Genomic DNA, 143,878 nt, shown 5'->3' on the forward strand with positions numbered 1-143,878 from the left:
GGTTTTGTTTCTGGTAAGTACAGTAGCTGATCTCTCTCTGTAGGAAGGGTTATTGTTTCTGGTAAGTACAGTAGCTGATCTCTCTCTGTAGGAAGGGTTATTGTTTCTGGTAAGTACAGTAGCTGATCTCTCTCTGTAGGAAGGGTTATTGTTTCTGGTAAGTACAGTAGCTGATCTCTCTCTGTAGGAAGGGTTATTGTTTCTGGTAAGTACAGTAGCTGATCTCTCTCTGTAGGAAGAGTTATTGTTTCTGGTAAGTACAGTAGCTGATCTCTCTCTTTAGGAAGGGTTTTGTTTCTGGTAAGTACAGTAGCTGATCTCTCTCTGTAGGAAGAGTTATTGTTTCTGGTAAGTACAGTAGCTGATCTCTCTCTGTAGGAAGGGTTTTGTTTCTGGTAAGTACAGTAGCTGATCTCTCTCTTTAGGAAGGGTTATTGTTTCTGGTACATACAGTAGCTGATCTCTCTCTTTAGGAAGGGTTATTGTTTCTGGTACATACAGTAGCTGATCTCTCTCTGTAGGAAGGGTTATTGTTTCTGGTAAGTACAGTAGCTGATCTCTCTCTGTAGGAAGGGTTATTGTTTCTGGTACATACAGTAGCTGATCTCTCTCTGTAGGAAGGGTTATTGTTTCTGGTAAGTACAGTAGCTGATCTCTCTCTTTAGGAAGGGTTATTGTTTCTGGTAAGTACAGTAGCTGATCTCTCTCTGTAGGAAGGGTTATTGTTTCTGGTAAGTACAGTAGCTGATCTCTCTCTGTAGGAAGGGTTATTGTTTCTGGTAAGTACAGTAGCTGATCTCTCTCTGTAGGAAGGGTTATTGTTTCTGGTAAGTACAGTAGCTGATCTCTCTCTGTAGGAAGAGTTATTGTTTCTGGTAAGTACAGTAGCTGATCTCTCTCTTTAGGAAGGGTTTTGTTTCTGGTAAGTACAGTAGCTGATCTCTCTCTGTAGGAAGAGTTATTGTTTCTGGTAAGTACAGTAGCTGATCTCTCTCTGTAGGAAGGGTTTTGTTTCTGGTAAGTACAGTAGCTGATCTCTCTCTTTAGGAAGGGTTATTGTTTCTGGTACATACAGTAGCTGATCTCTCTCTTTAGGAAGGGTTATTGTTTCTGGTACATACAGTAGCTGATCTCTCTCTGTAGGAAGGGTTATTGTTTCTGGTAAGTACAGTAGCTGATCTCTCTCTGTAGGAAGGGTTATTGTTTCTGGTAAGTACAGTAGCTGATCTCTCTCTGTAGGAAGAGTTATTGTTTCTGGTAAGTACAGTAGCTGATCTCTCTCTTTAGGAAGGGTTTTGTTTCTGGTAAGTACAGTAGCTGATCTCTCTCTGTAGGAAGAGTTATTGTTTCTGGTAAGTACAGTAGCTGATCTCTCTCTGTAGGAAGGGTTTTGTTTCTGGTAAGTACAGTAGCTGATCTCTCTCTTTAGGAAGGGTTATTGTTTCTGGTACATACAGTAGCTGATCTCTCTCTTTAGGAAGGGTTATTGTTTCTGGTACATACAGTAGCTGATCTCTCTCTGTAGGAAGGGTTATTGTTTCTGGTAAGTACAGTAGCTGATCTCTCTCTGTAGGAAGGGTTATTGTTTCTGGTACATACAGTAGCTGATCTCTCTCTGTAGGAAGAGTTATTGTTTCTGGTAAGTACAGTAGCTGATCTCTCTCTTTAGGAAGGGTTATTGTTTCTGGTAAGTACAGTAGCTGATCTCTCTCTGTAGGAAGGGTTATTGTTTCTGGTAAGTACAGTAGCTGATCTCTCTCTGTAGGAAGGGTTATTGTTTCTGGTAAGTACAGTAGCTGATCTCTCTCTGTAGGAAGGGTTATTGTTTCTGGTAAGTACAGTAGCTGATCTCTCTCTGTAGGAAGAGTTATTGTTTCTGGTAAGTACAGTAGCTGATCTCTCTCTTTAGGAAGGGTTTTGTTTCTGGTAAGTACAGTAGCTGATCTCTCTCTGTAGGAAGAGTTATTGTTTCTGGTAAGTACAGTAGCTGATCTCTCTCTGTAGGAAGGGTTTTGTTTCTGGTAAGTACAGTAGCTGATCTCTCTCTTTAGGAAGGGTTATTGTTTCTGGTACATACAGTAGCTGATCTCTCTCTTTAGGAAGGGTTATTGTTTCTGGTACATACAGTAGCTGATCTCTCTCTGTAGGAAGGGTTATTGTTTCTGGTAAGTACAGTAGCTGATCTCTCTCTGTAGGAAGGGTTATTGTTTCTGGTACATACAGTAGCTGATCTCTCTCTGTAGGAAGGGTTTTGTTTCTGGTAAGTACAGTAGCTGATCTCTCTCTGTAGGAAGGGTTTTGTTTCTGGTAAGTACAGTAGCTGATCTCTCTCTGTAGGAAGAGTTATTGTTTCTGGTACATACAGTAGCTGATCTCTCTCTGTAGGAAGGGTTTTGTTTCTGGTAAGTACAGTAGCTGATCTCTCTCTGTAGGAAGGGTTATTGTTTCTGGTACATACAGTAGCTGATCTCTCTCTGTAGGAAGGGTTTTGTTTCTGGTACATACAGTAGCTGATCTCTCTCTGTAGGAAGGGTTTTGTTTCTGGTAAGTACAGTAGCTGATCTCTCTCTGTAGGAAGGGTTTTGTTTCTGGTAAGTACAGTAGCTGATCTCTCTCTGTAGGAAGGGTTTTGTTTCTGGTAAGTACAGTAGCTGATCTCTCTCTGTAGGAAGGGTTATTGTTTCTGGTAAGTACAGTAGCTGATCTCTCTCTGTAGGAAGGGTTTTGTTTCTGGTAAGTACAGTAGCTGATCTCTCTGTTTAGGAAGGGTATTGTTTCTGGTAAGTACAGTAGCTGATCTCTCTGTTTAGGAAGGGTTTTGTTTCTGGTAAGTACAGTAGCTGATCTCTCTGTAGGAAGGGTTATTGTTTCTGGTAAGTACAGTAGCTGATCTCTCTGTAGGAAGGGTTATTGTTTCTGGTAAGTACAGTAGCTGATCTCTCTGTTTAGGAAGGGTATTGTTTCTGGTAAGTACAGTAGCTGATCTCTCTCTGTAGGAAGGGTTATTGTTTCTGGTACATACAGTAGCTGATCTCTCTCTGTAGGAAGGGTTTTGTTTCTGGTAAGTACAGTAGCTGATCTCTCTCTGTAGGAAGGGTTTTGTTTCTGGTAAGTACAGTAGCTGATCTCTCTCTGTAGGAAGGGTTATTGTTTCTGGTAAGTACAGTAGCTGATCTCTCTCTGTAGGAAGGGTTTTGTTTCTGGTAAGTACAGTAGCTGATCTCTCTGTTTAGGAAGGGTTTTGTTTCTGGTAAGTACAGTAGCTGATCTCTCTCTGTAGGAAGGGTTTTGTTTCTGGTAAGTACAGTAGCTGATCTCTCTGTTTAGGAAGGGTATTGTTTCTGGTAAGTACAGTAGCTGATCTCTCTGTAGGAAGGGTTATTGTTTCTGGTAAGTACAGTAGCTGATCTCTCTGTAGGAAGGGTTATTGTTTCTGGTAAGTACAGTAGCTGATCTCTCTCTGTAGGAAGGGTTATTGTTTCTGGTAAGTACAGTAGCTGATCTCTCTCTGTAGGAAGGGTTATTGTTTCTGGTAAGTACAGTAGCTGATCTATCTCTTTAGGAAGGGTTATTGTTTCTGGTAAGTACAGTAGCTGATCTCTCTCTGTAGGAAGGGTTATTGTTTCTGGTAAGTACAGTAGCTGATCTCTCTCTGTAGGAAGGGTTATTGTTTCTGGTAAGTACAGTAGCTGATCTCTCTCTGTAGGAAGGGTTATTGTTTCTGGTAAGTACAGTAGCTGATCTCTCTCTGTAGGAAGGGTTATTGTTTCTGGTAAGTACAGTAGCTGATCTCTCTCTGTAGGAAGGGTTATTGTTTCTGGTAAGTACAGTAGCTGATCTCTCTCTGTAGGAAGGGTTATTGTTTCTGGTAAGTACAGTAGCTGATCTCTCTCTGTAGGAAGGGTTATTGTTTCTGGTAAGTACAGTAGCTGATCTCTCTCTGTAGGAAGGGTTATTGTTTCTGGTAAGTACAGTAGCTGATCTCTCTCTGTAGGAAGGGTTTTTGTTTCTGGTAAGTACAGTAGCTGATCTCTCTCTGTAGGAAGGGTTATTGTTTCTGGTAAGTACAGTAGCTGATCTCTCTCTGTAGGAAGGGTTATTGTTTCTGGTAAGTACAGTAGCTGATCTCTCTCTGTAGGAAGGGTTATTGTTTCTGGTAAGTACAGTAGCTGATCTCTCTCTGTAGGAAGGGTTATTGTTTCTGGTAAGTACAGTAGCTGATCTCTCTCTGTAGGAAGGGTTATTGTTTCTGGTAAGTACAGTAGCTGATCTCTCTCTGTAGGAAGGGTTATTGTTTCTGGTAAGTACAGTAGCTGATCTCTCTCTGTAGGAAGGGTTATTGTTTCTGGTAAGTACAGTAGCTGATCTCTCTCTGTAGGAAGGGTTATTGTTTCTGGTAAGTACAGTAGCTGATCTCTCTCTGTAGGAAGGGTTATTGTTTCTGGTAAGTACAGTAGCTGATCTCTCTCTGTAGGAAGGGTTATTGTTTCTGGTAAGTACAGTAGCTGATCTCTCTCTGTAGGAAGAGTTATTGTTTCTGGTAAGTACAGTAGCTGATCTCTCTCTGTAGGAAGGGTTATTGTTTCTGGTAAGTACAGTAGCTGATCTCTCTCTGTAGGAAGGGTTATTGTTTCTGGTAAGTACAGTAGCTGATCTCTCTCTGTAGGAAGGGTTATTGTTTCTGGTAAGTACAGTAGCTGATCTCTCTCTGCAGATTAGTTGGGTTTATGAACCTTTTTTTTGTCCTTTGTTACTACTGGTATGCAATTGACCTTTGGCACTAATTGCAGGTGGAAACCCCAAGGGGAACTTGTGAATGAGGGCAGCTACTGTGTGTGGGACTAAAGTAGCCCACTGAGACAGTATTTCAGACTAATGATCATTGTTCTACATTGTGAGGGTGAGGAGTTGTGTATGTTAGGGTCATTAGGATGTGCTGCAGCAAACACAACAAACCAATTTCCTTTGTTAGCCCTCATAGTCCGTATGATTTAATGTTACAAGTACAAGGCAGGCATCTGTCTACTAGACAATTATTAGCTTAAAGCATTTTGAAACTTGGATCATTTCCTTTTTTCCAGATTAAATTCTACAATGCCTATTATCATTACGATACACAATCACAGAGACAAGTGGACTGAGAAACCAAAACCAATCTTCCCTACAGCAATAATGTCCTAGTGATTAACGTTGTGTCTTTCTTCATCTCACAACAACTCATTGATTAGCAAAGAGCCACAACATGAATAAGTTAGTAGATTGTGACAATGTATGGAATGTGCTGAAAGTAGCTTCTGGGCTGTGAACCCTGAGTAAACCAAAGAGGAAATAGAGGAGCTAAGTAATCAAAGCCTTATTAACTACTGTTGCCCTCCAGCCATTGAGGATGCGAAAGCATTGCTCCTTTGTAGCATTCAAATCTAGTGAATTGCTATGTAATATTGCCAGAAAGAGTGTATTTTTGTGTGTCCTTGTGTATGATTGGATCCTTGCAAATTTCTTTTAATTAGCAAAATAGAGCTGCTGCCCCCAATAATGAGACCATGTGTCCAGAGCGGGATGAATTGTGGAGCCAAGTTATTTTGCTCCTGAGACTGTCCTAATATGGACCAGTAGCTCAGAGGAGAAAGCTAGAACATGTAACATACAAGTCAGTCCTTTGGAGTTGCAATGAACTGGGGAGTTTGATCAGTGGTCACAGTCAGGGGTCGTGTTCATTAGGACACGCAACAGAAAACATTTTAAAATGTTTGGCAACAGAGAATGAAAATGACTGATTCTGAATGGACCCTTCCAGAAGTCCCTTCCAGTTTCAGTCCGTTCTCTTTCCCTCTTCAGGCCATGGCGATAATGGTGACTCCATGGTCACGTCCCATGAGATGGGCCTTACGTGCAGCCAGCATTAGCAGCAGGCCTGCGGTCACCTCCAGGCTGAAGGAGAGACAGGCCATACCCAACGACCAGCCATAGGACACATGGACGCTGGCCAGAATCTCAGGTTCCAACAGTTCCCGAGCCCGTTGGCAGTAGCTGACGTAAACACTCAACCCGGAGAGGGTGAAGAGACCTGGATGGATACAGACAGATAGTCAAAGTTTGGCCGGGATTCAACCAAAGGCACATTATAGAGCAGCACACTAGACAGCTGACAATACACTTTTTAAAGTTAATTTACGTTCTTGCCATCATCTGCAGTATTTACCATGAATGCGACCTCCACCAAAAGCTGTCTAGTTCGCTGTTCTGGAACGTGCATTGGATTGAATCCAAGTTACTCAAATACAGTGAGTGATCAAGTATTTCCTTCATTGTTCTAATTATAGATTGACTCTTGGGAGTTTCCGGCGTTGATATCTAGTTATAATTGATCATGATTCTGTTGGATGCATAAAAAAGCATTGGAGAAGATCTGAGGTCCCTCCCCTCGGAGCATCTCTTCCAATGGGTTTCAAGAGGAGGTGAGGTGAGAGGATTGTGGGAAAAGACGTTTGAGATCCGCTAGAGGTATTAGCACACAGCTGTCATGCAACACAATGTACAAGGTTATCTAGTGGGTCTTGACCTCAGAGTTGTAAGTATCAGTATTCTGACCTTCTGGTCAGTGCATTCAACTACGGTTGGCAAGAAAAACACAGTAAGTGTGACAGACATCACTGTGCTTGCTTAGCTTAACCACTTCATCCCTAACAAGCTCACCCCAAGACTAGAACCCTGGACAACTGCCTCACAAACACACCTGACCGCCCTCCTTGATCACGTCTTAGCCAACTCACCCCAAGACTAGAACCCTGGACAACTGCCTCACAAACACACCTGACCGCCCTCCTTGATCACGTCTTAGCCAACTCACCCCAAGACTAGAACCCTGGACAACTGCCTCACAAACACACCTGACCGCCCTCCTTGATAACGTCTTAGCCAACTCACCCCGAGACTAGAACCCTGGACCACTGCCTCACAAACACAAATGACCGCCCTCAATGATAACGTCTTAGCCAACTCACCCCGAGACTAGAACCCTGGACCACTGCCTCACAAACACAAATGACCGCCCTCCTTGATCACGTCTTAGCCAACTACACTAGTGAATAGCTATAAATTCAGCAGTGTGGCTAGAGGCACTTCAAGCTGGGGAGTGAGGTTACAAATCCATGGGCCAATATACCTCTGTTCAAAAGTAGTGTACTATGTAGGGAATAGGGTGCCTTCTGGTACACAGTCTGTTTACATCCTCATCATGTTCTTTATCTTTAGTTCAAATCAAATCTAACTTTATTTGTCACATGCGCCGAATACAACAAGTGTAGACCTTACCGTTGTTGGATTCGACATTTTGAACATTGATAGAGAAAGAGAAAGACAGATAGCTGTGGAATGTGTTGGAATGTGTTGGGGGACGGGAGCAGAGCACCGTGTTGATACAGGGGAGACAGATGGACATCTGTGGATTAGGTGAAGGAGGGGTTGAGGTGAGGAGGTGAGGAGAAGTGTTGGGTTGACTGAATACAGCTGTACAGAACCTTTGGGAATAATTAAAATTTGGTTAAAGCTTCTCTAGTGTCTGTGAGTTATTTACTCTGGAAAATAAGAACCTAACACCGTGAAATGCTTACTTACAAGCCCTTAACCAACAGTGCAGTTCAAGACGAGTTAAGAAAATATTTACCAAATATACTAATACATAATATTATATATACATAATATACATAATATACATACATAATAAACTATATACATAATATACATACATAATAAACAGCGAGTAGCAGAAGTGTACAAAACAAATGGAGGGGGGGGGGTGTGTCAATGTAAATAGTCCAGTGGCCATTTGACTAATTGTTCAAGAGTCTTATGGCTTGGGGGTAGAAGCTGTTTAGAAGCCTCTTGGTCCCAGACTTGGTGCTCCGGTACTGCTTGCCGTGCGGTAGCAGAGAGAACAGTCTATGACTTGGGTGACTGGAGTCTCAGACAATTTTTTGGGCCTTCCTCTGACACCGCCTGGTATAGAGGTCCTGGATGGCTGGAAGCTTGGACCCAGTGTTGTACTGGGCCGTACGCACTACCCTCTGTAGCGCTTTACGGTCAAATGCCAAGAAGTTGCCATACCAGGCGGTGATGCAACCGGTCAGGATGCTCTCGATGGTGCAGCTGTAAATGCAATACATGAAACAACTAGTCCATTGTAAATGCAATACATGAAACAACTAGTCCAATGTCATAATGACTTTAACACACAGACAAAAAAGATCTATTGTATAGTTTGTGAAATTAATTCACAAACAGCAATAATGATAGATGATTATATTTAGATCTTTGAACTGTGTGGCATTTACACACGAACAAAGAACAGACATTCAAGGGATACAAAAAGCTATAATGATTGTCAATTTACAAACATCTGTGCCCCTTATTAGAATAGCCTGGCTTTTTAAATACCCATCTAAATTCCAGACTTGATCTAATTTCACGCTCAGCTCAGAGCCCTAATTACCTGGACTATGAGCTGAATAATCAAGCAGAGGGAGGTGTTTTCTGAAAACGTCTAACAGATCATAACCTGAACACGTCACAAGGTGTTAAAGGGCAATCCGTGATTGGTACATCCATGATTTTGACTTTTTTCTTTTTCAAAACTATTTGTATAGTTTTTTTTCCACAGTTACAGTGCAAACAGTAGTTGAATTATAATACACATACAACATACATTAAAATACAACATGGGAACAAAAACATGTTTGTATTTCTGATAGACTGTATAGACATTGAATAACTTACAGAAGCCTCATTGCTCTCTTAAAGTCTATGTTCACTCTACCTTTTATTTATTTATTTTTATTTAACCTACTTGAATATAATATATGTAAACTATGTGTAAACTGTCTTTCTCTAAATGTTATCCCTAGCAGCACCATATCACCAAGTACAATTCTGAGCATGTGAATCTAAATGTGCCTTGCGAATTAAGGTGATTCTGATTCTGAGGTTAGTTTAACTGTCGTACCCCATCAGAACCCAAAATATGAGCTTGTTTTACTCCATTGTTTGTAAATAGTGTAAATGTAAACAACCACTATATGGCCTCTAAACATGGTTCTAACTAGACGTTTGAGCTCATGGATGGTCAGTCATTACATCCATAGCTCTCTCTATGAATGTGACAGTGGTTACATTTCTCCAGCCCCATCCCTGAGACGTTTACCCAAACAACCAATCCTGGACTTACCCTTTAAATACAAGGGGTGGAGGCTGTACCTAATTTGTAAATATGATTAACATTAATTAATTCATGCAGCGCCTTTGAGAGTGAATTAGGGCCAATTACACTGATGTTCTGCTAACAAGGAAGCAGTAGACGTGCGTTTGTTACTAATGTGGCCTTGGAAGAGATTATACATTTTGATGGACCACTTCCTCTGTACACAACTAAAATATGTTGTTGCAACATGAATCTTATTGAAGCATACTTAGGTTATGTAGCCTCCTTAGATTTGGTCATGACACTTCTCAAGATTCAAAACTCTTCAGATTATGAAAAACATTGGTCTGAAATACAATGATGCAAATAGATATACTTGTCAGTCACAAGAGAATGTCATGGCCCTGAGGGAGAAGTCTGACACACAGAAACATGAGCTGGCCTGTGTGTCCCTAATACATGTAAGCCTGTCTGTTTATCCGTAATAAACCTCAAAGGTCATTGCAGACATCCAAGTGTTTCTTTTTCTTTGATTCTGGGAAAGTCATTATGTGAAGTGTCCTTCCTGTCCTGGGGGGTCATGTTAAATGTCCTGGGGGGTCATGTTAAATGTCCTGGGGGGTCATGTTAAATGTCCTGGGGGGTCATGTTAAATGTATATTTACAGAGCCTTCAGAAAGTATTTACACCCTTTTACTGTTTCCAAATGTTGTTGTATTGCAGCCTGAACTTAAAATGGATTACATTGAGATTTTTGCTCACTGGCCTACACACAATAGCCCATCATTTCAAAATGGAAATATGTTTTTCTACATGTTTACCAATGAATTAAAAATGAAAAGCTTAAATGTATTGTGTCAATAAGTACTAAACCCCTTTGTTATGGCAAGCCTAAATACCTTCTGAAGTAAAAAATGTTCTTTAGAAGTCACATAATAAATTACATGGACTCACTCTGTGTGCAATAATAGTGTTTAACATGAATTTCAAACACAGATTCAACTACAAAGACCACAGAGATTTCCAATACCAAGCAAAGAAGGACACCTATTGGTAGATGGATTTAAAAAAATACACTGGATGGTGAATCAATGCACTCAATCACTACAAAGATACAGGCTTCCTTCCTAACTCAGTTGCCAGAGAGGAAGGAAACCGCTCTGGGATTTCACCATGAGGCCAATGGTGACATTAAAACAGTTGCATAGTTTAATGGCTGTGATAGAAGAAAACTGAGAATGCATCAACAACATTGTAGTTACTTCACAATACTAACCTAATTGGCAGAGCGAAAAGACGGAAGCATGTACAGAATAAATATATTCCAAAAAATGTATCCTGTTTGCAACAAGGCAATAAAGTAAATGCTGCAAAAAAATGTGGCCAAGCAATTACCTTTTTGTCCTGAATGCAAAGTGCTATGTTTGGGACAAATCCAATACAACACATTACTGAGTACCACTCTCCATATTTTAAAGCATAGTGATGGTTGCATCATGTTATGGGTATGCTTGTAATTGCTTTGGACTGGGGAGTTTTTCAGGATAAAAAGAAACAGAATGGAGCTAAGTGCAGGCGAAATCCTAGAGGAAAACTTGGTTCAGTCTGCTTTCCACCAGACACTGGGAGATTAATTCACCTTTCAGCAGAACAATAACCTAAAACACAAGGCCAAATCTAAACTGGAGTTGCTTACCAAAAAGATAGTGAATGTTCATGTGGCCGAGTTACAGTTTTGACTTATATATATATATTTTTTCACCTTTATTTAACCAGGTAGGCTAGTTGAGAACAAGTTCTCATTTGCAACTGCGACCAGGTCAAGATAAAGCAAAGCAGTTCGACACATACAACAACACAGAGTTACACATGGAATAAACAAATATACAATCAATAATACAGTAGAAAAATGTATATACTTCATGTGCAAATGAGGTAGGATAAGAGAGGTAAGGCAATAAATAGGCCATGGTGGCGAAGTAATTACAATATAATTAAACACTGGAATGGTAGGATGTGCAGAAGATGAATGTGCAAGTAGAGATACTGAGGTGCAAAGGAGCAAGATAAATGAATACAGTATGGGGATGAGGTAGATTGGATGGGCTATTTACAGATGAGCTATGTACAGGTGCAGTGATCTGTGAGCTGCTCTGACAGTTTAAAGCTAGTGAGGGAGGTAAGAGTCTCCAGCTTCAGAGATTTTTGCAGTTCGTTCCAGTGAGATATACCTGCTGGAGCGCGTGCTACTGGTGGGTGCTGCTATGGTGACCAGTGAGCTGAGATAAGGCGGGGCTTTACCTAGCGGAGACTTGTAGATGAAAAGTAGCCAGTGGGTTTGGCGACGAGTATGAAGCGAGGGCCAGCCAACGAGATTATACAGGTCGCAGTGGTGGGTAGTATATGGGGCTTTGGTGACAAAACGGATGGCACTGTGATAGACTGCATCCAATTTGTTGAGTAGAGTGTTGGAGGTTATATTGTAAATGACATCGCCAAAGTCGAGGATTGGTAGGATGGTCAGTTTTACGGGGGTATGTTGGCAGCATGAGTGAAGGAGGCTTTGTTGCAAAATAAGAAGCTGGTTCTAGATTTAATTTTGGATTGGAGATGTTTAATGTGAGTCTGGAAGGAGAGTTTACAGTCTAACCAGACACCTAGGTATTTGTAGTTGTCAATATATTCTAAGTCAGAACCGTTCAGAGTAGTGATGGTGGATGGGCGAGCAGGTGCGGGCAGTGATCGGTTGAAGAGTATGCATTTAGTTTTACTTGCATTAAAGAGCAGTTGGAGGCCATGGAAGGAGAGTTGTATGATATTGAAGCTTGAAAATGAAAATGATAAAATGAAATGAAAATTGTTGTCTAGCAATGATCAACAATCAATTTGAAGAATTTTAAAGGTATTATTTGGACAAATTGTAGTACAATCTAGGTGTGGAAAGCTCTTAGAGCAGTGGTTCTTAACCTGGGTTCGATCGAACCCCAGGGGTGAGTCAGTGAGTCAGTCTCAGGGGTTCGGCGGAGGTCAAGACACACATCCGACTCATATGATTCGTGATGACACGCCCCGCTTGGCCATCATTGGCTGCAGGTGATCACGCTGCATCGCTTGGCCTATCTGTGCTGCAGGGAATTTGGTGCGCTCAGTAGTCGACTTGTGACTGTCGTGATGGTATGTCTTGTGATTTCTTTCTTAATATTTGAATCCCTTCATACTTACTATGTCGAGCAAAAAAAGAAAGTGGTCGGACGAATTTGTACAATATGGATTCACATGTATAACGGAACGTGATGGGAGTCAGTGTCCTAACTGCATGATTTGCAATGCCAAGTTGAGCAATTCTAGTCTAGCACCGGCAAAACTAAGAGAACACTTCCTTAAGCTGCATGGCGATGGAAAATACAAGAACACAACGCTCGCTGAATTCAAAGTAAAGAGAGACAGATTCGATGAAAAGGCTACTCTGCCTGTTCTCGGCTTTGTACCCATCAACAAACCGATCCTCACAGCATCGTACGAAGTTGCTTACCTGATCGCAAAGCAGGGCAAACCACACACCATTGATGAAACACTCATAAAACCAGCTGTGTTGAATGAAGATGGCGAATATCATGCTGGGAAAAGAGGCTGAAGTTAAATTATCCCAAATTCCTCTTTCAAATGACACCATCAGCGACAGAATAGAGGACGTGAGCAAAGACATCTTGGCTCAAGTAGTTGTAGATCTGATTTCAAGCCTGGCAAATTTCAGCCTTCAACTCAACGAGAACACAGACGTTTCCAATCTAAGCCAGTTTGCTGTATTCGTGCGCTATGTGAAAGACGACGTGATAAAGGACGTTTTTTTATTTTGTAAGCCTCTTACAACAACAACTAACAACTACTTCTTCAAAGACAACAATCTTTGGTGGGATATGGTTTCTGCAGTTTGTTCGGATGGAGGTCCAGTCATGCTGGGAAGAAAGTCTGGTTTTGGTGCGCTAGTGAAAGCCGATGCACCAATTGTATTCTGCACAGACATGCGTTGGCAACAAAAACCTTGCCTCCAAAACTGGTAGAAGTATTACAAATTGTAGTGGAATGCGTGAACTATGTGCGAACTAGTGCTCTGAGGCACCGCATCTTCAGTGAGCTGTGTAAAGAAATGGGCTCTGAATTCGAGGTACTTCTGTACCATTCTAACGTTCGGTAGTTAACCCGGGGACCGGTGCGGAATCGTGTTTTTGCCGTGCGTGTGGAGTTAGCCCTGTTTTTGCAAGAGCACCAACATTGTCATGCAGATTGCTTCAAAAATTCTGAGTTCATTCTCATTTTAGCGTACATGGCCGATATCTTTGCAGCTCTCAATCATCTCAATCAAAAGATGCAGGGCGGTGGAGTCAACATCATCGAAGCGGAGGAAAACCGGAAGGCTTTTCAAAAAAAGCTACCGTTATGGAAACGACGAACAGAGAACGATAATGTTATATAAATATTCATACACATAGCTCATATAAACAAAGACATTCCGTCGTAAGAACACATACACCCAGCCATAAGACTGACCCCCTCTTCCTTATATAAACACACATCTCATCTCCCTCTAACTGGCCGGTCCCAAGAGCAAAGAACTTTTGCTGTGCACCAATGGGGCCCGCTCTGGCTAGAGCAAGGCCCGCCTCCAACCCTCCGACCAGTCAAGAAGACCGAAACGACAAGACTCCACCTACTTTATTCTATGTATAAAAATGTATGTAACCATTGTATAGGCCTCTTTTTCACCTGGCTCCTTGCCGAGTTATGTGAACTAGGTCCGTGCACGTAAAACTGCGGGACAAGATATCTCTGACTCATTAAAACTGTCTTTCGTTACAACTGAAATCCACTCTGTCCAGCGTCCGTGATTTGGTCTCAACTCTCCAGTATTTGAACACTAACAGAATTGGTAGCAGAGGATGGTTGTTCTTGAATTCGATCTATTATAAGTTAGTGTGAGAGGACGAGACTGATCACGGCTAAAAAATCAGACGGAAGAGTGACTTCCCCAGCCATTCATCTTGCCTCAGGAAATCTGATCGGAGCGCTCTATATAAAGGTGAGCAGAGCCCGTTATATCGAAATCTGCATATTGTATTATAGCCTAAACCAAATTTTGATCAGAAAGTACTGGGCGTGAGTATGAATCGGTGCCCAAATTTTTTACATAAGAACCTAAGACATTGATCGGGGAGATCTTGTTTTGCTCGTTTTTATTTTTTATTTGTATTTTTATTTTTTATCAATTGGCCTATTATTAGAAGTGTAGTATGTAAAAGCATGAAAAAGTTCCTATTAAATAAGTGCTTACTGTTTAATTGGTTGTGTTTAGAAGTGTAGTATGCACGTAGAAGTTCCTATTGAATAAGTTCTAAACTGTTTAATTGGTTGTGTTTAGAGATTTAGTTAATTAATAGATCGACTGAATCTGCATGTAAAAGATCCTATTGAATGAGTTGTAAACTGTTTAATTGGTTATGTTAGAGGTGTAGTCGAATAGATATAGGATATGTAAGTTTGGCCTTCCACTAGACAGAGATCGGGAATGATGTGGCTATTGCACATCAAACAATAAACATAAGATGAACCAGAGTTGACATTCCATGATTTGGAGATGGGGGAAATTAAATTGAAAGAAACGTTTGTCGCGGAGTAGGTTGGGATACGTAACTGGGCTATTATGCACACGTGCTGAAAGACAAAGCCACCTTAGTATCGAATGGCCGTGCAACTTTGACAGCAGCCGGGCTGGAATACTGATTTTCGTTTTTTTCATTCCTGTTGATATTGCCTAAAGTTTAAAATTATTCTGACAATTGCTATAGAATCGCTGGAATTTACTGATATAAGTTCATAAAGGAACTTACTGAATTGTTTCTAGGAAGTATTTAAATAAGCCGCCGAGCTTAGTACAGACTTTGTTTTACAGACGCTAAAAGCTACACACTGATTTTGGGGTTTTTTCTATTCTATCCATATTTCCTAAATATATAGAATTATTCTGACAATTGCTATAGAATCGCTCGAATTTACTGATATAAGTTCATAAAGGAATTTACTGAATTGTTTACAGAAAGTATTTAAATAATTCACTGAACAACTCTTAGTTGTCTAGAAATTCTATCTATATTTCCTAAAGAGCTAGAATTACTCTGAAAATTGTTATAGAACCGCATATATTCACTGATATATTGTTCCAAAAGGAAATCGCAGAATCATTTATAGAAAATACCTAAACGAATCGCTGAACAAATTCAAATAAAATACCGGTGAAATACACACGTGGCGGGCGTCACATACTGATAACCCCCTTTGTCTCGACCAGGGACAGGCTAAGCATACAACGATAGAAATAAACACCACATAGTAAGGATTGAATATACCTAAATAACGCATTATACACATTATCAGACGACTTAGATAAAATGTCTGCAGCCATCACGCCCAAACAAATGATTGCAGTAGAAACTCAAGACCAAGGGGAGCAGCCAGATAACACTCAGATCGTGGCACAGACTGTCTCTCAGATGATCCAACAGCAGGCAGCCCCACCACCCCATTACCCTCCCCCACAGCGGTATATCCTGCAACGGCAACGGGCTCAACGAGGCCCCTACACTGGACCATACAGAGGGGGAAACTACCAGTGGTATAACTGCGGAATTCCCGGTCACCATGCCAGATATTGCACGAAACCACTCTCCCCGCAGCAACAGCAATGGAGAGAAAGAGGAAGAGGACGTGGAGGGGCACCAGGAAGAGGAAGAGGACCCTCTCCTAGACACATGCAGCAGGAGCAGCAAGATTACAACCAACCCTCCCACTTCAACACCTGATCACCCAGTAAGAATGATGAGGATGCCACTCCTGCCGATGACCACACTGTCTGAAGCCCAAGAAGTGTACTGGCTAAAATGCCTACCCACAGGGCCTGCCACCCCTCACATCCAGTTTAAGTTCAACCAACTGAAAGCTCAAATCTACACTCTGCACCCATATAAGACTCCCCAAGCTGAGATCCATTGCACACTCAATGCAACAGAAACTGATGACTGCCTCTACACTGCAGACTGGGACGAAGACATGATGCACCTGACCCCACCTATCAGGTGTTGTACCATTGGGTGTGGCCCAGAGGGGGTGGCAGCACCGGTCATCCTACGATCAAGGAACCTCCATGCACCCCTGGCCTGGACGGCTGAAGCATCAACAGCCATAGCACTCCTGAAAACAGATCTATCAGCGGCAGCAGCTCTGACTGCACCTGACTACAAGAACAAGTTCCATTTGGATGTTTCTGAAAGGGAAGGATTCACCTCATCCGTCCTATTCCAGAAACAAGAGGGGGAGAGAAGGGTCTTGATGTACTACTCTTCAAACTTGACCACATTGAGGTAGGACAGTCAACATGCTCCAGATACGTTGCTGCAGTAGCAAAAGCTATTGAAAAAACAGCTCACCTCGTGATGGCACCCTTCAATCAGCCATCATCCCTCAACCAGCATCGGCCAAATTAGCTGAAATCATCGGATTGACGCAGGTCCTCATCAGAGGAAAAGGAAAGACTGAATATCTATACAGACTCAGCCCATGCCCATGAAGCAGGCCACACTGATGGACCCAGAACTTTTATGAGAAACACATGGCCACACACACGAAGGCAAACTAAAGACCCTCCAAAAAGGCCTCGCACATCTGGTGGCACCCTCACATAAAAAATATGACTGACTTATTTTATGACGATGATTTATTTTGTGACGAATGCAATGGTTGTGACAGACACAACCCAAAGAAACCATATCAAACACCAATGGGCTCATACGTAATACCTAATGCATGTTTTCAGGATATTAGTATAGACTACACCGACATGGGCCCCGAAAATTTATCTAAAGGCAAACTCTATCTCCTAGTCATAGTAGATAGGTTCTCCAAATGGGTAGAGGCAATAATAACAAAAGGGGAGGATGCTAGGTCAGTCTTTAAGTGGCTACAAACCAAACTAATACCCAGGTATGGCATCCCAAGACAAATCAAATTTGACAAATGGCTCACATTTAACAAACACCTGAGACAGGTGGAAGAAAGATTTGGCATAACCCACAGATTTGGATCTGTGTACAGGCCCCAATCCCAAAATCTGGTGGAACGTCAAACCAAAAGCTAAGATAGCTTTGGGATAATGACTGGTAGAGTCATGCATGGTCCACCAAGGGAGGGAGGTCATATGCCCGCCCTTGATGTACAACAAATTGTAATGTCTAATTATGTGAAAAAACTGACGGTTCTCTCTGCAGCACTCTCTACCCAGGTTCACAAGGTCCAGGAGGGGGAGCTGCCGGGGGACACGCCACTACTGAAGGTAAAGGTTGGTGACGGGGTGAGGGTTACAGTCCACAAGAGAAAGTGGCTGGAACCCAGGTGGACTGGACCGTACGAAGTGAAGGAGGTTACTTCACACTCAGTCCAGGTCAAAGGTAAATCAGGCACACCTTGACACCGCCTTACACATTGCACCCCAGCCCCAATTCCTTCTAGAACACTGACTGAAGTCAGAGCTGATTTGAGCGGCCTAAATTCGATTCCAAATGAAGACACTCCTTCCTCAGGTGATGCGGCATCAAACTCCGCCTCCCCTGAGAAGGGAACCTCGCCCAGTTAGAGGGAAATTTCTCCCTCTCTGGGTGAGGCTGGGGATATCTGGTCCCTTATTTGTGATATTCATACTGATATTTGGAGTAACCCTAGGACTCTCACATGGTTAATTGAACAACTATTTCACCCTGCCACATCACATACACCAACCCCTACACATGTCCCTAACTCCTTTCCTGATATCACTCCCTCCAATCACTCCCGTCCCAAACGTAGCACTACACCTACAGACCCACCATGCAAACCAGACAAGGTTAGGAGCACCACCTTATGTATACCCACGATTGCAACCGCCACCTTTCTGCTATAGTTTTCACGTCTAATAGACGTGAAGAGGGGGATTTGTTATATAAATATTCATACACATAGCTCATATAAACAAAGACATTCCGTCGTAAGAACACATACACCCAGCCATAAGACTGACCCCCTCTTCCTTATATAAACACACATCTCATCTCCCTCTAACTGGCCGGTCCCAAGAGCAAAGAACTTTTGCTGTGCACCAATGGGGCCCGCTCTGGCTAGAGCAAGGCCCGCCTCCAACCCTCCGACCAGTCAAGAAGACCGAAACGACAAGACTCCACCTACTTTATTCTATGTATAAAAATGTATGTAACCATTGTATAGGCCTCTTTTTCACCTGGCTCCTTGCCGAGTTATGTGAACTAGGTCCGTGCACGTAAAACTGCGGGACAAGATATCTCTGACTCATTAAAACTGTCTTTCGTTACAACTGAAATCCACTCTGTCCAGCGTCCGTGATTTGGTCTCAACTCTCCAGTATTTGAACACTAACAATAACTTCGCAAACTTTCCACTGCTGGACGACTGTGTAAGTAAGATCGAAGCTGTATCTGGAATCGGAGAAATTTCTGTACCCGCGGAACTGAAGCAAGCAATTGCCACGCACTTAGATGAGCTTGCAAAGTCTCTCGACGGATACTTCCCTACAAGAGAGTCATATCCAGCATGGGTGAGACAGCCATTCACGTTTAGTGTTGAGACAACAGATACCTCGATGAAATCAACAAATGGTAACGTACCCTGTTATTGCTAAGAAAGCTCTGGAGATTTTCATGCCGTTTGTTACAACATATCTTTGCGAGCAATCCTTTTCGAGGATGCTGGACATAAAAACGAAGAAAAGGAACAGACTTTTTTGCAAAAATGACATGAGAGTGGCACTTGCCAAGGTGAAGCCGCGCATTTCTGAACTGGTCTCTGAAGGGCAACAGCAGAAGTCACACTGATTTGCAGTAAATATTCATTATTATGTTTTTGTGTGAAAATCAGGTTAAGAACCACTGCCATAGAGAATTACCCAGAAAGACTGACAGCTGTAATCGCTGCCAAAAAGTGATTCTAAAATGTGTTGATTCAGGGGTGTGAATACTTATCTCATTTGATATTTCTGTATTTGATTTTCAATGAATTAGCAAACATGTCTAAAACCATGTTTTCACTTGGTTAGGTATTGTGTGTAGATGGATGAGAGAGAAAAAACAATACATGTTTGATGTGTTTGATATCGTTCCTTGTATTCCATTCCAGCCAATACAATGAGCCCATCTTCCTATAGCTCCTCCCACCAGACGCCACTGATCTATATATACTGTAAGAACCAATTTCCTGTGGCTAAGAGTGTGTAGCACACCTCAATAGTGTTTGTGACACAACAAACACAAAAAAGGGTTCGGTAAAATTCTCAAATGTTCACCTTATTTCAATTTATGTAACACAGGAATGAAAGTATTGTGTGTAGAGAATCGTTGCACCATCTAAACCTGTGATTTATATTTTTAATAGCCAAACATATCATATCTGACTAAGTGTTTCATACTGATGTACAAAACTTAAAGTACAAAGAAGAAAAAAAGAAACTGAGGGAAAGCATATAAATATGACACATAGAACGGATCTACAGCTCATCAGATTTGCTTTCAATTAAAAAGACAGATCTGTAACTTGCATTTCTATCTGAAATCCGTCGGCTCTTATACAAAACGACATAGCGGACCTATTCAGATTATGAAAGGCGTTGGTTGTAAATGCACTGATGCAAACAAATTGAATGGAATAGAATGTTGAGGCTCTAAGAAAAGTGTCTAACCCAGAAACATAAGCCTGTGTGTTACCCTGATAACGCAGAAACATAAGCCTGTGTGTTACCCTGATAACGCTGAAACATAAGCCTGTGTGTTACCCTGATAATGCTGAAACATAAGCCTGTGTGTTACCCTGATAACGCTGAAATAAAGCCTGTGTGTTACCCTGATAACACTGAAACATAAGCCTGTGTGTTACCCTGATAACGCAGAAACATAAGCCTGTGTGTTACCCTGATAACGCAGAAACATAAGCCTGTGTGTTACCCTGATAACGCTGAAATAAAGCCTGTGTGTTACCCTGATAACACTGAAACATAAGCCTGTGTGTTACCCTGATAACGCAGAAACATAAGCCTGTGTGTTACCCTGATAACGCAGAAACATAAGCCTGTGTGTTACCCTGATAACACTGAAACATAAGCCTGTGTGTTACCCTGATAATGCTGAAACATAAGCCTGTGTGTTACCCTGATAACGCAGAAACATAAGCCTGTGTGTTACCCTGATAACGCTGAAACATAAGCCTGTGTGTTACCCTGATAACGCAGAAACATAAGCCTGTGTGTTACCCTGATAACACTGAAACATAAGCCTGTGTGTTACCCTGATAACGCTGAAACATAAGCCTGTGTGTTACCCTGATAACCCAGAAACATAAGCCTGTGTGTTACCCTGATAACACTGAAACATAAGCCTGTGTGTTACCCTGATAACGCAGAAACATAAGCCTGTGTGTTACCCTGATAACGCTGAAAGATCATAGCTGACATTGCTCTCAGTGCTCTCTGTTGAATACAATTTATTTGTGAGTTTTAGACAGCGTTTCATTGTGGGTAGGAGTGTTTGAGGGTTTTAGACAACTTTTCATTGTGGGTAAGAGTGTTTGTGGATTTGAGACATTTCTTTGTGGGTAAGAGTGTTTGTGGATTTGAGACATTTCCTTGTGGGAAAGAGTGTTTGTGGATTTTAGACATTTCCTTGTGGGTAATAGTGTTTGTGGGTTTTAGACAACGTTTCGTTGTGGGTAATAGTGTTTGTGGGTTTTAGACAACGTTTCATTGTTGGTAATAGTGTTTGTGGGTTATAGACAACGTTTCATTGTGGGTAATAGTATTTGTGGGTTTTAGACAACGTTTCATTGTGGGTAAGAGTATTTGTGGGTTTTAGACAACGTTTCATTGTGGGTAAGAGTGTTTGTGGGTTTTAGACAACGTTTCATTGTGGGTAAGAGTATTTGTGGGTTTTAGACAACGTTTCATTGTGGGTAATAGTGTTTGTGGGTTATAGACAACGTTTCATTGTGGGTAATAGTGTTTGTGGGTTTTAGACACAGTTTCATTGTGGGTAATAGTGTTTGTGGGTTTTAGACACAGTTTCATTGTGGGTAAGAGTGTTTGTGGGTTTTAGACACAGTTTCATTGTGGGTAAGAGTGTTTGTGGGTTTTAGACAACGTTTCATTGTGGGTAAGACTGTTTGTGGGTTTTAGACACTGTTTCATTGTGGGTAATAGTGTTTGTGGGTTTTAGACACTGTTTCATTGTGGGTAAGAGTATTTGTAGCAGCCCTCAAAGGTGTTTGTCACAAACATTCCCATGAGAGACTGGACAGGCACAAAAACCATACAAGACCAAAGATCTGATTGATTGGAAACAATGTATTGTAATGTGTGTGTTTGGGCATGTTAGCCAATGACCAGGCCCTATGGTAATAATCATTTGTGACTGAGAAAAGCAACAACTCCATGTCCTGAGGGTGATGTTCTCATGTCAATACTAGCACAACACTTACAATGGATGCCCAATACACTGCGTCATAGTTCATGAACTATGAATACTAAGTGGGATGCTAGTGTGGATATTATAACAGAGACAGATCTGACTCTAGAACAGATCTAGCTCTAGAACTGACTCTAGAACAGATCTGACTAGAATAGATCCAGCTCTAGAACTGACTAAAACACATCTGGCTCTAGAACAGATCTAGCTCTGGAACTGACTCTAGAACAGATATGACTAGAATAGATCCAGCTCTAGAACTGACTAAAACACATCTGGCTCTAGAACAGATCTAGCTCTGGAACTGACTCTAGAACAGATATGACTAGAATAGATCCAGCTCTAGAACTGACTCTAAAATATATCTGTCTCTAGAACAGTTCTAATGTCCAGTGTCCTCTGTTCTAATATCCCCCCTAGCTTCCCACTGAGCCAGACTGTTTTAGGGTCTGTTGGGAGACTGGCATAATGAGAATTTGAGTAAAGTCAGATGTGAGCACAGGTGTGGGCTCAGGAGATGGTAGGGCTATTACTACGGTAAACAGGAGGGAGATGACTACAGTACGTGGTGCTCATACTGAACAGCCTCTCCCTCTGGAGGACGGGAGGTTGTTGTGGTGGACAGCAGGGCCACAAGCAGGAAAACAAATGTTGATTGATGTACACTGAAAAACAAATCCACATGTATATCCACAATGGGCAACCAGTTTTTCCTGCAGGTAGACTCCTGCATGGACCAGAACAACACGTTATGCCCGCAAATGAAGACTAATGTGTCAAATGAAGTGCCTCTGTAGATTCTATTTCGGCTGTGGAATGTTGTTACTGGTTTCAAAGAGGATTACAATTGTTTTATTGATAAAAAAATAAAAACAGCTACCGAATCTCAGAGGAACAAACAGAAGGAGAGAGGTACACTATGAGTGAACAGCCTCTGTGTTTTATAGTCTTGGAATACAGTACTTCAAATTGGGTCACATTTACCATACTGTACGTAAAATGTCTCCACACATGACTGACTGTAAGTCGCTTTGGATGAAAGTGTCTGCTAAATGGCATATATTGTTATATTATTATATTATTATATTAAATATTATATTAGGACCTTGCCTTTCTCTAGCTTGTCATTACTTCCCACTCTAAAGCCAAATGTAGGAATTTTCAGAAAGCTCGGTCCTCAAGCTCAATTAAACCTATTTAATCTATTTCCTTTTGCATGGATACCCTTCATTCACCTTCTCCATAAGGACAGCCTTAAAATAGGCCCAGTGCAGGTGTTACGGATGTCACGTTGCTTTCACAGCGAGTACCACTTCCCCTTGATTCGTTCCAACGGTTTGAGCCACCCAAAGGATACCAAATGGACGGCTCCAACCACCACATTTCAAACTCTGTTACTTAGGCAGAGCCATTAGCTACCGTGGTGGTGGTGATGCAGTGTTCCTTTCATCCCATTAAGCAGCTCCTTACCTCCATTTAATGGTAGGCTGGTAGGGCTTTTCAGGGGTGTCCTATTAACAGCCGTACTCTTAGCTACCTGTAATAATGTCCAGGGGTGATCCAAGAGTTACCGAAATACACAGATTTAGATTCCATTTTATAAGGCTGTAACTGGAATGGGTGCTTTAGAGGAAATGATCATCCCAATATAAGGAGGAGGATTTCAACAGTTCTTATCATCCCAGAGTAAACATCTTCCTTTTTAGTTTGCATGCTTCATCCACAAGTAGGATTTTCCACTTGAACCAGGATTAAACGATGTTCCTTTAGGTTTGTGGCATTCAGCTAATCTTATAAATGATGTGATGGATGTTGTGTTGACTGGTTTCCTCCAGCAGGCTGCTCTCCAGCTGAACTCTGGACAAGCTAGCCTCCAGCGATAATCACGCAACCTGCCAGACTTCTCAAGGAAACTGTTACTCAGAGTGAGGTGAGGGATATTTGTCAATGGTCTATGTTCCTTATGGAGTGGTGTCGGAGATAGAACTGCATTGGAGCTGTCAAATCCGTGATCAGCTGGTCTTGAAATAATTGAAGCCACACCCACTCCACTCACATTAAACGTTCAGAATGAGAAAGTGAAGGCTATATAGAAGTAATGTTCAAATCAACGAAATAATGACGATTTTTCTCTTCCTAACTGAGGTGTACATTACATCTCACATTCCAGTGTTCGAACTTGTAAACAAGGCTGCATGGGATTTGTCTTAATGCTAAAGTAGATCTGACTGAATAGAGCTATACCTCCTACCACGTAGAAGACATAAACATCCAGCCCATACATGGCATCTATATTAGGACATTGTCAGTTGTCTCACCAAACTCCCTCAGTTGTTAGACCAAACTCCCTCAGTTGTCTGACCAAACTCCCTCAGATGTTAGACCAAACTCCCTCAGTTGTCTGACCAAACTCCCTCAGTTGTTAGACCAAACTCCCTCAGTTGTCTGACCAAACTCACTCAGTTGTTAGACCAAACTACCTCAGTTGTTAGACCAAACTCCCTCAGTTGTCTGACCAAACTCCCCCAGTTGTCTGTCCAAACTACCTCAGTTGTTAGACCAAACTCCCTCAGTTGTCTGACCAAACTCCCCCAGTTGTCTGTCCAAACTCCCTCAGTTGTTTGTCCAAACTCCCTCAGTTGTCTGTCCAAACTCCCTCAGTTGTTAGACCAAACTCCCTCAGTTTTCTGACCAAACTCCCCCAGTTGTCTGTCCAAACTCCCTCAGTTGTTAGACCAAACTCCCTCAGTTGTCTGTCCAAACTCCCTAAGTTGTCTGACCAAACTCCCTCAGTTGTTAGACCAAACTCCCTCAGTTGTTAGACCAAACTCCCTCAGTAGTCAGACCAAACTCCCGCAGTTGTTATACCTCAGTTGTTCAGACCAAACGTCCTTAGTTGTCTGACCAAACTCCCTCAGTTGTCAGACCAAACTCCCTCAGTTGTCAGACCAAACTCCCTCACTTGTCAGATCAAACTCCCTCACTTGTCAGACCAAACTCCCTCACTTGTCAGACCAAACTCCCTCTCCCTCAGTTGTCAGACCAAACTCCATCACTTGTCAGACCAAACTCCCTCACTTGTCAGACCAAACTCCCTCAGTTGTCAGACCAAACTCCATCACTTGTCAGAACAAACTCCCTCACTTGTCAGACCAAACTCCCTCACTTGTCAGACCAAACTCCCTCTCATTCACTTGTCAGACCAAACTCCCTCAGTTTTCAGACCAAACTCGCTCAGTTGTGAGAGTAGAGTAGTGCTTTATTGATCCGTACTTGGGAAATTGTTTTATCAGTCAACATCATCAATACATAACAATGACAAACATATGATCAAAAACACACATTAAGACAGATATGAAGGCACCTGCACCTTAGTAGCCATAAAAGACACAATCCAATTCAAGGAGTTACGAAATGCTGTTGTTTATCCTCCTCTGGGGAAACAAGCAACAACAACATTTATAAGAAGAAGACATCGTAAATCAGTTAATCATTGAAAAGCCTCATGGCTGTGGGTAAGAATGATCGTCTAAACCTCCCTGTGGAGCTTCTGGGCAGGATGAACCTGCTACTGTAGCTGCTCCTGCGCTTCATTCCCTGCTGTAGAGTGGGTGTGTGGCATTGTCCATGAGCTTGTGTGTCTTTGCTTGCAGCATTTTTATGAACCTGCTAGCCCAAACTATCTCAGTAGTTCAAACCTTCTCAGTAGTTCAAACTATCTCAGCAGTTCAAACTATCTCAGTAGTTCAAACTATCTCAGCAGTTCAAACTATCTCAGTAGTTCAAACTATCTCAGCAGTTCAAACTATCTCAGTAGTTCAAACTATCTCAGCAGTTCAAACTATCTCAGTAGTTCAAACTATCTCAGCAGTTCAAACTATCTCAGTAGTTCAAACTATCTCAGTAGTTCAAACTATCTCAGTAGTTCAAACTATCTCAGTAGTTCAAACTATCTCAGTAGTTCAAACTATCTCAGTAGTTCAAACTATGTCAGTAGTTCAAACTATCTCAGTAGTTCAAACTATCTCAGTAGTTCAAACTATCTCAGTAGTTCAAACTATCTCAGTAGTTCAAACTATCTCAGTAGTTCAAACTATCTCAGTAGTTCAAACTATCTCAGTAGTTCAAACTATGTCAGTAGTTCAAACTATGTCAGTAGTTCAAACTATCTCAGTAGTTCAAACTGTCAGTAGTTCAAACTATGTCAGTAGTTCAAACTATCTCAGTAGTTCGAATATGGATCCTGTAGATAGAATAAGCCCTTCTAATTTAGCTTGTTGATACCATTGAATTAAGCAGGACAAAAAAGCATGCCTTGGCAAGGTATGGTGTCATGCATTGGATTTTGGATTGACAACAGTCAGCATCGTTATGTTTGTGACACCAATGTAGGCCTATCTAATGTTATATTCTAGGATCAAATCAATTGGTGTAGTACACACTTTATCAGATGTTATAGTGGTTGTAATGAAATCCTTGTGTTACTGGCTCCTAACAGAGGAACAAAAAAAAACAAGTACACAAATAATAATAAAACACCGGGAACAAGAAATGATGAATGTTAGGACTAAACTAGTGAAATCATGAATGTTAGGACTAAACTAGTTAAATTATGAATGTTAGGACTAAACTAGTGAAATCATGAATGTTAAAACTAAACTAGTTATATCATGAATGTTAGGACTAAACTAGTTAAATGATGAATGTTAGGACTAAACTAGTTAAATGATGAATGTTAGGACGGATCTAGTTAAATTATGAATGTTAGAACTAATCTAGTTAATTTATAAATGTTAGGACTAAACTAGTTAAATGAGAATCCAGCATATTTATAAACCGTGTAGCAGTACATGGGACAGCAGCCTTGTCTGTGTGTGTGTGTGTTTGTGTGTGTGTGTGTGTGTGTGTGTGTGTGTGTGTGTGTCTGTGAGTGTGTGTGTCTGTGAGTGTGTGTGTCTGTGAGTGTGTGTGTATGTGCGTGTGTTTGTGAGTATGGGCGTACGCATGTGTGTGAGTACAGGAGTCTGTGTGTGTATGAGGTGTGTGTCTGTGTGAGTTTGTGTGTGTGTGTGTGTTTTGTTTGAGTGAGTCTATCTTTGTCTCAAGTACAAGGTGTGCACATCCAGTACAAAGACAGAACAGATGGATCTCTGTAATGTCTGTAATATTGGACAGGTAGGAGAAAAATACTGGAAAATATAGTGCTTTGTGTTTTCATCACATTCACATTCACATCAAAAAAATATATAGTGCTTTGTGTTTTCATCACATTCACATTCACATCAACATTCATTCAAACCAGCCTGCTGCCTGAAGACCAGAGTGAAAAATAAGTAGCACTCGGAAGGTCTAGTTCAAACAGGCCCAGACTAAGTAATACCATAGCCCAGTAGAACTCTGAAGGCCTATTCAAACAGGCCCAGACTAAGTAATACCATAGCCCAGTAGAACTCTGAAGGCCTAGTTCAAACAGGCCCAGACTAAGTAATACCATAGCCCAGTAGAACTCTGAAGGCCTAGTTCAAACAGGCCCAGACTAAGTAATACCATAGCCCTGTAGAACTCCGAAGTCCTAGTTCAAACAGGCCCAGACTAAATAATACCATAGCCCTGTAGAACTCTGAAGTCCTAGTTCAAACAGGCCCAGACTAAATAATACCATAGCCCTGTAGAACTCTGAAGTCCTAGTTCAAACAGGCCCAGACTAAGTAATAGCACAGGGAAACAAACATCGGAAAAACAAGGTTGCTTATCAACTGTTTGGAAAAGTAGACTGGTTCAATCAGGTCAAAACAGCCCAGAAGACTCTGATATCCTGGTTCAATCAGGTCAAAACAGCCCAGAAGACTCTGATATCCTGGCTCAATCAGGTCAAAACAGCCCAGAAGACTCTGATATTCTGGCTCAATCAGGTCAAAACAGCCCAGAAGACTCTGATATCCTGGCTCAATCAGGTCAAAACAGCCCAGAAGACTCTGATATCCTGGCTCAATCATGTCAAAACAGCCAAGTAGACTCTGATATCCTGGTTAAATCAGGCAAAAACAGACACGTAGCCTCTGATAGCCTGGTTCAAGCATGCCAAAACAGCCAAGTAGATTGATATCCTGGTTCAATCATGCCAAGCCAGTCTGATTCCTTGCCATTACCACAGGGTATTTTCCCCCCCACTACCGTGATCAGCAATCACTCCACCCTCTGATCAATGCTCCATCAAATATTGAAATGATCCATTTAAATGGACGGTTTTGCTGTTTAGCACTCCTCCTGATCAGAACCAAGACAATGTAGCTGTATACCAGCAGTGATATCAGCTGTGTAACACAATAAGATTTGATCAGAATGTGGATTCAGAAAGAGAATGGTCTGTTGTAGTGTCAGTGGGAGGAAAGGCATGTTTTTTTCAGTAAGATACATCGTTTCTTGACAGCTGCCACAGTTGGCTGCTCTATGTGAGTGTTTCTCATAAGTTGGCAATTGCAAATTAACTCTCATCTTAATATCTAAAGTCTAGGCTGTTCTCTCTCTCTTTGTCTCGCTCCTTGTCTCGCTCTTTGTCTCTCTCTCTCTTTGTCTCTCTCGCTCTCTTTGTCTCTCTCTCTCTCTCTTTGTCTCTCTCTCTCTTTGTCTCTCTCTCTCTTTGTCTCTCTCTCTCTCTTTGTCTCGCTCTTTGTCTCTCTCTCTCTTTGTCTCGCTCTTTGTCTCTCTCTCTCTTTGTCTCTCTCTCTCTCTCTCTCTTTCTCTCTCTCTCTCTCTCTCTCTCTCTCTCTGTAAATGTGTAAATATATTTATGTATTATATATACAGTATAAACATATTGTTTTAATAATTAGTATAACGTTGATCTTAATTATCTTAACCCACAATGGCGTTTAAAGACTGCAAAGCTGGCAGTCAGTTGGTTAGTTGTTTTGAGTTTGAAATGCCAGGTGTTGAGTTTGAGAAGTCAAAAAGCGGAGACAGTGGAGATGGCAGAGGTGTGCGGTGATGGCAGAGGTGTGTGGTGATGACAGAGGTGTGTGGTGATGACAGAGGTGTGGTGATGACAGAGATGTGTGGTGATGACAGAGGTGTGTGGTGATGACAGAGATGTGTGGTGATGACAGAGATGTGTGGTGATGACAGAGATGTGTGGTGATGACAGAGGTGTGTGGTGATGGCAGAGGTGTGCGGTGATGACAGAGGTGTGCCGTGATGACAGAGGTGTGTGGTGATGACAGAGGTGTGTGGTGATGACAGAGGTGTGCGGTGATGACAGAGGTGTGTGGTGATGGCAGAGGTGTGCGGTGATGACAGAGGTGTGTGGTGATGACAGAGGTGTGTGGTGATGACAGAGGTGTGCGGTGATGACAGAGGTGTGCGGTGATGACAGAGGTGTGTGGTGATGACATAGGTGTGTGGTGATGACAGAGGTGTGAGGTGATGACAGAGGTGTGTGGTGATGACAGAGGTGTGCGGTGATGACAGAGGTGTGTGGTGATGGCAGAGGCTTGGCGTAGGACTGTACCATCCTACTCTGGACTACTGATGAGTGGTGGGCTTTCTGGGCCAACAGCTGCCAGGGCATCACCCAAGTAGGTAGAACTGGTATTGGGGGAGTAGTTACAATGTCAAGTACTCTATAGGTAAGTTACATGTAGTATAATAAAACTACTACTATAATAATATAGAAATGGCATAATACTATCTTTATGTGCATTCTTGGCTGAAGATTAATCAAACCTGCATTGGGATAAGGAACATAAATAACATGGCTCCTTCTTTCCCCAACAAAAACATTATATTTTTGAGGTAAAGAAGTATAAACTAAATAATTTACTAGCTTACGTATAATGCTTTATATACAGTAAGTGTGCCTCACAGAAAGTGTTGCAGAAACAGTCATGGTTTTATTTTATTTCCCTGTGGGGCCAATTTGAAATGTGCGTGTATTTTACTTATTCATCACAGCACTTCACTCAGTCTCAGCTGGATTAGATCTCATATTTGATTCTGTCTGGAGGTGCTGAGTGCTGTCATCAGAAGCTATTCACAAGGAAAGCTTTTTTCTTGTCAAGTGGGCATCACATAAGGTGTTCCTATCTCCATTAGGTAGACCAAGAGCTGTTTTTTGGGAGGGATAAAAATGTAAAGGTTAGACATGACGAGACCTGACACTCTCATAATGTTTATTCTGCTGCTGCAAGAAAGAAAAAAACGGATGAATGAAATATGTCTTCTTTGTGTGAGATTGTGAACCTACGCTCTTTTTCAGAGGCTAGACAGGAACTCATCCCTTCCCAGCAAAGGCATCTATATTTCCAGAAAGGCTGTTACTGACGACAAGAGCAGGGCTGTTCAAGGCTTTTTTATTCCCCTAGAGCAGGGCTGTTCAAGGCTGTTTTATTCCCCTAGAGCAGGACTGTTCAAGGCTGTTTTATTCCCCTAGAGCAGGGCTGTTCAAGGCTGTTTCATTCCCCTAGAGCAGGGCTGTTCATCGCTGTTTTATTCCCCTAGCGCAGGGCTGTTCAAGGCTGTTTTATTCCCCTAGAGCAGGGCTGTCCATCGCTGTTTTATTCCCCTAGAGCAGGGCTGTTCAAGGCTGTTTTACTCCCCTAGAGCAGGGCTGTTCAAGGTTGTTTTATTCCCCTAGAGCAGGGCTGTTCATCGCTGTTTTATTCCCCTAGAGCAGGGCTGTTCAAGGCTGTTTTACTCCCCTAGAGCAGGGCTGTTCAAGGCTGTTTTATTCCCCTAGAGCAGGGCTGTTCAAGGCTGTTTTATTCCCCTAGAGCAGGGCTGTTCAAGGCTGTTTTATTCCCCTAGAGCAGGGCTGTTCAAGGCTGTTTTATTCCCCTAGAGCAGGACTGTTCAAGGCTGTTTTATTCCCCTAGAGCAGGGCTGTTCAAGGCTGTTTTATTCCCCTAGAGCAGGGCTGTTCAAGGCTGTTTTATTCCCCTAGAGCAGGACTGTTCAAGGCTGTTTTATTCCCCTAGAGCAGGGCTGTTCAAGGCTGTTTTATTCCCCTAGAGCAGGGCTGTTCAAGGCTGTTTTATTCCAATAGAGCAGGGCTGTTCAAGGCTGTTTTATTCCCCTAGAGCAGGACTGTTCAAGGCTGTTTTATTCCCAAAGAGCAGGGCTGTTCAAGGCTGTATTATTATCCTAGAGCAGGGCTGTTCAATGCTGTTTTATTCCCCTAGAGCAGGGCTGTTCAAGGCTGTATTATTATTATCCTAGAGCAGGGCTGATCAAGGCTGTTTTATTCCCCTAGAGCAGGGCTGTTCAAGGCTGTTTTATTCCCCTAGAGCAGGGCTGTTCACGGCTGTTTTATTCCCCTAGAGCAGGGCTGTTCAAGGCTGTTTTATTCCCCTAGAGCAGGACTGTTCAATGCTGTTTTATTCCCCTAGAGCAGGGCTGTTCATCACTGTTTTATTCCCCTAGAGCAGGGCTGTTCAAGGCTGTTTTATTCTCCTAGAGCAGGGCTGTTCAAGGCTGTTTTATTGCCCTAGAGCAGGGCTGTTCAAGACTGTTTTATTCCCCTAGAGCAGGGCTGTTCCATGCTGTTTTATTCCCCTAGAGCAGGACTGTTCAATGTCGGTAATGGAGGGACAAAATACTCCTGTTTTTCATCTCCTGTTAATCAGGTACTGGTTCAGACCTGGGAAACCAGGTGAGTGCAATTAATAACTACCAGGTGAAAACAAAGAACCAGAAGTGTTTTGGACCTCCGGGACGTAGTTGAAAAGCCCTGTCCTAGAAGCTGGAAGCAGCAAAGGGTCAGCTGCAGAGCAGTGTCCCTGGGGCAGGTTAGGGGTTCAGTGTCTTGCTGCAGAGCAGAGCTGCTGCGGCAGGTTAGGGGATCAGTGTATTGCTACAGTGCCGCTGGGGCAGGTTAGGGGTTCAGTGTCTTGCTGCAGAGCAGTGTCCCTGGGGCAGGTTAGTGGTTCAGTGTCTTGCTGCAGAGCAGAGCCCCTGGGGCTGGTTAGGAGTTCAGTGTCTTGCTACAGTGCCCCTGGGGCAGGTTAGGGGTTCAGTGTCTTGCTGCAGAGCCCCTAGGGCAGGTTAGGGGTTGAGTGTCTTGCTGTGTTTCCCCTGGGGTAGGTTAGGGGTTCAGTGTCTTGCTGCAGTGCCCCTGGAGCAGGTTAGGAGTTCAGTGTCTTGCTGCAGTGCCTCTGGGGCAGGTTAGGGGTTCAGTGTCTTGCTGCAGTGCCCCTGGGCCAGGTTAGGAGTTCAGTGTCTTGCTGCAGTGCACCTGGGGCAGGTTAGGGGTTCAGTGTCTTGCTGCAGTGCCCCTGGAGCAGGTTAGGGGTTCAGTGTCTTGCTGCCGTGCCCCTGGGGCAGGTTAGGGGTTCAGTGTCTTGCTACAGTGCCCCTGGGGCGGGTTAGGGGTCCAAGTGTCTTGCTGCAGTGCCGCTGGGGCAGGTTAGGGCTTCAGTGTCTTGCTGCAGAGCAGTGTCCCTGGGGCAGGTTAGTGGTTCAGTGTCTTGCTGCAGAGCTGAGCCCCTGGGGCTGGTTAGGAGTTCAGTGTCTTGCTGCAGAGCAGTGCCCCTGGGGCAGGTTAGGGGTTCAGTGTCTTGCTGCAGAGCACCTGGGGCAGGTTAGGGGTTCAGTGTCTTGCTGCAGAGCCCCTGGGGCAGGTTAGGGGTTCAGTGTCTTGCTGCAGTTTTCCTGGGGCAGGTTAGGGGTCCAGTGTCTTGCTGCAGTGCCCCTGGGGCAGGTTAGGGGTTCAGTGTCTTGCTGCAGTTTTCCTGGGGCAGGTTAGGGGTCCAGTGTCTTGCTGCAGTGCCCCTGGGGCAGGTTAGGGGTTCAGTGTCTTGCTACAGTGCCCCTGGGGCAGGTTAGGGGTCCAGTGTATTGCTGCAGTGCCCCTGGGGCAGGTTAGGGGTTCCGTGTCTTGCTGCAGAGCCCCTGGGGTTGGTTAGAGGTTCAGTGTCTTGCTACAGTTCCCCTGGGGCAGGTTAGGGGTTCAGTGTCTTGCTGCAGAGCCCCTAGGGCCGGTTAGGGGTTCAGTGTCTTGCTGTGTTTCCCCTGGGGTAAGTTAGGGGTTCAGTGTCTTGCTGTAGTGCCCCTGGAGCAGGTTAGGAGTTCAGTGTCTTGCTGCAGTGCCCCTGGGGCAGGTTAGGGGTTCAGTGTCTTGCTGCAGTGCCCCTGGGGCAGGTTAGGGGTTCAGTGTCTTGCTGCAGTGCCCCTGGGGCAGGTTAGGTGTTCAGTGTCTTGCTGTGTTTCCCCTGGGGCAGGTTAGGGGTTCAGTGTCTTGCTGCAGTGCCCCTGGAGCAGGTTAGGGGTTCAGTGTCTTACTGCCGTGCCCCTGGGGCAGGTTAGGTGTCCAGTGTCTTGCTACAGTGCCCCTGGGGCGGGTTAGGGGTCCAGTGTCTTGCTGCAGTGCCCCTGGGGCAGGTTAGGGGTTCAGTGTCTTGCTGCAGAGCCCCTGGGGTAGGTTAGGGGTTCAGTGTCTTGCTACATTGCCCCTGGGGCAGGTTAGGGGTTCAGTGTCTTGCTGCAGAGCCCTTGAGGTAGGTTAGGGGTTTAGTGTCTTGCTGCAGTGCCCCTGGGGCAGGTAAGGGGTTCAGTGTCTTGCTGCAGTGAACCTGGGGTAGGTTAGGGGTTCAGTGTCTTGCTGCAGTGCCCCTGGGGCAGGTTAGGGGTTCAGTGTCTTGCTGCAGTGCCCCTGGGGCAGGTTAGGGGTTCAGTGTCTTGCTGTGTTTCCTCTGGGGCAGGTTAGGGGTTCAGTGTCTTGCTGCAGTGCCCCTGGAGCAGGTTAGGGGTTCAGTGTCTTGCTGTGTTTCCCCTGGGGCAGGTTAGGGGTTCAGTGTCTTGCTGCAGTGCCCCTGGGGCAGGTTAGGGGTCCAGTGTCTTGCTGCAGTGCCCCTGGGGCAGGTTAGGGGTTCAGTGTCTTGCTGCAGAGCCCCTGGGGTAGGTTAGGGGTTCAGTGTCTTGCTATATTGCCCCATGGGCAGGTTAGGGGTTCAGTGTCTTGCTGCAGAGCCCTTGGGGTAGGTTAGGGGTTCAGTGTCTTGCTGCAGTGCCCCTGGGGCAGGTTAGGGGTTCAGTGTCTTGCTGCAGTGAACCTGGGGTAGGTTAGGGGTTCAGTGTCTTGCTGCAGTGCCCCTGGGGCAGGTTAGGGGTTCAGTGTCTTGCTGCAGTGCCACTGCGGCAGGATAGGGGTTCAGTGTCTTGCTGTGTTTCCCCTGGGGCAGGTTATGGGTTCAGTGTCTTGCTGCAGTGCCCCTGGAGCAGGTTAGGGGTTCAGTGTCTTGCTGTGTTTCCCCTGGGGCAGGTTAGGGGTTCAGTGTCTTGCTGCAGTGCCCCTGGGGCAGGTTAGGGGTTCAGTGTCTTGCTGCAGTGAACCTGGGGTAGGTTAGGGGTTGTGTCTTGCTGCAGTGCCCCTGGGGCAGGTTAGGGGTTCAGTGTCTTGCAGCAGTGCCCCTGGAGCAGGTTAGGGGTTCAGTGTCTTGCTGCAGTGCCCCTGGGGCAGGTTAGGGCTTCAGTGTCTTGCTGCAGTGAACCTGGGTTAGGTTAGGGGTTGTGTCTTGCTACAGTGCCCCTGGGACAGGTTAGGGGTTCAGTGTCTTGCTGCAGTGCCCCTGGGGCAGGTTAGTGGTTCAGTGTCTTGCTGTGTTTCCCCTGGGTCAGGTTAGGGGTTCAGTGTCTTGCTGCAGTGCCCCTGGAGCAGGTTAGGGGTTCAGTGTCTTGCTGCAGTGCCCCTGGGGCAGGTTAGGGGTTCAGTGTCTTGCTACAGTGCCCCTGGGGCGGGTTAGGGGTCCAGTGTCTTGCTGCAGTGCCCCTGGGTCAGGTTAGGGGTTCAGTGTCTTGCTGCAGAGCCCCTGGGGTAGGTTAGGGGTTCAGTGTCTTGCTGCAGTGCCCCTGGGGCAGGTTAGGGGTTCAGTGTCTTGCTGCAGTGCCCCTGGAGCAGGTTAGGGGTTCAGTGTCTTGCTGTGTTTCCCCTGGGGCAGGTTAGGGGTTCAGTGTCTTGCTGCAGTGCCCCTGGAGCAGGTTACGGGTTCAGTGTCTTGCTGCAGTGCCCCTGGGGCAGGTTAGGGGTTCAGTGTCTTGCTGCAGTGAACCTGGGGTAGGTTAGGGGTTCAGTGTCTTGCTGCAGTGCCCCTGGGGCAGGTTAGGGGTTCAGTGTCTTGCTGCAGTGCCCCTGGGGCAGGTTAGGGGTTCAGTGTCTTGCTGTGTTTCCCCTGGGGCAGGTTAGGGGTTCAGTGTCTTGCTGCAGTGCCCCTGGAGCAGGTTAGGGGTTCAGTGTCTTGCTGCAGTGCCCCTGGGGCAGGTTAGGGGTTCAGTGTCTTGCTACAGTGCCCCTGGGGCGGGTTAGGGGTCCAGTGTCTTGCTGCAGTGCCCCTGGGGCAGGTTAGGGGTTCAGTGTCTTGCTGCAGAGCCCCTGGGGTAGGTTAGGGGTTCAGTGTCTTGCTACAGTGCCCCTAGGGCAGGTTAGGGGTTCAGTGTCTTGCTGCAGAGCCCCTGGGGTAGGTTAGGGGTTCGGTGTCTTGCTGCAGAGCCCCTGGGGTAGGTTAGGGGTTCAGTGTCTTGCTACAGTGCCCCTAGGGCAGGTTAGGGGTTCAGTGTCTTGCTGCAGAGCCCCTGGGGTAGGTTAGGAGTTCGGTGTCTTGCTGCAGTGCCCCTGGGGCAGGTTAGGGGTTCAGCGTCTTGCTGCAGTGCCCCTGGGGCAGTTTAGGGGTCCAGTGTCTTGCTGCAGTGCCCCTGGGGCAGGTTAGGGGTTCAGTGTCTTGCTGCAGTGAACCTGGGGTAGGTTAGGGGTTCAGTGTCTTGCTACATTGCCCCTGGGGTAGGTTAGGGGTTCAGTGTCTTGCTGCAGTGCCCCTGGGGCAGGTTAGGGGTTCAGTGTCTTGCTGCAGTGCCCCTGGAGCAGGTTAGGGGTTCAGTGTCTTGCTGTGTTTCCCCTGGGGCAGGTTAGGGGTTCAGTGTCTTGCTGCAGTGCCCCTGGAGCAGGTTAGGGGTTCAGTGTCTTGCTGCAGTGCCCCTGGGGCAGGTTAGGGGTTCAGTGTCTTGCTGCAGTGAACCTGGGGTAGGTTAGGGGTTCAGTGTCTTGCTGCAGTGCCCCTGGGGCAGGTTAGGGGTTCAGTGTCTTGCTGCAGTGCCCCTGGGGCAGGTTAGGGGTTCAGTGTCTTGCTGTGTTTCCCCTGGGGCAGGTTAGGGGTTTAGTGTCTTGCTGCAGTGCCCCTGGAGCAGGTTAGGGGTTCAGTGTCTTGCTGCAGTGCCCCTGGGGCAGGTTAGGGGTTCAGTGTCTTGCTACAGTGCCCCTGGGGCGGGTTAGGGGTCCAGTGTCTTGCTGCAGTGCCCCTGGGGCAGGTTAGGGGTTCAGTGTCTTGCTGCAGAGCCCCTGGGGTAGGTTAGGGGTTCAGTGTCTTGCTACAGTGCCCCTAGGGCAGGTTAGGGGTTCAGTGTCTTGCTGCAGAGCCCCTGGGGTAGGTTAGGGGTTTGGTGTCTTGCTGCAGAGCCCCTGGGGTAGGTTAGGGGTTCAGTGTCTTGCTACAGTGCCCCTAGGGCAGGTTAGGGGTTCAGTGTCTTGCTGCAGAGCCCCTGGGGTAGGTTAGTATTTCGGTGTCTTGCTGCAGTGCCCCTGGGGCAGGTTAGGGGTTCAGCGTCTTGCTGCAGTGCCCCTGGGGCAGTTTAGGGGTCCAGTGTCTTGCTGCAGTGCCCCTGGGGCAGGTTAGGGGTTCAGTGTCTTGCTGCAGTGCCCCTGGGGTGCTGGTTTAGGTCCACTTGTAGAATCTGTGCCAAGGCGCATTGAAACTCTTTTGGGAGCATGTAGTGCCCAACACCCTATTAAGACACTTTATGTTGGTGTTTCCTTATTTTAGCAGATACCTGTATGTGTTTGTGATAAAACTTAAAGAACCACTGAACACGCAGATTGGTACATGTTTTTTTGTTGCTCATTCGATAAACAAGATTTCAGTTTTCTGGCCGATTTCACATTTGGTTATTGATGTCTGTTCCCCATGAGACACTGTAGACGTGGAAGCCTATTTCCCTTCCTCAAAGTCCCAAGAATGAATCTAAAATAACTCAAGAAATCTGTAATAAACGTTGACGTTTTGGCCAAGGATGTTGTAGTTGCACAATTTAACATCTAACTAAGGTATTTGGTGCAGTATTTCTCAAGTAATAAAATGCACAACGTGATATCTTGTGTAAAAAGTCGGAGCTTCTGGGCAGGCCTGTCTCACTGTCAATGCTCTTGGATAGAGAGCAATCTCCACAGCTATTCACCCCATGTTAATGGGCAAATGGACATTGTCAAATCAAAACCCAACCTTCATTTACCCAGTGTGATGCACAGATGTTACAAACTCTGTTGTAGTCAAAACTGACTTTACGACCAAAACTATTCTATTTACACTTTGTAGTCAATTATGACACTAGAATAATTGTTTCTGACTCATATTGATGCCTCAAAAGGATTAGTTGTCTTTTAAGAGGCAGTCGCTCTTTAATCCACAGTTGTTGTTTTTTTAAGGGGGGGTGGCTATTCATCTTCTGTGGCTAAATGATGCTCTCTGGTGTATTTTACACTCCTGTGGCTGGATCTACGGGCTTGGGCTTCAGCCCCGAGAAGCCCCTGCATTCATCCCCGAGAAGCCCCTGCATTCATCCCCGAGAAGCCCCTGCATTCATCCCCGAGAAGCCCCTGCATTTTATCCCCGAGAAGCCCCTGCATTCATCCCCGAGAAGCCCCTGCATTCATCCCCGAGAAGCCCCTGCATTCAGCCCCGAGAAGCCCCTGCATTCATCCCCGAGAAGCCCCTGCATTCAGCCCCGAGAAGCCCCTGCATTAAACCTGAAAGTATTCAGTGCAATATCTCAACCTTTCAAGACATATTTGCTGTCATCTCTAAAAATCCTTGAATGAGGTTATTTAACCCTGTTTCAGAGAGAAAACTGAGTTGATTTTAAAGCTGAACGCATCCTTCAATTGAATAAAGACAACAGTATGAGAATGTGTGTACTCAAATCCTCCCACACATCCACACACACTGACAGCTAGAAAATGCCCACTGGTCTATAACCTTTCAGCATCATGCACTGTACAATTTCAGCCTAAAGCAGTTGAACAAGACATTCATATCAGTACAACATAGAATCAATCTAAAATAACCATTTCACTGCCACAAGCTCCAGAACAACATGAAAACAAGGGTTCATATTGTTTTCTTTCAAAAGGTTCACCTTGAGTGCCAGGTGGGCAGAGTTTGCACTTTTGGACTATTCTATTGTATCCATTGTGCTGGGAAAGCTCAAGCAAACACAAATACTATTTTAACCCTTGTCTGAAAACCAGGGTTGTGTTCATAAGGGCACACAACATAATTTTTAAAAATCTATTAAAAAAATAAAATAAGAGTGTTTCTCATTGGACAAGTCCACGTAGTCCCCGTTTCAGTCCGTTCTCTTCCAATTAGTGCCTAATGAACACAACCCAGGCCTGAACACCAGGGGATGCTCCAGAAAGTCACTTACTGCAGAAGAGGAAGTAGGATGCGGAGCCGGCCAGCAGGCTGGGATTCCTGGCCAGAGAGCTGACCAGACCACAGATCCCTCCCAACACCACCAGCAACAGACTGAGAGGCAGCAGGGTGACTATGACCTTGTGGGAGTCTGCAGGGAGACCCAGAATGCAAAGCAGGGTTACTGTGAGCTGGAGAAATACACTGTACATTGTCCTCTCACAAAAACATTTCTGCATGGTGTGTGTGTGTGTGAGCAGGTCCGTTTCTAGCGTTTCGGGGACCATAAGCGATATTTGGTTGGGGGGACCCACCACCTCACGGTAATGCCTCCCCACCTCACGGTAATGTCCCCCCCACCTCAAGGTAATGTCCTCCACTTCACGGTAATGCCCCCCCCCCACCTCACGGTAATGCCCCCCCACCTCAAGGTAATGCTCCCCACCTCAAGGTAATGCCCCCCCACCTCACGGGCAAAAAAAGGTAATGGGGGGCCCTCTTGGTGGCCGAGAGAATGATTTGCAGCTTTGAAGTTAATGTCTTGCAATTCTACACATTTTGCATAGATAAATGTTATTTCGCATGGGCTAATTAAGTGACTGTCAATGATTGACATAACGAGGAAAACTGCAGATGCACTAACAAACTTCAAAATTGTATTATACTATTCTAACTCTCAACATTATGTTGAGACCCCGGCTGACTTACTAAATCGGGTTGTGGGCCCCCTAGTTGCCACTTATCTCGCTTATGCCTAGAAACATCACTGTGTGCTTGAGGGTGTGTGTGGGGGGCATTCAGACCCCTTGACTTTTTCCACATTTTGTTGCGTTACATTCTTATTTTAAGATGGATTAAATTATTTGTTTCCCATCATCAATCTACACACAATACCCCATAATGACAAAGAGAAAACAGGTTTTCAGAAATGTTTGCAAATCTATTATTTACATACAGTGGGGCAAAAAAGTATTTAGTCAGCCACCAATTGTGCAAGTTCTCCCACTTAAAAAGATGAGAGAGGCCTGTAATTTTCATCATAGGTACACTTCAACTATGACATACAACATGAGAAAAAAAATCCAGAAAATCACAAATTATGGTGGAAAATAAGTATTTGGTCAATAACAAAAGTTTATCTCAATACTTTGTTATATACCCTTTGTTGGCAATGACAGAGGTCAAAAGTTTATAAATTTCAAAAAAAATAAATAAAATATTAGTCTTTATGGGGTATTGTGTGTAGATTGATGAGGGAAAAAACAATGTAATACATTTTAGAATAAGTCTGTAACGTAACAAAATGTGGAAAAAGTCAAGGGGTCTGAATACTTTCCGAATACACTGTATATCCAAAAGATCAACAACAAAAAATGAACCCTTTGTTTGTCAGCTTGGTCTGTTTTACCACCGTCGTCCTGAAATGCTACTTGTCCTTAAGTCAAGTATCCACTATAGGCCAACAAAAGCCCAACTACAGTTGAAGTCGAAAGTTTACATACACTTAGGTTGGAGTCATTAAAACTTGTTTTTCAACAACTCCACAAATTTCTTGTTAACAAACTATAGTTTTGGCAAGTCGGTTAGGACATCTACTTTGTGTATGACACAAATAATTTTTCTAACAATTGTTTACATTATTTCACTTATAATTCACTGTATCACAATTCCAGTGGGTCAGAAGTTTACATACACTAAGTGTACTGAGCCTTTAAACATCTTGGAAAATTCCAGAAAATGATGCCATGTCTTTAGAAGCTTCTGATAGACAAATTGACATCATTTGAGTCAACTGGAGGTGTATCTGTGGATATATTTCAAGGCCTACCTTCAAACTCAGTGTCTCTTTACTTGACATCATGGGAAAATCAAAAGAAATCAGCCAAGACCCAGAAAAAAAATTGTAGACCTTCACAAGTCTGGTTCATCCTTAGGAGCAATTTCCAAACACATGAAGGTACCACGTTAATCTGTACAAACAATAGTACACAAGTATAAACACCATGGAACCACGCAGCCGTGATACCGCTCAGGAAGGAGGCGCGTTCTGTCTCCTAGAGATGAACATACTTTGTTGAGAAAAGTGCAAATCAATCCCAGAACAACAGCAAAGGACCTTGTGAAGATGCTGGAGGAAACAGGTACAAAAGTATCTATATCCACAGTAAAAACGAGTCCTGTATCACCATAACCTGAAAGGCTGCTCAGCAAAAAAAGAAGCCACTGCTCCAAAACCTCCATGAAAAAGCCAGACTACGATTTGCAATTGCTCATGGGAACAATGATCATACTTTTTGGAGAACTGTCCTCTGGTCTGATGAAACAATAATAGAACTGTTTGGCCATAATGACCATCGTTATGTTTGGAGGAAAAATGGGGATGCTTGCAAGCCAAAGAACACCATCCCAACCGTGAAGCACGGGGGTGGCAGCATCATGTTTTGGGGGTGCTTTGCTGCAGGAGGGACTGGTGCACTTCACAAAATAGATGGCATCATGAGGTAGGAAAACAATGTGGATATATTGAAGCAACATCTCAAGACATCAGTTTTGAGTTCAAGCTTGGTCGCAAATGGGTCTTCCAAATGGACAATGACCCCAAGCATACTTCCAAAGTTATGGCAAAATGGCTTAAGGACAACAAAGTCAAGGTATTGGAGTGGCCATCACAAAGCCCTGGCCTCAATCCCATAGAACATTTGTGGGCAGAATTGAAAAAGCATGTGCGAACAAGTAGGCCTACAAACCTGACTCAGTTTCACCAGCTCTGTCAGGAAGAATGGGCCAAAATTCACCCAACTTATTGTGGGAAGCTTGTGGAAGGCTACCCGAAACGTTTGACCCAAGTTAAACCATTTAAAGGCAATGCTATCAAATACAAATTGAGTGTATGTAAAATTTGTACTAGGATTAAATGTCAGGAATTGTGAAAAACTGAGTTTAAATGTATTTGACTAAGGTGTATGTAAACTTCCAACTTCAACTGTACGTGCTTAGTAATGAACCTTATAATTTTATGGGGTCTATATTGTATTGTTAAAGTGGAGTGCAATAATGTTGATTCACTTTGTAAACATTGAGCCCATCGTACAGACTCAACAACCTGTGCTGTTTTGTGTGGGTGTGACAGAGCTAGAACTAACTACAGCTGTGCCCTAAATGGTGTAAAGAACTGGAGTACAAATACTTTAATTACTACTTAAGTAGTTTTTGGGGGGTATCTGTACTTTACTATTTATATTTTTGACTACTTTTACTTTTACTCCACTACATTCCAAAAGAAAAGAATGTACTTTTTACTCCATGCTTTTTCCCAGACAACCAAAAGTACTCGTTACATTTGGAATACTTAGCAGGACAGCAAAATGGCCAAATTCCCACACTTATCAAGAGTCATCCCTACTGCCTCTGATCTGACAGACTCACTAAACACACATGCTTTATTTGTAAATGATGTCTGAGTGTTGGAGTGTGCCCCTGGCTATATGTAAATGATGTCTGAGTGTTGGTGTGTGCCCCTGGCTATCTGTAAATGATGTCTGAGTGTTGGAGTGTGCCCCTGGCTATCTGTAAATGATGTCTGAGTGTTGGAGTGTGCCCCTGGCTATCTGTAAATTATGTCTGAGTGTTGGAGTGTGCCCCTGGCTATCTGTAAATGATGTCTGAGTGTTGGAGTGTGCCCCTGGCTATCTGTAAATGATGTCTGAGTGTTGGAGTGTGCCCCTGGCTATCTGTAAATGATGTCTGAGTGTTGGAGTGTGCCCCTGGCTATCTGTAAATGATGTCTGTGTCACGTTCTGACCATCGTTCGTGTGTGTTTTCCTTGTTTTAGTGTTGGTCAGGACGTGAACTGGGTGGGCATTCTATGTTGGATGTCTTGTTTGTCTATTTCTATGTCTGGCCTGATATGGTTCTCAATCAGAGGCAGGTGTTAGTCATTGTCTCTCATTGGGAACCATATTTAGGTAGCCTGGGTTTCACTGTGTGTTTGTGGGTGATTGTCCTTAGTGTTAGTTTGCACCAGTTTAGGCTGTTTCGGTTTTCATTACGTTTATTATTTTGCACTGTTTGTATTTAGATTCGTGTTGCTATAGTCACAATAAACATGGATCGCAATCTACACGCCGCATTTTGGTCCGACTCTCCTTCTCATCAAGAAAACCGTTACAGAATCACCCACCACAAAAGGACCAAGCAGCGTGTCAACAGGCAGGAGCAGCGCGAGGAGACGCGCAATAAGGATTTCTGGACATGGGAGGAAATCCTCGACGGGAGAGGACCCTGGGCTAAACCAGGGGAGTGTAGCCGCCCAAAGGTGCAGCAGGAGAAGAGGCAACAGGAGCAGCCCAAAGAGGAGGTATGGACATGGGAGGACGAATTAGAAGGAAGAGGACCCTGGGCTCAGCCAGGAGAATATCGCCGCCCCAAAGAAGAACTGGAGGCGGCGAAAGCTGAGAGGCGCAGATATGAGGAGGCAGCACGACGTAGCGGATGGAAGCCTGAGAGGCAGCCCCAAAAATTTCTTGGGGGGGGGGGCTAACAGGGAGTATGGCTACGTCAGGTAGGAGACCTGGGCAGACTCCCTGTGCTTACCGGGGGGCTAGAGAGACCGGACAGGCACCGTGTTATGCAGGGGTGCGCACTGTGTCTCCAGTGCGGGTGCATAGCCCGGTGCGGTATATTCCAGCTCCGCGTGTCGGCCGGGCTAGATTGAGCGTCGAGCCTAATGCCATGAAGCCGGCTCTACGCAGCTGGTCCCCAGTGCGTCTCCTTGGGCCGGCTTACATGGCACCAGCCTTGCGCTCGGTGTCTCCGGTTCGCCTGCATAGCCCAGTGCGGGCTATTCCACCTCGCCGCACTGGCAGGGCGACCGTGAGCATTCAACCAGGTAAGGTTGGGCAGGCTCGGTGCTCAAGAGCTCCAGTGCGCCTGCACGGTCCGGTTTTTCCAGTACCACCTCCACACCCCAGCCCTCCGGTAGCAGCTCCCCGCACCAGGCTTCCTGTGCGTGTCCTCGGCCCAGTACCACCAGTGCCAGCACCACGCATCAGGCCTACAGTGCGCCTCGCCTGTCCAGCGCTGCCAGAGCCTTCCTCCTCTCCAGCGCTGTCGGAGTCTCCCGCCTGTTTAGCGCTGTTAGAGCCTTCCTTCTCTACAGCGCTGCCGGAGTCTCCCGCCTGTTCAGAACTGCCAGTCTGCATGGAGCTGCCAGTCTGCATGGAGCTGCCAGTCTGCATGGAGCTGCCAGTCTGCAAGGAGCTGCCAGTCTGCAGGGAGCTGCCAGTCTGCAGGGAGCTGCCAGTCTGCAAGGAGCTGCCAGTCTGCATAGAGCTGCCAGTCTGCAAGGAGCTGCCAGTCTGCAAGGAGCCGCCAGAGCTGCCTTTCTGCAGGATGCCGCCAGAGCTGCCAGTCTGCAAGGAGCCGCCAGAGCTGCCAGTCTGCAAGGAGCCGCCAGAGCTGCCAGTCTGCAAGGAGCCGCCAGAGCTGCCAGTCTGCAAGGAGCCGCCAGAGCTGCCAGTCTGCAAGGAGCCGCCAGAGCTGCCAGTCAGCATGGAGCAGCCAGGGCCGCCAGTCAGCATGGAGCAGCCAGGGCCGCCAGTCAGCATGGAGCAGCCAGGGCCGCCAGTCAGCATGGAGCAGCCAGGGCCGCCAGTCAGCATGGAGCAGCCAGGGCCGCCAGTCAGCATGTAGCAACCAGGGCCGCCAGTCAGCATGGAGCAGCCAGGGCCGCCAGTCAGCATGGAGCAGCCAGGGCCGCCAGTCAGCATGGAGCAGCCAGTCAGCATGGAGCAGCCAGTCAGCATGGAGCAGCCAGAGCTGCCAGTCAGCATGGAGCAGCCAGTCTGCATGGAGCTGCCAGAGCTGCCAGTCATCATGGAGCAGCCAGTCAGCATGGAGCAGCCAGAGCAGCCAGTCGACCAGACTCTTCCAGATCTGCCAGTCGACCAGACTCTTCCAGATCTGCCAGTCGACCAGACTCTTCCAGATCTGCCAGTCGACCAGACTCTTCCGGATCTGCCAGTCGACCAGACTCTTCCGGATCTGCCAGTCGACCAGACTCTTCCGGATCTGCCAGTCGACCAGACTCTTCCGGATCTGCCAGTCGACCAGACTCTTCCGGATCCGCCAGTCGACCAGACTCTTCCGGATCCGCCAGTCGACCAGACTCTTCCGGATCCGCCAGTCGACCAGACTCTTCCGGATCCGCCAGTCGACCAGACTCTTCCGGATCCGCCAGTCGACCAGACTCTTCCGGATCCGCCAGTCGACCAGACTCTTCCGGATCCGCCAGTCGACCAGACTCTTCCGGATCCGCCAGTCGACCAGACTCTTCCGGATCCGCCAGTCGACCAGACTCTTCCGGATCCGCCAGTCGACCAGACTCTTCCGGATCCGCCAGTCGACCAGACTCTTCCGGATCCGCCAGTCGACCAGACTCTTCCGGATCCGCCAGTCGACCAGACTCTTCCGGATCCGCCAGTCGACCAGACTCTTCCGGATCCGCCAGTCGACCAGACTCTTCCGGATCCGCCAGTCGACCAGACTCTTCCGGATCCGCCAGTCGACCAGACTCTTCCGGATCCGCCAGTCGACCAGACTCTTCCGGATCCGCCAGTCGACCAGACTCTTCCGGATCCGCCAGTCGACCAGACTCTTCCGGATCCGCCAGTCAGCCAGGATCTTCCAGAACCGCCAGCCAGCCAGGATCTGCCGGATCCAACCACCTGCCTGAGCTTCCTCTCAGTGCTGAGCTTCCTCTCAGTGCTGAGCTACCCATCAGTCCCGAGCTACCTCTGTCCCGAGCTGCCCCTCTGTCCCGAGCGGTCTTTAAGGAGGGTAACCTATCTAGGGACGCTAAGGAGGTGGACTAAAACTGTTATGGAGTGGGGTCCACGTCCAGCGCCAGAGCCGCCACCGCGGACAGATGCCCACCCACACCCTCCCCCATAGGTTTAAGTTGTGCGTCCGGAGTCCGCACCTTGGAGGGGGGGTACTGTCACGTTCTGACCATCGTTCGTGTGTGTTTTCCTTGTTTTAGTGTTGGTCAGGACGTGAACTGGGTGGGCATTCTATGTTGGATGTCTTGTTTGTCTATTTCTATGTCTGGCCTGATATGGTTCTCAATCAGAGGCAGGTGTTAGTCATTGTCTCTGATTGGGAACCATATTTAGGTAGCCTGGGTTTCACTGTGTGTTTGTGGGTGATTGTCCTTAGTGTTAGTTTGCACCAGTTTAGGCTGTTTCGGTTTTCATTACGTTTATTATTTTGCACTGTTTGTATTTAGATACGTGTTGCTATAGTCACAATAAACATGGATCGCAATCTACACGCCGCATTTTGGTCCGACTCTCCTTCTCATCAAGAAAACCGTTACAGTCTGAGTGTTGGAGTGTGCCCCTGGCTATATGTAAATGATGTCTGAGTGTTGGTGTGTGCCCCTGGCTATCTGTAAATGATGTCTGAGTGTTGGTGTGTGCCCCTGGCTATATGTAAATGATGTCTGAGTGTTGGTGTGTGCCCCTGGCTATCTGTAAATGATGTCTGAGTGTTGGTGTGTGCCCCTGGCTATCTGTAAATGATGTCTGAGTGTTGGTGTGTGCCCCTGGCTATCTGTAAATGATGTCTGAGTGTTGGTGTGTGCCCCTGGATTGTCTTAAAATTAAAAAATAACAAGAAAATGGTGCCGTCTGGTTTGCTTAAAACAAGGATTTTTTTTATAATTCATACTTTAACTTTTACTTGAATTATGTTCTATTAAGGTATCTTTACTTTTACTCAAGTATGACACTTGATTACTTTTTCCACCACTGCTACTTTTTACCAGGGCTCATAGGTTAAACGTTATGCACTATGTAGGGAATAGGGTGCCATTTGGGACCCAAATACAGTCATCATGTCGAAGGCGTCGGAGGCCACATACTCACTGATAAGGTGCTTCTCTATGTCAGTTTTGTTGGAGGTATCCACAAAGAAGGACTGGATTGGCCAAGAGGTGCCATTTTTCCCTGTAAAAAGAGCAAACAGAAGATATGTGCTGACCTTTCAGACCGGTAGACGATACGTAAAATGGCATGCATGACTGTATGTCGCTTTGGATAAAAGCTTCTGCTAAATGGCAGATATTGCATAATATGTTGGACCGCTCAGACTGGTAGACATACATGACAATGTTAAAGTACCAGTCAAAAGGTAGGCCTATGACACAACGCACCTATGGCTGTGTTTACACCTATATGGTTGCTAATATCCGATTACTAAGTGTGTGCCTAACATCGACAGCTGCTTCACCTCTGAGCTCTCCGACAGAACTCTTTACAGGCCATGAATCAACAAATCTATAGCAATGATTTATACTGTTGACACACTGTACTGCAGTATTGTGGTGTAGCACTTGACTTGATACACTAACAGACACTGCAGGCGCTCCCTACGTAATGTCACTCCCCTATGTTTGCATCCCAAATAGCACCTTATTTACTATGTAGTGCACTACTTTTGACCAGAGCTTTATGGGAATAGGGTGTGATTTGGGACGCACACCACTGTCTGGAACAGGAAATATGCTCTAGGCTGACTGAGATGCAGTTGAAAAAACAGCCGGAAAGATACAGGTGAGCTATGTGAATAATAATAATACAATTAATATTATTAATAATAATAACAATAACAATCAGATTAATAATAATAACAATAGTGATAATAATAATAATAACACGAAAAATAACAACAATAATAATGATAATATTAATAGCAATCATAATAATATTATTCATAATAATGTATATGCAAAATGTAAATGAACAGGAGCACAATAAAACAGATGTGGAAAAAATGCTTCTAAAGTGCACCTGTTTATTACAATGTCCTGTGTATGCAAACGCGTCTCGGGTGGGGAAGAGATTAGCTGGCATACAACAGAGATGGCTATGGACCAGCATTGGGTCCATTCTGAATGGGGTAGCATTTTGAAAGTGAAACTCGATTCAGTTTTTGATGTTGAATTTAAATAAATGTAATCTAAAATAAAGCGAGGAAAACAAAAATGTGATGAGGTTGAATAAACATTGAAAAGTGATTGGATTTGCAAAAAGTAATTCATTTATGGGAATGTCTTGTTTTTTTCCATCCAACTTTTAACCTAAAGGACATTTTTGGTTGATGTCACGTTTAATTCACGTTAGTTGACAACTCAACCAAATATACATTACAATTAGACGTTGAACGGACGTCTGTGGCCAGTGGGTCGTGGAAGCAGGCTGACATGGGTGGTGAAACAGGTAGACTCCGTTGTTTAAATTTGGCATATGTATTTCAAGTTATACGACAAGCTACCAAAAAACACAGCGCAATATTGAACCGCAATATCAAAGTGTGCTAGGCTATGGCATTTAATTTGGGGTGCTTAAAAAAAAAAATACGTGGACATACCTTCACGGATCCTCCAGAGACCGGAATGCGAACTCAGGTCCTCCAAGTCCGACTGGTTCGCCTTGTTCACATCGATGATGTACCAATAGTCGCTGCCAATTGCCACTGCAAGAAAGCTGAAGCTGAGTAAACCTGAAAAGCCAGCCGTGATAACAACCATTCCGTACTTCATTGTCAATTAAACTTCGTTAAAAACAAAACCGTGAGCAATTCAAATAAACGTCATGGTCATAAAGAAATCCGTATCACATAACGTTCTGGACCGGGCACCCGAGATGGAGAAATGCGCAAAGCTCTCCAACATGGTCTTTATTCTTCTCCCCGCCGTCTAGTGCTGACTTGTCAAATTATTCTCGGCAACATCTGGTCAAGAGGGTTCTGTTTTGATATTGTCGAATATAATGGAACGAATAATAAAAGACAACTGCGCTTTGAAATAGTAAATAACGGGAGAGAGAGTAGCCGACCGATGTATAATTAGACACTACTGAGAGGGTCCTTATGTAACCCACTCCTCACTCCTGGGTAAGTACACCAACGCTAGTTCGTAGGAGTAGTGAGAGTAAACATTAGGTCCTATAAGGTAAATGAGCAGGACACCAGGAATATATTTTATAGAAAATAGCCGGCTTTAGTAGCAATATGAAGATATATCACCATAGATAAACACTTTATTTTGAGACACTTTTCTAGCTTCAAACTCAAAATGGAAACTTTCTTTCCAGATGGTGATGAGGACTCAAAACGCACTTATTTTCTCTTTCTCAAGCAGGTTGAACAGAAGGTTCTCATCTGAGAGCTGTCAATCAGAAGGCGGGACTGTCAATGGGAAACCCAATAGAATAATGGAAGGTGCAGTACTACTTGCTCAAATGAAATATAGTAAACTATTAGCTTAATATGTACTCAATTGAAGCAATGGGTTACACCTAACGGAGAGGATACTTGTAGCACTGGCTACCACGCTGCAGCCCAGTCCTACTCAAATCTCTTAGAACGTTTTTCATGCGCAGTGGCACTGCTAATAAATGTTTCATTTCAGTGGCGGACCTGTTTTGGAACAGCTGATCCGTTACACCAAACACTCAATGGATGACGAGCTACATTTCGGAACCTTTTAATAATATTGTGACCATTTCTTAGAATGGCCAGTCAATAAATCAATCAGGTTACCTGGAATGGGGGAATGATGTATTAGTAGTAGGCTACTTCTATAACAAGCTGGGTACACAATTATTGTATTGGATTCAATTGTATTCAGCACCCTCTCATGTCCTCATGTCCCCAATCGACATCGAGTGATCCCTGGGTTGCATGAGGCTCTTGTGCATATCAAGGCAATAGCCCACTGAGCAAAAGCCTATGCACTAGATTGGGGAGCCGACAACAAGTTTCCTAGTCAGGCTACCACCCAGATGTGGGGTTTAGGCTGGGTTTCTGTATAAGCACTTTGTGACATCTGCTGATGTAAAAAGGGCTTTATACATACAGTTGAAGTCGGAAGTTTACATACACTTAGGCTTAAAATTAGTTTTCAACAACTCCACAAATTACTTGTTAACAAACTATAGTTTTGGCAAGTCGGTTAGGTCATCTACTTTGTGCATGACACAGGTAATTTTTCCAACAATTGTTTACAGACAGATTATTTCACTTATAATTCACTGTATCACAATTCCAGTGGTCAGAAGTTTACATACAAATTGACTGTGCCTTTATACAGCTTGGAAAGGTCCAGAAAATGATGCCATGGCTTTAGAAGCTTCTGATAGGCTAATTGACATCATTTGAGTCAATTGGAGGTGTACCTGTGGATGTATTTCAAGGCCTGCATTCAAACTCAGTGCCTCTTTGCTTGACATCATGGGAAAATCAAAATAAATCAGAAATAAAATTGTAGACCTCCACAAGTCTGGTTCATCCTTGGGAGCAATTTCCAAACGCCTGAAAGTACCAAATTCCTCTGTACAAACAATAGTACGCAATTATAAACACCATGGGACCACGCAGCCGTCATACCGCTCAGGAAGGAGACGCGTTCTGTCTCCTAGAGATGAACGTACTTTGGTGCGAAAAGTATTATTCTGACATTTCACATTCTTAAAATGAAGTGTTGATCCTAACTGACCTAAAACAGGGATCTTTACTAGGATTAAATGTCAGGAATTGAGTTTAAATGTATTTGGCTAAGGTGTATGTAAACTGCCGACTTCAACTGTACATTTGATTGATAGATACTAAAGTACTACATAAAGAATAAGAAGGTCAATAGGATGTTTCACTTACAATTTTTTATTAACTTTCAGCGTTAAAATGTGTTCCATTTGATGTTCACAGAAGCGTGGTCCAAACCCTAATCTGCAGAAACATTCTGTTAAATGGAGATTGTAGAGCTCAGGGCCATGATCAAAAAGGAATGACATGGTGTGTGACTCTCAAAGACAAACCTCAACCAAATAACTAAATAAGAGTAGCAAGTCCAGTAACAATTAAAATATGGCCTGCAGATATAGTGCTTTGTGACATGGTTTAAAGATGAATGAGCATTATGACAAGGCTTAGAATTACGCTTTGTCTTCCTATGTGTCAACCGACTCAAAATGGAAGGTATTCAGTTTATTTATTATGAGATGACTGTAAGGGGATCTTACAATGCATTATACCCTTTAGGCTTTAAGATCAAGTGTTACTACAAGTCCCTGTTGAGTTGGTCAACACATAATGGATGAAGAAACTTCAATAGCTCCTACAGTGGTCAGTTGTGTCGCAGCAGTGTAGATGTACCAGTACAGCCTTGTTTGATGTACTAGGACACTCTTAGAATAAATAATTCCAAAGAGGTTCTTCGGCTGTCCCTTTTTTTTTACCCTTTTTGGTTCCAGGTAGAACCACCTTTGGTTCCAGATAAAACTATTTTGGGTTCCATGTAGACCGCTCTATGTAAAGGGTTCTACGTGGAACTCAAAGGGTTCTACCTGGAACCAAAATGGGTTCTTCACAGGGTTCTCCTATCCTATGGCAGGGGTATTTGAGGTCCGGAGCCTGCAGGTTTTCTGTTCTACCTGGTGATTAATTGCACCCACCTGTTGTCCCAGGTGTAAATCAGTCCCTGATTAGAGGGAAACAATAAAGAAAATGCAGTGGAACGGGCTTTGAGGTCCAGAGTTGAATTCGAGGGTCCTATGGGGACAGCCAAATACAGTGCCTTGCGAAAGTATTCGGCCCCCTTGAACTTTGTGACCTTTTGCCACATTTCAGGCTTCAAACATAAAGATATAAAACTGTATTTTTTTGTGAAGAATCAACAACAAGTGGGACACAATCATGAAGTGGAACGACATTTATTGGATATTTCAAACTTTTTTAACAAATCGAAAACTGAAAAATTGGGCGTGCAAAATTATTCAGCCCCCTTAAGTTAATACTTTGTAGCGCCACCTTTTGCTGCGATTACAGCTGTAAGTCGCTTGGGGTATGTCTCTATCAGTTTTGCACATCGAGAGACTGACATTTTTTCCCATTCCTCCTTGCAAAACAGCTCGAGCTCAGTGAGGTTGGATGGAGAGCATTTGTGAACAGCAGTTTTCAGTTCTTTCCACAGATTCTCGATTGTATTCAGGTCTGGACTTTGACTTGGCCATTCTAACACCTGGATATGTTTATTTTTGAACCATTCCATTGTAGATTTTGCTTTATGTTTTGGATCATTGTCTTGTTGGAAGACAAATCTCCGTCCCAGTCTCAGGTCTTTTGCAGACTCCATCAGGTTTTCTTCCAGAATGGTCCTGTATTTGGCTCCATCCATCTTCCCATCAATTTTAACCATCTTCCCTGTCCCTGCTGAAGAAAAGCAGGCCCAAACCATGATGCGGCCACCACCATGTTTGACAGTGGGCATGGTGTGTTCAGGGTGATGAGCTGTGTTGCTTTTACGCCAAACATAACGTTTTGCATTGTTGCCAAAAAGTTCAATTTTGGTTTAATCTGACCAGAGCACCTTCTTCCACGTTTGGTGTGTCTCCCAGGTGGCTTGTGGCAAACTTTAAACAACACTTTTTATGGATATCTTTAAGAAATGGCTTTCTTCTTGCCACTCTTCCATAAAGGCCAGATTTGTGCAATATACGACTGATTGTTGTCCTATGGACAGAGTCTCCCACCTCAGCTGTAGATCTCTGCAGTTCATCCAGAGTGATCATGGGCCTCTTGGCTGCATCTCTGATCAGTCTTCTTCTTGTATGAGCTGAAAGTTTAGAGGGACGGCCAGGTCTTGGTAGATTTGCAGTGGTCTGATACTCCTTTCATTTCAATATTATCGCTTGCACAGTGCTCCTTGGGATGTTTAAAGCTTGGGAAATATTTTTGTATCCAAATCCGGCTTTAAACTTCTTCACAGCAGTATCTTGGACCTGCCTGGTGTGTTCCTTGTTCTTCATGATGCTCTCTGCGCTTTTGACAGACCTCTGATACTATCACAGTGCAGGTGCATTTACGGAGACTCGATTACACACAGGTGGATTGTATTTATCATCATTAGTCATTTAGGTCAACATTGGATCATTCAGAGATCCTCACTGAACTTCTGGAGAGAGTTTGCTGCACTGAAAGTAAAGGGGCTGAATAATTTTGCACGCCCAATTTTTCAGTTTTTGATTTGTTAAAAAAGTTTGAAATATCCAATAAATGTCGTTCCACTTCATGATTGTGTCCCACTTGTTGTTGATTCTTCACAAAAAAATACAGTTTTATATCGTTATGTTTGAAGCCTGAAATGTGGCAAAAGGTCGCAAAGTTCAAGGGGGCCGAATACTTTCGCAAGGCACTGTAACCCTTTTAGGTTCCACCTTTTTCTCTAAGAGAGTACAGCCAATTCAAACTACATTAACAATCAACTGGTGCAGAGCCATGTCAAATGATAACACTCCTAACACAAAATGAACCGGGGTTCAATCCCTGTCTACCTTTTTCTACTGTGTCTTCCATTCTCATCTATATCCCCCTGTAAATCAAATCTGTCTAAGGAGAAAGAAGTAAGCCTTCTCTGAGCCAGAATGGCCCTAGTGCAGCAGCCTGTTACCTGTTTCTGTAGGTTGTAAGCCTTCTCTGAGCCAGAATGGCCCTAGTGCAGCCTGTTACCTGTTTCTGTAGGTTGTAAGCCTTCTCTGAGCCAGAATGGCCCTAGTGCAGCAGCCTGTTACCTGTTTCTGTAGGTTGTAAGCCTTCTCTGAGCCAGAATGGCCCTAGTGCAGCCTGTTACCTGTTTCTGTAGGTTGTAAGCCTTCTCTGAGCCAGAATGGCCCTAGTGCAGCAGCCTGTTACCTGTTTCTGTAGGTTGTAAGCCTTCTCTGAGCCAGAATGGCCCTAGTGCAGCAGCCTGTTACCTGTTTCTGTAGGTTGTAAGCCTTCTCTGAGCCAGAATGGCCCTAGTGCAGCAGCCTGATGCCTGTTTCTGTAGGTTGATGCAGCTTGATGTACAACCCCCAGGATGCTCGTCTGTCTCAGGGCCTTATCCGCAATTCATCACCTTAATGCGGAGTATCAAATCAAACCCCCAACCTTCCAATCTCAGGGCGGACAGTAACCACAAAGCCTCTGAGTTGTTAAATCTGTCTAAATATATTGGAAATCCACTCTCCTTAAAAACACAATCAACTGGACTCATTAGTGTGAGCTTCTAGAAAGTGCAGGACAGATGTGCCTCCGCTGACACTTTAAACCAAGCCTGCAGATCAGTGGTGTAAAGTACTTCAGTAAAAATACTTTAAAGTACTACTTAAGGAGTTTTTTTGGGGTTATTTGTACTTTACTATTGACATTTTTGACAACTTTTACTTTTACTTCACTACATTCCTAAATAAAATAATGTACTTTCTACATTTTCCCTGACACCGAAAAGTACTCGTTACATTTTGAATGCTCAGCAGGACAGGAAAATGGTCCAACTCACACACTTATCAAGAGAATGTCCCTGGTCATCTCTACTGCCTCTGATCTGGAGGACTCACTAAACACATGCTTCGTTTGTAAATGATATTTGATTGTTGGTGGAAGGGGAACTGGTGGCAGAGAAGACAGGAGAGAAATAACTGTGTTTCCAACGGCGCAGTTTATTAACAAAACCCACCGGGAAACAGAATAATATAATAAATGGGTCCATAACCCAACACACACCAGGACAACGAGCACAAACACTTACAATAAACAATCACCAACAAGGACATGAGGGGGAACAGAGGGGTAAATACACACCAGGACAGACGAGCACAAACACTACAATAAACAATCACCCACAAGGACATGAGGGGGAACAGAGGGGTAAACACACACCAGGACATGAGGGGGAACAGAGGGGTAAACACACACCAGGACATGAGGGGGAACAGAGGGTTAAACACACACCAGGACAGACGAGCACAAACACTACAATAAACAATCACCCACAAGGACATGAGGGGGAACAGAGGGGTAAATACACACCAGGACAGACGAACACAAACACTACAATAAACAATTACCCACAAGGACATGAGGGGGAACAGAGGGGTAAATACACACCAGGACAGACGAACACAAACACTACAATAAACAATTACCCACAAGGACATGATGGGGAACAGAGGGGTAAATACACACCAGGACAGACGAACACAAACACTACAATAAACAATTACCCACAAGGACATGATGGGGAACAGAGGGGTAAATACACACCAGGACAGATGTGCACAAACACTACAATAAACAATCACCAACCAGGACATGAGGGGGAACAGAGGGGTAAATACACACCAGGACAGACGAGCACAAACACTACAATAAACAATCACCAACCAGGACATGAGGGGGAACAGAGGGGTAAATACACACCAGGACAGACGAGCACAAACACTTACAATAAACAATCACCAACCAGGACATGATGGGGAACAGAGGGGTAAACACACACCAGGACAGATGTGCACAAACACTACAATAAACAATCACCAACCAGGACATGATGGGGAACAGAGGGGTAAATACACACCAGGACAGACGAGCACAAACACTTACAATAAACAATCACCAACCAGGACATGATGGGGAACAGAGGGGTAAACACACACCAGGACAGATGTGCACAAACACTACAATAAACAATCACCAACCAGGACATGAGGGGGAACAGAGGGGTAAATACACAAAAGGACAGACGAGCACAAACACTTACAATAAACAATCACCAACCAGGACATGAGGGGGAACAGAGGGGTAAATACACAACATGTAATTGATGGGATTGGAACCAGGTGTGATGGAAGACAAGACAAAACCAAAGGAAAATGAATAGAGGATCAGCGATGGCTAGAAGGTCGGTGACTTCGACCGCCGAACGCCGCCCAAACAAGGAGAGGGACCAACTTCGGCGGAAGTTGTGACAGTTGGACTGTGACCCTGGCTATTTCTTGAAAAACAGAACAGGAAAATTGTGCTGTCTGGTTTGCTAAATATAAAGAATGTTAAATAATTGACTGTTACTTTTGATACTTACGTATATTTCAGCAATGAAGTTTCATTTTGAGAACATATGGCCTTTGATCTGGTGGACTCACTGAATACACATGATGTCTGAGTGTTGGAGTGTGCCCCTGGCTATCCATAAATACAATTCTGTTATTTAGGTTGTTACTTGATTGCTTAATATCAGGAATAGAAAATTATTCATACTTTTACTGTTGATACTTAAATATATTTTAGAAATTACATTTACTTTTGATACTTAAGTATATTTAGAACCAAATACTTTTAGACTTTTACTCAAGTATGATTTTCCTGGTTGACTTTCACTTTTACTTGAGTGAATTTCTATGAAGGGATCTTTACTTTTATGACAATTGGTTAATTTTCCACCACTGCTGCAGATCTAACGTTTTGTAACTTGTTATAAGCATGTTTTAGCCTTTATAATGTCTTATAACAAGGGTTAGATATCTCTCTTCAGGATACCTCCAGAGTGGGATAGAGATATGGGGAGACAAACACATGTAGAAGAGTCCTAAGAGCCATTTCTACACCACAATATCAACACTAAATCAATGCATTGGACATTTTTCTACTGTATGGACTGTGCTGCTAGAGTGTGACACTACTACTACCTACTGGGTGGACTGTGCTGCTAGAGTGTGACACTACTACTACTACCTACTGGATGGACTGTGCTGCTAGAGTGTGACACTACTACTACCTACTGGGTGGACTGTGTTGCTAGAGTGTGACACTACTACTACCTACTGGATGGACTGTGCTGCTAGAGTGTGACACTACTACTACCTACTGGATGGACTGTGTTGCTAGAGTGTGACACTACTACCTACTGGATGGACTGTGCTGCTAGAGTGTGACACTACTACCTACTGGATGGACTGTGCTGCTAGAGTGTGACACTACTACTACCTACTGGATGGACTGTGCTGCTAGAGTGTGACACTACTACTACCTACTGGATGGACTGTGTTGCTAGAGTGTGACACTACTACCTACTGGATGGACTGTGCTGCTAGAGTGTGACACTACTACTACTACCTACTGGATGGACTGTGCTGCTAGAGTGTGACACTACTACTACCTACTGGGTGGACTGTGCTGCTAGAGTGTGACACTACTACTACTACCTACTGGATGGACTGTGCTGCTAGAGTGTGACACTACTACTACCTACTGGATGGACTGTGCTGCTAGAGTGTGACACTACTACTACTACCTACTGGATGGACTGTGCTGCTAGAGTGTGACACTACTACTACTACCTACTGGATGGACTGTGCTGCTAGAGTGTGACACTACTACTACCTACTGGATGGACTGTGCTGCTAGAGTGTGACACTACTTCTACCTACTGGATGGACTGTGCTGCTAGAATGTGACACTACTACTACCTACTGGATGGACTGTGCTGCTAGAGTGTGACACTACTACTATCTACTGGATGGACTGTTTTACTAGAGTGTGACACTACTACTACCTACTGGATGGACTGTAATGCTAGAGTGCGACACTACTACTACCTACTGGATGGACTGTGCTGCTAGAGTGTGACACTACTACTACCTACTGGATGGACTGTGTTACTAGAGTGTGACACTACTACTACTACCTACTGGGTGGACTGTGCTGCTAGAGTGTGACACTACTACTACTACCTACTGGGTGGACTGTGCTGCTAGAGTGTGACACTACTACTACTACCTACTGGATGGACTGTGTTACTAGAGTGTGACACTACTACTACCTACTGGATGGACTGTGCTGCTAGAGTGTGACACTACTACTACCTACTGGATGGACTGTGCTGCTAGAGTGTGACACTACTACTACCTACTGGATGGACTGTGCTGCTAGAGTGTGACACTACTACTACCTACTGGATGGACTGTGCTGCTAGAGTGTGACACTACTACTACCTACTGGATGGACTGTGCTGCTAGAGTGTGACACTACTACTACCTACTGGATGGACTGTGCTGCTAGAGTGTGACACTACTACTACTACCTGCTGGATGGACTGTGCTGCTAGAGTGTGACACTACTACTACCTACTGGATGGACTGTGCTGCTAGAGTGTGACACTACTACCTACTGGATGGACTGTGTTGCTAGAGTGTGACACTACTACTACTACCTACTGGATGGACTGTGTTTTGCTAGAGTGTGACACTACTACTACTACCTACTGGATGGACTGTGTTGCTAGAGTGTGACACTACTACTACCTACTGGATGGACTGTGTTACTAGGGTGTGACACTACTACTACTACCTACTGGATGGACTGTGTTGCTAGAGTGTGACACTACTACCTACTGGATGGACTGTGCTGCTAGAGTGTGACACTACTACCTACTGGATGGACTGTGTTGCTAGAGTGTGACACTACTACCTACTGGATGGACTGTGTTGCTAGAGTGTGACACTACTACCTACTAGATGGACTGTGTTGCTAGAGTGTGACACTACTACTACTACCTACTGGATGGACTGTGCTGCTAGAGTGTGACACTACTACTACCTACTGGATGGACTGTGCTGCTAGAGTGTGACACTACTACTACTACCTACTGGATGGATTGTGTTGCTAGAGTGTGACACTACTACTACCTACTGGATGGACTGTGCTGCTAGAGTGTGACACTACTACTACTACCTACTGGATGGACTGTGTTACTAGGGTGTGACACTACTACTACTACCTACTGGATGGACTGTGCTGCTAGAGTGTGACACTACTACTACCTACTGGATGGACTGTGTTACTAGAGTGTGACACTACTACTACTACCTACTGGATGGACTGTGCTGCTATAGTGTGACACTACTACTACCTACTGGATGGACTGTGCTGCTAGAGTGTGACACTACTACTACTACCTACTGGATGGACTGTGCTGCTAGAGTGTGACACTACTACTTCTACCTACTGGATGGACTGTGCTGCTAGAGTGTGACACTACTACCTACTGGATGGACTGTGTTACTAGAGTGTGACACTACTACTACTACCTACTGGATGGACTGTGCTGCTATAGTGTGACACTACTACTACCTACTGGATGGACTGTGCTGCTAGAGTGTGACACTACTACTACTACCTACTGGGTGGACTGTGCTGCTAGAGTGTGACACTACTATTTCCTACTGGATGGACTGTGCTGCTAGAGTGTGACACTACTACCTACTGGATGGACTGTGCTGCTAGAGTGTGACACTACTACTACTACCTACTGGATGGACTGTGCTGCTAGAGTGTGACACTACTACTACTACCTACTGGATGGACTGTGCTGCTAGAGTGTGACACTACTACCTACTGGATGGACTGTGCTGCTAGAGTGTGACACACTACTACCTACTGGATGGACTGTGTTACTAGAGTGTGACACTACTACTACCTACTGGAGGGACTGTGCTGCTAGAGTGTGACACTACTACTACCTACTGGATGGACTGTGCTGCTAGAGTGTGACACACCACTACCTACTGGATGGACTGTGCTGCTAGAGTGTGACACTACTACTTCTACCTACTGGATGGACTGTGCTGCTAGTGTGTGGATTAGTTAGTCCTAGTTGTAAATCCTACCCTAATTACCTGCAGTCGTTGGCTTATAACAAGTGCTGCATCACTCTTCAGGTGATCCACACTAACTGATAGACTGGATTTGAGAGCATGAGTCATAGTTCAATAGACACTATGGTCTGACAACACTAAGAAGGTGACTGTTGGTTACGTTGACAACATCATGTGGTCTGTCAGTCACTAGACTGGAGTTGAACAGTTAGTTGACGTGAAGCAGCTAAACAAACAACATATATGGGCATTGTTTATTTTTATTATCGTCAACACTTTTATAGACAAAAATAAAAATCTATTTGACTGACATTACATCATTGTTGTAGTGTTTAAAGCTGGATCCGCGGCTCCTCTTCAGCTGATAGGGCTGTATGCTTTGGAGACAGTTGATCACAAACTCACACGTCACAAAACCTTTGGTCTTAATTGGTTCAGACTGTAAACTGTTGCAGATGTGGTACCTCCATGGTAGAATTGGAAGTCTTTCGGGCGAGGTGATTGCAGGACAGAGGCTAAAGGAGAGGGTATAGGATGGGAGAGGGCACACTAGAGGGCATCCATGCCAGAAATGTACCACTTTAAAATGGAGATAGCCCTCAATAGCGCTAGCCATGCTGTCCCAGTTGGTAAAACAGCAAATGGGGGAGGGCCCTCTTTGCAACTCAATGGGTGCACCGTGGAAGATTTTTTGAAAGCCCCAAGGCAGGAAATCAGAGCAGCACTTGATAATGTTGTGCGTGTTTGAGTTTCACAACATTGCAGTCAGTCTGCCAGAATCACTGATCTAAATAGCATCCTAAATAATTCTGATTCTGTGCTTTGCCTTGGTCAAACGGATTCCCTGAAACACAGTTTTTCTCGCTGGTTTTATCGTCTTGTGACTGCAGACTTGTAGACTGACATGATAGAGTACAGCCCATACAGTCACCAATACATAGAGTCAGAGGGTTAGAACAGGTGTAGTCAACTCTGACCCCTACGAGGTCCTGATGCTTTTCTGTTCCACCTGATAATTCATTGCACAAACCTGGTGTCCCAGGTCTAAATCAGTCCCCGATAAGAGGCGAACAATGAAGAAAATGCAGTGGAACTGGCTTCGAGGTCCAGAGTTGAATTTGACGGGATTGGAACATTTCAAATGTACGCTCCCCTGGCAAACAATGTTGATCTCTTGCTTTTCCCCCATGTTGATATCTTACAACTATCTAGTACTGTGATACTACTGAATGATCCCACATAGTGGACAACTGATGTTTTCCTGTCTTTGTTATATTTAATTCAAATTAGCTATATAATCTGTAGCAGGACCAGACATTGGCCCTGCTAGACTACTCTTTAAATACATCCTCCAAGTAATCACTGATCTGACATGCATGGTTGCTTACATCAGTCATGTCAAATCAGGGATTACTTCAAGGAAGGGAAGAAGGATCGTATTGCATTGTAAGATGATTACAACAGGGCCATTTGGGCTACTCTGGGCTACTCAAACAGGGCCATTTGGGTTACTCTGGGCTACTCAAACAGGGCCATTTGGGCTACTCTGGGCTACTCAAACAGGGCCATTTGGGCTACTCAAACAGGGCCATTTGGGCTACTCTGGGCTACTCAAACAGGGCCATTTGGGCTACTCAAACAGGGCCATTTGGGCTACTCAAACAGGGCCATTTGGGCTACTCAAACAGGGCCATTTGGGCTACTCTGGTCTGGTATTCTACACCATTAATTTGGGCATTTTAGAAGCTGATTCGTGTCCTCTTTGGAAGCAGTGAGTATGTTTGGGAGCAGTGTTGGATAATCATTGTACTGATACACTGTTGTTAAAGACAACAGTAAACATCACAACAAAGACATATTGATGTGAAAAGCTGCCTTTATTCAGGCATCCAGATAATAATTTAAGGACCGCTATACAGAATCTGATGTTTTTTTATAGGCTGTGTGAGTGACCAAAATTAGCAGATTTTATTAAGTATTCGCTGTTGTTGATGTTGGCAATGTCACTTGGGAAAAAAACTATATTTAGGTAACCAATGCTTTTTTTTGGAAAACAAATACATTATAATAAAATAAACACAAAGAAACTTTCTACACATTTTCACTCTTTGCCAAAACAAAGAAGTGGGAACGGCCTCTCCTTTGCCGCTAAAGTAGAAAAGAGAGTAGTGAAAATGTTCCCCAGTCAGTCTGTGTAATGTATCGTTGTTGGTTGAGCTGTGAACCCAGGTGGGAACCAGGTCCTCCCTCTCTCCTTCTCCCTCCACGGGCTTCAGGGGTCGTCAGGAGGTCGCGCCAGGTTAGTACTCCCAGAGACAGGAGGGGTCCACGGTAGCAGCGTCGCCCTTCAGCGTGCCGCTGTCCCCACGCAGGTACTTGCCGTTCTTGCCCTTGATGCCCACCCGCCCGTGCTCCAGGAACTCCAGGAAGAAGTCCTCAGGCTTGTCTCCGTCTGAGCACACCAGGCCGCTGCTGGAGACATACCAGAACTTTCCACCTACGCCTGAGTGGAGATGGACAACGTTATTGTTAGTTAGAGATAAAGAGTTACATACTTGGTTTGGTGTACTTTGTAGTAATACTGATAGAACTATGCCACATTTTACTCTAAGACAGTAGAACACATGCAGATAGAACATTTACACATACATGGTACATGAAGACATGCACACAAATGCAAACATGCATCCATGCAAGCACACACACACACACACACACACACACACACACACACACACACACACACACACACACACACACACACACACACACAAACACTGACTTTTTATGTGGTAGGCGCCATCGCTGAAAAGCAGTAAGAAGATGTCATAGACGGATCGGTTGGCATCCAGCGTGTTGGAGCTCTTGTGATGACACACAAAACCGTTCTCCCCTCGCAGGATCAACATGGGCCGATTAATGAGCTTCATCAGGAAGAGCTCATCATCACCTGCAACACAACGACAGGAAGGTAGAATAACAATAATGACAATAATAATAATGACAACAACAATAATAATAATAACAATAATAAAATAATGACAATAATAATAATGACACCAACAATAATAACAATAATAATAATAAAATAATAACAACAACAATAATGACAATAAAATAATAACAATAATAAAATAATAACAACAATAATAATACAATATTAACAATAATAACAATAATCATAATGACAATAATAATAATGACAATAAAATAATAACAATAATAAAATAATAACAAAAAAAGAATGACAATAATAATAATGACAATAAAATAATGACAATAATGACAATAATAATAATAACATAATGACAATAATAATCATGACAATAAAATAATAACAATAATAATAATGACAATAAAATAATAACAATAATAATAATGACAATAAAATAATAACAATAATAATAATAAAATAATAACAAACAACAATAATAACAATAATAATAATGACAACAACAATAATAACAATAAATAATAATGACAAAATTAATAATAATTTGGTGGGTGCTTATATTTGTCCTATTTCTGACATCTAAGAGTGTGTTAATATGCATATGTGAATTGGAACCCACTGGGCACAGACGTCAGTTCAACATCTATTTTTGACTTACATTTGGTTGACTAACGTGAATTCAACTTGAAATCAACAAATAAACGTCACCATGACATTGAATTTAGTTTAAAAGTTGAAAAAAAAATGGCAAAATACATTTACGTTGACGACTTTTTGCAAATCCAATCAGTTTCCCATGCTGATTCCCATGCTGATTCCCATGCTGATTCCCATGCTGATTCCCATGCTGATTCCCATGCTGATTCCCATGCTAATTCCCATGCTGATTCCCATGCTGATTCCCATGCTGATTCCCATGCTGATTCCCATGCTGATTCAACGTCATCACCTTGATTTGTTGTTGTTGAAATGACGTGGAAACAACGTTGATTCAGCCGTGTTTTGCCCAGTGGGAAACTAGGTTTTTGCATATCCCAACTCCCCCTGACAGTGGGGTCATGGCCAGGTGAGGCTTTAATTACACATGTCCTTTTGACAGAAACGGACTGTCCATAGTACGGTAGGGACATAGGGCGGTGGGGACATAGGGCGGTAGGGACATGGTAGGGACATAGGGCGGTAGGGACATGGTAGGGACATAGGGTGGGTGGAAAATAGGGCTATAGGGCGGACAAGGGGGGTAGTGACATAAAGGGGTAGGGCAGGTGGGACATAGGGGGTAGAGACGTAGGGCGGTAGAGACATGGGGCGGGTGGGACATGGGGCTGTAGAGACATGGGGGGGATGGGACATAGAGCGGGTGGGACATAAAGCGGGTGGGACATAGGGGGTAGAGACATGGGACAGTAGAGACATAGGGCGGTAGAGACATGGGGCGGTAGAGACATGGGGCGGTAGGGACATGGGGCGTGCCATAGCTGAATCAGAATTAGTTAGGTAACATTGATAAATAAGATTTGATTTACTTTCATAATATGCTTATGTGAGATACTTGTCATTAGGATGTCTTCTTTTGGACTATACTGTTGGCAGTTGCATTTTCCTCTCTCTTCTCTAGGGAAAATCACTTGGGGCCCAGCGAGGGGAGAGGTCAGGCTTGTCTTTTACATGTCTGGTAATAGGCAGAATATCAGAAAGGGAGAAGTCAGGTTTGAACATTGTCTTCATAATGAATATATCTGTGAAACCATGTGAAGGGCTCCACTATGTCTGTACTCCAGTCACTCCCTCCTTTTCCCATTGAGTGTCTGGAACCATTTTATGTCCCCTCTGATGTTGCCCTTCTCTTGACCTAGTATATGACCTAGAGGCTCACTCTCCTCTGTGAGCTTGTCCAGGAGGGATTGTATGTGAGATGGGAGTATCTAGAATTGACAATTGATATATGCCATTGGATGAGGTAATGTTTTGGTAATATGAAGTACCAAGAACAAGAAGTAGAACCTCGTCTAAGAGACCAAACTGAACAATAATTTATAGCTAATGCTATCTGGCTATGGAATACTCCTCTTTCAAGTAAAATACCCTTTGTGAAGTTCCTAAGATCTGTGGTTCGTCATTGTGAGTTGAGAGGGGTGTATCTTGGCTCTAAAAGATGAAGTATTCTTTTGTAAGTACTCTCAGAATTAATTTATAGACACTGAATTGATCTGATAGTCACAGGGCTATGGTGAAGCTCATATAATTAAAGATTAAGTTTAAATAACTCTGACTGGTGTGTGGTTTGCTCTCTCATCATTTGGTAATGCAGGAAATTGCCACGACAGGCGGTAGATACATGGGGCGGTAGAGACATAGGGCGGGTGGGACATAGGCCGGGTGGGACATAGGGCGGTAGAGACATAGGGCGGTAGAGACATAGGGCGGTAGAGACATAGGGCGGACATGGGGCGGTAGAGACATAGAGCGGACATGGGGCGGTAGAGACATAGAGCGGGTGGGACATAGGGCGGTAGAGACATAGGGCGGACATGGGGTGGTAGAGACATAGGGCGGGTGGGACATAGGGCGGTAGAGACATAGGGCGGGTGGGACATAGGGCGGTAGAGACATAGGGCGGACATGGGGCGGTAGAGACATAGGGCGGGTGGGACATAGGGCGGTTGGGACATAGGGCGGTAGAGACATAGGGCGGTAGAGACATAGGGCGGTAGGGACATAGGACAGGTGGGACATAGGGCGGTAGAGACATAGGGCGGTAGAGACAGGACGGGTGGGACATAGGACGGGTGGGACATAGGACTTGTGGGACATGGGGTGGACATGGGGCGGTAGAGACATGGGGCGGTAGAGACATAGGGCAGTAAGGCCATGGGGCGGTAGAGACATGGGGCGGTAGAGACATGGGGCGGTAGAGACATGGGGCGGTAAGGCCAAATGCCAGATGGGACTCTGGATTTTAGCCCTGTGGACCTGTCAGAATTATATTTTTTGAGCTAGTATTTTCTATTTGTATTATCTATTTGTATTATGGATCCCCATTAGCTGTTGCCAAAGCAGCAGCTCCTCTTCCTGGGGTCCAGCAAAATTAAGGCAGTTTATACAATTTTAAAACATTATAATACATTCACAGATTTCACAACACACTGTGTGCCCTCAGGCCCCTACTCCACCACTACCACATATCTACAGTACTAAATCCATGTGTATGTGTAGTGCACATGTTATTGTGTGTGTGTGTGTGTGTGTAGTGTGTAGTGTGTGTGTGTGTGTGTAGTGTGTAGTGTGTGTGTGTGTGTGTGTGTGTGTGTGTGTGTGTGTGTGTGTGTGTGTGTGTGTGTGTGTGTGTGTGTGTGTGCGTGTGTGCGTGTGTGTGTGCGTGTGTCTGTGCCAATGTTTGTGTTGCTTCACGGTCCTCGCTGTTCCATAAGGTGTTTTTTTATCTGTTTTTTAAATCTAATTTTACTGCTTGTGTCAGTTACTTTATGTGGAATAGAGTTCCATGTAGTCATGGCTCTATGTAGTCCTGTGTGCCTCCCATAGTCTGTTCTGGACTTGGGGACTGTGAAGAGACCTCTTGTGGCATGTCTAATGGGGTATGCATGGGTGTCTGAGCTGTGTGCCAGTAGTTTAGACAGACAGCTCAGTGCATTCAACATGTCAATACCTCTCATAAATAAAAGTAGTGATGAAGTCAATCTCTCCTCCACTTTCAACGGGGGGAGAGTTTGACATGCATATTATTAAAATTAGCTCTCTGTGTACATCCAAGGGCCAGCCATGCCGCCCTGTTCTAAGCCAATTGCAATTTTCCTAAGTCCTTTTTTGTAATGGGGCCCTAAAGGAAATAAATGGGCCAGTGAGAGAAATTCCCAGGCTGATGTCTGGTCCTTCCCTGTCCTTTGATCACCATTGATCTTCTATTCTTCTTCTCTTTCGTCCTCTGATCACATGCCAATTCTCTTTACACATGACACGTGCTCATTCGTCCCTCAGTCGTGTTGAGCACATTCCATGTGACACATTCAACGTGATCTCTATGCTAACTGAATCACATCAGAGATGTGGCTCTCGAAGCACTTACCTACGGAATCGCTGACGGCTGAAAGCTGCCCATTCTTTTTGGTGCACACGTACTTCCCATTGCTTGCCTTCAGTGCTACACTGCGACCGAGCCATTCAATGTCAAACATTGTGTTGGCCTCCCTGTGGTTGTCCGGATAAGGGGATGAAAGAGAAGAAGGAAAAGAGGGGGGGGGTTAAGTTGAAAATAATTTAATGGAAGGTTGTTTAAATCTAATATAATTGTTTAAACCTAAGTGTTTTGATGTATGCCCTCATAAGCGACATTACATAAAACTGTTCATATCCTCTGGTTGCAGATCTGTTTAGTAGAGATCTGTTCTTCATGCACCCTAAACTGAGGCACATATTTGTTCTATTCCAGAACAAGAACACTAAGATTAAATTCATTTGGTTTATTCGTTGACAAGTTCAATCAGGTGTGCTTGTTCTGACAAAACAACATCTGAATGTCCAACAGATAATGTTAGCATGTTAGCATGTTAGCAAGAATGTCCAACAGATAATGTTAGCATGTTAGCAAGAATGTTCAACAGATAATGTTAGCATGTTAGCAAGAATGTCCAACAGATAATGTTAGCATGTTAGCAAGAATGTTCAACAGATAATGTTAGCATGTTAGCAAGAATGTCCAACAGATCATGTTAGCATGTTAGCAAGAATGTCCAACAGATGATGTTAGCATGTTAGCAAGAATGTCCAAAAGAATGAATTGGGAAGCCGTCTGTAGCCAACTCTATGGTGTGCATTCTCATGACAAACTAGTGAGTGTAAAATAGATCTACTTACACCTCCGTGGCTGTGGACTGGATCCCTCCGTGGGAGACCAGTGTCCAGTAGTTACCGCCGTTGGTCCTAAACATGCACTTCTTGCTCTCCTTATCAATCTCCATCTGGAAGGTCTCCATGTCTGTCTCCACATCCTGGTTGGCTGAGATGCTCACACCTATAATGATACAACACAACAAACTTCATTGCTCCATTATACAGAGACAACAAAACTTTATTGATCCATTATACAGAGACAACAACAAAAGGGAAATAAAAGAGAAAAAGACAGTTGAGATAAGAATGCCATGGCTCGGAGTCGAAGGGCATTACAATGACGATGATTACAAGCTCTTCTCACAAGCCATTTACACTCAAAGGTGATTTGCAGGAGAACCATGGACACAGCAGTGATGTGACAGCTCATTAAAGAACTGTCTGTCTCTCGTCTCTTCTTCTCTAGTGTTACACAGCTCAGGGACTCACAGCACAAAACCTGGTCAGAAGACAGTGCTATTCTTATATCCCGGGCCTTGTCTAAATGGGCTGTGTGGTTAAGGTTAGGTACGCTAGATCATGTCTCGTAGGCCAAAGCTTTAGACATCCTATTCATTTAGGATGATGAGTTCTTCCTTATAGAGCTTCTCTGAAAGCTGACTATTCTGGAGTATATCTCTCTCTTTTTAAAGGAGTAGGGCACCGAGCTCCACCAACCTAGACTGGATATAAAGTATCAGAGAAAAACAGGGTAGGTTCACACACAAAGTCAACAGCTTTATGATCCTTTTCATTTAGTGATTTTAACGTATTTGTTTTTTAAATCTCTTGCACTTCTGTATCATCCAACCCCAAATATGAGCTCCTTCCAATCATCCACATTTCTTCCCTTGATACAAGCCCACATCTTTTAAATCACTTCCACTCATAAATGCACTCTGCTCCTTTATAGTGCAGGACTGTCAGGACAGAACATTGCCAACGTGTCATGTTAAACAGTATAATAGTCCTGGTCTTCTCGGTGTGTAACTCTGCAAGTATACCCTCATGTTGTGAGCAGGGGGGATATTACAGTATGCAACCACTGCTACTGCAGGACTGTGAGCTCATAATACACACACAGTACCTAAATAAAAAATGATGAGGACATAAACACATTGCACCAACAATCTGAATGTGAATTACCGAGGCAACGCCGCTGCAACCTTGTCTCAGAGGAAAACGTGTTAAATTTGACCAAAATCCGTGCCTCTATTTAGAATGATAGGTTACTTTACATTGGCCTACAATGTAACAGCAGCCATACAATATAACATAATACGAATTGTAGGACGTATAGTATCCTACGTCTTGATCGCTTTAACCAGTTTAGCACAGTATGATATATTATCTTCAACTGCTGTACTGTAGTACGTTAGGGGTCAGGGTTAGGAGTTGGGTCATAGGGTTAAGGTCAGGGTTAGGAGTTGGGTCATAGGGTTAAGGTTAGGAGTTGGGTTATAGGGTTAAGGTTAGGAGTTGGGTTATAGGGTTAAGGTTAGGAGTTGGGTCATAGGGTTAAGGTCAGGGTTAAGGAGTTGGGTTATAGGGTTAAGGTTAGGAGTTGGGTCATAGGGTTAAGGTTAGGAGTTGGGTTATATGGTTAAGGTCAGGGTTGGGAGTTGGGTTATAGGGTTAAGGTCAGGGTTAGGAGTTGGGTTATAGGGTTAAGGTCAGGGTTGGGAGTTGGGTTATAGGGTTAAGGTCAGGGTTAGGAGTTGGGTCATAGGGTTAAGGTTAGGGTTAGGAGTTGGGTCATAGGGTTAAGGTCAGGGTTAGCTAACATGCTAAGTAGTTTCAAAGTAGCTAAAATGGTGTAAGTAGTTGCAAAGTTGCTAATTAGCTAAAATACTAAAGTTGTCTGTGATGAGATTCAAACACACAACATTTGGGTTGCTACAGTGCCTTGCGAAAGTATTCGGCCCCCTTGAACTTTGCGACCTTTAGCCACATTTCAGGCTTCAAACTATTGGGAAGCCCCACTGGTTGTAATAAGGTTGTAACGTAATAAAATGTGGAAAAAGTAAAGGGTTATCAATACTTTCGAATGCACTGTATAATACGTTTTGCTCTGAGACCAGGCTGGATCACTATAGAGTTCAGCTGTATAATATTCTATAGGTTTTGGGATCAGCTGTATAATATTTTATAGGTTTTGGGTTCAGCTGTATAATATTTTATAGGTTTTGGGTTCAGCTGTATAATATTCTATAGGTTTTGGGTTCAGCTGTATAGTGTGTTATTTGTTTTGGGTTCAGCTGTATAATTTGTTATTGGTCTGGTGCATGAAAGGGGCAGGAGTTTTTCCTGACTACGTGACCTGGTCAGGAAAAACTCTGGTTTCTATGTATAGCCTAAAACTCTGGGCCATAGATATAGCCTAAAACTATGGCCATAGATATAGCCTAAAACTCTGGGCCATAGATATAGCCTAAAACTCTGGCCATAAGATATAGCCTAAAACTCTGGGCCATAGATATAGTCTAAAACTCTGGGCCATAGATATAGCCTAAAACTCTGGGCCATAAATATAGTCTAAAACTCTGGGCCATAGATAAAGCCTAAAACTCTGGGCCATAGATAAAGCCTAAAACTCTGGGCCATAGATATAGCCTAAAACTCTGGGCCATAGATAAAGCCTAAAACTCTGGGCCATAGATAAAGCCTAAAACCCTGGGCCATAGATAAAGTCTAAAACTAGGACCAGGAGTTATCTTCTAATTAGGTAATGTGGACAGGAAAAACTCCTGGCCTCTATACAAAGCATGCATTTCCTCCTGATTTGGGATCTCCCTGAGGTTTGAACGTCCAAAGAGGAAGTCCCTGGATGTGAGAGGACCAGGGTGGTGTTCATTAGGCACTAAACGGGATAAAACTGAATGAAACATTGCATTGCATGCCCTAATGAACACGACCATAGGAGAGGTGGTGTGAGAGTTGACCTTGGCACCGCCTTGCCCCGAGGTATCCCGCTGCTCGGATGAGCCTGTCATTTGCACGTCCTGTCTTATCCTGCCAGTTTATCTCACACAGCAGATTACACGTGTCCCGAGGTGACCGCAAGTTGTGACACTTACATTGTGATAAAAAAAAATATTAAACTAACATGTCTGGTTGTGTTGTGACAGACGAAGCAGTGCACATGCGGGATTAGGTTCTGGGTGCCACGATGACATGTTGGGTAACACAGGTACTGTAGGCCTATGTACAGCACCTTCAGAAATTATTCCCACCCCTCAACATATAATTTGTTATGTTACAGCCTGAATTTGAAATGCATCAAACATTTTCTCACCCATCTACACACAATACACCATATTGACTAAGTGAAAACATGTTTTTGACATTTTTCAAATGTATTGAAAATGAAATACAGAATTATCTAATTTACATAAGTATTCACATCCCTGAGTCAATTCTTTGTAGAAGCATGTTTGGCAGCGATTACAGCTGTGAGGCTTTCTGGTTAAGTCTCTAAGTGCTTTCCACACCTGGATTGTGCACCATTTTGTATTTATTTATTTGATTTAACCAGGTAGGCCAGTTGAGAACAAGTTCTCATTTACAACTGTAACCTGGCCAAGATAAGGCATAGCAGTACGACGAAAACAACAGCACAGAGTTACACATAAACAAATGTACAGTCAATAACACAAAAGAAAATAAAAATTGAAAGATCTATGTACAGTGTGTGCAAATGTAGAAGAGTAGGGAGGTAGGTAATAAATAGGCCATAGAGGCGAAAATATTACAATTTAATATTAATACTGGAATGATATATTGTGTGTGCAGATGATGATGTGCAAGTAGAGATACTGAGGTGCAAAAGAGGGTAAGTAATAATATGGGGATGAGGTAGTCGGTTGTGCTACTTACAGACTGGCTGTGTACAGGTATAGTGATCGGTAAGCTGATCTGACAGCTGATGCTTAAAGTTAGAGAGGGAGATGTAAGACTCCAGCTTCAGAGATTCTTGCAATTCGCTCCAGTCATTGGCAGCAGAGAACTGGAAGGAGAGGCGGCCAAAGGAAGTGTTGGCTTTGGGGATGACCAGTGCAATATACCTGCTGGAGCGCGTGCTACAGGTGGGTGTTGCTATGGTGACCAGTGAGCTGAGATAAGGCAGGGCTTTACCTATCAAAGACTTATAGATGACCTGGAGCCAGTGGGTTTGGCGGTGGATATGTAGTGAGGGCCAGCCAACGAGAGAATAGAGGTCGCAGTGGTGGGTAGTGTATGGGGCTTTGGTGATAAAAATGGATGGCACTGTGATAGACTACATCCAGTTTGCTGAGTAGAGTGTTGGGGTCTATTTTGTAAATGACATTGCCGAAGTCAAGGATTGGTAGGATAGTCAGTTTTACGAGGGTATGTTTGGCGGAATGAGTGAAGGAGGTTTTGTTTGCGAAATAGGAAGCCGATTCTAGATTTAATTTGGGATTGGAGATGCGAGTCTGGAAGGACAGTTTACAATCTAACCAGACCCCTAGGTATTTGTAGTTGTCCACATATTCTAAGTCAGAACCGTCCAGAGTAGTGATGCTAGTCAGCGGGAGGGTGCGGGCAGCGATCGGTTGAAGAGCGTGCACTTAGTTTTACTAGCATTTAAAAGCAGTTGGAGGCCATGGAAGGAGTGTTGTATGACGTTGAAGCTCGTTTGAAGATTTGTTAGCACAGTGTCCAAAGAAGGGGCAGGTGTATACAGAATGGTGTTGTCTGCGTAGAGGTGGATCAGAGAATCACCAGTAGCATTCATCTTTTCAAAATTATTCAAGCTCTGTCAAAATGGTTGTTGGTCATTGCTAGACAGGTCTTGTCATAGATTTTTTTGTAGATTTATGTCAAAACTGTAACTTGGCCACTCAGGAACATTCACTGTCTTCTTGGTAAGCATCTCCAGTGTAGATTTGGCCTTGTGTTTTGTGGTATTGTCCTGCTGAAAGGTACATTCATCTCCTAGTGTCTGGTAGAAAGCACTCTAAGGCAAGTTTTCCTCTAGGATTTTGCCTGGGCTTACCTCCATTCCGTTTGTTTTTATCATGAAAAACTCCCCAGTTCTTAACAATTACAAGCATACCCATAACATGATGCAGCCACCACAACAACAATGTTGTTGATCCATCCTCACTTTTCTCTAATCACAGCCATTAAACTCTAACTGTTTTAACGTCACCATTAACCTCATGGTGAAATTCCTGAGCGGTTTCCTTCCTCTCTGGCAACTGAGTTAGGAAGGACGCCTGTATCTTTGTAGTGACTGGGTGTATTGATACACCATCCAAAGTGTAATTAATAACTTCACCATGCTCAAAGGGATATTCAATGTCTACTTTTTATATTTTTACTAATCTACCAATAGGTGCCCTTCTTTGTGAGGCATTGGAAAACCTCCCTGGTCTTTGTGGTTTAATCTATGTTTGAAAGGCAATACTCGACTGAGGGACCTGACAGATAATTGTATGTATGGGGTACAGAAATGACACAGTCATTTAAAAATCATGTTAAACATTATTATTGCACACAGAGTGATTCCATGCAACTCATGTGACTTGTTCAGCACATTTTTACTCCTGAACTTATTTAGGCATGCATTACAAAGGGGTTGAATACTTATTGACTCAAGACATTTCAGCGTTTAATTTTAAATTAATTTGTAAACATTTCAAAAAACATAATTCCACTTTGACATTATGGGGTATTGTGTGTAGGCCACTGACAAAATAATCTCAATATAAACCATCTTAAATTCCGCCGGTAACACAACAACATGTGGAAAAAGTCAAGGGGAGTGAATACTTTCTGAAGGCTCTGTATGTGTGTGTTTGTGTCCCCGCAGTTCCTTCAGATGTTTCCAGGTGTTTGCCAGTGTCCCTGCAGTTCCTTCAGATGTTTCCAGGTGTTTGCCAGTGTCCCCGCAGTTCCTTCAGATGTTTCCAGGTGTTTGCCAGAGTCCCCGCAGTTCCTTCAGATGTTTCCAGGTGTTTTCCAGTGTCCCCGCAGTTCCTTCAGATGTTTCCAGGTGTTTGCCAGTGTCCCCGCAGTTCCTTCAGATGTTTCCAGGTGTTTGCCAGTGTCCCCGCAGTTCCTTCAGATGTTTCCAGGTGTTTGCCAGTGTCCCCGCAGTTCCTTCAGATGTTTCCAGACCTGGGTTCTAATCATTTCTGTTTGAAAGCTTTTAAATGCTTTGAGTGTTTGATTGAGTCTGCCTTGAGTACCAGATGGGCAGGGTTTGTACTTTTGCTTAAGCTTAATCAAGCGCAGCCCAAAGTATTTGATAGAAAATAAATACTGAATCCAGCTTTTGCTTTTCACCACTGACCCCTCACTCCACCCATAGTGGTGCAATATCACTGTGTAATAGAAATATCTCCCGATGTGGTACTGTAGGGAAGCACAGCTACTGCAACAGTTCTAGAAATACTCAAATGAAGGACTGGAAATGTATTTGGAGAAACCTGATGCGGCCAAATAACTGTTGGGAATGGCCCATCATCCAAAAGGCATAGATATTGACTGAGGATACAAATATGTTTGAAAAGCACAGCATTCACAATAGACAACAAGTAAGCACCAATGACATCATTAAAGATGCACTCCAGGATCGTAAGCACAATAAAATCGTAACATATCATACGATTTTCACAATGTATATATATATATATATATATAAATTGTTTGCAAGATGTAACTTATTATACGAAATGGATGACGTAGTACACAATTGGATGACGTAGTACACAATTTGATGACGTAGTACACAATTTGATGACGTAGTACACAATTTGATGACATAGTACACAATTTGATGACGTAGTACACAATTTGATGACGTAGTACACAATTTGATGACGTGGTACACAATTTGATGACGTAGTACACAAATGGATGACGTAGTACACAATTTGATGACGTAGTACACAATTTGATGACGTAGTGCACAATTTGATGACGTAGTACACAATTTGATGACGTAGTACACAATTTGATGACGTAGTACACAATTTCATGACGTAGTACACAATTTGATGACGTAGTACACAATTTGATGACATAGTGCACAATTTGATGACGTAGTACACAATTTGATGACCTAGTACACAATTTGATGACATAGTACACAATTTCATGACGTAGTACACAAAAAACGGGGACCACTTTTGGCTCGTGAGCACCACTTTTAAAACTACTGGCTGAAATGATACAGAAGTTTGAGAGTGCATCTTTAATGAAGGCTATATATAGCTGAGCTTTCAAAGTCTAAAATATAGTCATTTTCTAAATGTTGCAACATTACAAACTGAAGCCTTCACTTTAGAGCATTATTCAATCAAGTCTAGTGTTAAATTACATCATCAAATCTAGGAGTGGGGGAGACTATTTGCCGTAAAATGAGATGCATGAGATACCCTACACACTGACATTAAGGGTTGTCCTACACACATCCCGTAGGGACTGACATTAAAGATTGTCCTACACACATCCCGTAGGGACTGACATTAAAGATTGTCCTACACATATCCCGTAGGGACTGACAATAAGGATTATCCTACACACATCCCATAGGGACTGACATTAAAGATTGTCATACACACATCCCATAGGGACTGACATTAAGGATTGTCCTAGGGACTGACATTAAGGGTTGTCCTATGCACATCCCATAGGGACTGACATTAAGGATTGTCCTATGCACATCCCGTAGGGACTGACATTAAGGATTGTCCTATGCACATCCCATAGGGACTGACATTAAGGGTTGTCCTACACACATCCCGTAGGGACTGACATTAAGGGTTGTCCTACACACATCCCGTAGGGACTGACATTAAGGGTTGTCCTACACACATCCCGTAGGGACTGACATTAAGGGTTGTCCTAGGGACTGACATTAAGGGTTGTCCTAGGGACTGACATTAAGTTTAAAAATATATATTTTTACTAATTAAACATTAAGGATTGTCCTACACATATCCCGTAGGGACTGACATTAAGGGTTGTCCTAGGGACTGACATTAAGGGTTGTCCTAGGGACTGACATTAAGTTTAAAAATATATATTTTTACAAATTAAACATTAAGGGTTGTCCTATGCACATCCCATAGGGACTGACATTAAGGGTTGTCCCATACACATCCCATAGGGAATGTCCTTGAATGGCCCAGCCTGAGCCGGGACTTGAACCCGATTGAACATCTCTAAAGAGACCTGAAAATAGCTGTGCAGCGACGATCCCCATCCAACGTGACTGAGCTTAAGAGGATCTGGAGAGAAGAATGGGACAAACTCGCCAAATACAGGTGTGCCAAGCTTGTACCCAAGAAGAATTGAGGCTGTAATCGCTGCTAAAGGTGCTACAACAAAGTACTGAGTAAAGGGTTTGAATACTTATGTAAATGTATTTTTATAAATTTGCTAATATTTCAACAAATCTGTTTTTGCTTTGTCTTGATGGGGCATTGTGTGTAGATTTATAAGTAAAAAAAACAATTTTAGAATAAGGTTGTAACGTAACAAAATGTGGAAAAGTCAAGGGGCCTGAATACTTTCCAAATGCACTGTAAATAGCAGATTGTGTCTGCTGGAGTTCAAATTAGATACCACAGAAATATCCCTCAACCTTTCTCTTAAGCCTGTTACCACCCTAATCCCATACACACACCCCTCCACCCATCCTGCTCATTCGCCTGCTGTAATTCCCTCGGTGGTGCAATGCAAATCTGCACCACAGGGCCCACTAAGCAGCTTTCTGGTGCCTGCCTCGTTCCTAAAACAAATGTCGGGGGAGAGGAGACACCAGTGGTGTATTCATTCGTGCACATTGTAGCAAAACGAAAATGAGAGTTTCTTAGTGGACAAGTTCAGGTTAGTCTCTCCCAGTTTCGTCCCGTTTGCTTCAGTCTGTTTCCTAGTGAATACACCCCATGCAAAAACACTCCTCTTCAGAGAGACCAAGCACAACATTATGGGTTGGGTTGCCATATTGGACATTTTGAAAAGCCACTTGTTGAACATTTTAACCAAAGGAACAGTAGAATGAACTGGGGATAATATTGAGTGCTAATTTTTGCGATCAAATATACTATTTCATGCCTGATCAATATTTGAGCCAGTAGTCTACATACATTATTTTTTAAATCTATTTATATTTTTTTTATTTAACCTTAATTTAACTAGACAAGTCAGTTAAGAACAAATTATTATTTACAATGACGGCCTACCCCAGCCAAACCTGGATGACGCTGGGCCAATGCCTTAGACCACTGTACTATTTCATATTTATTTTGTTGATCTGTAAAATCATCCTGAACTCGTACAATTTAAAATCACATTTACCTCTATATTTTTACCAACTCGTAAGAAATAGCATACCAGGGGAGGCCTGTGCAGGGTAGGGAGGGAAGAATGCATCTCCCTAGTAAATTTGGGAGAAATTGTAATGAATAAAACCTATATAAAAATCATTTTGGTACTTGTAGGTTATGTCATTGTGAATGTAGCTGTGGCAGGGTGACACCCTCACTGAATGACACCCTACAAGTCTTTGTTTGGAACTTCATCCAAACCTGTGACCAGAAACAGCCAAAGTCCCTTCAGTCTCTTTCTAACCTGTCCTCCTTGCCTGCTGGCCTGTCTCTAGGTATGTCACTGTCAGCAGAGGAGATCTCTCCACCTTCATTCCTCTCTCAGGGAAAGCCTCTGCCGAGAGCTAATGATGGGTGTAGGTAACTGATCAGTCTGACTAGTTCTCCTATTTTAACTGCTCTCTCACTGCCTGTCCAGACTAATAGATGACTTCCTCTACCTGCCACAATCAAACAACCTCAGCCCCCATTACAATTACAACCACTCACTCTCCTCACTCTCACTCCACAGATAAAGCATCAGGTAGTTTCAGTTTGATAATAGAATGGTTGTGATCCTGAAATGCACATTGATAGGAATTAGTTAATAGCACCAGCAGGACCCCTCTGCCTCCCTGGAGTCATCAGCCTGCGCTCTGCCTAATCTCTTCTATGGAACACACAGTGGAAATGACAAAGCCCATTACCATGACGACCCGGATGACACGCGTAATGGTGCCCAATGGCTGACTGACCATATGCACCGTGCAGAGCGAGGAGACAAGCATGGCTGCCCTCCAGTTGTACCGTACTTGACACTTGTCACATGCTTTCACAATGTTCTTTCTGAACATTTCCAGGAGAGAGTCTCTGACAATCTTTTTGGATCCCCTAATTGATGACTTTATTTCTGATTCTCGTTGAGTAGAGAACCTTCCCCTATGTGGGCTAACATTCCTAGTGGGCTGCTTCACTGCATGCTTAATGTATTTTGAGATATGTCTCAATGCTCACTTGAGTGAATGGTTTCTGAAATTGACAAATATGACTGAACTGACAGAGACAGACCCACGGGCTTCACTAAGGGTGTAGAGCAGAGGAGGCTGATGAGGGGAGGACAGCTCATAATGATGTCTGGAATGGTATCAAACACATGGTTTCTATATGGTTGACACCATTCCATTGACTCCATTCCAGCCATTACTATGAGCCGACCTCTCCTCAGCCGTCTCACTGGAGCAGAGCAGCACCCAAGACCATGCCATCATCCTGTCGCGCCGAGACACATTTTCTGATTCTAATTGTTGAGATGTAAGGAGTCTTTCAACAGCATGAACTTTTCATCTAATTGCTAAGGAGTGTAACTAAAGACAAAGTGAGCTTCAGCACTGAGCTAACTAATGGTGATTATATTGGACTGCCATTTGCTTGTGATAGAACCAACCAACCTCTACAGGGAAATTATGCAAACGTGAACATTTTCCTACTTGGAATTTCTTGACGTCAACCATAACGCATGAAGTGTGGATTTGCAGGTCAATTACACTGGAGGTTGATCGTGCTGAGCACAGTACAATAAGACTTATTATTTTCTGAACCAAATGGATTTGTACTCTACTCTTCTCTGTGTGTTTAATGTCATGTCAGGTTTGTAGCAATTAAAAGCGTTGAACAAAAAAATAAAAATACTTTCAGCAATTCTAAAGCTCCCTGAGAATGTCACTTGTTTTTTTCCCCAATGGGTTCACAGCTGGCCTACCTACTCTATTTTCTCCATCCCGTTCCTTTCTCAAAATAGAGCAGGCAGAACCTCCCTGGTTAGTCCGTTTGCCGTCCAAATGGAAAATAGAAAGCCGTTTAGAACATTAGTTTCCTCCGTTCTGGGTGGATTCCAAGGAAAGTATAGCAGGTCAATTTGATAGCAATCTCCTGGGAACCCTACTGTGAGCCTAATGGGGTTCTGCTGACATTATTCTTTTCAATTCTTCTGCAGCTAGATGTGCACCTTCAGAGAGGATATTGAATGTATCACCCAAGACATTTCCAACCCCAAATATTGTCCAAACATCAAATTAGTTCAAAGTTTTCATCTCAGTAGAGACTATACAAAAACACTTAAATAATGTGCATTATAGCAATAAATATATACATTGGCTGGATAATTACCTTGTTTGACAGAGACAAATCTTTTGTTGGCTGCCTGGAAAATGACTTGCGGGTGGCTCTCCTCTAGATCAAACAGCTCATCCTTGCCAGGCTTGGAGCACCTGCCTGAGCGCAGCGTGCCGGTCGGGCCCATGGGTGTCAGGTACTTCCCATCGCAGTCCTTGAAGGCCAGCTTGCCTGACTTGAGCTCCAGGGTGAAGCTGGTGGTGGGGGTGTTCTCTTTGACCAGCTTCCCGTCGTTGCTGAGGAAGCGGCTGTCGCACGTCTTCAGGAAGTACTTTCCTTCCAGGTATACCAGGGTGACCAGGGAGTCCGAGCCCCAGGGGATGTTGCTGTCCACCGAGATCTCTCCTTCCCTGGCAAACAGGTGGGCGTAGCGTTTGCGCGCCACGCTGAGCAGGCTAGATTGCGGATGGAGGGCCAGGTGGACGGCCCACAGCTCGGGCTCCCCGATGGCCTGGGCGAAGCAGGACAGGTAGTCAGCCGAGCCTCCGAAGAAGCGCAGGTATGTCTCCGACTGCAGCGCCCAGCGGCCGTCCGACTGGGCCACGATCAGGAAGCGGCAGCCGGGCGAGTCGGGCTGCTCTGCCCCGCAGCTCACCTTACCATCCTTGTCGGAGGCCAGGTAGCGGCCCAGATGGCTGCGAAGGAACACTACCTGGGTGTCCTGGTCCTCTTGCTCCAGAGTCCAGATCTGCTTCTTCTTCATGCTGGAGGCCGAGGCGTTCACCTTGAAGCCGAAGGCCTCGGCCGTTAGGTAACGGCTCTCGTGGTTGATGAGGCCAAACTGCAGCTTCAAGGCTTTGTTAATTCCGTTCGTGGGCATCGTCGATCCGTTGTCCATAGACACACACACACACACACACGCAGAGGTCTGGAGTGGAAAGCTAGGATGAACGAGGGGGAGGGTAGAGGGGGAAGTGTTCCCCTTTCTCTTCTCTCCAGGCGCAAAATTTCCCTGCTTTAACAACCTCCTTCTGTCTAAATGCTTGACTTCCTCTCTCTCTTCCCCCAGAGGGTTTGCACAGGCGCTTGCTCTCTGTTACCTAATCAGCCAGGATTAAAATCAGCAGGACACAGGACCTCAATCCAACGAGCCGCTGACGTCACATACCAGTGCACTAAACCCACCTCTCCCTCTCCTCTTGCCTTCATTCTCTTCCTACAAATACACTTTATCTCACGCCTTTTTTTATTTCACACTCTCTCTATCACTCACAATGACACTCTCATTTCTCAGCCTTAAGTCTCTTCAGGCTGGCTCTCCATCACATAGCTAGGCCTGTGTATACTGGAAACACATCCAGCATGGGGATTACCCCAGCACTGATCTCCTGGTGAGCCACAGCCTAATTGGAAAACGTCCAGTCGAGTAAAGGTGCTCTTCGTCTCCCTCTCTCTCTCTTTCCAGATTCTCATCTCTTTCCTTTCCCCTGCTCAAACAGGTTTTTATCTGATAGATTGGGTTTTACAGGGACAATGTATTGTACAATAGTCACCATTTGAATCGCCAGATTTCCCTAATTCAAATAAGCTTTCTCTTGTGTACACACAATGTTAACAGGAGGGGGTTTGAATATGTCCACAAAGCCCTCTTTCACTTCTTTCCTTGCTTCTTTTTGTTTAGATGAACTGGGAGAGTGTGCCTGGAGTCATACTATGCCTTGAGTTGACTTGATTGATTAACTTGAATGTACAGTACAGTTCGGGAATTTATCAGGTTCAAGAGTGTGAGTCATTTATTGACCAAAACAGAACAGTGTTTGTTCTAACACCCATCAACTACTGCAGGAGATTCAAGAGAACAAGATTTAATATGTAATATATAAATAATATATAACATATAAATATCCCTTCTTTAGTTTAACACTGGCTACTAACCTCAGACCACTCTCCCCTGACAGTCTACTGCTAACCCCAGACCACTCTCCCCTGACAGTCTACTACTAACCCCAGACCACTCTCCCCTGACAGTCTACTACTAAACCAATACAACTCTGCCCTGACAGTCTACTGCTAACCCCAGACCACTCTCCCCTGACAGTCTACTACTAACCCCAGACCACTCTCCCCTGACAGTCTACTGCTAACCCCAGACCACTCTCCCCTGACAGTCTACTGCTAAACCCAGACCACTCTCCCCTGACAGTCTACTGCTAACCCCAGACCACTCTCCCCTGACAGTCTACTACTAACCCAATACCACTCTGCCCTGACAGTCTACTGCTAACCCCAGACCACTCTCCCCTGACAGTCTACTGCTAACCCCAGACCACTCTCTGCTGACAGCCCCAAAACATCACTGCTCTAGAGGAGATCTGCATGGAGGAATGGGCCAAAATACCAGCAACAGTGTGTGAAAACCTTGTGAAGACTTACAGAAAACGTTTGACCTCTGTCATTGCCAAAGGGTATATAACAAAGTATTGAGATAAACTTTTGTTATTGACCAAATACTTATTTTCCACCATAATTTGAAAATAAATTCATAAAAAATCCTACAATGTGATTTTCTGGATTTCTTTTTGTTCTCATTTTGTCTGTCATAGTTGAAGTGTACCTATGATGAAAATTACAGGCCTCTCTCATCTTTTTAAGTTGGAGAACTTGCACAATTGGTGGCTGACTAAATACTTTGCACTGTACCTTGCGGATCTGTTTGGACAATTTGCACATTTGGATCAAAGTGACTGTTAATTATCATCCCTTTTGAATTTCTTTGCCCATGGGAGAAATATATTTTGCCCCCCCCCAGTCCATTTTCCACAAACCAAAACTTCATCTAAAATTGTTGAATGTGTTTCCTGTAAATAATAGATATTATATTCCTTTTCTTTTAGCCAGGTAAATACTGGTTGTCTTTTCTCATTATCTGCTTATTATTATTTTTACAATTAAAACTGGCTGTACTTATTTCACCAATTACCATAATGAGACACAAGGTTCAATTATATTTATCATAATATATGTTTGTGAAGGTACCATTAAAAAGTAACCCCTGAATGTCTCATAATGATGAGAGACCCCTGGAGGACTGAATGACTCATAATGATGAGAGACCCCTGGAGGACTGAATGTCTCATAATGATGAGAGACCCCTGTAGGACTGAATGTCTCATAATGATGAGAGACCCCTGTAGGACTGAATGTCTCATAATGATGAGAGACCCCTGGAGGACTGAATGTCTCATAATGATGGGAGACCCCTGTAGGACTGAATGTCTCATAATGATGAGAGACCCCTGTAGGACTGAATGTCTCATAATGATTAATGACCCCTGTAGGACTGAATGTCTCATAATGATGAGAGACCCCTGGAGGACTGACTGACTCATAATGATGAGAGACCCCTGTAGGACTGAATGTCTCATAATGATTAGTGACCCATGTAGGACTGAATGTCTCATAATGATGAGAGACCCCTGGAGGACTGAATGTCTCATAATGATTAGTGACCCCTGTAGGACTGAATGACTCATAATGATGAGAGACCCCTGTAGGACTGAATGTCTCATAATGATGAGAGACCCCTGGAGGACTGAATGTCTCATAATGATGGGAGACCCCTGTAGGACTGAATGTCTCATAATGATTAATGACCCCTGTAGGACTGAATGTCTCATAATGATGAGAGACCCCTGGAGGACTGAATGTCTCATAATGATGAGAGACCCCTGTAGGACTGAATGTCTCATAATGATTAGTGACCCATGTAGGACTGAATGTCTCATAATGATGAGAGACCCCTGGAGGACTGAATGTCTCATAATGATGGGAGACCCCTGTAGGACTGAATGACTCATAATGATGAGAGACCCCTGGAGGACTGAATGACTCATAATGATGGGAGACCCCTGGAGGACTGAATGACTCATAATGATGAGAGACCCCTGTAGGACTGAATGTCTCATAATGATGAGAGACCCCTGTAGGACTGAATGTCTCATAATGATGAGAGACCCCTGTAGGACTGAATGTCTCAATGATGAGAGACCCCTGTAGGACTGAATGTCTCATAATGATGAGAGACCCCTGTAGGACTGAATGTCTCATAATGATGGGAGACCCCTGGAGGACTGAATGTCTCATAATGATTAGTGACCCCTGTAGGACTGAATGTCTCATAATGATGAGAGACCCCTGTAGGACTGAATGTCTCATAATGATGAGAGACACCTGTAGGACTGAATGTCTCATAATGATGAGAGACCCCTGGAGGACTGAATGTCTCATAATGATGAGAGACACCTGGAGGACTGAATGTCTCATAATGATGAGAGACCCCTGGAGGACTGAATGTCTCATAATGATGAGAGACCCCTGTAGGACTGAATGTCTCATACTGATGAGAGACCCCTGGAGGACTGAATGTCTCATAATGATGAGAGACCCCTGGAGGACTGAATGTCTCATAATGATTAGTGACCCCTGTAGGACTGAATGTCTCATAATGATGAGAGACCCCTGTAGGACTGAATGTCTCATAATGATGAGAGACCCCTGTAGGACTGAATGTCTCATAATGATGAGAGACCCCTGGAGGACTGAATGTCTCATAATGATGAGAGACCCATGTAGGACTGACTGACTCATAATGATGAGAGACCCCTGTAGGACTGAATGTCTCATAATGATTAGTGACCCATGTAGGACTGAATGTCTCATAATGATGAGAGACCCCTGTAGGACTGAATGTCTCATAATGATGAGAGACCCCTGTAGGACTGAATGTCTCATAATGATGGGGGACCCCTGTAGAACTGAATGTCTCATAATGATGGGAGACCCCTGGAGGACTGAATGACTCATAATGATGAGAGACCCCTGGAGGACTGAATGTCTCATAATGAGAGACATTGCAGATATTGAGGTCGAAGGAATTGTCCGTAGAGCTCCGAGACAGGATTGTGTCAAGGCACAGATCTGGAGAAGGGTACCAAAAAATGTCTGCAGCATTGAAGGTCCCCAAGAACACAGTGACCTCTATCATTCTTAAATGGAAGAAGTTAAGAACCACCAAGACTCTTCCTAGAGCTGGCCGCCTGGCCAAACTGACCAATCGGGGGAGAAGGGCCTTGGTCAGGGAGGTGACCAAGAACTCGATGGTCACTCTGAGAGAGCTCCAGAGTTCCTCTGTGGAGATGGGAGAATCAGGCCATAATGATAGTCGCCAGACAGAAGGCACTCCTCAGTAAAAGGTACATGACAGCCCTCCTGGAGTTTGTCAAAAGGCACCTAAAGGACTCTCAGACCATGAGAAAGAACATTCTCTGGTCTGATGAAACCAAGATTGAACTCTTTGGCCTGAATGCCAAACGTCACGTCTGGAGCAAACCTGGCACCATCCGTACGGTGAAGCATGGTGCTTGCAGCATCATGCTGTGGGGATGTTTTTCAGTGGCAGGGACTGGGAGACTAGGCAGGATCGAGGGAAATATTAATGGAGCTAAATACAGAGAGATCCTTGATGAAAACCTACTCCAGAGCGCTCCGGACCTCAGACTTAGTAGGAGATATGTTAGTAGGAGATATGTTAGTAGGAGATATGTTAGAGGAGATATGTTAGTAGGAGGAGATATGTTAGTAGGAGATATGTTAGGAGGAGATATGTTAGTAGGAGATATGTTAGGAGGAGATATGTTAGTAGGAGATATGTTAGTAGGAGATATGTTAGAGGAGATATGTTAGTAGGAGATATGTTAGGAGGAGATATGTTAGTAGGAGATATGTTAGGAGGAGATATTTTAGTAGGAGATATGTTAGTAGGAGATATGTATCTTTAAAATGACTTATTTAAAGCGCCCAGCACGTCATCCTCGTTAACAGTTTTAAAAAAATGTCAGAGAATGAGATTGGGAAGCGACAGCAGAGAAGTCCTGTAAGGCAATACAAACCAGACTAGATGCCAAAACCGTGACGGCCGGGATGGAGAAATTGTACAATGATTGCTCTGCAAGTAGGCCTACAAAGCGTCAGCTCTCAAACACCATACGTGGAGCAACAGATTGTTGGATGTCTATGAACAAGCTGTAATACATCACTGCAGAAACACATTTCATTGATGAGCTCTTGGGAAATGAAGTCCCATGTAGAGACTGACCACAGAACATGGAGGAGAGGCACACAGCAGAAAACCTAAAACGGCATTAACTACCATTGTTGCTGAGTTGGTGGGGGACAGCGGTAAGATGAGCGCTGTCTGGTAGGGTTTCCACTAGATAGCACAGCCACAAAGTCAAAATTGTCTAATTGTCTGTAAAAATGATAGAAATAGGCGGGGTTTATGACTTTGTGGCTGTGGTAACTACAGTGACGACCATCTGGTAGGTAGCCAGGTCTGTGGTAGATTGAACTGCATTGCCCCTTAGTGGTCATACACAGGAAAATATCTGCATTTTAGAAAAGGAAGTTAAAATGGGTAACCTCAATTATTGCATGGATATGACACAGATATATAGATCCATTTTTTCTGATGACAGACTGACTATAACTGTGAAAGTGTCTCCAGCAAGACCAGTAGAGTACGTACACAGACATTAATCCTCTTTACTACTAAACAGATTCTTCTGTCACAAAAACTTTCCATTTATGTGACAAATAACCCCTTGGATAAAGAGTTTCCGATTCTTCCCCTTAGGTTAAAGGTTATATGTTAATTGTACCAGAATAAATATCTCCTGTTTCTACTACACAGCTCCTGTGGGATATGTAGACCTATGTTTAATATGTTCTAATTAAGCAATAAAGCCTGAGGAGGTGTGTTATATGGCCAGTATACTGTACAACAGCTAACAATGCAGAGTGCCTGGACACAGCCCTTAGCCGCGGTATATTGGCCATACAGTATATCACTAACCTCTGAGGTGCCTTACTGCTATTATAACTATACCAACGTTATTAGAGGAGTAAAAATACATGTGTTGTCATACCCGTGGTATACGGTCTGATATACCATGGCTGTCAGCCAATCAGCATTCAGGGCTCGAACCACCCAGTAAATACTTAATATAAGGAAATGGTTTCAGATATCAGTGATCCATCCGTTTGCTCATTAGTAATGAACCATAAAGCATTCTTTCGTCAGAATATAGCATGAAATGTGCTTTGTGGACTCCACCAGACAGAGGTTGCTCTCCGGTTTTGTGATGAAACAAAGGTGTTGTTGAATTTATTCAGCCACTGTGTCTTCTTATTGTCTCGACCTTACGCCCATATATCACGGTCGCAAGGCATATGAGCTAACATGTTATAGAGCAAACAACGCAATTATCACAACACATAGGTTTAACTTCCCCAGTGATTTTACCTACACCACTACTGCCTGTTAGCCAATTATAGCCCCACAGACAAGTACAGGCCTCTCACACATTGAGTTTTTATTTTACAAGAATTGCCTTCTGCTAGCCTGTATTTCGGGAGCAATTATACCTGATTTTTACCCAAAGGCAGCCCAATTCTGATATTTTGCCCAATTATTGGTATTTTGACCAATCAGATCAGAATTAGGCTGCCTGTGTATACTAGGTGCTTTGAGGTTGCATTGTAAAGTACTGAATAACTAAACACAGGTCACGTATTTGACATGGTCTAATATGTATTTGATTAATGTCTACAGACTATGAAGGGCAGCATAGCCCACCTATGCCTGTCTCTCGTCAAACTTTCGATGCAACACTCTGGTCCAGGGTGCGCAGATCTGATGCATGACACGCAGCTGATCTTTCAAAATAATAGTTTGGGAAACATTTATTTAACAAAACAAAACAATCAAGCCATGATCATAAATTACGAAGGGATCGAGCACATAGAGGTATTACATTTGATCGCGCACTATCGGCTACTTTTGTCTCACTACAATATGAGCGCCCCAGACCTCTTTTCCCCAGACCTCTACTTTGTTGTCTTTTCCACAATGTGGATTGACTTGGTATTGGGTTAGACTGCTAACACATTCAACGACGTTGCTTACATTTCCAAATTATACAGAATTTAAATTACCCAAAACCTTTCGGCTAACCCAACATGCACCTGTTACCTTCCAATCTCTTTAATGTCTTCTACCATGTGAATGACAACGGTCGGTCACTTCCACCGTAAAACACCTCCCAATCCAATCCGGTGTCTTTTTTTGAAAACAATGCCCATATTTGGTGTGAGCAGGTGAACGCGAAGGCGGAGGATGAGGCACGGTTGGGGAGAAAAGGAGGTATATAGTCTCCTGCTGAAATGTGGATGCTACACTTCATTGAAGACATAATCATTCCCGGATTCTTGAAGAGAAAGCATCCTAACTGACAGGTAAGCAAACGCCACTATCCCGACGTTTGAGAAAGCCAATCTGAAATGTCGAGTTGTATCGCTAAATGTGTTCTAACTATGGATAAATCACTTGATTTGAAATACAGCTTTGCTTGGATTTGTCTGTGAATACGTGTTTGAGCTGTTGGGATCGGAGCCATATATTGAGAAATTAATGACTGATTGGAATTCTTTGCTTTGTTCCAAATGATTGTATTTGGTTCAATTCCACTGTTTTTACAAGGTCTGCTAGTAGACTAGTGCTCTTTAAATCGGTGGTTAAACATGTTAACTAATTGTTACGAATTACAGCTGACTGTGTCTACTCTTACTAATGAGGACCTCTAATTTGTCTCATTTATACTGTAGTAATTGGTGGTCTGTATTGATGATATACCCTGCACCAGAAAATGGTATGACTTTGTTCTTGATTTTTAGGCCTTGCTTCATTAATCCTCAATTGTTTTTTTCCAGAATGGCTGAAGATGATATTGCTGCACTGGTGGTTGACAATGGTTCAGGCATGTGCAAGGCTGGCTTTGCAGGAGATGATGCTCCTCGTGCTGTCTTCCCCTCCATTGTTGGAAGACCCAGACATCAGGTTGGAACCATACTGGCCTCTTGGATATCGGATTCACTTAATATAGGCTATACTTTTATACACAAACTATATGTGGACACTGCTTCAAATTAGTGGTTTTGGCTGTTTCATCCACATGTCAGAAGGGCCTTACTGAAAAGCTCTGACTTTAAACGTAGCACTGTCCTAGAATGACACCTTTCCAAGTCAGTTTGTCAAATTCCTGCCCTGCTAGAGCTGCCCTGGTCAACTGTAAGTGCTGTTATTGAAGTGGAAACATCTAGGAGCAACAATATCTCAGCTGTGAAGTGGTAGGCCACAAAGCTCACAGACTGGGACTGCTGAAGCATGTAAAAATTGTCTGACCTTGGTTGCAACACTCCCTACCGAGTTTCAAACTGCCCCTGGAAGCAACGTCAGCACAAGAACTGTTCATCTGGAGCTTAATGAAATGAGTTTCTGTGGCCAAGCAGCTGCACACAAGCCTAAGATCACTATGCGCATCGCCAAGCGTTGGCTGGAGTGGTGTAAAGCTCACTGCCATTAGACTCTGGAGCAGTGGAAACGTGTTCTCTTGAGTGCTGACTCGTACTTCACCATCTTGCAGTCCGACAGATGACTCTGGGTTTGGCGGATGCCAGGAGAACGATACCTGCCCGACTGTGTAGTGTCAACTAAAGTTTGGTGGAGGAATAATGGTCTGGGGCTGTTTTTCCACGTTTCAGGCTAGGCCACATAATTCCATTAATGGGACATCTTAACGCTACAGCATACAATGACATTCTGGATGATTCTGTGCTCTTGTCTTTGTGGCAACAGTTTGTGTGAAGACCATTTCCTGTTTCAGCATGCCAATACTCCTGTGCACAAAGCGAGGTCCCATACAGAAATGGTCTGTGGATTGTATGGAAGAGCTTGACTGGCCTGCACAGAGCCCGGACCTCAACCCCATCGAACACTTTTGTGATGAAGTGGAACACTGACTGCGAGTCAGGCCTATTTGCTCAACATCAGTGCCTGACTTCACTAATGCACTTGTGGCTGAATGGAAGCAATTCCCCACAGCGTTGTTCAAACATCTAGTGAAAAGTGTTCTCAGATGAGTGGCGGCTATTATAGCAGCAAAGGAGGGGACCAACTCTATATTAATACCCCTGATTTTGGAATTTAGAGGTTTGAGCATGTGTCCACTCTACTTTTGGTAACTTTCTCTATATTTGACTTTGGGATAGTTTGAAGAGGCTATACAGAACTCTTCCTTCTGGGGGTGCTCTTGAGCCAAGAGGTCCACTAAATAGCCAAATATTGGCCAGAAATGGCCTCATTAAAAAGAAAGGGACACCCCTCCCCAAACCCACTAACAAAAGCATAATGTATTGGTAGCCTAAAACTAAAGATTGGGATTTCATGAGTTCAGAAATTGATTGCGCTGTGTCTGTGAAACATACAGGCAACTCAAGCCAACATTTGAAAACAACTTCTGTAGTGTAACTTGAGTTTGTGTAGTGCAGGGACAAAGTGTAACGGTAGTGTCTCTTTCCCCAGGGTGTGATGGTGGGCATGGGACAGAAGGACAGCTACGTGGGAGATGAGGCCCAGAGCAAGAGGGGCATCCTGACTCTGAAGTACCCCATCGAGCACGGCATTGTTACCAACTGGGACGACATGGAGAAGATCTGGCATCACACCTTCTACAATGAGCTGCGTGTGGCCCCCGAAGAGCATCCCGTCCTGCTCACAGAGGCCCCACTCAACCCCAAAGCCAACAGGGAGAAGATGACCCAGGTAAGTGGGGGCATTAGTGTTTTTTACAAATAAACACTGTGGCAGTAGTAAATAAACCCAGCCATTTTATTTACATGGACTCCTCATCCACTAGCAGAATGTAGAGCAGTTTCACATCAGGGTTACTCTGTTCACCTTGCCTGAGGGTAGGTATTGAGTAGTGGTGGGCCTCACATTCTTAGCAGTATTTGTAGGTGTTTAAAACATCCTTTTTATAAAGAGTCTCAGTCCTAATTCCCACCTTCTATTCTTCCACCAGATCATGTTTGAGACCTTCAACAGCCCAGCCATGTATGTAGGTATCCAGGCCGTGCTTTCTTTGTACGCATCTGGTCGCACCACAGGAATCGTGATGGATTCCGGGGATGGCGTTAGCCACACGGTGCCCATCTACGAGGGCTACGCTCTTCCCCACGCCATCCTGCGTCTGGACCTGGCCGGACGCGACCTCACGGACTACCTGATGAAGATCCTGACTGAGCGTGGCTACAGCTTCACCACCACGGCCGAGAGGGAGATTGTGCGCGACATCAAGGAGAAGCTGGCCTACGTGGCGCTGGACTTTGAGCAGGAGATGAAGACCTCTGCCTCCAGTTCCTCTCTGGAGAAGAGCTACGAGCTGCCTGATGGACAGGTCATCACTATCGGCAACGAGCGCTTCCGGTGCCCTGAGACCATGTTCCAGCCGTCCTTCATTGGTGATGTTTTTCAGTATCTTTTGAAGGGGAACTTCAGCTAAAAATGTCTTTGTTAAAAGCCATTTGTCTATTGTTGGCGACTATAGTAATTCTCGTCCTGAAAATGATGTTTCCTCTTGGTAGAGGTCACACAAGACAGTTATGTATTGATATGACTATTCATAAGCACTAAACACCCAACTTTCTGGCTTGTTTTAAATTTATTTATTTATAAATCAGCGGACAAAGGTTCCATTTGGCATCTGGAGTGGCTCTTTAATACATGTACAAATGTTCTTGTCTAGACGATGTTACTCAGCTTAGTGACAGTCATTCACCACTATACAATCCTCTGGAGCTCTGAGGTTCTTGCCAGTTGCGTGTTCACTGACCTCATTAAAAGAGCCGTACTTGTAGGCCTGTTAATTTCTGTTCCTAGGGCTGCCATTGACATGTACATGCTTGCTTTTGTAGGCATGGAAAGCACTGGAGTGCACGAGACCACCTACAACTCTATCATGAAGTGTGATGTGGACATCAGGAAAGACCTGTATGCCAACACTGTTCTCTCAGGTGGCACCACTATGTTCCCTGGCATCGCTGATAGAATGCAGAAGGAGATCAGTGGCTTGGCACCTCCTACTATGAAGATTAAGGTGGGCATTCATATGTGATTCTGTGACTTTTAGCCCATGGGCATTCAGTGTGGCATCTCTCGACTAGCCCTGTTTTATTTTCTCATGTTCTTTTTGGCTTCCCGAATACTTTCATCAGAAATCTAATTTATGAATGTGTTCTGCACTAAAACAACTTTAGATATCCCTGTTTTACTAATGAATACGTTCAAATCTCTTGTTGCCAGATCATCGCCCCTCCCGAGCGTAAATACTCTGTGTGGATTGGTGGTTCCATCCTGGCCTCTCTCTCCACCTTCCAACAGATGTGGATTTCCAAGCAGGAATACGAGGAATCTGGCCCGTCTATCGTCCACCGCAAATGTTTCTAAAGCCTTGACTCTTAACCTCCGTGTTACTCCTTTCAGGGAGTCTGTTATTTCAGATGGCTCTCCTGTCCAGAAGCCAACACCTTGCCCCTGTCCCCTAAGCATTTGTGTGGCTCTAAAATGATCAGATGAGTATAAGAGAGATAAAGCCATATTGTTTCAGTTCTACATGGTGTCCTGGGGGGGAGTGACAGGGTGGTTTCTGGGTAGGCTCAGTGTTAGGGTTGTGACATTCTGCCTTGTGTTGTATTTCTTACTATTAGTCTTGTATGTAACATCTGCTACTGGGCCATTGAATAAAAGTTCACTGTAATGTGATACTCTGTCGTCTATTTGCAACATTAAGTCTTGTCATATGTTCAGAATGCATTTGTCACTTTTAATTTACTGATCACTTCAGGGAATGATGTGATTTTGTGAACACACTTAATGTAGTTGTCATCGGCTGGAACCCACTGCAGGTTAAATCAAATGGTTTTCTCAATGTTAAATTCTCTTGGTGAACCTCCCGTTTATGGCTTCATCTCTCAGCTCTTTGAGATGTGCTGGCCAGATGAAAGGATGTCATCTCGGTATAGCTGAAGGCAAGGTGATGAAGCCACTTCTATAATGTACGCTGAAATCCCATTGTCTTTGACAGGCGTACATGCTAATGAACGGAAGTCGCTGTTCTCATCACATCAGTGATGACGTGAACATGAGAGGACAGTTAATTCTATATCAGGGGGGTCTTCTCATGAAAAGCTTTGCAGGTGTGTGTTCTACACCAGTGCTAAAACACCTGACGACAGTAATTAAATCCCAGACTGAAGCAGGTGAGTTTACCAAAGAGCTTGCTAGACCCGAAGCCGGCTTTGGCATAGGTAACGCTGGTCAACTGGGTGGGACTTCATACGTTAGGCACATTTCACTTGTAGCCAGGTTCATTGATTATTTATCTAGACCTGGGGCACCAGATGAGTGCCATTTAATGATCCTATCGACCAGCGCTAGGGTTAGTCCTGGAAGTAGTACCAGACTCCAGGCCTGCAGTTGGAGATCCCTGATTTACATGATATGTCCACTAGATGGCAGTACTGTCTTCACATTGTCACATGACCTACACTGGTAGTGAAGACTGTGCTGACTGAGCATGGGAGAACCTCAGTGGTTTAATCTAAACCCTTAGGGCTCTTAGTCTTTTTTTGGTGGCTGCATGTACCTAGAACTGATACTGTATAGCCCTCATATTCATATCTGGACTGGAAGCCAGTTCCACTGCTTTGTTTCATTGTTCCCCTCTAATCAGGTATTGATTTAGACCTGGGATACCAGGTGGGTGCCATTAATGATTAGGTAGAACAGAGAACCAGCTGTACTCCAGACCAGTGTATGAGCAGGACTCCAGACCTCCAGTGTATGAGCAGTACTCCAGACCTCCAGTGTATAAGCAGTACTCCAGAACTCCAGTGTATGAGCAGTACTCCAGATCTCCAGTGTATGAGCAGACCTCCAGTGTATGAGCAGTACTCCAGATCTCCAGTGTATGAGCAGTACTCCAGATGTCCAGTGTATGAGCAGTACTCCAGATCTCCAGTGTATGAGCAGTACTCCAGATCTCCAGTGTATGAGCAGTACTCCAGATCTCTAGTGTATGAGCAGTACTCCAGACCTCCAGTGTATGAGCAGTACTCCAGAGTATGCCCCTGCTGTATAGAGTCATAGCTTAAATCGGGTGTCCAACTCATTCCACGGAGGGTCGAGTGTCTGTGGGTTTTTGTTTTTTCCTTTCAATTAAGACCTAGACAACCAGGTGAGGGGAGTTCCTTACTAATTAGTGACCTTAATTAATCAATCAAGTACAAGGGAGGAGCAAAAACCCACAGACATTCAGCATTCTATGGAATGAGTTTGACACGTGCGTGAAATCAATTTGGTCCACTGTAGTCTATGGAAAGGGGCGGGAATTGAATGAACAACCAATCCATAGACAGTTTCACACCCAACTAGCTGTTTATTGTTTTCCATCCTTTTGAGGAAAATCCATGAGGCTTTGGCCCCTTGTGGGGTATGAGATCGTTGAGACAATAACAACATCTTCTCTGAAAAGGAGGTAAAGGATGAGTGAATTATCTATTGGATTTTACGTTTGGATAACAGCTCCAATTATGTGCTGATGTCATTGAATATTTAATTTAAACTTATTTATTCCCCAAACAATGATAGAATCATCCATAAATATCACCCGTGAATTAATAAAACAAAGCAATGGACAAATGGGATATCTGCTCTCAAATGCATTACTCCTCCTGGATCTATGTAGGAATATTCTTGATGACCAGTACCTCATTCATAGTTTCATGTACACTATACCTGCTGTCTAAAATGCTTTTATGTTAGTAGGAGGAGATATGTTAGTAGGAGATATGTTAGTAGGAGGAGATATGTTAGTAGGAGATATGTTAGTAGGATATATGTTAGTAGGAGGAGATATGTTAGTAGGAGATATGTTAGTAGGAGATATGTTAGTAGTAGGAGATATGTTAGGAGGAGATATGTTAGTAGGAGATATGTTAGTAGGATATATGTTAGTAGGAGGAGATATGTTAGTAGGATATATGTTAGTAGGAGATATGTTAGTAGGAGGAGATATGTTAGTAGGAGATATGTTAGTAGGAGATATGTTAGTAGGAGGAGATATGTTAGTAGTAGGAGATATGTTAGGAGGAGATATGTTAGTAGGAGATATGTTAGTAGGAGATATGTTAGTAGGAGGAGATATGTTAGTAGGAGGAGATATGTTAGTAGGAGATATGTTAGTAGGAGATATGTTAGTAGGAGGAGATATGTTAGTAGGAGATATGTTAGTAGGAGATATGTTAGTAGTAGGAGATATGTTAGGAGGAGATATGTTAGTAGGAGATATGTTAGTAGGAGATATGTTAGTAGGAGATATGTTAGTAGGAGGAGATATGTTAGTAGGAGATATGTTAGTAGGAGGAGATATGTTAGTAGGAGATATGTTAGTAGGAGATATGTATCTTTAAAATTACTTATTTAAAGCGCCCAGCACGTCATCCTCGTTAACAGTTTAAAAAATGTCAGAGAGTGAGATAGGGAAGCGACAGCAGAGAAGTCCTGTAAGGCAATACAAACCAGACTAGATGCCAAAACTGTGACGGCCGGGATGGATAAATTGTACAATGATTGCTCTGCAGGTAGGCCTACAAAGCGTCAGCTCTCAAACACTATACGTGGAGCAACAGCTTGTTGGATGTCTATGAACATGCTGTAATACATCACTGTAGAGACCCATCACATTGATGAGCTCTTTGGAAATGAAGTCCCATGTAGGGACTGACCACAGAACATGGAGGAGAGGCACACAGCAGAAAACCTAAAACGGCATTAACTACCATTGTTGCTGAGTGGGTGGGGGACAGTGGTAAGATGAGCGCTGTGTGGTAGGGTTTCCACTAGATAGCACAGCCACAAAGTCAAAATTGTCTATCATAAAAATTATAGAAATAGGCGGGGTTTATGACTTTGTGGCTGTGGTAACTACGGTGACGACCATCTGGTAGGTAGCCAGGTCTGTGGTAGATTGAACAGCATTGCCCCTTAGTTGAGCAGTTTACTACCGCTGTTAGCAGTGGCGTGTATTCATAGATGGCAAGGGAAGTCAGGCTTTCCCAAAACATTGACCAATAAAACAATACATAAACGTCCTTCAGTTCGCAAGAAGCTGAACGAATCTCACCGGAGAAAACATCCGATCGAGCGAAACAACATCTATCTGATGCTGTCTGGTCAACATTATTGCCGCCCCGTAGCATTGAATGCAAGGGAAGCCAGCAAGCATTTGGCCTCCCATGATCATTTAAAAAAATAATAATAATAGCCAATCGGCGTTGAGCTAAACTGAGCGAGCTCAACTGTGAATGGTCCTGGCACACCCCAAAAAAAGTGTAAATGGAATCCAGTATGGATTTCACATCAAAAGCCAAACATAATTGACAGAGACATGAATTGTATCTTGTTGTGCTGTTTTCCTCCGTTTGCTAGCTAGCTAGCTAGCTAAAATTGGCCCTTTCCTAAATTACCCATGGATAGAGATAGGGATTTGGACTTGTGGTTTTACTTAATTCTCTGTACTGGCCAATGATTATAATGGCAATTTTGATCCAACCATTAATTCATACATTGTGCCCCTGGCCTGAGAGGATGGAAGTTCAATATGTAGCTAATGTACTGTAGTAGGCTAATGTTAACTAGCGGCACATCGTTGCCCATGAAAGGAAGTTAGGCTTGCGAGCAATAATTTTAGCCAGTTAGCCTAGGACAACAAAAACAAAGTGTGTACTGTATGACAGAGTCATAGACTGTTTCGTCAACATGAAAGAGAGGAGGATGGCATTGGCATTTCTCTACAAGTAGAGTCAACATGTTTTTTTCTATGTGCACAAATGCGCACACACACACACACACACACACACACACACACACATACACACACACACACAGAGAGAGAAATCAGAACCATGGACAGCCACATCACATTTAGCTTACATTGATTGGACTAAATTGTTTTTGGTATCTTTTAGTTGTCACTGTATTAGACTAAGCATAGGTGATTTGATGATGTTGAAATGGTGCTGGAATAGTGAAGGCAGCTTCTGTTTTCTTTGCAACTTGTGGCAACTCTGTGGTTCTAAATCAACAGTTGTTTAGTAGTCTGAAAATGTCAGAAACATTAACTTGACCATGCTGTAGATCATGTAACTGTTTGTTACATTCAATGTGCTTTGAGGACTTCACCAGACAGAGGTTGCTCTCCGGTTTTGTGATGAAACAAAGGTGTTGTTGAATTTATTCAGCCACTGTGTCTTCTTATTGTCTCGACCTTAGGCCCATATATCACGGTCGCAAGGCATATGAGCTAACATGTTATAGAGCAAACAACGCAATTATCACAACACATAGGTTTGGCTAACGCCAGTGATTTTACCTACACACCTACTGCCTGTTAGCCAATTATAGCCCCACAGACAAGTACAGGCCTCTCACACATTGCGTTTTTATTTTACAAGAATTGCCTTCTGCTAGCCTGTATTTCGGGAGCAATTATACCTGATTTTTACCAAAAGGCAGCCCAATTCTGATATTTTGCCCAATTATTGGTATTTTGACCAATCAGATCAGAATTAGGCTGCCTGCGTATACTAGGTGCTTTGAGGTTGCATTGTAAAGTACTGAATAACTAAACACAGGTCACGTATTTGACATGGTCTAATATGTATTTGATTAATGTCTACAGACTATGAAGGGCAGCATAGCCCACCTATACCTGTCTCTCGTCAAACTTTTGATGCAACACTCTGGTCCAGGGTGCGCAGATCTGATGCAATGCATGACACGCAGCTGATCTTTCAAAATAATAGTTTGGGAAATATTTATTTAACAAAACAAAACAATCAAGCCAAGTTCATAAATTACGAAGGGATCGAGCACATAGAGGTATTACATTTGATCGCGCACTATCGGCTACTTTTGTCTCACTACAATATGAGCGCCCCAGACCTCTTTTCCCCAGACCTCTACTTTGTTGTCTTTTCCACAATGTGGGTTGACTTGATATTGGGTTAGCCTGCAATGACGTTGCTTGCATTCCCAAGTATACTGATTTAAATTACCCAAAACCTTTCGGCTAACCCAACATGTACCTGTTACCTTCCAATCTCTTTAATGTCTTCTACCATGTGAATGACAACGGTCGGTCACTTCCACCGTAAAACACCTCCCAATCCAATCCGGTGTCTTTTTTTGAAAACAATGCCCATATTTGGTGTGAGCAGGTGAACGCGAAGGCGGAGGATGAGGCACGGTTGGGGAGAAAAGGAGGTATATAGTCTCCTGCTGAAATGTGGATGCTACACTTCATTGAAGACATAATCATTCCCGGATTCTTGAAGAGAAAGCATCCTAACTGACAGGTAAGCAAACGCCACTATCCCGACGTTTGAGAAAGCCAATCTGAAATGTCGAGTTGTATCGCTAAATGTGTTCTAACTATGGATAAATCACTTGATTTGAAATACAGCTTTGCTTGGATTTGTCTGTGAATACGTGTTTGAGCTGTTGGGATCGGAGCCATATATTGAGAAAGAATAAATGACTGATTGGAATTCTTTGCTTTGTTCCAAATGATTGTATTTGGTTCAATTCCACTGTTTTTACAAGGTCTGCTAGTAGACTAGTGCTCTTTAAATCGGTGGTTAAACATTTTTAACTAATTGTTACGAATTACAGCTGACTATGTCTACTCTTACTAATGGGGACCTCTAATTTGTCTCATTTATACTGTAGTAATTGGTGGTCTGTATTGACGATATACCCTGCACCAGAAAATGGTATGGCTTTGTTCTTGATTTTTAGGCCTTGATTCATTAATCCTCCTTTGTTTTTTTTCCAGAATGGCTGAAGATGATATTGCTGCACTGGTGGTTGACAATGGTTCAGGCATGTGCAAGGCTGGCTTTGCAGGAGATGATGCTCCCCGTGCTGTCTTCCCCTCCATTGTTGGAAGACCCAGACATCAGGTTGGAACCATACTGGGCTCTTGGATATCGGATTCACTTAATATAGGCTATACCTTTTATACACAAACTATATGTGGACACTCCTTCAAATTAGTGGATTTGGCTGTTTCATCCACATGTTGTCAGTAGAAGGGCCTTACTGAAAAGCTCTGACTTTCAACGTGGCACTGTCCTAGAATGCCACATTTCCAACAAGTCAGTTTGTCAAATTCCTGCCCTGCTAGAGCTGCCCTGGTCAACTGTAAGTGCTGTTATTGTGAAGTGGAAACCTCTAGGAGCAACAATATCTCAGCTGTGAAGTGGTAGGCCACAAAGCTCACAGAATGGGATTGCTGAAGCATGTAAAAATTGTCTGACCTTTGTTGCAACACTCCCTACCGAGTTTGAAACTGCCCCTGGAAGCAGTTTGACGGAGGCCAGGAGAACGATACCTGCCCAACTGTAGTGTCAACTAAAGTTTGGTGGAGGAATAATGGTCTGGGGCTGTATTTCATGTTTCAGGCTAGGCCACTTAATTCCATTAATGGGACATCTTAACGCTACAGCATACAATGACATTCTGGATGATTCTGTGCTCTTGTCTTTGTGGCAACAGTTTGGGTGAAGATAATTTCCTGTTTCAGCATGACAATACTCCTGTGCACAAAGCGAGGTCCCATACAGAAATGGTCTGTGGATCGTATGGAAGAACTTGACTGGCCTGCACAGAGCCCGGACCTCAACCCCATCGAACACTTTTGTGATGAAGTGGAACACTGACTGCGAGTCAGGCCTATTTTTCTCCACATCAGTGCCTGACTTCACTAATGCTCTTGTGGCTGAATGGAAGCAATTCCCCACAGCGTTGTTCAAACATCTAGTGAAAAGTGTTCTCAGATGAGTGGAGGCTATTATAGCAGCAAAGGAGGGGACGAACTCTATATTAATACCCCTGATTTTGGAATTTAGATGTTTGAGAGAACATTACTGTAAGTAGACACATGCTATCTCTATATTTGACTTTGGGATGTAATTTGAAGAGGCTATACAGAACTCTTCCTTCTGGGGGTGCTCTTGAGCCAAGAGGTCCACTAAATGGACAAATATTGGCCAGAAATGGCCTCATTAAAAAGAAAGGGACACCCCTCCCCAAACACACTAACAAAAGCATAATGTATTGGTAGCCTAAAACTAAAGATTGGGATTTCATGAGTTAAGAAATTGATTGCGCTGTGTCTGTGAAACATACAGGCAACTCAAGCCAACATTTGAAAACAACTTCTGTAGTGTAACTTGAGTTTGTGTAGTGCAGGGACAAAGTGTAACGGTAGTGTCTCTTTCCCCAGGGTGTGATGGTGGGCATGGGACAGAAGGACAGCTACGTGGGAGATGAGGCCCAGAGCAAGAGGGGCATCCTGACTCTGAAGTACCCCATCGAGCACGGCATTGTTACCAACTGGGACGACATGGAGAAGATCTGGCATCACACCTTCTACAATGAGCTGCGTGTGGCCCCCGAAGAGCATCCCGTCCTGCTCACAGAGGCCCCACTCAACCCCAAAGCCAACAGGGAGAAGATGACCCAGGTAAGTGGGGGCATTAGTGTGTTTTACAAATAAACACTGTGGCAGTAGTAAATAAACCCAGACATTTTATTTACATAGACTCCTCATCCACTAGCAGAATGTAGAGCAGTTTCACATCAGGGTTACTCTGTTCACCTTGCCTGAGGGTAGGTATTGATTAGTGGTGGGCCTCACAAATACTGCTAAGAATATGTGTTTAAATCCCCCTTTTTATAAGAGTCTCACACAGTCCTAATTCCCACCTTCTATTCTTCTCCCAGATCATGTTTGAGACCTTCAACAGCCCAGCCATGTATGTAGGTATCCAGGCCGTGCTTTCTTTGTACGCATCTGGTCGCACCACAGGAATCGTGATGGATTCCGGGGATGGCGTTAGCCACACGGTGCCCATCTACGAGGGCTACGCTCTTCCCCACGCCATCCTGCGTCTGGACCTGGCCGGACGCGACCTCACGGACTACCTGATGAAGATCCTGACTGAGCGTGGCTACAGCTTCACCACCACGGCCGAGAGGGAGATTGTGCGCGACATCAAGGAGAAACTGGCCTACGTGGCGCTGGACTTTGAGCAGGAGATGAAGACCTCTGCCTCCAGTTCCTCTCTGGAGAAGAGCTACGAGCTGCCTGATGGACAGGTCATCACTATCGGCAACGAGCGCTTCCGGTGCCCTGAGACCATGTTCCAGCCGTCCTTCATTGGTGATGTTTTTCAGTATCTTTTGAAGGGGAACTTCAGCTAAAAATGTCTTTGTTAAAAGCCATTTGTCTATTGTTTGCGACTATAGTAATTCTAGTCCTTACAATCGTCATTTTTATCCACTACTAAATTGGAGGCTCTGAAAATGATGTTTCCTCTTGGTAGAGGTCACACAAGATGCCCCCTCAGTTACGTATTGATATGATTATTCATAAGCACTAAACACCCAACTTTCTGGCTTGTTTTAAATGTATTTAATATAAATCAGTGGACAAAGGTTCCATTTGGCCACTGGAGTCGCTCTTTAATACATGTACAAATGTTCTTGTCTAGACAATGTTACTCAGCTTAGTGACAGTCATTCACCACTATACAATCCTCTGGAGCTCTGAGGTTCTTGCCAGTTGCGTGTTCACTGACCTCATTAAAAGAGCCGTACTTGTAGGCCTGTTAATTTCTGTTCCTAGGGCTGCCATTGACATGTACATGCTTGCTTTTGTAGGCATGGAAAGCACTGGAGTGCACGAGACCACCTACAACTCTATCATGAAGTGTGATGTGGACATCAGGAAAGACCTGTATGCCAACACTGTTCTCTCAGGTGGTACCACTATGTTCCCTGGCATCGCTGATAGAATGCAGAAGGAGATCAGTGGCTTGGCACCTCCTACTATGAAGATTAAGGTGGGCATTCATATGTGTTTCTGTGACTTTTAGCCCATGGGCATTCAGTGTAGCATCTCTCGACTAGCCCTATTTTATTTTCTCTGTCTTTGTGGCTTCCCAAATACTTTCATCAGAAATCTAATTTATGAATGTGTTCTGCACTAAAACAACTTTAGATCTCCCTGTTTTACTAATGAATACGTTCATCTCTTGTTGCCAGATCATCGCCCCTCCCGAGCGTAAATACTCTGTGTGGATTGGCGGTTCCATCCTGGCCTCTCTCTCCACCTTCCAGCAGATGTGGATTTCCAAGCAGGAATACGAGGAATCTGGCCCGTCTATCGTCCACCGCAAATGTTTCTAAAGCCTTGACTCTTAACCTCCGTGTTACTCCTTTCAGGGAGTCTGTTATTTCAGATGGCTCTCCTGTCCAGAAGCCAACACCTTGCCCCTGTCCCCTAAGCATTTGTGTGGCTCTAAAATGATCAGATGAGTAGAAGTGACTTCCACCTATCCTAACCGGTAGCGGTAAAGCTATATTGTTTCAGTTCTACATGGTGTCCTGGGGGGGAGTGACAGGGTGGTTTGTGACATTCTGCCTTGTGTTGTATTTCTTACTATTAGTCTTGTATGTAACATCTGCTACTGGGCCATTGAATAAAAGTTCACTGTAATGTGATACTCTGTCGTCTATTTGCAACATTAAGTCTTGTCATATGTTCAGAATGCGTTTGTCACTTTTAATTTACTGATCACTTCAGGGAATGATGTGATTTTGTGAACACACTTAATGTATATTGGCTGGAACCCACTGCAGGTTAAATCAAATGGTTTTCTCATTGTTAAATTCTTGGTGAACCTCACGTTTGTCTTCATCTCTCAGATCTTTGGGATGTGCTGACATCCACTTCTATAATGTACACTGAAAGCCCACTGTCTTTGACAGGAGTACATGCTAATGAACAGAAGTAGCTGTTCTAATCACATCAGTGATGACGTGAACATGAGAGGACAGCTAATTTTATATCAGGGTGGTCTTGTCATGAAAAGCTTTGCAGGTGTGTGTTCTATACCAGTGCTAAAACACCTGATGACAGTATTTAAATCCCAGACTGAAGCAGGTGAGTTAACCAAAGAGCTCGCTAGACCCGATGCCTGTTTTGGCATTGGTAACGCTGGTCAACTGGGTGGGACTTCATACGGCAGGCACATTTCAATCGAAGCCAGGTTCACTGATTATTTTCAGTATTTATCTAGACCTGGGGCACCAGATGAGTGCCATTTAATGATCCTATCGACCAGCGCTAGGGTTAGTCCTGGAAGTTGCACCAGACTCCTGGCCTGCAGTTGGAGATCCCTGATTTACATGATATGTCCACTAGATGGCAGTGCCGTCTTCACATTGTCACATGCCCTACACTAGTAGGCGAGCAGGTGCTGCTTTCACATTCTGTCACATGACCTATGCTGGTAGTGAAGACGGTGCTGACTGAGCATGGAAGAACCTCAGTGGTTTAATCTAAACCCTTAGGGATCTTAGTCTAATGTTTTTTTTTGGTGGCTGCATGTACCTAGAATTGATACTGTGTAGCCCTCATATTCATATCTGGACTGGAAGCCAGTTCCACTGCTTTATTCTTCATTGTTCCCCTCTAATCAGGTATTGATTTAGACCTGGGATACCAGGTGGGTGCCATTAATGATTAGGTAGAACAGAACCAGCAGTAGTCCAGACCAGTGTATGAGCAGTACGCCAGACCTCCAGTGTATGAGCAGTACTCCAGATCTCCATAGTATGAGCAGTACTCCAGATCTCCAGTGTATGAGCTGTACTCCAGATCTCCAGTGTATGAGCAGTACTCCAGATCTCCAGTGTATGAGCAGTACTCCAGATCTCCAGAGTATGAGCAGTACTCCAGATCTCCAGTGTATGAGCAGTACTCCAGACCTCCAGTGTATGAGCTGTACTCCAGACCTCCAGAGTATGAGCAGTACTCCAGATCTCCAGTGTATGAGCAGTACTCCAGATCTCCAGAGTATGAGCAGTACTCCAGATCTCCAGTGTATGAGCTGTACTCCAGATCTCCAGTGTATGAGCAGTACTCCAGACTTCCAGATCTCCAGTGTATGAGCAGTACTCCAGACCTCCAGTGTATGAGCAGTACTCCAGACCTCCAGTGTATGAGCAGTACTCCAGAGTATGCCCCTGCTGTATAGAGTCATAGCTTAAATCGGGTGTCCAACTCATTCCAGGGAGGGTCGAGTGTCTGTGGGTTTTTGTTTTTTCCTTTCAATTAAGACCTAGACAACCAGGTGAGGGGAGTTCCTTACTAATTAGTGACCTTAATTAATCAATCAAGTACAAGGGAGGAGCAAAAACCCACAGACATTCAGCATTCTATGGAATGAGTTTGACACGTGTGTGAAATCAATTTGGTCCACTGAAGTCTTTTGAAAGGGGCGGGAATTGAATGAACAACCAATCCATAGACAGTTTCACACCCAACTAGCTGTTTACTGTTTTCCATCCTTTTGAGGAAAATCCATGAGGCTTTGGCCCCTTGTGGGGTATGAGATCGTTGATCAATAACAACATCTTCTCTGAAAAGGAGGTAAAGGATGAGTGAATTATCTATTGGATTTTACTTAACAGCATAACAGCTCCAATTGTGTGCTGATGTCATTGAATATTTAATTTAAACGTATTTATTCCCCAAACAATGATAGAATCATCCATAAATATCACCTGTGAATTAATAAAACAAAGCAATGGATAAATGTCATATCTGCTCTCAAATGCATTACTCCTCCTGGATCTATGTAGGAATATTATTGATGACCAGTACCTCATTCATAGTTCCATGTACACTATACCTGCTGTCTAAAATGCTTTTAAAGGGAATTCAGTATAACAATATCCCTTGGTTTGTCAATCAACACAGAGATCAACTCAAGTGAAGAGTGTGTCATTTGGGGCAGACCACAGGCATGTTACATTCCTACAGTAATACATATCATAACTGCTGATCAATTATGATTCATAGTAACTTTGCTGTCTGTCGAGTTTGCAGGTATAAAAAGTACTTGTTACTGCTGTCTGATCCTGGATCAGTGTCTGAAAGCAGAATTAAAATGGAGTTTGGGAATGACATGTTTGATTTATTTGCTGCCCTGAGTACCCCACTGTGTGAGTGCATCCGTGTGTGTGTTTGAGCATGTATACGTGTGAGTGCGTGTGCGTGCATGTGTATATGTGTGTAAGTGTGTGTGTGTGTGGTACTATAACGTTGTATGGTTGACTTCTGGAATGCTCTAATGCACTGTGAGGTGTGTGACCAGAGTGCTGGCAGATGAAGGTCTCAATGAGCTAATGAGGACAGTGTCTTTCTTCTCTCCTTAACCCCCCTCTCTTCATCACGCTCTCCTGCTGAGTTACCCAACCACTGTGTTTGGAAGCCTGTGTGCATTACCAATTTAATCTTATATTCATTATTTGTCTTGATCTCTCTCTCTCTCTCTCTCTCTCTCTCTCTCTCTCTCTCTCTCTCTCTCTCTCTCTATCTGTCTCACTCAATTCAATTCACTTCAATTCTCTCTCTCTCTCAGGTAAATGACACCTTGAATGTGAGACCCAGAATATTCATAGGGAGAATCTCAATTGCATTTCCTCATGCCCCACCCACCCACCTATTCAAAACCCATTGGATGAGAAGGTCAGAAGGGAGGGACCTCTGAACTTATCATCCAATGGGTTTTCAGAAGGAGGCGAGGTGGTAGGAAGCCAGGAATAAAGGAAATACAATAGAGGTTCTATGCCTCCTCTCCTCTTCCATCTGTAAGCTTGTAGCCCCTCCAACTGCCACCCCTGTAGACCAGGCAGGACCAGAGGAGGCATTGAGATGTGCTGTTACTTAGGGCCAGGATTCAATCTGGACCATGGAAGATCCACGTTGTAGCGCGGTTGACATTTAAAGGTCATTTTAGATTGAGACGCCATCTGCAGCGTTTACCTTGCATGTGATCTCCGCGACTGCACTAACATTGGGAGATGGGAATAAAAGGGCGTCTTTGTCTGGGATTCTCCCTCCTTAGCATGTCTGTGGTCTGTGACCCTATTAACCAAGGTGTTCATTCATTTACAGGACAGCCCTCCCACAAGCCTGTTAAAGGCTCACCCAGCCCAGCCTAGACCCACGCACAAATTCACTCACACTCACTCACTCACTCACTCACTCACTCACTCACACACTCACTCACACACTCACACTCACTCACTCACTCACTCACTCACACTCACTCACTCACTCACACTCACTCACTCACTCACACTCACACTCACTCACACACTCACTCACACTCACTCACACACTCACACTCACTCACTCACTCACTCACTCACTCACTCACTCACTCAGCCACCCACTCATGCTCTCTACCTGTTTAAATGACAGTCATTTAAATTAGCCTCCGTAAATGTCGGCTCTTTTAATGCCAAGTTGTAACAGCAAATTGTTTTGCGAGCTGTCATTTGTTTTTATCGTACGGCAACTTGTTAAAACCTTTTTTTTCTGTCTAGCGTGTAAAAGCACAGACGTGCTCATAGTAATGTCTGGAATAGAATCAATGGAACGGTATGGAACACATCCAACACATGGGTTCCATGTGTCTGATACCATTCCATTCACTCCATTCCAGACATTATTATGAGCCGTCCTCCCCTCAGCAGCCCCCTGTGATGTAAAGACAAAAGTGGTCATGCAAACAGAGCAGGTTATTTCACTTACTTTCAGGGTCAAACGATTAACTCTGACATATGGCACAATACAACATACTCCTAGTTTGTTGTTGTAAAAACCTCTGGGATCTAAATACCTGGTTGTGAATGATTGTGGGAGCCCTGTGTAGATAGAGACAAACCTGGGTTCAAATAGTATTTGTTTTCTTCCAAATACTTTAGCTGCACTTGAATGAGCTTTCCTGACAACTCTGGGTCATTGGAATAGTGTCTGCAAACTGGCACTCCAGACAGGCTCAATTGAACGTTCACAGTATTTGAAAGTACCCCAATACTATATGAACCCAGGTCTGGATAGAATGGTGGTCTTTTAGGGCCCAGACAGGCCTTCGGGGGACAGCAGCAGCAGCACTCCTGTTATTGCCCTCCTCTCTGTTCACCGGCTCCGACAGACAGGAAAGGTCATCTGTGGCCTCAGCGGCTCCCTCCGCTCTGACAGAAGCCTGTCTCTTTCATGTAAGAAAAATGACCACATGAATTACACTGGCAGGTGTGTTGGCAGGTGTGTGTGTCATGTGTGTGTCTTGCTCCCCTGCATTCACAGAGGTTTATGTAGGACAGCTGCCATGTTACAGGGTCTGGACATAGCTGGCTCCCACTGCATTTCTCCTCCATGGCTTTAACTGTATTTCCACAACCAGACACTGTCAAATTAAATAAATACTCTGTGGTCCAGTGATACAGCGTATTACTCCTCCCATGCTGATTCCAAGGCTGGTGCTACTGTAGGGAGGTCACAGAGACATGGTGTTGTTTCTTCTGTAGGAAGGTCACAGAGACATGGTGCTGTTTCTCCTGTAGGGAGGTCACAGAGACATGGTGCTGTTTCTCCTGTAGGGAGGTCACAGAGACGTGATGCTGGTTCTCCTGTAGGGTCACAGAGACATGGTGCTGTTTCTCCTGTAGGGAGGTCATAGAGACATGGTGCTGTTTCTCCTGTAGGGAGGTCACAGAGACATGGTGCTGTTTCTCCTGTAGGGAGGTCACAGAGACATGGTGCTGTTTCTCCTGTAGGGAGGTCACAGAGAAATGGTGCTGTTTCTCCTGTAGGGAGGTCACAGAGACATGGTGCTGGTTCTCCTATATGCAATTCACAGAGACATGGTGCTGGTTCTCCTATATGCAGTTCACAGAGACATGTTGCTGGTTCTCCTGTAGGGAGGTCATAGAGACATGGTGCTGGTTCTCCTATATGGAGTTCACAGAGACATGTTGCTGGTTCTCCTGTAGGGAAGTCACAGAGAAATGGTGCTGGTTTTCCTGTAGGGTCACAGTGAAATGCTGGTTCTCCTCTAGGGAGGTCACAGAGACATGGTGCTGGATATCCTGTAGGAAGGTTACAGAGAAATGGTGCTGGTTCTCCTGTAGGGAGATCACAGAGACATGGTGCTGGTTCTCCTGTAGGGTCACAGTGAAATGCTGGCTCTCCTTTAGGGAGGTCACAGAGACATGGTGCTGGATATCCTGTAGGAAGGTTACAGAGACATGGTGCTGTTTCTCCTGTAGGGAGGTCACAGAGACATGGTGCTGTTTCTCCTGTAGGGAGGTCACAGAGACATGGTGCTGGATATCCTGTAGGGAGGTCACAGAGACATGGTGCTGTTTCTCCTGTAGGGAGGTCACAGAGACATGGTGCTGGATATCCTGTAGGGAGGTCACAGAGACATGGTGCTGGATATCCTGTAGGGAGGTCACAGAGACATGGTGCTGGTTCTCCTGTAGGGAGGTCACAGAGACATGGTGCTGGATATCCTGTAGGGAGGTCACAGAGACATGGTGCTGGTTCTCCTGTAGGGAGATCACAGAGAAATGGTGCTGGTTTTCCTGTAGGGTCACAGTGAAATGCTGGCTCTCCTTTAGGGAGGTCACAGAGACATGGTGCTGTATATCCTGTAGGGAGGTCACAGAGACATGGTGCTGTTTCTCCTGTAGGGAGGTCACAGAGACATGGTGCTTGTTCTCCTGTAGGGAGGTCACAGAGACATGGTGCTGGATATCCTGTAGGGAGGTCACAGAGACATGGTGCTGTTTCTCCTGTAGGGAGGTCACAGAGACATGGTGCTGGTTCTCCTGTAGGGAGGTCACAGAGACATGGTGCTGGATATCCTGTAGGGAGGTCACAGAGACATGGTGCTGTTTCTCCTGTAGGGAGTTCACAGAGACATGGTGCTGTTTCTCCTGTAGGGAGGTCACAGAGAAATGGTGCTGTTTCTCCTCTAGGGAGGTCACAGAGAAATGGTGCTGTTTCTCCTCTAGGGAGGTCACAGAAAAATGGTGCTGTTTCTCCTCTAGGGAGGTCACAGAGACATGGTGCTGTTTCTCCTGTAGGGAGGTCATAGAGACATGGTGCTGTTTCTCCTGTAGGGAGGTCATAGAGACATGGTGCTGGTTCTCCTGTAGGGAGGTCACAGAGACACGGTGCTGGATATCCTGTAGGGAGGTCACAGAGAAATGGTGCTGGTTCTCCTGTAGGGAGGTCACAGAGACACGGTGCTGGATATCCTGTAGGGAGGTTACAGAGAAATGGTGCTGGATATCCTGTAGGGAGGTCACAGAGACATGGTGCTGGTTCTCCTGTAGGGAGGTCACAGAGACATGGTGCCGGTTCTCCTGTAGGGAGGTTACAGAGAAATGGTGCTGGTTCTCTGGTAGGGAGGTTACAGAGAAATGGTGCTGGTTCTCCTGTAGGGAGGTCACAGAGACATGGTGCTGGTTCTCCTGCTTTTAAAATGTTCCGTTTTGGTGGTCAAAGACCTGTAGCACCTACCAGAGGGTAGGGTCTGAATGAGGTAATTGGCTGGATGGGAGGGGTTGTTGAGGTGTGCTTGGTGTACAGAGAGCTCATAGAGGGAAGGTCCCAGCCAGTGATCTTTGAGGCTTTCGACACAACCCTCTCTAGTCTGATCTTTGAGGCTTTCGACACAACCCTCTTTAGTCTGATATTTAAGGCTTTCGACACAACCCTCTCTAGAATTGTTAAGAATCTGTCAGGGTTATCGGTTGGTCAGTCATTATGACGGGCTCAGAGGGGGTCTTTCTTATTCTGTAGTCTGTCTGTCTCTGTGGTTTATGAGACGTGGAGCATGAGGTCGTTGTCCTTGCACCACATCACCGCCCGAGCCACTTCACGGCGGTACTGTGTTAGCAGGCCTCTAGCAGGCCTCTGGTCAGAACAGTAGCATGCAGCGGGACAGCAGGGGAAAACATCCCAAACATGAGGATCGTACCTGTCCTTTATAGTTTGTAGAGCCTTGATCTACTGTGAATGGGAATGTTACTACTGCCATCTGAATGATGCTTCTACTGCCATCTGAATGATGCTTCTACTGCCATCTGAATATTGTTACTACTGCCATCTGAATGATGTTACTACTGCCATCTGAATGATGCTTCTACTGCCATCTGAATGATGCTTCTACTGCCATCTGAATATTGTTACTACTGCCATCTGAATGATGCTTCTACTGCCATCTGAATGATGTTACTACTGCCATCTGAATGATGCTTCTACTGCCATCTGAATGATGCTTCTACTGCCATCTGAATATTGTTACTACTGCCATCTGAATGATGCTTCTACTGCCATCTGAATGATGTTACTACTGCCATCTGAATGATGCTTCTACTGCCATCTGAATGATGCTTCTACTGCCATCTGAATGATGCTTCTACTGCCATCTGAATGATGCTTCTACTGCCATCTGAATGATGCTTCTACTGCCATCTGAATGATGCTTCTACTGCCATCTGAATGATGCTTCTACTGCCATCTGAATATTGTTACTACTGCCATCTGAATGATGCTTCTACTGCCATCTGAATGATGCTTCTACTGCCATCTGAATGATGCTTCTACTGCCATCTGAATGATGCTTCTACTGCCGTCTGAATGATACTTCTACTGCCATCTGAATGATGCTACTACTGCCATCTGAATGATGTTACTACTGCCATCTGAATGATGCTTCTACTGCCATCTGAATGATGCTACTACTGCCATCTGAATGATGTTTCTACTGCCGTCTGAATGATGTTACTACTGCCATCTGAATGATGCTTCTACTGCCATCTGAATGTTGTTATTACTGCCATCTGAATGATGCTTCTACTGCCATCTGAATGATGTTACTACTGCCACCCAAACCAAGTCTTTAATATGGGGGCTGTGTATCACATCCCAGGTCCCCTTGTCTGGCTGTCTGTCTGTGTAGAAGTAGTACAAGTGTTCCTTGTTTCCCACACACCCATTGAGCCTAACTTCTCTGACAAACTGATGTCAATGTGTTTACAGAAGAGAAGTAGATGTACCAATCAGGCCCTTCTGTAGGTCTCTTCTAGTCATTTTCCCACTCTTGTCTTTTAGATTGTTTACAGAAGGAAGTGCTTGGCATTCTCTAATCTGGCATTGAGAGACCATGACTTGGCTTGGGTTTGTTAGCAGAGCATCATTCACGGTCCCAGTGCCTGTTTCACTCTAATTCATGCACTACTGAGATCCATTCTTCCCCCAATAAAAGACATTTAGTTGATTGTTCAGTCTGTTTTTGATTACATCCTAGTTGGTGAGCAGAACAGGACAACAGTCCAGCAGCCATCGCCTGAGGATTGGACAATGGGGCCGATGCTACATTGTCCAGATTTCAAGCCAGTACAGTAACTGTTGTGGTTTTCACTCAGTTGAACAATTATCATTGCGTTCTTCTGTTGTTTGCCCAGCTGTAATGCAGGGTGCAGAGAGAAAGAGGATATTGATGTATTTGAAGTGCAAACAGAAGGTGACACTTGACCTCAGAGAGGGAGGTGGCATGGTGTGAATAGTGCAGAATCTCCTGCGTAACTATTCCAATTGGTCGGTGCTGAAGTGCTAAGCCTATCGGGAGCCTTTGTGCCGTATAAGGCTTGTGTTCCCCTGAGCATCCCCCACCTGTCAACTTGTTTTAAGAAATGCAAGTGTTGTGTGTGTGTGTGTGTGTGTGTGTGTTTAAGTGCTTACAGAGATAGTGTGATGGTAGTCTTGGATGTTAGCAGGAGCTGAAAGTGCAGTATGTCTGAGAGTATTGTTCTAGGAAGGGGGAGGGGCAGTATGTCTGAGAGTATTGTTCTAGGAAGGGGGAGGGGCAGTATGTCTGAGAGTATTGTTCTAGGAAGGGGGGGGGGGGCAGTATGTCTGAGAGTATTGTTCTAGGAAGGGGGAGGGGCAGTATGGTTGAGAGTATTGTTCTAGGAAGGGGGAGGGGCAGTATGGCTGAGAGTATTGTTCTAGGAAGGGGGAGGGGCAGTATGTCTGAGAGTATTGTTCTAGGAAGGGGGAGGGGCAGGTGGGCAGTATGTCTGAGAGTATTGTTCTAGGAAGGGGGAGGGGCAGGTGGACAGATTCAGAACACCCAATAATACTTTCACTTCACCACTTACAGTAGTGATCCAAGAAAATAATGTGTGTGTGCTTGTGCGTGTGTGCTTACGTGCATGCACATTCACGTGTGTGTGCTTTCGTGTGTGTGTGTTTTCCAAGGGGGCCACCTGATCATATAACATCAAAGTCTGAAGAGCCGTCTGCCTCCTGTAGTCATTAAGCCCCTACGAGAGGCAGTAAATCAGCCCTGGGTCTGCAGCAGCTGCTCTGATCACCTATTAAAACTTCCAGAATGTGTGTGAGGACAGAGTGCTGTCTTGTAAGCCGATACCATTGGACAGACCACTGATAAAGGCCATCTTAAACCCAATACTCCGGCTCTGTGGTTTGGATACCAAAGGAAGTGGGAATCCGGGGGGTAGCGAGGAGGGGGGAAGTGGAGATGGAGAGGCGCTATCATTATGGACAACTGCCCCAGGCAGTTTAAGACAGATATGAAGCTGTGGGTGTATTTATGAACGTTAAGCCACTAGACTCTCTGAGCCAAAGCCTTATCCCCCAGGTGTTTGGTGTGTTTACATTTCAATGCATTCAACGTCGTGGTAGTGGACTTCCTAGGCGAATGCCTGCAAGATCGTCAACCAGGAAGACTGAGATATAAGTTTCTCTCACATATGACTGATGGTGTTACTCTGATAGGGAAAGAGAAGAGGACATATTGGCCATATAAAAGAGGTATTCTGTGATTGTCACGGTTGTCGTAAGAACGGGACCAAGGCGCAGCGGATGTTGAGTTCCACATATTTATTTCAGAGAGAAACTTAAGCAAAAACAATAAATGAACAACAAAACATGACTACTTGATGCACAAACACAAAACAATATCACAGGTGGTAAAAATATCTACTTAAATATGATCCCCAATTAGAGACACCAGCTACCTCTTTATTACCAGCTGCCTCTAATTGGGAACCATACAAAACACCAACATAGAAAATATAAACTAGAACACAGAAATGTTACACTAGAATACCCCCTAGTCACGCCCTGACCTACTACACCACAGAGAAACAAGGGCTCTCTATGGTCAGGTCGTGACAGTGATAGGGAACGAAAAGAGGACATGTTAGCCAAAACACTGCAGATAATACTTGGACTCTCCCTGAATTGACATGAATTGATCCTGTATGTGAACGGACAAAGGGATCAATGACAAATTAAAGAGAACGTTAAGAAAACACTGGCCTCAACCGCTCTTCATTGCTAGGGTTTTGTGTCCTAGGTGATCTTGACCACAGCCTTGTTTCTGCCGTTGATCTGATCAGACCAGAGGAACGTAAACAGTATTAAAATGAATACCAGTCATGAGTTGACGGGAGCAGTCAGACCAGAGAAAATACTCCCCACTCAGGAGGGTCTCCATGGAGACCAAACAGGGCATTAAGTGAATTCTCTGTGTGGATCAGACAGCTGAATTAGACAATTGAAGTTACATTCTCTCTCTTTCTCTCTCTAAAACCCTTCTCCCCTTCTCTATTTATCACCTCTGTCTCTCTGTCCCGCTCTACTCCTCTGAATTGGGTGTTAGGGCTAGAATAGAAATCCCTCCCATAACCTTTTTTTCTACACTCAAACTACAATCCCCTTGACTGTACAATTACATACATTGCAAACAGCTAGCTAGTTAGCGGTGCGTGCTACTAGAGTTTCAATCAGTGACGTCACTCGCTCTGAGACCTTGAAGTAGTTGTTTCCCTTTAACTGTAAGGATTGTGGCTTGTGTGGAGAGATGGGTAACGATGCTTGGTGGGTGTGTTCAGAGGGTCCCTGGATGGAGCCCAGGTCGGGGCGAGGGACAGGATTAACACTGTTACATGACCATGGCTTTACCTTCTGCACCAGGTGCAGTTTGTGCTTTGAGTTTCACCATCACTATAACCCTGTGGATTTGTTTTAAGGAAATGAAAGATGTCTCCAAAATGTCTGATCAAAGAAGTGCTCTGTGGCCCAGGGGCTTTTACTGTGATGATATGTCAGGGTGTCAGTCATAGTGGATGACTCAGTGTTCTGTCAGTATATTATATAATGCTGAATATAAACGGAGAGTCACACAGTGGAGGATACACACACACACACACACACACACACACAGTGGAGGATACACACACACACACAGTGGAGGATACACACACACACACACACACACACACAGTGGAGGATACACACACACACACACACACACACACACACACACACACACAGTGGAGGATATACACACACACACACACACACACACACACACACACACACACACACACACACACACACACACACACACACACACACACACACACACACACACACAGTGGAGGATATACACACACGCACACAGTGGAGGACGTGTTTAGGGGCCTTGGCAGCCGGCGCTGGAGGCTTGGCAGCTGGGCAGACTCTTTTATACCCTGGAATGACTGGCAGTTTGACCCACACATTCACACAACTCAGACAGAGGGGTTTGAAAGGAGAGAGCCAATAGATATCCTCTGTGTGTGAGTGAGTGTGTGTATTCAGGGTATTGGGTAGCCTGACTGTGCTAGTCTCTACTTTGTCTCTGTCCCTGCATGAACAGGTGTGTGTGTGTGTGTGTGTGTGTGTGTGTGTGTGTGTGTGTGTGTGTGTGTGTGTGTGTGTGTGTGTGTGTGTGTGTGTGTGTGTGTGTGTGTGTGTGTGTGTGTGTGTGTGTGTGTGTGTATTCAGGGTATTGGGTAGCCTGACTGTGCTCGTCTCTACTTTGCCTCTGTCCCTGCATGAACAGGTGTGTGTGTGTGTGTGTATTCAGGGTATTGGGTAGCCTGAGTGTGCTAGTCTCTTCTTTGTCTCTGTCCCTGCATGAACAGGTGTGTGTGTTTGTGTGTGTGTGTGTGTGTGTGTGTGTGTATTCAGGGTATTGGGTAGCCTGACTGTGCTAGTCTCTTCTTTGTCTCTGGCCCTGCATGAACAGGTGTGTGCAATAGGACACTAGCATGCCTCAGATCCTCCTCTCTCGCCTGGCTGACTCATCTCATCTGTTTCTCAGTGCTATTTCCCACAATTCAACCCATGTTTGTTGCTGTAGAGCAAATACTCAGAGAGAGAGAGAGAGAGAGAGAGAGAGAGAGAGAGAGAATCAAGGAAACTGTGTTTTTCTAGCTACCTCCACAGCTGAGGTCATGGATTTAATATCAGACTACAACAATTAATGAACAGCATTGTTGAGTATTGTTGCCGCCTTTGTTCTGAAGTGTCCCCCCTGCTACTATTTACTGTGCTGTTACCATGGCAGCTGTAAGTGGTGATTGTCTTTTTGGCATCAGTCAACTGTCTCCTAGCATTCTCTGGATGGCATCGTAGTGGAATTTGACTGTATCTCAATTATTATACACGTTTGACCTGTTGCATACTTAGAAATGGGCCTGTTGTAGACAGACAGGGTGTCTGAAGTTTGCTCTCACAAGGTCGACTCAGCGGAAGTGAAAATATTGGCTGAACGCCCAAACTGTGGCTGCCAGGTGTTTTCCTCCCCTGCAGCCGGTCTCTGGGAGCAAACGCTTTTGCTGAGAAAGGATGCACCTTCTATCTTTGTGTAACTCCTAGCAATAGTATAAATATGCTGAGGGGGAAATACCTTGTCAGAGCTTCTGACTAAACATGAAGTGCTGTTTGTCTGTAATCTCTCCGCTGGCATGAATAAACATAAATTAATTTAAGCTTGACTTCAAATCAAAGATTATTTGTCACGTGCCCCGAATACAACAGATGTAGACCTTCAGTGAAATGCTTACTTACAGGCTCTAACCAACAGTGAAAAAAAGGTACTAGGTGAACAATAGGTAAGTAAAGAAATAAAAACGAACAGTAAAAAAAGAGTGAAAAATAACAGTAGCGAGGCTATATACAGTAGTGAGGCTATATACAGTAGTGAGGTTATATACAGTAGTGAGGCTACATACAGACACTGGTTAGTCAGGCTGATTGAGGTAGTATGTACATGTGGATATGCTTAAAGTGACTATGCATGTATGATAAACAGAGAGTAGCAGTAGCGTTAAAGAGGGGTTGGCGGGTGGTGGGTGGCGGCACACAATGTGCGGGGGCACTGGTTGGTCGGGCCAATTGAGGTACGATAGTATGTACATGAATGTATAGTTAAAGTGACTATGCATATTTGATAAACAGAGAGTAGCAGCAGCGTAAAAGAGGGGTTGGGAGGGGGGGGTACACAATGCAAATAGTCTGGGTAGCCATTTGATTACCTGTTCAGGAGTCTTATGGCTTGTGGGCAAAAACTGTTGAGAAGCCCTTTTGTCCTAGACTTGGCACTCCGGTACCACTTGCCATGCGGTAGTAGAGAGGACAGTCTATGACTGGGGTGGCTGGGGTCTTTGACAATTTTTAGGGCCTTCCTCTGACACCGCCTGGTGTAGAGGTCCTGGATGGCAGGCAGCTTAGCCCCGTTCGCACTACCCTCTGTAGTGCCTTGCGGTCGGAGGCCGAGCAGTTGCTGTAGCAGGATGTGATGAAACCCGTCAGGATGCTCTCGATGTTGCAGCTGTAGAACCTTTTGAGGATCTGAGGACCCATGCCAAATCTTTTTAGTTTCCTTAGGGGGAATAGACTTTGTCGTGCCCTCTTCACGACTGTCTTGGTGTTTTTGGACCATTCTAGTTTGATGGTGATGTGGACACCAAGGAACTTGAAGGTCTCAACCTGCTCCACTACAGCCCTGCCGATGAGAATGGGGGCATGCTCGGTCCTCCTTTTCCTGTAGTCCACAATCATCTCCTTAGTCTTGGTTACGTTGAGGGATAGGTTGTTATTCTGGCACCAGGTCTCTGACCTCCTCCCTATAGGCTGTCTCGTCGTTGTCGGTGTTCAAGCCTACCACTGTTGTGTCGTCTGCAAACTTAATGATGGTGTTGAAGTCGTGCCTGGCCAAGCAGTCGTGGGTGAACAGGGAGTACAGGAGGGGACTGAACACGCACCCCTGAGGGGCTCCAGTGTTGAGGATCAGCGTGACAGATCTTAGCTCTGTATTGACGCTTTGCCTTTTTGATGGTTTGTCTGAGAGCATAGCAGGATTTCTTATAAGCTTCCGGGCTAGAGTCCCGCACCTTGAAAGCGGCAGCTCTACTCTTTAGCTCAGTGCGAATGTTGCCTGTAATCCATTGGCTTCTGGTTGGGGAATGTACGTACAGTCACAGTGGGGACGACATCCTCGATGCACTTATTGATAAAGCCAGTGACTGATTTGGTGTACTCCTCAATGCCATCGGAAGAATCCCGGAACATGTTCCAGTCTGTGATAGCAAAACAGTCCTGTAGTTTAGCAGCTGCTTCACCTGACCACTTTTTTAATTTATGCTTGTAAGCAGGAATCAGGGGGATAGAATTGTTGTATTTACCAAATGGAGGGCGAGGGAGAGCTTTGTACACATCTCTCTGTGTGGAGTACAGGTGATCTAGAATTGTTTTCCCTCTGGGTGCACATTTAACATGTTGATAGAAATGAGGTAGAACTGATTTAAATTACCATTGGTCATTTCTACAACAACATCACTAAAGTAGTAAAGTGTAAATGTCGCAGGCGTTTATTTGCTTCAATTACTGAACACAACAGACACTTATTAGAGACAGGCTTCTATTTAAGACAGGCTTCTATTTAACCTCTTTGATCTCTAGGGGCGCTATTTCATTTTTGGATAAAAAACGTTCCCGTTTTAAGCGCGATATTTTGTCACGAAAAGATGCTCGACTATGCATATTCTTGACAGTTTTTGAAAGAAAACACTCTGAAGTTTCAGAATCTGCAAAGATTTGTCTGTAAGTGCCCCAGAACTCATTCTACAGGCGAAACCAAGATGATGCGTCAACCAGGAAATGAGCAGAATTTCTGAAGCTCTGTTTTCCATTGTCTCCTTATATGGCTGTGATTGCACAAGGAATGAGCCTACACTTTCTGTCGTTCCCCCAACGTGTTAGCAGCATTGTGACGTATTTGTAGGCATATCATTGGAAGATTGACCATAAGAGACTACATTTTCCAAGTGTCCGCCTGGTGTCCCTGCGTCGAAATTGGAGCGTAAAGCCAGGTGCAATTATTTTTCCATTTGAGAGCAAGGAGAAACCAGGCTTCCACGAAGGATATATCATTGAAGAGATATGTGGAAAGGCTTGATTCTAAACCACGTTTGCCATGTTTCAGTCGATATTATGGAGTTAATTTGGAAAAAAGTTTGCGTTTTGAGGGCTGAATTTTCGTTTTTTTTTTTTTTTTTTTTTTGGTAGCCAAATGTGATGTACAAAACGGAGCTATTTCTAATACACAAAGAATCTTTTTGGAAAAACTGAGCATCTGCTATCTAACTGAGAGTCTCCTCATTGAAAACATCAGAAGTTCTTCAAAGGTAAGTTATTTTATTTGAAGGCTTTACTTGTTTTTGTGATAGTTGCCTGCTAAATGCTAACGCTAATGCTAACGCTAAATGCTACGCTAGCTAGCTACTGTTACACAAATGATTGTTTTCCTATGGTTGAAAAGCATATTTTGAAAATCTGAGATGACAGTGTTGTTAACAAAAGGCTAAGCTTGAGAGATAGCATATTTATTTCATTTCATTTGCGATTTTCATGAATAGTTAACGTTGCGTTATGGTAATGAGCTTAGGTCTATAAATAGAATCCCGGATCCGGGTTTGGTCGTCGCAACAGGTTAAGACAGGCTTCTATTTAAGACAGGCTTCTATTTAAGACAGGCTTCTATATCATTAACCCTCTAGAGTAAATTTCCACAGTGCTGTGGAATTAAATTAGCATAATACAACATTAGCTTTTTTTGCATGGGCTGCATCTCAATCACAGCATCCTCTGATATCGGCCTTTCGCAGCTCCAGTGAAAGGTGGCAGAGCAACAGCACTGTTTGTCAGACCGTGAGATATCCCGAAAATTGGTTTCCTCACGAAAATGTCTGTAGCGTCCTCTATGGAAAGGCGAGACTCTCACGAACACATGGTTTTGCCCTACGACCCCCACATGCGACACGGAACTCGTCTGAACTCCAATACCAATTTCTGTCTGTAGCATCCGAACAATTTGGGCTACACACTAATATGACCCCTCTATGGAAAGGTGAGTCTCTCAGGAACACGGACATATTGTTTTGCTCTAGGACACCCTCATGCTTCATAAGGTTGTTCTGCTCTAGGACACCCTCATGCTTCATAAGGTTGTTCTGCTCTAGGACACCCTCATGCTTCATAAGGTTGTTCTGCTCTAGGACACCCTCATGCTTCATAAGGTTGTTTTGCTCTAGGACACCCTCATGCTTCATAAGGTTGTTCTGCTCTAGGACACCCTCATGCTTCATAAGGTTGTTCTGCTCTAGGACACCCTCATGCTTCATAAGGTTGTTTTGCTCTAGGACACCCTCATGCTTCATAAGGTTGTTTTGCTCTAGGACACCCTCATGCTTCATAAGGTTGTTCTGCTCTAGGACACCCTCATGCTTCATAAGGTTGTTCTGCTCTCGGACACCCTCATGCTTCATAAGGTTGTTCTGCTCTAGGACACCCTCATGCTTCACAAGGTTGTTCTGCTCTAGGACACCCTCATGCTTCATAAGGTTGTTCTGCTCTAGGACACCCTCATGCTTCATAAGGTTGTTCTGCTCTAGGACACCCTCATGCTTCATAAGGTTGTTCTGCTCTAGGACACCCTCATGCTTCATAAGGTTGTTTTGCTCTAGGACACCCTCATGCTTCATAAGGTTGTTCTGCTCTAGGACACCCTCATGCTTCATAAGGTTGTTCTGCTCTAGGACACCCTCATGCTTCATAAGGTTGTTCTGCTCTAGGACACCCTCATGCTTCATAAGGTTGTTCTGCTCTAGGACACCCTCATGCTTCACAAGGTTGTTCTGCTCTAGGACACCCTCATGCTTCATAAGGTTGTTCTGCTCTAGGACACCCTCATGCTTCACAAGGTTGTTCTGCTCTAGGACACCCTCATGCTTCATAAGGCTCGTCCGGTACCTGTTAAATGCACAAAGCTTTTGCTCATTTGCATAGTATTTTTCTTTATTTGATTTAATTCCAGCATTCACTTCCAGAATTTACATCAATTTCTTCATTTTCTGCACTATTGTGTTATCATTTACACACTCGTTTCTTTTGTCTTAATATCTCTTTCCTTGACAGAATATTTTTTCTCCCCTTACACGGAACCCAAACCGGCTGCGCGCGTGCGCCATCGTGCATAAAATAATTGTATCTCTCTACACCAAACGCGATCACGACACGCAGGTTAAAATATCAAAACAAACTCTGGACCAATTACATTAATTTGGGGACAGGTCGAAAAGCATGAAACATTTATGGCAATTTAGCTTGCACTTGCTAGCTAATTTGTCCTCGGATATAAACATTAGGTTGTTATTTTACCTGAAATGCACAAGGTCCTCTACTCCGACAATTAATCAACACATAAAAACGGTCAACCGAATCATTTCTTGTCATCTCTCCTCCTTCCAGGCTTTTTCATTGTTTAACTTATATGGTGATTGACATCTAAACTTTCATAGTATTACCACGACAACTGGCAACAGTTTGTCTTTCAATCACCCACGTGGGTATAACCAATGAGGAGATGGCACGTGGGTACTTGCAGGACTTGCAGCACGATCTTTGTCAGAAATAGGAATGACTTCTATTTTAGCCCTTGGCAACGCAGACGCTCGTCTCACGTGACGCGAGCGGTGTAGTCAGGTTATGAGACTGCATTTTCGGCAGTTCTTACTTTCACCACTAGAGACCATTTTCTAAAGGTCTCTACTCCCGAAGTTGTTGACTGTTTTTGTGTTTGCCAGTACATCTGGACCCAGTGTGATTTGGCTCTCGCTCCCAAGGGCATATGATGGAACTGCTGCCAGGTGCCAGGGGTTCCTGATGCAGGAGGGAGGGTCATGAGGAGAGAATTAGTCTCTTCCTGATTGATTCTCCTGCGTTGGGCCTTCCCTGGTTGGCCTATCATGACCCCACTATTTCGTGGCAACAGAGGGCTCTCAAGGGATGGTCACGTAAGTGCTTAGGGAGGTGTCTAGGTGTTTCCATTGGTGCTACTACGGTGGAGAGTCCAGGCCAGGTCCGCGACTGTTTGCTCTATTTGGTCCACACGTCCCCCTCCTCTGGTCACCCTGGCATCGGTAGGACGGTGCGCTGTCTTAGTGGGAAGTACTGGTGGCCAACTTTAGCTAAGGACGGGAGGGTTTATGTTTCTTCCTGCTCGGTGTGTGCCCAGTGCAAGGCACCTAGACACCTGCCCAGAGGGAAATTACAACCCCTACCCGTTCTACAACAGCCGTGGATCTTCCTCCGTCACAAGGCAACACCACGATCCTGGTCGTTGTGGATCGGTTTTCTTAGTCCTGCCGTCTCCTTCCTTTGCACGGTCTCCCTACGACTCTACAGACTGTGGAGGCCCTGTTCACCCACGTCTTCCGGCACTACGGGGTGCCTGAGGATATAGTTTCTGATCGGGGTCCCCAGTTCACGTCTAGGGTCTGGAGGGCGTTTATGGAACGTCTGGGGGTCTCGGTCAGCCTCACATCAGGTTTTCACCCCGAGAGTAACGGGCAGGTGGAGAGAGTTAACCAGGATGTGGGTAGGTTTCTGCGGTCCTATTGCCAGGACCGGCCGGGGGAGTGGGCGGCTTTCATCCCTTGGGCAGAGATGGCCCAAAACTCCCTTCGCCACTCCTCCACTAACCAATCATTTGGTCCTGGCACCACCTGCGGTGGATGAATGGTTTCAGCGGTCGGAGGAGACATGGGACGCTGCCCATGTGCGCCTGCAACGGGCCAGCGGCAGAAGGCGAGCGCCGACCGGGTCTGGCTCTCGACCCGAAACCTGCCCCTTCGCCTGCCCTGCCGGAAGCTGGGTCCGCAGTTTGTGGGGCCATTTAAAGTCCTAAGGAGACTGAACGAGGTATGTTATAGGTTACAGCTCCCCCTGATTACCGTATTAACCCCTCATTTCATGTGTCTCTCCTCAGGCCGGTGATGGCTGGTCCACTCCAGGAGTCTGAGGTGCGGGAGGTTCCTCCGCCCCCTTCAGTACCTCGTGGAGTGGGAGGGGTAGAGTCCGGAGGAGAGATGCTGGGTGCCGGTGGAGGACATCCTAGACCCTTCGTTACTGCTGGAATTTCATCCTCTCCACCCGGATCGTCCTGCACCTCGTCCTCCGGGTCGTCCCCGAGGCCGGTGTCGGCGTGCTGCAGCAGCGCGTCAAGGGGGGGTACTGTCACGACTTCCGCCGAAGTTGGTGCCTCTCCTAGTTCGGGCGGCGTTCGGCGGTCGATGTCACCGGTTTTCTAGCCGCCACCGATCTACGTTTTATTGTCCATTTGTTTTGTCTTTATTGTACACACCTGGTTTCCATGACATTATTAGTTATTCCCAATTTAAGCCTCTGGTTCCCACCTGGTTTCCATGACATTATTAGTTATTCCCTGTTTAAGCCTCTGGTTCCCACATGGTTTTGTGCATGTTTGTTCTGTGTTTAGCTGTCGCTACTATTTTGTAAACTGGATTGTTTTCACTGCGTGGAATTTATTTTGTTGTCGTCTTGAGTAAAAGTCCGTTATTACTCATCCTCGGTGTCCTGCGCCTGACTCCGTCCCACTTGCTGCACATCAACCTTTTACAGTATGAGAGTTATTGTTACACACACACACACACACAACCCAAGAGCACAAACACATGCATGCAAGGTGTCGCACACACACACACACACTCACTCACACATGCGAGCACTCCCTCACATAAATATGTAAACATGCTTACACACAAACAGGCCCCTACAATATTCCCATGCCCCCCCAGACACGAGCCATTGTATTGTGATTAATGAGGTGTCTCCTGTCCCTGTTGCTACTCAGGGTGATGGTGGCCTTTCTCTCAGTTTTCCTCCTCTCCTCCTGACCCAGCAACCAGCTGTGTGTATTTGCTTGTGTGTGTGTGTGTGTGTGTGCGCGTGTGTGTTAAGGGGGGGTGGTGTGTGTGTGTGTGTGTGTGTGTGTGTTAAAGGGGGAGGGCGTAGTGTGTGTGTGAGGCAGTGTGCTGTGTGTGTCTGTACGTGTGCTGTGTGTGTCTGTACGTGTGCTGTGTGCGCATGTGTGTGTGATGAGGAGGAGGAAAAGGGCGGTTGAATACACGGAGGGGGAGATAACTCCCACACGAGGAGACTATTCATAGTGTAGTATGGTCTGCATGTCCCTGACCCACTCTGTTACTGTAATAACTTGACTGTCCGACTCTGTTGACTCAGTGTGGAGACAGTGGCCGTGTTCCATTATCTTCAAGATCAGGGCTCTCCAAACCTAATCTAGCACACCTGTGTGTATGTGTGTTAAAGGGGGGGGGGGGGGGGTGTAGTGTGTGTGTGTGTGTGTGTGTGTGTGTGTGTGTGTGTGTGTGCGTGTGAGGCAGTGCGCTGTGCTGCGGTAACAGTACCAGCCGTGCCAGCACACGCAGCAGTTATCGGGAGAGCTGGGAGCTTCATGAGAGCACTGTGTGGTTTACAGCAGCCCACTCACTCTTAGCTGAACAGCTGTTTGTAGCGAGCTGCACCAGAGTGCTGGACAACACTGTCAATAGAGGAGGAATGCTGTGTAAACAGCCATGGGTTTCAGGAAGCTAGCTGTGTTGGCTGTGAATGAGGGGTAAACTACACTACAAGCCGGGGAGAGGAGAGGGAGAGGTGAGAGTAGGGTAGAGGGGAGAGGAGGGTAGAGGTCAAGGGAGGGGAGGGCAGAGGGGAGGGGAGAGGAGGGTAGAGGAGATGGAGCAGGGGAGAGGGGGAGGAGGGAGAGAGAGAGAGAGGGAGGGGAGGTTGAGAGGGAGGGAGAGAGGGGAGAAGGAGGAGGAGGAGGAGAGAGGGGAGGGGGAGGAGAAGGAGGGGGAGAGCGAAGGAGAAGGAGCGGGGAGGTTGAAAGGGGAGAGGGGAGGAGAAGGAGAGGGGAGGGGAGGGGGGAGAGCTATGCCCAACTATAGGAAACAAGAAAACATGGGACAGAAACATTTAAAAAATGTTGTGCAAAAGAAAACAAAAATGAGTGGTTCTCTTTGGAACTGCTCAGATAGTACCACTATTAATTAATTGTGTTTCATTCCATTTCTTACTTTTTTTCTCAGTTTCTTTCCTAGTGAACAGTACTTAGGAGTAGGCACTTACCCCTCTCATCTTTCTTGATTTCTCAGTTCAGGAAGGTTTTGCTGGGGACCTTAAAACCTCTAGGAATAAATACACAATGAGCAATGATAGCTTGGCTATACGCATGGAGTACCAGTACCAAGTCAATGATAGCTTGGCTATATGCATGGAGTACCAGTACCAAGTCAATGATAGCTTGGCTATATACATGGAGTACCAGTACCAAGTCAATGATAGCTTGGCTATATACATGGAGTACCAGTACCAAGTCAATGATAGCTTGGCTATATACATGGAGTACCAGTACCAAGTCAATGATAGCTTGGCTATACGCATGGAGTACCAGTACCAAGTCAATGATAGCTTGGCTATATACATGGGGTACCAGTACCAAGTCAATGATAGCTTGGCTATATACATGGAGTACCAGTACCAAGTCAATGATAGCTTGGCTATATACATGGAGTACCAGTACCAAGTCAATGATAGCTTGGCTATATACATGGGGTACCAGTACCAAGTCAATGATAGCTTGGCTATATACATGGAGTACCAGTACCAAGTCAATGATAGCTTGGCTATATACATGGAGTACCAGTACCAAGTCAATGATAGCTTGGCTATATACATGGAGTACCAGTACCAAGTCAATGATAGCTTGGCTATAGGCATGGGGTACCAGTACCAAGTCAATGATAGCTTGGCTATATACATGGAGTACCAGTACCAAGTCAATGATAGCTTGGCTATATACATGGAGTACCAGTACCAAGTCAATGATAGCTTGGCTATATACATGGAGTACCAGTACCAAGTCAATGATAGCTTGGCTATATACATGGAGTACCAGTACCAAGTCAATGATAGCTTGGCTATATACATGGAGTACCAGTACCAAGTCAATGATAGCTTGGCTATATGCATGGGGCACCTGTACTGACGTGAAGGGGTACGAGGTAATTGAGGTAGATATGTACATAAAGGTAGGGGTAAAGTGACTAGGCAACAGGATAGATAATAGACAGTAGCAGCAGCGTGTGTGTCAGAATGTGAATGTGTGGGTAGAGTCCAGTGTGTGTGTGTGTGTATGTGTTGGAGTATCAGTGTGGGTATGTGTGAGTGTGTGGGTAGATTCCAGTGTGTGTGTGTATGTGTTGGAGTATCAGTGTGGGTATGTGTGAGTGTGTGGGTAGAGTCCAGTGTGTATGAGTGTGTGGGTAGAGTCCAGTGTGTGTGTGTGTGTATCAGTGTAAGTATGTGTGAGTGTGTGGGTAGAGTCCAGTGTGTATGAGTGTGTGGGTAGAGTCCAGTGTGTGTGTGTGTGTATGTGTTGGAGTATCAGTGTAAGTATGTGTGAGTGTGTGGGTAGAGTCCAGTGTGTATGAGTGTGTGGGTAGAGTCCAGTGTGTGTGTGTGTGTGTGGGTAGAGTCCAGTGTGTGTGAGTGTGTGGGTAGAGTCCAGTGTGTATGAGTATGTGTTGGAGTATCAGTGTAAGTATGTGTGAGTGTGTGGGTAGTCCAGTGTGTATGAGTGTGTGGGTAGAGTCCAGTGTGTATGAGTGTGTGGGTAGAGTCCAGTGTGTATGAGTGTGTGGGTAGAGTCCAGTGTGTATGAGTGTGTGGGTAGAGTCCAGTGTGTGTGTTGGAGTATCAGTGTAAGTATGTGTGAGTGTGTGGGTAGTCCAGTGTGTGTGAGTGTGTGGGTAGAGTCCAGTGTGTATGAGTGTGTGGGTAGAGTCCAGTGTGTATGAGTGTGTGGGTAGAGTCCAGTGTGTATGAGTGTGTGGGTAGAGTCCAGTGTGTATGAGTGTGTGGGTAGAGTCCAGTGTGTATGAGTGTGTGGGTAGAGTCCAGTGTGTATGAGTGTGTGGGTAGAGTCCAGTGTGTATGAGTGTGTGGGTAGAGTCCAGTGTGTATGAGTGTGTGGGTAGAGTCCAGTGTGTATGAGTGTGTGGGTAGAGTCCAGTGTGTATGAGTGTGTGGGTAGAGTCCAGTGTGTATGAGTGTGTGGGTAGAGTCCAGTGTGTATGAGTGTGTGGGTAGAGTCCAGTGTGTATGAGTGTGTGGGTAGAGTCCAGTGTGTATGAGTGTGTGGGTAGAGTCCAGTGTGTATGAGTGTTTTGGGTAGAGTCCAGTGTGTATGAGTGTGTGGGTAGAGTCCAGTGTGTATGAGTGTGTGGGTAGAGTCCAGTGTGTATGAGTGTGTGGGTAGAGTCCAGTGTGTATGAGTGTGTGGGTAGAGTCCAGTGTGTATGAGTGTGTGGGTAGAGTCCAGTGTGTGTGAGTGTGTGGGTAGAGTCCAGTGTGTGTGAGTGTGTGGGTAGAGTCCAGTGTGTATGAGTGTGTGGGTAGAGTCCAGTGTGTATGAGTGTGTGGGTAGAGTCCAGTGTGTATGAGTGTGTGGGTAGAGTCCAGTGTGTGTGAGTGTGTGGGTAGAGTCCAGTGTGTATGAGTGTGTGGGTAGAGTCCAGTGTGTGTGAGTGTGTGGGTAGAGTCCAGTGTGTGTGAGTGTGTGGGTAGAGTCCAGTGTGTATGAGTGTGTGGGTAGAGTCCAGTGTGTGTGAGTGTGTGGGTAGAGTCCAGTGTGTGTGAGTGTGTGGGTAGAGTCCAGTGTGTGTGAGTGTGTGGGTAGAGTCCAGTGTGTATGAGTGTGTGGGTAGAGTCCAGTGTGTATGAGTGTGTGGGTAGAGTCCAGTGTGTGTGAGTGTGTGGGTAGAGTCCAGTGTGTGTGAGTGTGTGGGTAGAGTCCAGTGTGTGTGAGTGTGTGGGTAGAGTCCAGTGTGTGTGAGTGTGTGGGTAGAGTCCAGTGTGTGTGAGTGTGTGGGTAGAGTCCAGTGTGTGTGAGTGTGTGGGTAGAGTCCAGTGTGTGTGAGTGTGTGGGTAGAGTCCAGTGTGTGTGAGTGTGTGGGTAGAGTCCAGTGTGTGTGAGTGTTTGGGTAGAGTCCAGTGTGTGTGAGTGTGTGGGTAGAGTCCAGTGTGTGTGAGTGTGTGGGTAGAGTCCAGTGTGTATGAGTGTGTGGGTAGAGTCCAGTGTGTATGAGTGTGTGGGTAGAGTCCAGTGTGTGTGAGTGTGTGGGTAGAGTCCAGTGTGTGTGAGTGTGTGGGTAGAGTCCAGTGTGTGTGAGTGTGTGGGTAGAGTCCAGTGTGTGTGAGTGTGTGGGTAGAGTCCAGTGTGTGTGAGTGTGTGGGTAGAGTCCAGTGTGTGTGAGTGTGTGGGTAGAGTCCAGTGTGTGTGAGTGTGTGGGTAGAGTCCAGTGTGTGTGAGTGTGTGGGTAGAGTCCAGTGTGTGTGAGTGTTTGGGTAGAGTCCAGTGTGTGTGAGTGTGTGGGTAGAGTCCAGTGTGTGTGAGTGTGTGGGTAGAGTCCAGTGTGTGTGAGTGTGTGGGTAGAGTCCAGTGTGTGTGAGTGTGTGGGTAGAGTCCAGTGTGTGTGAGTGTGTGGGTAGAGTCCAGTGTGTGTGAGTGTGTGGGTAGAGTCCAGTGTGTGTGAGTGTGTGGGTAGAGTCCAGTGTGTGTGAGTGTGTGGGTAGAGTCCAGTGTGTATGAGTGTGTGGGTAGAGTCCAGTGTGTATGAGTGTTTTGGGTAGAGTCCAGTGTGTATGAGTGTGTGGGTAGAGTCCAGTGTGTGTGAGTGTGTGGGTAGAGTCCAGTGTGTGTGAGTGTTTGGGTAGAGTCCAGTGTGTGTGAGTGTGTGGGTAGAGTCCAGTGTGTGTGAGTGTGTGGGTAGAGTCCAGTGTGTGTGAGTGTGTGGGTAGAGTCCAGTGTGTGTGAGTGTGTGGGTAGAGTCCAGTGTGTGTGAGTGTGTGGGTAGAGTCCAGTGTGTGTGAGTGTGTGGGTAGAGTCCAGTGTGTGTGAGTGTGTGGGTAGAGTCCAGTGTGTATGAGTGTGTGGGTAGAGTCCAGTGTGTATGAGTGTGTGGGTAGAGTCCAGTGTGTATGAGTGTTTTGGGTAGAGTCCAGTGTGTATGAGTGTGTGGGTAGAGTCCAGTGTGTATGAGTGTGTGGGTAGAGTCCAGTGTGTATGAGTGTGTGGGTAGAGTCCAGTGTGTATGAGTGTGTGGGTAGAGTCCAGTGTGTATGAGTGTGTGGGTAGAGTCCAGTGTGTGTGAGTGTGTGGGTAGAGTCCAGTGTGTGTGAGTGTGTGGGTAGAGTCCAGTGTGTATGGGTGTGTGGGTAGAGTCCAGTGTGTATGAGTGTGTGGGTAGAGTCCAGTGTGTATGAGTGTGTGGGTAGAGTCCAGTGTGTGTGAGTGTGTGGGTAGAGTCCAGTGTGTATGAGTGTGTGGGTAGAGTCCAGTGTGTGTGAGTGTGTGGGTAGAGTCCAGTGTGTGTGAGTGTGTGGGTAGAGTCCAGTGTGTATGAGTGTGTGGGTAGAGTCCAGTGTGTGTGAGTGTGTGGGTAGAGTCCAGTGTGTGTGAGTGTGTGGGTAGAGTCCAGTGTGTGTGAGTGTGTGGGTAGAGTCCAGTGTGTATGAGTGTGTGGGTAGAGTCCAGTGTGTATGAGTGTGTGGGTAGAGTCCAGTGTGTGTGAGTGTGTGGGTAGAGTCCAGTGTGTGTGAGTGTGTGGGTAGAGTCCAGTGTGTGTGAGTGTGTGGGTAGAGTCCAGTGTGTGTGAGTGTGTGGGTAGAGTCCAGTGTGTGTGAGTGTGTGGGTAGAGTCCAGTGTGTGTGAGTGTGTGGGTAGAGTCCAGTGTGTGTGAGTGTGTGGGTAGAGTCCAGTGTGTGTGAGTGTGTGGGTAGAGTCCAGTGTGTGTGAGTGTTTGGGTAGAGTCCAGTGTGTGTGAGTGTGTGGGTAGAGTCCAGTGTGTGTGAGTGTGTGGGTAGAGTCCAGTGTGTGTGAGTGTGTGGGTAGAGTCCAGTGTGTGTGAGTGTGTGGGTAGAGTCCAGTGTGTGTGAGTGTGTGGGTAGAGTCCAGTGTGTGTGAGTGTGTGGGTAGAGTCCAGTGTGTGTGAGTGTGTGGGTAGAGTCCAGTGTGTGTGAGTGTGTGGGTAGAGTCCAGTGTGTATGAGTGTGTGGGTAGAGTCCAGTGTGTATGAGTGTGTGGGTAGAGTCCAGTGTGTGTGAGTGTGTGGGTAGAGTCCAGTGTGTATGAGTGTGTGGGTAGAGTCCAGTGTGTATGAGTGTGTGGGTAGAGTCCAGTGTGTATGAGTGTGTGGGTAGAGTCCAGTGTGTGTGAGTGTGTGGGTAGAGTCCAGTGTGTGTGAGTGTGTGGGTAGAGTCCAGTGTGTATGAGTGTGTGGGTAGAGTCCAGTGTGTATGAGTGTGTGGGTAGAGTCCAGTGTGTATGAGTGTGTGGGTAGAGTCCAGTGTGTATGAGTGTGTGGGTAGAGTCCAGTGTGTATGAGTGTGTGGGTAGAGTCCAGTGTGTATGAGTGTGTGGGTAGAGTCCAGTGTGTATGAGTGTGTGGGTAGAGTCCAGTGTGTATGAGTGTGTGGGTAGAGTCCAGTGTGTATGAGTGTGTGGGTAGAGTCCAGTGTGTATGAGTGTGTGGGTAGAGTCCAGTGTGTATGAGTGTGTGGGTAGAGTCCAGTGTGTATGAGTGTGTGGGTAGAGTCCAGTGTGTGTGAGTGTGTGGGTAGAGTCCAGTGTGTATGAGTGTGTGGGTAGAGTCCAGTGTGTATGAGTGTGTGGGTAGAGTCCAGTGTGTGTGAGTGTGTGGGTAGAGTCCAGTGTGTGTGAGTGTGTGGGTAGAGTCCAGTGTGTGTGAGTGTGTGGGTAGAGTCCAGTGTGTATGAGTGTGTGGGTAGAGTCCAGTGTGTATGAGTGTGTGGGTAGAGTCCAGTGTGTATGAGTGTGTGGGTAGAGTCCAGTGTGTATGAGTGTGTGGGTAGAGTCCAGTGTGTATGAGTGTGTGGGTAGAGTCCAGTGTGTATGAGTGTGTGGGTAGAGTCCAGTGTGTATGAGTGTGTGGGTAGAGTCCAGTGTGTATGAGTGTGTGGGTAGAGTCCAGTGTGTATGAGTGTGTGGGTAGAGTCCAGTGTGTATGAGTGTGTGGGTAGAGTCCAGTGTGTATGAGTGTGTGGGTAGAGTCCAGTGTGTGTGAGTGTGTGGGTAGAGTCCAGTGTGTATGAGTGTGTGGGTAGAGTCCAGTGTGTATGAGTGTGTGGGTAGAGTCCAGTGTGTATGAGTGTGTGGGTAGAGTCCAGTGTGTATGAGTGTGTGGGTAGAGTCCAGTGTGTATGAGTGTGTGGGTAGAGTCCAGTGTGTATGAGTGTGTGGGTAGAGTCCAGTGTGTATGAGTGTGTGGGTAGAGTCCAGTGTGTATGAGTGTGTGGGTAGAGTCCAGTGTGTATGAGTGTGTGGGTAGAGTCCAGTGTGTATGAGTGTGTGGGTAGAGTCCAGTGTGTGTGAGTGTGTGGGTAGAGTCCAGTGTGTGTGAGTGTGTGGGTAGAGTCCAGTGTGTATGAGTGTGTGGGTAGAGTCCAGTGTGTATGAGTGTGTGGGTAGAGTCCAGTGTGTATGAGTGTGTGGGTAGAGTCCAGTGTGTGTGAGTGTGTGGGTAGAGTCCAGTGTGTATGAGTGTGTGGGTAGAGTCCAGTGTGTGTGAGTGTGTGGGTAGAGTCCAGTGTGTGTGAGTGTGTGGGTAGAGTCCAGTGTGTATGAGTGTGTGGGTAGAGTCCAGTGTGTGTGAGTGTGTGGGTAGAGTCCAGTGTGTGTGAGTGTGTGGGTAGAGTCCAGTGTGTGTGAGTGTGTGGGTAGAGTCCAGTGTGTATGAGTGTGTGGGTAGAGTCCAGTGTGTATGAGTGTGTGGGTAGAGTCCAGTGTGTGTGAGTGTGTGGGTAGAGTCCAGTGTGTGTGAGTGTGTGGGTAGAGTCCAGTGTGTGTGAGTGTGTGGGTAGAGTCCAGTGTGTGTGAGTGTGTGGGTAGAGTCCAGTGTGTGTGAGTGTGTGGGTAGAGTCCAGTGTGTGTGAGTGTGTGGGTAGAGTCCAGTGTGTGTGAGTGTGTGGGTAGAGTCCAGTGTGTGTGAGTGTGTGGGTAGAGTCCAGTGTGTGTGAGTGTTTGGGTAGAGTCCAGTGTGTGTGAGTGTGTGGGTAGAGTCCAGTGTGTGTGAGTGTGTGGGTAGAGTCCAGTGTGTGTGAGTGTGTGGGTAGAGTCCAGTGTGTGTGAGTGTGTGGGTAGAGTCCAGTGTGTGTGAGTGTGTGGGTAGAGTCCAGTGTGTGTGAGTGTGTGGGTAGAGTCCAGTGTGTGTGAGTGTGTGGGTAGAGTCCAGTGTGTATGAGTGTGTGGGTAGAGTCCAGTGTGTGTGAGTGTGTGGGTAGAGTCCAGTGTGTATGAGTGTGTGGGTAGAGTCCAGTGTGTATGAGTGTGTGGGTAGAGTCCAGTGTGTATGAGTGTGTGGGTAGAGTCCAGTGTGTGTGAGTGTGTGGGTAGAGTCCAGTGTGTGTGAGTGTGTGGGTAGAGTCCAGTGTGTGTGAGTGTGTGGGTAGAGTCCAGTGTGTGTGAGTGTGTGGGTAGAGTCCAGTGTGTATGAGTGTGTGGGTAGAGTCCAGTGTGTATGAGTGTGTGGGTAGAGTCCAGTGTGTATGAGTGTGTGGGTAGAGTCCAGTGTGTATGAGTGTGTGGGTAGAGTCCAGTGTGTATGAGTGTGTGGGTAGAGTCCAGTGTGTATGAGTGTGTGGGTAGAGTCCAGTGTGTATGAGTGTGTGGGTAGAGTCCAGTGTGTATGAGTGTGTGGGTAGAGTCCAGTGTGTATGAGTGTGTGGGTAGAGTCCAGTGTGTATGAGTGTGTGGGTAGAGTCCAGTGTGTATGAGTGTGTGGGTAGAGTCCAGTGTGTATGAGTGTGTGGGTAGAGTCCAGTGTGTATGAGTGTGTGGGTAGAGTCCAGTGTGTGTGAGTGTGTGGGTAGAGTCCAGTGTGTATGAGTGTGTGGGTAGAGTCCAGTGTGTATGAGTGTGTGGGTAGAGTCCAGTGTGTGTGAGTGTGTGGGTAGAGTCCAGTGTGTGTGAGTGTGTGGGTAGAGTCCAGTGTGTGTGAGTGTGTGGGTAGAGTCCAGTGTGTATGAGTGTGTGGGTAGAGTCCAGTGTGTATGAGTGTGTGGGTAGAGTCCAGTGTGTATGAGTGTGTGGGTAGAGTCCAGTGTGTATGAGTGTGTGGGTAGAGTCCAGTGTGTATGAGTGTGTGGGTAGAGTCCAGTGTGTATGAGTGTGTGGGTAGAGTCCAGTGTGTATGAGTGTGTGGGTAGAGTCCAGTGTGTATGAGTGTGTGGGTAGAGTCCAGTGTGTATGAGTGTGTGGGTAGAGTCCAGTGTGTATGAGTGTGTGGGTAGAGTCCAGTGTGTATGAGTGTGTGGGTAGAGTCCAGTGTGTATGAGTGTGTGGGTAGAGTCCAGTGTGTGTGAGTGTGTGGGTAGAGTCCAGTGTGTATGAGTGTGTGGGTAGAGTCCAGTGTGTGGGTAGAGTCCAGTGTGTGGGTAGAGTCCAGTGTGTATGAGTGTGTGGGTAGAGTCCAGTGTGTGTGTGTGTGTGGGTAGAGTCCAGTGTGTATGAGTGTGTGGGTAGAGTCCAGTGTGTGGGTAGAGTCCAGTGTGTGGGTAGAGTCCAGTGTGTATGAGTGTGTGGGTAGAGTCCAGTGTGTGTGAGTGTGTGGGTAGAGTCCAGTGTGTGTGAGTGTGTGGGTAGAGTCCAGTGTGTATGAGTGTGTGGGTAGAGTCCAGTGTGTGTGAGTGTGTGGGTAGAGTCCAGTGTGTGTGAGTGTGTGGGTAGAGTCCAGTGTGTGTGAGTGTGTGGGTAGAGTCCAGTGTGTATGAGTGTGTGGGTAGAGTCCAGTGTGTATGAGTGTGTGGGTAGAGTCCAGTGTGTGTGAGTGTGTGGGTAGAGTCCAGTGTGTGTGAGTGTGTGGGTAGAGTCCAGTGTGTGTGAGTGTGTGGGTAGAGTCCAGTGTGTGTGAGTGTGTGGGTAGAGTCCAGTGTGTGTGAGTGTGTGGGTAGAGTCCAGTGTGTGTGAGTGTGTGGGTAGAGTCCAGTGTGTGTGAGTGTGTGGGTAGAGTCCAGTGTGTGTGAGTGTTTGGGTAGAGTCCAGTGTGTGTGAGTGTGTGGGTAGAGTCCAGTGTGTGTGAGTGTGTGGGTAGAGTCCAGTGTGTGTGAGTGTGTGGGTAGAGTCCAGTGTGTGTGAGTGTGTGGGTAGAGTCCAGTGTGTGTGAGTGTGTGGGTAGAGTCCAGTGTGTGTGAGTGTGTGGGTAGAGTCCAGTGTGTGTGAGTGTGTGGGTAGAGTCCAGTGTGTGTGAGTGTGTGGGTAGAGTCCAGTGTGTGTGAGTGTGTGGGTAGAGTCCAGTGTGTATGAGTGTGTGGGTAGAGTCCAGTGTGTGTGAGTGTGTGGGTAGAGTCCAGTGTGTGTGAGTGTGTGGGTAGAGTCCAGTGTGTATGAGTGTGTGGGTAGAGTCCAGTGTGTATGAGTGTGTGGGTAGAGTCCAGTGTGTGTGAGTGTGTGGGTAGAGTCCAGTGTGTGTGAGTGTGTGGGTAGAGTCCAGTGTGTATGAGTGTGTGGGTAGAGTCCAGTGTGTGTGAGTGTGTGGGTAGAGTCCAGTGTGTATGAGTGTGTGGGTAGAGTCCAGTGTGTATGAGTGTGTGGGTAGAGTCCAGTGTGTATGAGTGTGTGGGTAGAGTCCAGTGTGTATGAGTGTGTGGGTAGAGTCCAGTGTGTATGAGTGTGTGGGTAGAGTCCAGTGTGTATGAGTGTGTGGGTAGAGTCCAGTGTGTATGAGTGTGTGGGTAGAGTCCAGTGTGTATGAGTGTGTGGGTAGAGTCCAGTGTGTGTGAGTGTGTGGGTAGAGTCCAGTGTGTGTGAGTGTGTGGGTAGAGTCCAGTGTGTGTGAGTGTGTGGGTAGAGTCCAGTGTGTGTGAGTGTGTGGGTAGAGTCCAGTGTGTGTGAGTGTGTGGGTAGAGTCCAGTGTGTGTGAGTGTGTGGGTAGAGTCCAGTGTGTGTGAGTGTGTGGGTAGAGTCCAGTGTGTGTGAGTGTGTGGGTAGAGTCCAGTGTGTGTGAGTGTTTGGGTAGAGTCCAGTGTGTGTGAGTGTGTGGGTAGAGTCCAGTGTGTGTGAGTGTGTGGGTAGAGTCCAGTGTGTGTGAGTGTGTGGGTAGAGTCCAGTGTGTGTGAGTGTGTGGGTAGAGTCCAGTGTGTGTGAGTGTGTGGGTAGAGTCCAGTGTGTGTGAGTGTGTGGGTAGAGTCCAGTGTGTGTGAGTGTGTGGGTAGAGTCCAGTGTGTGTGAGTGTGTGGGTAGAGTCCAGTGTGTATGAGTGTGTGGGTAGAGTCCAGTGTGTATGAGTGTGTGGGTAGAGTCCAGTGTGTGTGAGTGTGTGGGTAGAGTCCAGTGTGTATGAGTGTGTGGGTAGAGTCCAGTGTGTATGAGTGTGTGGGTAGAGTCCAGTGTGTATGAGTGTGTGGGTAGAGTCCAGTGTGTGTGAGTGTGTGGGTAGAGTCCAGTGTGTGTGAGTGTGTGGGTAGAGTCCAGTGTGTGTGAGTGTGTGGGTAGAGTCCAGTGTGTGTGAGTGTGTGGGTAGAGTCCAGTGTGTATGAGTGTGTGGGTAGAGTCCAGTGTGTATGAGTGTGTGGGTAGAGTCCAGTGTGTATGAGTGTGTGGGTAGAGTCCAGTGTGTATGAGTGTGTGGGTAGAGTCCAGTGTGTATGAGTGTGTGGGTAGAGTCCAGTGTGTATGAGTGTGTGGGTAGAGTCCAGTGTGTATGAGTGTGTGGGTAGAGTCCAGTGTGTATGAGTGTGTGGGTAGAGTCCAGTGTGTATGAGTGTGTGGGTAGAGTCCAGTGTGTATGAGTGTGTGGGTAGAGTCCAGTGTGTGTGAGTGTGTGGGTAGAGTCCAGTGTGTATGAGTGTGTGGGTAGAGTCCAGTGTGTATGAGTGTGTGGGTAGAGTCCAGTGTGTGTGAGTGTGTGGGTAGAGTCCAGTGTGTGTGAGTGTGTGGGTAGAGTCCAGTGTGTGTGAGTGTGTGGGTAGAGTCCAGTGTGTATGAGTGTGTGGGTAGAGTCCAGTGTGTATGAGTGTGTGGGTAGAGTCCAGTGTGTATGAGTGTGTGGGTAGAGTCCAGTGTGTATGAGTGTGTGGGTAGAGTCCAGTGTGTATGAGTGTGTGGGTAGAGTCCAGTGTGTATGAGTGTGTGGGTAGAGTCCAGTGTGTATGAGTGTGTGGGTAGAGTCCAGTGTGTATGAGTGTGTGGGTAGAGTCCAGTGTGTGTGAGTGTGTGGGTAGAGTCCAGTGTGTATGAGTGTGTGGGTAGAGTCCAGTGTGTGGGTAGAGTCCAGTGTGTGGGTAGAGTCCAGTGTGTATGAGTGTGTGGGTAGAGTCCAGTGTGTGTGTGTGTGTGGGTAGAGTCCAGTGTGTATGAGTGTGTGGGTAGAGTCCAGTGTGTGGGTAGAGTCCAGTGTGTGGGTAGAGTCCAGTGTGTATGAGTGTGTGGGTAGAGTCCAGTGTGTGGGTAGAGTCCAGTGTGTGGGTAGAGTCCAGTGTGTATGAGTGTGTGGGTAGAGTCCAGTGTGTGGGTAGAGTCCAGTGTGTGGGTAGAGTCCAGTGTGTGGGTAGAGTCCAGTGTGTATGAGTGTGTGGGTAGAGTCCAGTGTGTGGGTAGAGTCCAGTATGTGTGAGTGTGTGGGTAGAGTCCAGTGTGTGGGTAGAGTCCAGTGTGTGGGTAGAGTCCAGTGTGTGGGTAGAGTCCAGTGTGTATGAGTGTGTGGGTAGAGTCCAGTGTGTGGGTAGAGTCCAGTGTGTGGGTAGAGTCCAGTGTGTGGGTAGAGTCCAGTGTGTGGGTAGAGTCCAGTGTGTGGGTAGAGTCCAGTGTGTGGGTAGAGTCCAGTGTGTGGGTAGAGTCCAGTGTGTGGGTAGAGTCCAGTGTGTGGGTAGAGTCCAGTGTGTGGGTAGAGTCCAGTGTGTGGGCATAGAGTCAAAAAGAGTTAGTGCAAAAAGGGTCATTACAGATAGTCCAGGTAGCTATTTAGTTAACTATTTAGCAGTCTTATGGCTTGGGGGTAGAACAGGGGTGTCAAAGTCAAATGGACGGAGGGCCAAATAAAAAAATCAGCTACAAGACGAGGGCCGGACTGTTCGAATGTTCATTGAAAAATTTTTAAATGACGCATATAGTCTAGTGAACCTAATTGAACCTACTGAAAACCTAACAAATATATTACAATATGATCAGATAAATAAAGCAATATTTTCTTATGGCTCTGTCAGTAATCTTTAATTTTCAACAGACACAAAAGACAAATTTCCTTTATATAAATATCCCCATAACATGAACATTAAATGAAAGAAACCGGTATTCAAGGCACCATCAGTAGACTATATTTTCTATTTTAGCAAAAGTGGGCTAAATTTACTTCAAAGAAAAAACAATAATAGCAATTTTCTATCATCCACTCAACTGAAATATTTTAAAAATATAATTGGATTGAAATACAAAAAAATAAAGTGCAAAAATCTATTAATCAAAAACAACACTTTGTTTAAGGAGAAGTAACATGCAGTGAAAACAAATATTAAATTTTAACTTTTAAACTTGAACTGAGTAAAAACTCTAAATATGTGATTGCACAGTAATGTTCACTTGTTTGAGGTTGAGGGTGATACTTGGTGGTGTCCCATCTTTTCCACAAGTTCATCAATGTTCGGGGTAAGGCTCTGAGCTGAAGAAATCCTCAGAATTGAGTGGAGGTGTTCAGCAGTAAGTCGACTTCTGTGTGATGTTTTGTTCAGGTTCATCAAAGAAAACAGTTGTTCACACAGGTATGTGCTGCCAAACATAGACAACGTTTGAGCAGCCTGGATGCGCAGCTGGGGCATTGTGCCGGGGAGGAAACGGGCGAACTCCGCAGCACCCACTGCCGCATATTTTGCCCTCAGTGCATCATTGCATTGGAGGTCAATCAACTCCATTTGGAGGTTTGGTGGTGAGCTTTCCACGTCAACAGCAAATGGGTTACCGAGCAGTTCCAACCTGCTTTTTTGTGCTTCAAAGTCAGCAAATCGGCGTCGAAAGTCAGCGGCAAGCATACCTATTTTATCAGCCAACTGTGTGCTCGGGAACGCACTGGTAGAGAGCTTCTCTTTCATGGTCTGGCAGCTGGGAAAGTGGCTCAAATTTTCTTTCCGCATCTGCGTCTCCCACAGAGTCAGTTTGGTTTTAAATGCCTTCACTGTACTGTACATATCAGAGATGACACGATCCCGACCCTGCAGCTGCAAGTTTATTGCATTCAGATGACTCGTAATGTCACACAGAAAAGCCATTTCACACAGAAACATTTCGTCTCGGAGTTGTGTTGTGTCTTTCCCTTTGCTGTCCAAGAACAGACAAATCTCCTCACGAAGCTCGAAACATCTTTGAAGCACCTTTCCCTGGCTTAGCCATCGCACCTCTGTGTGATAAGGCAAATCACCATGCTCCGTTTCTAACTCCGTCAGAAATGCCTTGAACTGGCGGTGATTCAAACCTTTGGCTCTGATAAAGTTAACTGTGCGCGTGATGATGCTCATTACATGCTCCATTTTCAAGGCTTTACCGCACAACGCTTCCTGGTGTATGATACAATGATAAGCTGTCAGCTCACCTGTCGCGTTTTCCTCTTGCATCTTTTCCCGTATCTTCGCCACCAGTCCGCTCCTGTGTCCACACATCGCAGGTGCTCCGTCGGTTGTCAAACCCACGAGTTTTTCCCAAGGCAGCTCCATCTCATTTACACATCTTGACACCTCTTCATACAAATCATGCCCCGTAGTTGTGCCATGCATAGGACGTAAAGCCAAAAACTCCTCTGTCACGCTTAGGTTGGAGTCCACTCCGCGGATGAAAATTGACAACTGGGCAATGTCAGAAATGTCAGTGCTCTCATCCACAGCCAAGGAATATGCAATAAAATCTTTTCCCTTTTTCACAAGCTGCTCTTTTAGATTGATGGACAACTGGTCTACTCTCTCGGCAATGGTGTTTCTGCTCAGACTCACATTTAAAAAGAGTTGCCTTTTTTCTGGGCAAACTTCGTCACAAACTTTAATCATGCAGTTTTTGATGAAATCCCCCTCCGTAAATGGCCGGGCTGATTTAGCGATCTCTTCTGCCAAAATAAAACTGGCCTTGACAGCAGCCTGGCCTTGTGATTTGGCTTTTTTGAACAGAGCCTGTCGAGATTTGAGGCCTCGTTTTAATTCCTCTGCCTTTTGTAGCCTTTGTTCCATGTCCATATTCTTGTTTTTGTCCGCGTGTTTCGTTTCATAATGTCGTCTCAGATTATACTCTTTCAGTACCGCCACACTTTCTCCACACAGAAGACACACAGGTTTTCCAGCTACCTTCGTGAACATATACTCCGACTCCCACCTTGTTTGAAACCCCCGGTTCTCAGTATCCACCTTCCGTTTTGCCATTTTTGATGGGTATCTGAAAGTTAATTTTACTGTGATGCTGACGACTGCTGTGCCAATAAATATTGAAATGAAGCAGCCTACTGCTCGGTGCGTCACCTTTGCATTGTGGGAAATGTAGTATTGGTGCGTGTAAAAGATCTGCGGGCTGCCGGCTTGCTGCGGGCCGGTTCTAATAATAAATCAAGATCATCCCAGGGGCCGTAAAAAACCTTCTTGCGGGCCGGATGTGGCCCGCGGGCCTTGACTCTGACATATGTGGGGTAGAAGCTCCCCAGGAGCCTTTTGGTCCCAGAATTAGCGTTCCGGTATCATTTGCCGTGCAGTAGCAGAGCGAACTGTCATGACTTTTGTGGTTGGACTCATTGACAATTTTTAAGGCCTTCCTATAACACGGCCTGGTATGGAGGTCCTGGATGCCAGGAAATTCTGCCCCAGTGATATACTGGGGCGTACACACTACCCTCTGTAGCGCCTTGCTGTCGGATGCTGAGCAGTAGTCATACCAAGCAGTGATGCAGGCAGTCAAGACGCTCTTAATGGTGCAGCTGTATAACATTTTGAGGATCTGAGGTCCCGTGCCAAATCTTTTCAGCCTCCAGAGGGAGAAGAGGCGTGGTCATTCCCTCTTCACGACTGTGTTGGAGTGTTTGGACAATGATAGTTCCTAAGCGATGTGGACACTGAGGAACTTGAAGCTGTCAACCCGCTCCACTACAGCTCCGTCAATGTGAATGGGGGCGTGCTCGGCCCGCCTTTTTCTGTAGTCCACGATCAGCTCCTTTGTCTTGCCCACGTTGAGCGAGAGGTTGTTGTCCTGGCACCACACTGCCAGGTCTCTGACCTACTCCCTATAGGCTGTCTCGTCGTCATTGGTGATCAGGCCCACCACCTTGTGTCATTGGCAAACTTGATGATGGTGTTGGAGTCGTGCGCGGCCATGCATTAAAAACGCGCAACACGTTTAAGTATCTATGAACAACCCTAGTCTAATAGGTTGTAGAAGGGTTGCCGTTAATTGCTCCAGTCTCACTGGCCTTGCCGGTTCAGAAGGAAACCTGTAACAGCCCTAACAGCCACAGGCCCCTCTTCCTTATTTACGAGGTGTGGCTGCTTTTCCAGCTGTCCCACCACTTACACACGGGACAGTACGAGAGGGGGACTCAGGGTGTTTTATGACAGCCCATAACTTTGGGCCGTTGTTGGTTCCCTCAGGGCCAGGGGCCACTGACAGATTTTGTGCAGGTGACAGCATTGGAGGTTTGGAGGCCACTAGGGCTCATTCCGGCAAGTTTCCCCGGCACCATTTTGTAACCTGTCGCCGACAGAGCGGAAGAGGGTGATCAAACACAGACCCTGAGAGGTGATAGAGGGCTATTAGGCAGGCAGATCCCCTTTGTGACTTCCAACAGGAGAGCTACACCCTTGAAATGGCGCTGTGAGCCACCTCGTAAAGAACAGCCTTGTAATTTCCCATGATAGCCTCACAACTCTGACTAGCAGTCGTCCTCTATTATTAAAGTCTCGTAGCAGAGCGAAGCTACACAGCACAGCACCCACTGTGGGCCACTTATGGCAAACACAGCCAGGAGGAAAGAGTCCTCCCTCGACATGAGGAGCCTCCCTGGCAGACATCAGAGGCTTCATGATCTCTCACCAACATCCAACAGCTAGTCGATGTCAGTAAGGGACAGACTCTTACAGTGTGCTCTTCTTCTCTCTGTGCTATTTGCTTGGTTGAAGACCATTTCCTCTAGTGTAGCATTAAGCACATGTTGTCTCCAATGCTTCCCACAGTTATATCAAGTTGCCTGGATGTCCTTTGGGTGGTGGACCATTCTTGATACGCGTGTGAAAAACCCAGCAGCGTTTTCAGTTCTGGACACAAACCGGTGTACCTGGCACCTACAACCATACCCTGTTCAAAAACACAAATATTTTGTCTTGCTCATTCACCCTCTGAATGGCACATAGTGCACTGCATCTCAGTGCTAGAGGCGTCACTACAGACCCTGGTTTGATTCCAGGCTGTATCACAACTGGCCGAGTACCATAGGGCGGCGCACAATTGGCCCAGCGTTGTCCGGGTTAGGGTTCGGCCGGGGTAGGCCGTCATTGTAAATAAGAATTTGTTCTTAACTGACTTGCCTAATTAAATAAACAAAGACAATCCATGTCTCAATAGTCTCAAGGCTTAAACATCCTTCTTTAACCCGTCTCCTCCCCTTCATCTACACTGACTGAAGTGGATTTAAGAGACATCAATAAGGGATCATAGACTGACCAGGTAAAAGCTATGTCATGTTTTGAACACTCAGTGTATATATTTTATAGTTCATCTGTGGTTATTTTTTTTATCTAAGACAGTCACAATTACTGAAATAATCTGTTAATTTGTCATGTTGCTGGTATACAAATCAAATCACATTTATTTATATAGCCCTTCGTACATCAGCTGATATCTCAAAGTGCTGTACAGAAACCCAGCCTAAAACCCCAAACAGCAAGCAATGTAGGTGTAGAAGCACAGTGGCTAGGAAAAACTCCCTAGAAAGGCCAAAACCTAGGAAGAAACCTAGAGAGGAACCAGGCTATGAGGGGTGGTCAGTCCTCTTCTGGCTGTGCCGGGTAGAGATTATAACAGAACATGGCAAAGATGTTCAAATGTTCATAAATGGCCAGCATGGTCAAATAATAATAATCACAGTAGTTGCCGAGGGTGCAGCAAGTCACCACCTCAGGAGTAAATGTCAGTCGGCTTTTCATAGCCAATCATTAAAAGTATCTCTAACGCTACTGCTGTCTCTAGAGAGTTGAAAACAGCGGGTCTGGGACAGGTAGCACGTCCGGTGAACAGGTCAGTGTTCTATAGCCGCAGGCAGAACAGTTGAAACTTGAGCAGCAGCACAGCCAGGTGGACTGGGGACAGCAAGGAGTCATCATGCCAGGTAGTCCTGAGGCATGGCCCTAGGGCTCAGGTCCTCCGAGAGAGAGAGTTAGAGAGAGCATACTTAAATTCACACAAGACACCGGATAAGACAGGAGAAATACTCCAGATTTAACAGACTGACCCTAGCCCCCCGACACATAAACTACTGCAGCATAAATACTGGAGACTGAGACAGGAGGGGTCAGGAGACACTGCGGCCCCATCCGATGATACCCCCGGACAGGGCCAAGCAGACAGGTCATGACCCCACCCACTTTGCCAAAGCACAGCCCCCACACCACTAGAGGGATATCTTCAACCACCAACTTACCATCCTGAGACAAGGCCGAGTATAGCCCACAAAGATCTCCGCTACGGCACAACACAAGGGGGGGCGCCAACCCAAACAGGAAGACCACGTAAGTCACTCAAACCACTCAAGTGACGCACCCCTTCTAGGGACGGCATGGACTAGCACCAGTAAGCCAGTGACTCAGCCCCTGTAAAAGGGTTAGAAGCAGAGAATCCCAGTGGAAAGAGGGGAACCGGCCACGCAGAGATAGCAAGGGCGGTTCGTTGCTCCAGAGCCTTTCCGTCCACCTTCACACTCCTGGGCCAGACTACACTCAATCATATGACCTCCTGAAGAGATGAGTCTTCAATAAAGACTTAAAGATTGAGACCGAGTCTGCGTCTCTCACATGGGTAGGCAGACCATTCCATAAAATTCTAGGGAGAATTAGGAGGCCTGCGTCTTGTGACCGCAGAGTACGTGTAATTATGTACGGCAGGACCAATTCGGAAAGATAGGTAGGAGCAAGCCCATGTAATGCTTTGTAGGTTAGCAGTAAAACCTTGAAATCAGCCCTTACCTTAACAGGAAGCCAGCGTAGGGAGGCTAGCACTGGAGTAATATGATCAAATGTTTTGGTTCTAGTCAGCATTCTAGCAGCCGTGTTTAGCACTAACTGAAGTTTATTTAGTGCTTTATCCAGGTTGCCGGAAAGTATAGCATTGCAGTAGTCTATCCTAGAAGTAACAAAAGCATGGATACATTTTTCTGCATCATTTTTGGACAGAAAGTTTCTGATTTTTGCAATGTTACGTAGATGGAAAAAAGCTGTCCTTGAAACAGTCTTGACATGTTCGTCAAAAAAGAGATCAGGGTCCAGAGTAACGCAGAGGTCCTTCACAGTTTTATTTGAGACGACTGTACAACCACCAAGATTAATTGTCAGATTCAACAGAAGATCTCTTTGTTTCTTGGGACCTAGAACAAGCATCTCTGTTTTGTCCGAGTTTAAAAGTAGAAAGTTTGCAGCCATTCACTTCCTTATGTTTGAAACACAGGCTTCTAGCGAGGGCAATTTTTGTTTCATTGAAATGTACAGCTGTGTGTCATCCGCATAGCAGTGAAACTTCATCATGTTTCATTGAAATGTACAGCTGTGTGTGATCCACATAGCAGTGAAAGTTAACATTATGTTTTCGAATGACATCCCCAAGAGGTAAAATATATAGTGAAAACAATAGTGGTCCTAAAACGGAACCTTGAGGAACACCGAAATGTACAGTTGATTTCTCAGGGGACAAACCATCCACAGAGACAAACTGATATCTTTCCGACAGATAAGATCTAAAGCAGGCCAGAACTTGTCCGTGTAGACCCATTTGGGTTTCCAATCTCTCCAAAAGAATGGTGGTGATCGATGATATCAAAAGCAGCACTAAGGTCTAGGAGCACGAGGACAGACGCAGAGCCTCGGTCTGACGTCATTAAAAGGTAATTTACCACCTTCACAAGTGCAGTCTCAGTGCTATGATGGGGTCTAAAACCAGACTGAAGCGTTTCGTATACATTGTTTGTCTTCAGGGAGGCAGCGAGTTGCTGCGCATCAGCTTATTTTTTTTAATTAAGAGGAATGGAAGATTCGATACAGGCCGATAGTTTTTTAAATATTTTCTGTGTCAAGGTTTGGCTTTTTCAAGAGAGGCTTTACTACCGTCACTTTTAGTGAGTTTGGTACACATCTTTCAGTAACACTATAGACTATCACCACTACCACTACTACAACCACTAAAGCTATAGACTACCACTAATACCACTATTAACATCTGTCCAGAGTACCCCTGTCGTACCCCCTTGTGCATTTTAGCAGTAGGCCTATGGTTTCATGAGTCCTCTCAAGTACTTGCTCTGGATAGGCCAAGTTCCCCCATGGGCTCCACTGTGGTAACCACTGTACTAGATGTTAACAAGCACATGCATTGCCCTAGTGGACAAGTAATTGGCATGTAAATACATAGACTTGCCTTCTCATAACTTCACCCCCCCCCCCCCCCCCCCTCCCCCCCAATCCCCAGCTGGTCAGTGGTCAGACAGGGTCAGGCAGGGGTCGAGACATTTATGGGGTGTGGATATTTGTGCAGTGTAGCATTCATCCTGTTGACACCTAGCAACACTCCCTGAGACGAGTCTGCATACAGAGTGAGAAGAGAGGGTAGGAGAAGAGAGGAGGGGGGGGGGGAGAGTGGAGGAAGAGGTAGGAGAAAAGATTGGCCTTCAAATGCATTCCCATTTTAAATGCTTCCTTAAAATGTATTTGAAAGTAATTGAAATACAATAAATAGTATTTCAACCCAGGTCTAGTGTCAATAGTGTCAACAGAGTGCTACATCATTGCATAAGCATGTGAACATCATATGTTGCGAGGAGAGACAGTAATCCCACGTAATGCTGTGGAAAGCTCAGCTAGCATAGCCGATACAGAATCTGTACAAGCCACTGGTAATGAGCAACAGAGAGATGGATTAGGGGTGTCATGGCTGGATCTAGGCCAAGGCAGGAGAAACAAGTGTAATGTGATATGTGTAGTTTAACAGAGGGTCCACCACATTTCACCTATTTGTCTGCCTCTTCAGTCCCGCGGGCATTGCCTGGTGCCATACATGGCTGTTGCGAATGCCACACCACTGTGCCAGGCACATCGATCTGCAGGTTGAACATGGTGAGATTGTAGACTCCTAAATTGATAGTGGAGTTTATTTAGCCGATTTTACAGCAAACTAGCCACTTCACATGCAGATATAGACTTTGGTATTATTGTGTGTAGCTACGTTTGCTAGCTAGCTATCTAGCCAGCCCATAGAGAGAGCATTCCATTGTGGGTTTTGTACTTAACTTGAGCCGTAACAGATTTCCACAACGATTTTCACATGTTGCTACCAACTTTATTATAAAGACAAAATGAAAAGAAAACACAAAAAATATTGTTCTCACATATTAGTGTTATTTAACACTGTAAATTATAAGAATTTGTGGTTTTGGGTGGATTTTTTGTTACTCAAGCAAATGGTTTTAATCCCCAAAAATAAGCATATATTTGTACACATTTCTTGAAAAAATGTATATGTTTCTGTAAGTTTTTCACGTGTTGAACAGTTGTTATCAATATCTGTCACGACTTCCGCCGTAGTCGGCTCCTCTCCTTGTTCGGGCGGCGTTCGGCGGTCGACGTCACCGGCTTTCTAGCCACCGCCGCTCCGTTTTTCATGTATCCATTTGTTTTGTCTTATTCCCTGCACACCTGGTTTTCATTCCCCAATCAATCTACATGCATGTATTCCTCTGTTCCCCGTCATGTATTTGTGTAAGATTGTTTGTGTTACGTGTGTATTGTTGATGTGCCAGACTGGCTTGTTTTTTTCAGTGTTATTTTTCACGAAGATGTTTATTGTTAAACATAATTCTTGTGACTGTTTTGCGCGTTTTGCACTTTTGCCTAAATAAAGTGTGCGTGCGCCTGTTCACAAATCTCACAAATCTGACTTCGCTACCAGTACGCACACATCTGACAATATCATCTATAGCAACCTGTCAGGAAAACTTTTTGTTATTCATTCAAAGTGTTTTGTTTCTGTGATACTTAGTCTGAGAAATTGGCGAGGGAGCTCATCTGACATACCGGTGCGTTGTACGATGGCCACCAATATGGGTGATATAGGCACCATTGTGTTTTGTCTCGGTAACTAGTTGCTTGACAAAGTCTCAAAAAAGTGTTTTGTAATGGAAGCTTTTGACCGCCTGTGGACAAAATGGATCACTGTTTGTGCTTTTAGGGTTGTATAACAAAATGTACTGCAGGCTACTAAGATTTATATTCAAACACATGTTGTCATGAAGTTACCCAAGCCTGTAATGAACTCAAAGGTCTTTGTTTTGAATTTATATCTTCGGAGCACAGAGAGTTGACTTGAGGCGCCTCTCCCACC

At 45.0% G+C, this 143,878-nt stretch overlaps 4 protein-coding genes across 4 annotated transcripts; 2 read left to right on the forward strand and 2 right to left on the reverse strand.

Annotated features, from left to right (window-relative positions):
* Positions 1 to 5,834: 5,834 nt before the first annotated feature.
* Positions 5,835 to 47,805, reverse strand: LOC139424081 (transmembrane protein 235-like). The gene is made up of 4 exons (XM_071175776.1): positions 47,634 to 47,805; positions 46,130 to 46,210; positions 38,218 to 38,355; positions 5,835 to 6,067 (listed from the first exon to the last, which is right to left on the reverse strand). Exons 1-4 carry the CDS (start codon positions 47,803 to 47,805, stop codon positions 5,835 to 5,837), a joined length of 624 nt encoding a protein of 207 aa, XP_071031877.1.
* A 12,785-nt stretch (positions 47,806 to 60,590) lies between these two features.
* On the reverse strand, positions 60,591 to 79,085 carry LOC139365173 (fascin-2-like). Its single transcript, XM_071102617.1, has 5 exons — positions 78,080 to 79,085; positions 66,558 to 66,714; positions 65,770 to 65,891; positions 61,515 to 61,682; positions 60,591 to 61,235 (listed from the first exon to the last, which is right to left on the reverse strand). Exons 1-5 carry the CDS (start codon positions 78,921 to 78,923, stop codon positions 61,033 to 61,035), a joined length of 1,494 nt encoding a protein of 497 aa, XP_070958718.1. The 5' UTR covers positions 78,924 to 79,085; the 3' UTR covers positions 60,591 to 61,032.
* A 7,191-nt stretch (positions 79,086 to 86,276) lies between these two features.
* On the forward strand, positions 86,277 to 90,558 carry LOC139365174 (actin, non-muscle 6.2). The gene is made up of 6 exons (XM_071102618.1): positions 86,277 to 86,377; positions 86,852 to 86,978; positions 88,503 to 88,742; positions 89,002 to 89,440; positions 89,894 to 90,075; positions 90,282 to 90,558. The coding sequence occupies exons 2-6, from the start codon at positions 86,853 to 86,855 to the stop codon at positions 90,423 to 90,425; spliced, it is 1,131 nt and encodes a 376-aa protein (XP_070958719.1). The 5' UTR covers positions 86,277 to 86,377; position 86,852; the 3' UTR covers positions 90,426 to 90,558.
* Positions 90,559 to 96,299: 5,741 nt separating this feature from the next.
* LOC139365175 (actin, non-muscle 6.2) lies at positions 96,300 to 100,448 on the forward strand. Its single transcript, XM_071102619.1, has 6 exons — positions 96,300 to 96,394; positions 96,874 to 97,000; positions 98,326 to 98,565; positions 98,826 to 99,264; positions 99,765 to 99,946; positions 100,149 to 100,448. The coding sequence occupies exons 2-6, from the start codon at positions 96,875 to 96,877 to the stop codon at positions 100,290 to 100,292; spliced, it is 1,131 nt and encodes a 376-aa protein (XP_070958720.1). The 5' UTR covers positions 96,300 to 96,394; position 96,874; the 3' UTR covers positions 100,293 to 100,448.
* Positions 100,449 to 143,878: the final 43,430 nt, after the last annotated feature.

Source organism: Oncorhynchus clarkii, chromosome 13 (genome assembly GCF_045791955.1).
Source record: "Oncorhynchus clarkii lewisi isolate Uvic-CL-2024 chromosome 13, UVic_Ocla_1.0, whole genome shotgun sequence".
Taxonomy (NCBI): Eukaryota; Metazoa; Chordata; class Actinopteri; order Salmoniformes; family Salmonidae; genus Oncorhynchus; species Oncorhynchus clarkii.

Bases quoted from the DNA above. Each gene is read 5' to 3' on its own strand.
- LOC139424081 (XM_071175776.1), bottom strand. From the start codon at position 47,805: ATGAAGTACGGAATGGTTGTTATCACGGCTGGCTTTTCAGGTTTACTC. The intron at 38,356-46,129 runs GTGAGTATGTGG...GTCTCCCTGCAG, and splicing joins CATAGAGAAGCACCTTATCA to ACTCCCACAAGGTCATAGTC. The intron at 6,068-38,217 runs GTAAGTGACTTT...GTATCCATCCAG, and splicing joins ATCCTACTTCCTCTTCTGCA to GTCTCTTCACCCTCTCCGGG.
- LOC139365173 (XM_071102617.1), bottom strand. From the start codon at position 78,923: ATGGACAACGGATCGACGATGCCCACGAACGGAATTAACAAAGCCTTG. The intron at 66,715-78,079 runs GTAATTATCCAG...GTATCATTATAG, and splicing joins ATTTGTCTCTGTCAAACAAG to GTGTGAGCATCTCAGCCAAC. The intron at 61,236-61,514 runs GTCAGTGTTTGT...ATCTCCACTCAG, and splicing joins TGGCGCCTACCACATAAAAA to GCGTAGGTGGAAAGTTCTGG.
- LOC139365174 (XM_071102618.1), top strand. From the start codon at position 86,853: ATGGCTGAAGATGATATTGCTGCACTGGTGGTTGACAATGGTTCAGGC. The intron at 88,743-89,001 runs GTAAGTGGGGGC...TTCTTCCACCAG, and splicing joins ACAGGGAGAAGATGACCCAG to ATCATGTTTGAGACCTTCAA. The intron at 90,076-90,281 runs GTGGGCATTCAT...TCTTGTTGCCAG, and splicing joins CTCCTACTATGAAGATTAAG to ATCATCGCCCCTCCCGAGCG.
- LOC139365175 (XM_071102619.1), top strand. From the start codon at position 96,875: ATGGCTGAAGATGATATTGCTGCACTGGTGGTTGACAATGGTTCAGGC. The intron at 97,001-98,325 runs GTTGGAACCATA...CTCTTTCCCCAG, and splicing joins TTGGAAGACCCAGACATCAG to GGTGTGATGGTGGGCATGGG. The intron at 98,566-98,825 runs GTAAGTGGGGGC...TTCTTCTCCCAG, and splicing joins ACAGGGAGAAGATGACCCAG to ATCATGTTTGAGACCTTCAA.